Raw genomic sequence first — 124,251 nt, forward strand, 5'->3', positions numbered from 1 at the left:
ATTTCGGTGCATCTAGTTACAAGAGGTAAGAAAATGCTATCGCAACATTAATTTAATGGCAATTATAACAGAAGTAGACAGTAGTGGTTTATCTAACATATCTAATATCTTTTACAACATGGGATTTGTGCCTCTACTGCTTCAAAAACTGTGATGAAACCAAAGTGTTTATGACAACCTCTCATCTAACAAAATACACAAAGGAAACACAACAAAGATACCTAATACAAAAGTACATTTTTCTTTGTAAATGACAAGCTGGCCATAGATATATTCACAGCATGTTTCAAACTACAGTATATCTCTTTCATGAAATTAAGTGCTACTGGGGAAGAGGTCATCACAGACTGATGTATTCTCGGCACTACACCACACCGATGTATCAGCACACAGTAACAGAGGTGGCTGAACGAGAACGAGAGGCTACATGCCGGGAAAAGAAGGAGAGCCATGGTGGTTTGTTGCCACCGGTCAATTACAGCTCGGCTATGGAGCCATCTGTTAATCTTTACTCCACTTCCTCTGTTTTTCTCTCCCTTTCTTTTCGTGCTAACAGCCTTCACACTGTCAAACCCTGAGCATATCTGAGAGATGGTAGAGAATGATAGCCGTCCGACACACGGCGCCTTTATCTTAAAGTAGTACAATAGGAGGGATCCAGAGTAGATAACAGACAACTAGTGATAATACGAGGAGACTTCATGGTCCGGTGGTGTGAGTTCAGGGAGCGGGTATTTTAAAGAGCAACAGTGCCACCCTGTGTTCATGAACGGTACTACTGATGGAAGTGAGCAAGGTATGCACTCCTAAAGGTAAATGTTTCCCCTAAAATTAATTAGAAAACATAAAACTCACACAATTGTTTACATACAGTAAGAATACAGCATTGTGAGATTAATATGGATAGTAGCCTATAAACTTGGATCTTGGAAAAATTTGGTAAAAAATATTATGTTAATTACTGGATTTTTTTTCTGGAGTGAAATCTTAAAAGCATAAGTTCTGATGCTTAAGTGTGTAATTAATCACCAATGGCAATAAAACAAACCTTTTAAAATAGGCTTTAAAGACAATACCTAATCTGCCTGTTATATTTATATGACTTTGCAAGAGTAAGGATTTGAGCAAGTTTAACAAGGGCCAAACTGTGATGGCTAGACTTGGTCAGAGAATCTCCAAAACCGCAGCTATTGTGGGGTGCTCCTGGTCTGCAGTAGTCAGTAACTAGCAAAAGTGGTCCAAGGAAGGAACGGTGGTAAACCAGCGAACAGGGTCATGGGCGACCAAGTCTCATTGATGCACGTGGGAAGCGAATGCTGGCGCGTATGGTCTGTTTAAACAGACTAGTAGCTCAAATGAGTTATAATGTTATGCCTGATCTATGTGTGCCATACACTCACCTAAGGATTATAGGAACACCAGTTTAATACTGTGTTTGACCCCCTTTCTCCTTCAGAGCTGCCTTAATTCTATGTGGCATTGATTCAACAAGGTGCTGAAAGCATTCTTTAGAAATGTTGGCCCATATTGATAGGATAGCATCTTGCAGTTGATGGAGATTTGTGGGATGCACATCCAGGGCACGAAGCTCCCGTTCCACCACATCCCAAAGATGCTCTATTGGGTTGAAATCCGGTGACTGTGGGGGTCATTTTAGTGCAGTGAACTCATTGTCATGTTCAAGAAACCAATTTGAAATGATTTGAGCTTTGTGACATGGTGCATTATCCTGCTGGAAGCAGCCATCAGAGGATGGGAACATGGTGGTCATAAAGGGATGGACATGGTCAGAAACAATGCTCAGGTAGGCCGTGGCATTTAAAAGACGCCCAGTATGTTGTGTTGTGGCTTCACAAATGCTTTGCTTCATAGCTCGGTTGTAACGAGTGGTTATTTCAGTCAAAGTTGCTCTTCTATCAGCTTGAATCAGTCGGCCCATTCTCGTCTGATCTCTATCATCAACGAGGCATTTTTGCCCACAGGACTGCCGCATACTGGATGTTTTTTCCCTTTTCACACGATTCTTTGTAACCTCTACACTGTCAGAAAAAGGGTACATTGCTGTCACTGGGGTGGTACCCAAAGGTACAAAACTGAAAAGGTACTATATGTAGCTTTAAGGTACTGCTATGTACCTTTAAGGTACTAATATGCACTCTTAAGCCTAGTTCAGACTGCATGATTTTCAAACTCGTCGGGTCACTGCTCTATTCACACTGCATGACTCTCTGGGGTATCATTCAGTCACTGCTGTGTTCACACTGCACGATGGTTTGACGACAGAGGAGTTCACACTGCATGACTGAACAAGAGGAAGAATCGTCGACAACTCCCTCTCTCTCCCGTGCACAAACTACGTTTCCCAAACACACGTGCGATGTGACAAGTAAACAACGCGAGATCACACGTGCATCAGACCGGAGTTCTCGTGCGTGACTTGGAATTGTTATTAAAAATGATAAACTGCACAAAGTTTGCTTCAAATTGTATGTGCGCTGATTTGTGGAGAAAAAGAAACAAGATTATGGCGGAAGAAATTGTTGGAGAGACGGAGGGAGCTAGGATTTTGTTCTGCAAAAACAGTTTGAGGTAAATAAATAATTTTGTAATGTGCTGCTGCTGTGGCTGGATGAGCAAATGTTTGCCCTTTGTTTCTGTTTGATAGAATTGTAAATGTATCTATTAAAATACTGAAATTATGCTCTATAACTCCTCCCTGAACCTCCTGCTGCCCTGTATCTCACTCTCTCATTGGCTGTCGATCATCGCCGATGTAATTTTCAGTCAGAACATAGTTCACACAGCAGGAGTTTGAATCGCCGACAGGTCCAGATATTTAGCATGCCAAATATCTCACCGGCGTCGGCGACTCGTCGGCGATTCTCTCTGATCGCGTCTTTGATTATTCACACTGCGTGATTGTCACTCGCCTGCACGAGCACCGATTTGCCTGTGATCTCGGGCATTTGTCGGCGATTTCACAAAACCTGTCGGCGACTCAAAATCGGGGCAAAAATCGGGCGGTGTGAACTAGGCTTTAAAGTACTGATATGTACCTTTTAAGGTACTAATATGTACCATTTAGGGGTGAGTAAGGTACAAAGATATACCTTTTCACTTTTGTACCTTCGGGTACCGCCCCAGTGACAGCAGTGTACCTTTTTTTCTGAGAGTGTAGAAATGGTTGTGTGTGAAAATCCCAGTAACTGAGCAGATTGTGAAATACTCAGACTGGCCTGTCTGATATCAACAGCCTCAAAATTGCTTAAATCACTTTTCTTTCCCATTCTGACATTCAGTTTGGAGTTCAGGAGATTGTCTTGACCAGGACCACACCCCTTAATGCATTAAAGCAACTGCCATGTGATTGGTTGATTAGATAATTGCATTAATGAGAAATTGAACAGGTGTTCCTAATAATCCTTTAGGTGAGTGTAACTTTGAGGTCTTATTTATTGTACTATTTTTACTATAGACAGTAACAGGATAAACACAACCACATGCTCTGCATACACTTCTCATATTTTAGGATTCATCATCCTCGAAACAGGTGAACATGTAAAGAAAACATGCACATGATGTATCCGACAGCTGTCTTGAAGAGGTTTGTACGGACTCCTGATCTAATTTCTGTTTTGCACCCAAGCAATCGTGACTTCCAGCTGTGCGTTCCCATCTCAATAAATCAGCACTGACAGGTTGCTAAAGCAACACCCAAGGCCCACTGCAGCCTACAGTGTATAACGTACACTTCGGTGAATTCCAACAAAATGTGTGTGTGGCACAGCCTCTATATGTGTGTGTGGTCCTGAGAGGTAGAAATCAGAGCGCCAACCTTTTCAGAGCCGCTTCAGCGCCTCGTAAGTGAGACCGATTATGAGTGTTTAACACAGCCTATTACATCTCAGACAAAAATGACGATAGCACAAATTCAACATGCAATCACACAGAGAGAGAGAGAGAGAGAGAGAGAGAGAGAGAGAGAGAGAGAGAGAGAGAGAGAGAGAGAGAGAGACTGGCTGCTTGTGGTACCCATGGGACTCGATGTAAATTAATATAAGCGAAAAATAAAAGACAGGGTGTCACAGTTATAATGAGACAGGTGGTTTCAGCAGCTGGAGAGAAAGAAGAAAGGATGATTGAAAGAAAGGTGCAGAGAGAGAGAGAGAGAGAGAGAGAGAGAGAGAGAGAGAGAGAGAGAGAGAGAGAGAGAGAGAGAGAGAGAGAGAGAGAGAGAGAGAGAGAGAGAGAAGAAACTAAGAAACTGTAAATTAGCAGAGGCCAGAAATACACTGAGAAACTATGGAGCAGACATTTGCAAAACATGCATTCATACTGTCGCATTAAACTCAAGCTCAATGCAAGACAACAGAATGCAGAGAAAGGAAATAATACAGTCGATGGAGTCAGGGTTATTATTGCTCACTGAAATAGTTGTGACTGACATGTAAATGCAATAATCAGACAACTAAAACTAAACTAAATTTGATGTATGTGCTGAAAACCCAAACAACGATGTATGTAAAATAAAAAAGTATGTTAAAAAAGGAATGCACAAAGTCAGAAATTGAATTGATGGATGGGGGGGGGGGGTCCAAAACAATTACAATTTCATTTCATTGAGAAGATATAAGCGTTCTCACTTCTGACAATATGGATCAATGATTCTGATGACATCACTCTGCACTTCAGCTCTCATCAGATTTTCTATCCAATCAAATGCTCTCTAAAATCTGAAGCATTCCATCCCCTACATGATAAAGAGATGTTAAAGCTGTGGCTGAAAGCAGTTAAGAAATTGGAAATCAGCATTTGTTCACACATTTACCATTTTCTACATGGTGAATGGAACATAGGGCCCTATAGGCTATATGAGATAGGAATTCAGATTCAGATTCAAAGAAAATATGCTTTCAGTTGAGGCGAATGAAGTCCACAGAGGGCACAGAGCGGATCATATGCACGAGCCATGTCCCTTTATATAAAGCCTTTGGTGCGAGTCAGCGCAGTCCACAAAAAGGATCGGACCCATTTGAATTCTGCACAGAATGCTGTATTTCAAAGCGATATGGAGGAGATTATGATGGGGAACGGTTAGAGATTTGGAGGAAACTGCAGCTTTACTGATCCAAAGGATCTAGTTAAGCTGTGATATTATTGAAACTTTACTGGCTGTTTTTAAAGGTGCCCTAGAATGAGTTGAAACAATATGTTAAATTGTTCTCTGATATCTACATAGAGGGTATGTGACTTATTTAAGGGCAAAAATTGTCCAGATACAGTTTTACAGGTCCATTTACAACCCTATAAATTGTCCCTATGCTGTAATGCTCTGTTTTTGCCTTATTTGAAAGAGTCATGAATATTAATGTTGAGCTCTGCTCTGATTGGCTTATTTCAGCAGCTCACAGCAGTTCAGTGAAGCGGCTCGTGAGTCCTGACCGTCCTGACAGAACACAGACTGACTGAATGACACTTTAAGCAGAACATCTCAAATGGAGATTGATAAAATGCAGCTTACTTGTTTATTTGGTGTTTTCAGATCATCCACACGCGAGAGAGCGTATATATGGTTGCCACTTTTCCCGATTGTACATGTTTAGGTAAAACACCAGATAGTATATGTGTTCTTTTCACAAAAAAACTCTGATTGAGGGATTTAAATGACTGAAATCTGGCAACCACAAGCACGAACGCACTTCTTTCCCTCTGACGAAACCAAAACCAGTGTTTTTTTATTTTTAAACTACATTTTAGACTCGTCTTTTTTCGTCAACGATATTGGATGTTTATGTTTACAGCTCAGAAGGGTATTGAGAGTTGCTAGACGACCCTCGAGGCAGATTAGATTTGCTGCCGCTAGGGTGTGTCTAGATTTCTAGGCTAAATGAACGCTACATTTTTATTTATTTTTATGACCACTTAGCATGCTCAAATCATGACCCCAATTTTTGTGTGTTTAGATCCCTAATGCAAGTAAAGTCACCAAGTTTCATATCATTCCGATGAAGCTGTGATTTTTAAAATTTCAAAACATTTTCCAGTCAGGAATGACTGAAGAGCATCGGAGGATTAAAAAGTAACAGGATTGAATATAGTTTAATTTGACATTGCAAACCCATTAATCTAAAGGGTGTTTTTAGAAAGAGAAAAAAGGGTTATATTGCTGATATTTCTACAAATATCCCCTTCTCAGTGATCAGTTGTTTATAAATGGTGACACGGTTGCCTGTTTAACATCATCCTCTGACAAAATATTAGATAAGGCCGGAGAGGTCTGTTGATTGCTTTAGATTTAATCTGAACCCAAAGGACAAGAACCCAGAGGTCACTGCTACACACACACACACACACACACACACACACACACACACACACACACACACACACACACACACACACACACACACACACACACACACACACACACACACAGACACACTCACACACAGTCATTATAGATGAGGTCTGGTTTTGTAGCTCAAGCTTATATTTATGAATGCTCTGTGTTCAGTTCATTTGTATTGATTATCTAAAGACCAAACAGTACAGATCACCACCAGTCAGGTGAACGCAAAGGGCACAAGGGAGTGTTTGGCGTGAGACACCAGAAGCTGTGACCTTCTGAAGGACAGAGATGATAAAGCATACAGGCTCAGTGACAGGAGTGCCGCACACCCAGGGGACTGGATGGCCCACTTGTCAGGTATGGCTTGAGACGCACACATACACACAAATATATGCCCACTAGGACAGACACACACTCTCTGCAGGTGTTAAGGTAATGATGGGTGATAAAGACAGCCAAGAGGAGGAGACGAGATGGAGTTAGAGCTCATAACTTTTTGCACGCTTCTTCAGCTGATACATCAAGCTCTGCACACGCAGACAGTAATGAGCCGTACCTGTGAAAGAATGAGTTAGGGTGTTCAAATACACACCACACACACACACACACACACACACACACACACACACACACACACATACCAGTCATAGGAAAAAAAGTGGAGCCCTCAAATAAAAAAAAAAACTGGAGTGGCAAACAGGCAGGAGCTGAAACTAAAGCACACTATACAAACCAACACTGAGACCAAGTGATGCAGCAAAACTAGACCACTCACAATCAGCAAACTCACCTACTTACCTACTATTTTTGTACGAAAGTGTGTATTATGTATACTGTAAACAGTATGTTTGTACCTGTGCAAAATGTCAGCACTACACAGAGAGTGATTCGTTCATTTTATGCTGACCGCGCATGCGCAACATCCCGGTTGTGTACAGGAAACACAAATGATTCACCTCCTGGGTCTTCGGGTCTCAGTCATTCATTCTTTGTCACGTGACAACCATACTGGATAGAGAAGTAAAAAATTGTCTACCTTCTTTACAAACAAGTGTTTTTACTCTTACAGTTACATGATGTGTTTCTGGTCTCAAATTCCATGATTGGATGCGACAGGGATGGTGCAGCACACTTATGTCAGTAAAACATGTTTTTTTATATGAAGTAGTATTGCATTGTTACAGATTGCATTGATTATGTGTACGTGACGTGTCTAACAGAGCATACCAGCATGCTGTCACAGGCTGGAGAATCCCTTATTTGTTGGTTCATTGTGATTCGGGTTCAGACTCCCAGGGCTTGCAAAGCCCAACGTCCCGGGGCTATGTGTTTTCCAGACGGACTACCAAAACATAAGCCCGTCGGCAGGCCGGTGAATCTTAACCTCCGTTGTGTTTGAAGAGCGCGCGTGCATACGTTAGTGTGTGTGTGTGTGTGTGTGTGGTTCGGGCCACACGTGTTTATGTTTGGCTTATGTTTTGGTAGTCCATCTGGAAAATACACAGCAGAATCTCATCAACTGATCAGGCGCTGGGCCAAGACATAAAAAAATATATCAATCACGGGTGGATGAGAGATAAATCATTGTTTGTTCGATAAATATGTTTTGAGTCTGAGCCATGTCAGAGAATTATTCTGGCCGCTTTGAAAACCATCCCTCCCTCACATAAAGTGATGGGAGCAGAAGCTCATTAAATATGCAAATCTTATCCAATCCTAGCCATGGGCGTTTACTTCCAAGTCTCCAAAGCGGCACGCCCATCAAAACCCAGCGTTTAGGAGAGAGCCTCAAAACCAGTGGAGAAAATGACCAACCAGTGGAGTTGCTGAATTTCCTGGCTGCTCGGAACAGGCCAGGCCAAAAGACAGACCAAAAAGTCTTTATTCACTGATGTTCTTTACTGCAGTAGCTTTCAAATCTTTCTCAATTTATTGTGAAATAAAAATTATTCACAATTATGGCATGTCAAGGTAAATTATAGAACTGAGGACAGAATTATTATTTATTTTGTTATTTCCCAAAACTTCTGGATTTCTCTCGCAAAAGTGTGTTCCACTGAAAAACTTTGTGTTTACTCTAGACATGTCCCGATTTTAGATACGATAATGAATATGCACGATATTGTTATCGTGGGCACTTTAAAATATCGTAAATAATAATTTATTAACAACTAAAGCCTTTTTTTTTATAATGCACTCAAGAATACTTTGCCCATCAACCGTATAAATGCTCAACACCGCTGTATTCTGCGTCAAAGGGACGCGCTCGTGCGTTTGCACATGACTGAATGGGTGAAGGAGACGCGCTGCTGAGTGAAGTGCCGCTACAACACTACTACAACATGCCCTAATAATTAGAACTGTTCTAATTATTTGTTATTGTTTAGTAAAACTTTGAGACATATACCATTTCAACTGACAATGAAAAATACTTAATTAAGTAGAAGAATTAATTATTCTAAGCAATGTTAATTTCTTAGTTACTGTTTAATGACATTAAAGGTGCACTATGCAGCTTTCCGTCCACTGGAGGGGCGCCTATTTCAAAACAAATCGTAGTTTGATGACGCAAAGTGTGAGCGCAGCATCTTGGGAGATGTGGTCTTCTCATCACAGCCGGTGGAAAATAGGACTCGGGCAGAAATCAAGTTCATGCATGCGGTTATTAACGTTACTGTAGTCTAAAGCAGAGCAGACCGAGTGTTATGACCTGAGCACAGCTGCTGGAGCGATTGTTAAACAAATACCCGCCCAGCGAATACCGGGACTTTTATTATGACGGACGGGACACATTCGCCGGGCGCCTGCACAGATCCGCTCTTCCGGTTATGATTTTGAGGTAATGTAGCTCTGTTTATCATATTAGATACATTTAAGTGTGTTCAAAACGATGTTATGACTTTACTCCGTGCGTTCACTTGTTCACACTGCTAAGAGTAAAGCGCTCCTGTCAAATAAAAGCCGAAACCGAGGGTAACGCAGATATGACGCAATTGACAGGCGACTCCCTCAAATGCAATGTTGAAACGTCCCTGTCCTTAGTTAAAATAGCAATTTTCTCACAATTTACAAATAGTTGGAATACTCAACTGAACAAAATATATAACACCGGCCTAGTGGTTTTTGGATATTTTACTGCAAAAATACTACATAGTTCACCTTTAAAATCAAAATAACATTTTAATGGACCTAAGATAAAACTAACAATGATCAGTATTTCTTAACTAACATTACCAAAAACATTATACTTTCTGTATCAAATGTAGCTGTTAAATGTAGCTGTTTTAGCTGAAAAAAATCGAGAGACCACTTAACATTGATTTCTCTTAATTTTTTTCCAGAGCTGTATATATTTTTGGTGCATTATTGTATTTAAACATTCAGTTATACTAAAATAGTTCTTAAAGCTGTTATGCTATTATGCTATGCAACTTATTTCAATATCGTGATAATATCGTATATCGTGATAAACGTCAGCAATTAATCGCAACATGAAAAAGTGATATCGGCACATGCCTAGTTCATAACAATAGAGTTTTTGCTCCCCCTTTTTCCATCACCAGTTGGACTCGGAACACAAATGTTTTGCAATCAAACGCAAAATTTCATGGGGAACGCAAAAGTTTTTCTACCATCTCCTTTTATACCCATCACCAAGTCTCTATAGACTCCAAAGAGAATTGAAATTTTTGGACGAGCTATTCCTGTAAAGATGCAGATCATGTGACTAAATGAACAAATGTAGTAAATGGCAACATTTTTAAATGTTTATAGTAGTGTACTACATTCTTTTTCATATAGTATTTGTAAACAATAGTGGATACAACAGTACATACTCTGCCATATGCTATAAGCATACACTGCTATTCCATTCCGAGCAGAGCCTACGAACTTCAGAGCAGAAGAGGCTCTTAAAAACTCAAAGTCTGAGACAGATGTTATGTTAATGGGTCCTTTCTCTCTTGACACAATAGGTTGAGCAGAAATGCCACAAGGCTAAATAAATGCATCACTTCACATAAAAGCAAACAGGAACCCAACAAGAAAGGCCTCAGGCATCCTTTACTGAAGTACCCAAACCAAAGTTACGAGATCCTTTCGTTGTTGATGTTCTGCAAAGGATTGTCCGCTCATATGGGACATTTAGGTTAAGGTACCGTGGCTCAAGGCCTCATCTTGCACATTTTATACAAAAATCCTTCAATCAAACAGTGCTTCTCATGACTTTGCTCTAAGAGGGTGCATGCACACACCCAGTTAATCATCCTTCTGGTGCAACAGGAGAGGAGGAGAAAGAAGCTAGGTCATTAGGGGAGGTTGGAGAGATGCAGGATGCATCTTAACGTGACACTCATACTGCTTGGTATGCCGGCCACATGAAGGACAGTGTTTTTTATTTAACACAAGCACACACTCTCTCTCTCTCTCTCTCTCTTTCTCTCTCTCTCTCTCTCTCTCTCTCTCTCTCTCTCTCTCTCTCTCAGTGAGGGTCCACGGTAATTTGATCAAAAGCGACCTTCAACAGGCGATCCCAAAAGGTTAGGCCTCACACCAAATAAAGTCATATGAATAATCACGCTCGCTGTATCTGTGTAAATCAAGCTCGGTTAATCTTCTGTGAAGCCATTTTTCAAAGACCATAAAATGAAGGCATAATTTCCTGGCGTGTTATATACTTAAAAGAGAGATACGAGTTTTAAAGAGACGAGGAAGAGAAAAAAATGAGACAAGGAAGATGCTGAATGAGAAGATGCAGAGAATGTGGGGATTTTATGACACTATGAAAGGAAGATCAGAAGAGACAAGACAAAGAAAAGAAGAGTTTAGGAAGAGCAATGGCAAATTGAGAGGAGGACGTGAAGAAAAGAAAGACTGAAAGAAACTAGACAAAATGAGACAAAGGGATGGAACAAGACACAAATGAAGAGATGCAGAGAAACTAAACGAATAGATGACAAGAAGGAAAGAAAGGAAAGGGGAAATTATGTGAAAGGATGAGACGGGATGAGAAGATGCAGAGGAAGACATGATGGAAGGAATTCATTCGAAAGGAGGCATGAATCATGTAGACAAAACAAGATAAAGAACGGAAAGGTCAAGATAAAAGAAGGGAAGGGAAAAGACTGGACAAATCAAGATGAGAAGACAGAAGAAGAGATGAAGAGAAGAAACGAGAAGAGATGAGATGAGGAAGGGAAATTGTTGAAGAGAAGGGATGCCAAGAGATGAAGAGGAGAAAGGAAGAGAGGAGACAAAAGGATGAGACAAGATGGGAAGATGCAGTATGAGAAAACAAAGAAGGAAGATCAGAAGAGATGAAACAAGAAAAATAAGAGATGGGGAAGAAAGAACACATATGACATGAGGAAGAGGAAGGCTTGAAATAAACAAGACAAAGGGATGGTACAAGGCCAGAAGACTTATAAATTACTATATTCATCCTGAGTTATAAAAGCTTGACCAAACAAAAGTTTAAACTTTTAGACTTTATGTCTTACTTTTCTAGGCATTTGATTCATGCTGTCCTTCTGGGAAAAGAGGATGAATCATCTCTTAACTGAACCAGAAGAGGGGAAGAAATCTTTGAAAGCATTTGCTAGAGAAAAGAAGAAAAGAAAGGCACGACCTTGAATAGGTTAGTCTATTTCTTAGTCTAAGACATACGTTGACCTTGTTTTGACAGGAGTCGCTGCGTTTTAATTTCAGGGTTTTAGAAGTATGGATTTTGTTTTATGCCTTTTTAATAGAAGCCTCTCCTTCTATTTTAGACCCGGTCCCGTTGACCTTTCTTCCTCCTTCGCTCTCTTCTTCCGTGATCTTCCTCTGTCACCCCCTCCCCTTTCCCTGCTCTGTAATTTCAGAAGGAGTTTGTGGAGGCAATAAATGTAATTAGTATCGTATTTCAGATGGACTAGACACAGCGCGGGAGGGAGAGAACTCTTTGCCTCTTGCTTGTTCTGAGCGCACTCAGTCTCTTTCTCTCTCTCTCTCTCCATTGTTGTGCCAGTGTCCTCTCTGTCCTGTCCTCTTAGCGGTGTCAGTGTGCTGGCTTGACTCCGTCTCTCTCCATTTATCCGCTCTGTTCTCCTTGCTCCACACTGGATGGACTCAGAAAGGTCATGCAGACGATAGTTGCTTATATACCAGAGAGAGCCAGTCACTCCCTGGACTGCGGTAGAGGAGAGTAGACACGTCGGAGCAGATGAGAAATGTGTCGTACATGAGACCCATTCAGATGCTGTAATCGGAATGCATTCAGACCACATATATGAGATATGAGATACAACAAAAAGTTCCATACACACACACAATTCATGCACTGCAGTTCTAACATTAATGGACAGCCCTGAGAGGATGGTATCTGTGACCTATAAACAACCTTACACATAATGTTAAAGATGGAGAGTACAGTCTTACTCTATCCATGTCTGTCAAGAGAAGAGAAGAGAAGAGAAGAGAAGAGAAGAGAAGAGAAGAGAAGAGAAGAGAAGAGAAGAGAAGAGAAGAGAAGAGAAGAGAAGAGAAGAGAAGAGATTTTTATTTAAAGAACAACCCAAATAAATGTAAAAAACAAAAATAAGTTAACAAGCCACAACAAAACAAGCCACAACACCACGAAAACAAGCCACAACACAATGGAAACAAGCCACAACACAACGAAAACAAGCCACAAAACAACAAAAACAAGCCACAAAACAACGAAAACAAGCCACAACACAATGGAAACAAGCCACAAAACAATGGAAACAAGCCACAACACAACGAAAACAAGCCACAACACAATGGAAACAAGCCACAAAACAACGAAAACAAGCCACAAAACAAAGGAAACAAGCCACAACACAATGGAAACAAGCCACAACACAACGAAAACAAGCCACAACACAATGGAAACAAGCCACAAAACGAAAACAAGCCACAAAACAATGGAAACAAGCCTCAACACAACAAAAACAAGCCACAAAACAATGGAAACAAGCCACAAAACAATGGAAACAAGCCACAAAACAATGGAAACAAGCCACAACACAATGGAAACAAGCCACAAAACAATGGAAACAATCCACAACACAACGAAAACAAGCCACAAAACAATGGAAACAAGCCACAAAACAATGGAAACAATCCACAACACAACGAAAACAAGCCACAACACAACGAAAACAAGCCACAAAACAATGGAAACAAGCCTCAACACAACGAAAACAAGCCACAAAACAATGGAAACAAGCCTCAACACAACAAAAACAAGCCACAAAACAATGGAAACAAGCCACAAAACAATGGAAACAAGCCACAAAACAATGGAAACAAGCCACAACACAATGGAAACAAGCCACAAAACAATGGAAACAAGCCACAAAACAACGGAAACAAGCCACAACACAACGAAAACAAGGCACAACACAACGAAAACAAGCCACAAAACAACGGAAACAAGCCTCAACACAACGAAAACAAGCCACAAAACAACGGAAACAAGCCACAAAACAACGAAAACAAGCCACAAAACAACGAAAACAAGCCACAAAACAACGAAAACAAGCCACAAAACAACGAAAACAAGCCACAAAACAACGAAAACAAGCCACAAAACAACGAAAACAAGCCACAACACAACGAAAACAAGCCACAAAACAACGAAAACAAGCCACAAAACAACGGAAACAAGCCTCAACACAACGAAAACAAGCCACAACACAACGAAAACAAGCCACAAAACAACGAAAACAAGCCACAAAACAACGAAAACAAGCCACAACACAATGGAAACAAGCCACAACACAACGAAAACAAGCCACAAAACAACGAAAACAAGCCACAAAACAATGGAAACAAGCCTCAACACAACGAAAACAAGCCACAACACAATGGAAACAAGCCACAAAACAACGAAAACAAGCCACAAAACAATGGAAACAAGCCACAAAACAATGGAAACAAGCCACAACACAATGGAAACAAGCCACAACACAATGGAAACAAGCCACAACACAATGGAAACAAGCCACAAAACAACGAAAAGAAGCCACAAAACAATGGAAACAAGCCAGAACACAACGAAAACAAGCCACAAAACAATGGAAACAAGCCACAACACAACGAAAACAAGCCACAAAACAATGGAAACAAGCCACAAAACAATGGAAACAAGCCACAAAACAATGGAAACAAGCCACAACACAACGAAAACAAGCCACAACACAACGAAAACAAGCCACAAAACAATGCAAACAAGCCCCAAAACAATGGAAACAAGCCACAAAACAACGAAAAGAAGCCACAACACAACGAAAACAAGCCACAATACAACGAAAAGAAGCCACAAAACAACGAAAAGAAGCCACAAAACAATGAAAAGAAGCCACAGCACAACGAAAAGAAGCCACAACACAACGGAAACAAGCCACAAAACAACGAAAAGAAGCCACAACACAACGAAAAGAAGCCACAACACAACGAAAACAAGCCACAACACAACGAAAACAAGCCACAACACAACGAAAACAAGCCACAAAACAACGAAAACAAGCCACAAAACAATGGAAACAAGCCACAACACAACGAAAACAAGCCACAAAACAACGAAAACAAGCCACAACACAACGAAAACAAGCCACAACACAATGGAAACAAGCCTCAACACAACGAAAACAAGCCACAACACAACGAAAACAAGCCACAACACAACGAAAACAAGCCACAACACAATGAAAACAAGCCACAAAACAATGGAAACAAGCCACAACACAACGAAAACAAGCCACAAAACAATGGAAACAAGCCACAAAACAACGAAAACAAGCCACAAAACAATGGAAACAAGCCACAACACAACGAAAACAAGCCACAACACAACGAAAACAAGCCACAACACAACGAAAACAAGCCACAACACAACGAAAACAAGCCACAAAACAATGCAAACAAGCCCCAAAACAATGGAAACAAGCCACAAAACAACGAAAAGAAGCCACAACACAACGAAAACAAGCCACAATACAACGAAAAGAAGCCACAAAACAACGAAAAGAAGCCACAAAACAATGAAAAGAAGCCACAGCACAACGAAAACAAGCCACAACACAACGAAAACAAGCCACAAAACAACGAAAACAAGCCACAACACAACGAAAACAAGCCACAACACAACGAAAACAAGCCACAACACAACGAAAACAAGCCACAACACAACGAAAACAAGCCACAAAACAACGAAAACAAGCCACAAAACAATGGAAACAAGCCACAACACAACGAAAACAAGCCACAAAACAACGAAAACAAGCCACAACACAACGAAAACAAGCCACAACACAATGGAAACAAGCCTCAACACAACGAAAACAAGCCACAACACAACGAAAACAAGCCACAACACAACGAAAACAAGCCACAACACAATGAAAACAAGCCACAAAACAATGGAAACAAGCCACAACACAACGAAAACAAGCCACAAAACAATGGAAACAAGCCACAAAACAACGAAAACAAGCCACAAAACAATGGAAACAAGCCACAACACAACGAAAACAAGCCACAACACAACGAAAACAAGCCACAACACAACGAAAACAAGCCACAAAACAATGGAAACAAGCCACAACACAATGAAAACAAGCCACAAAACAAAGGAAACAAGCCACAACACAATGAAAACAAGCCACAACACAATGAAAACAAGCCACAACACAATGAAAACAAGCCACAACACAATGAAAACAAGCCACAACACAACGAAAACAAGCCACAACACAACGAAAACAAGCCACAACACAACGAAAACAAGCCACAAAACAACGAAAACAAGCCACAACACAATGAAAACAAGCCACAAAACAACGAAAACAAGCCACAACACAATGAAAACAAGCCACAACACAACGAAAACAAGTAGGCCTGCACAATATATTGCAGTGTAGGACGGCTCTGTGATCAGTAGTAAATGTTTGTGTAGTATAAAAAAGGTTTGAGTTGCTTATAACATGCATTTGAAAAAGCAACACGCGTCAAACATGGTTCCAAACATGAGAAGCAGTCATGTTTAATCAAAGTGCTTTAACATGTTTATTCAGCTCGCCGATAGTATGATGTTCATTGCTATAGCGAATTCCATGAATGACGTTAGCTATTATTCTTCTGCGGGATATACTCGGAGTTCCCTGTGCGAGAACGCCCTCTGGCTTGCGGAGCAGCGTTTACTACTGATCACACGCTGCTCTGAGAAGCTGTGCATGCAATTATCGCAGCCTCTGCTAAATCGCGTGCGATTTTATTGCGATTTATTGTGCAGCCCTGAAAAAAAGCAACAACATAACAGAACTGCTCCCGACCACTAGGAGGATCGAACCACTTTAAAGTTCGATATTCACCAGACAAGACATTCATGTTCCCTTGCCACTATTCTATAGAGTCAGCAGACTTACAAAAATATTAATACCACAATTAGTTTTACCAGTATTAAACCATTGTAAAATCGACATTTGACATAAATATTAATTAAAAATCACCTACTTGCTATATGTTTGCTTTTTAAATTTAGTTTTGTTGTGGCTTAATTTTGTTGTATTGTAGCTCTTTTTAATTGTGTTGTGAACTTATGTTTGCTTTGTAAATTGTGTTGTGTTTTGCACTATTGGGCAATACGTGAAGTTTACGTGGAAACCTTTTTTCCATCATTTTAATTTGAAGGGAAGCACCTCCTCCCACCATCAGAAGCATCTCTTTAAAAGGTTCACAAACAATTCTAGTATTCCATATTCAATGAAGAAAAATGGTTTGGGTTGCTCTCTTAATTTTGAGTTATTTTTTTCCCAAAACAAGACAATTACTTTTGCTTTTCAAGTAAATACTTCTTGTTTAGAAGAAGTATTTACATATTTAGATGTTTGGACTAAAAACAAGACAAAAATGCTAAGTAAGAAAAGCATTTTTTGCAGTGTAGAGCAAATTATTGTTGATGAATCCTTGATGAACCATTCACAATAAAACCAGACGTGTATTTAGAAAGTAAATAGTGGCCATTTTGAACAAATCAATTATGTCTTTCATTGTATTTCAACAGGATAATTGAGTTTAAACTCCATACTGTTTAAGTCACTCTCCATTCATGCTGTTTACTCTTTCTGCTCTATCTCTGTTATCATCAGTCTCCCAAGGGCCCTGTTTACACCTGCGTTTTGGTGGATCGGATCAGAACTATGCTAGGTGTAAAAGAAGTCTAAAAATGTTTGATCTTGTTCACTTTTGACCACTTCCAGAGTTAAGCGGAAACAAACTCGACCGGTTTGCTTTCGTAGTGTAGTCGCCCATGTGGTCGAATGTGTTGAACAGCCACAAAAGACCGCCTACACTTAATGTGTAAACATTATGGGAAGAACACACCCACCGCGTTCGTCTGGTCTTGCGGCTAACAATAAAACGAAAGCTGCAATGCAAGCTGCAATATGTAAATTGTGTGATCGTATTTTGTCCATTAGATCGAAAGATCTGAAAAAGCCCATACATCTAGACCCTCCCTTCAAAGAAATCAGGACAGAAGTGACTGAAAGTGGACAAAAGACTTAAGGATAAAAACACCAGGTGTAAAGGGGAATGTGTCTCCCTCGTCTACTTGCGTTCCGATCGACCAAAATGCATCTTAATACCAGGTGTAAACAGGGCCAGAAAGAAAGATCTTAAAATGACGTGCCATCTGCCATCTCAATATGCTTTTAAATCAAACAACTTTCCACTAGGTATATTTCTGGATATTTATAGGCAAGTTTTATAATGCTATTTAGGAATAAATTTAACTCCTGTGACGCCACAGCGATAAAAGACCTCTTGTTTGGGAATCTGTGACAGGAAAAGAGTACAAATGAATTTCCTGCCTGTTATTACATTGCAGGGTGGTATTAGTAACTGTACCCCAGAGGTGGGCTGCTAATTAACTCCTGCCAAGTGACACTTCCTACAAGTCTCCCCTGGATTACAGAGTCAACCTTTGATCCACATTTTAATTTCCCAAGGAAGGAGAGGCTAACAAAAAAAGACATAATAGAAGGGGGAAAACATCATGTCTATTTTGAATAAATGAGAAAATGACTTGGACACTGTGGGAATTGGCTATTTAGTGAGATGCAAACAAACATCAGAGTGGCTAGTGAAAATATGTGATAAAATAAAAGCAAGTACCTTGTCATTACTGTGACTTCACAATAAGAGAGCGTGTTATCAGAGACACAGCCCGCTTTCATTAGGTGATGTAAAGTTGATACAAATTGCTCTCGCCCCTTACAAAAATATACAACGTATCCATAGTTGACAAATCTTGATTTTGCGACATTTGATTTTGAATAAAAAATGTTACTCATAATGATCTTTTAGTGGAAACAATATTTACATGTTTTGTAAGGGACAGCTGCATGTGATTCACAGTTCAACCAAGTCCTTCCTATTTCTCCCACCATTTCCATTCTCTGATCAAATAAGATGACTCCAAATACACTCATCTGTTAGCGTGAGCGTACCAGACTGTATTCCTTTTTTTTCTTTTGTCTGTCCTTTCACCACTGCACAGATCTGAAATGACAGAGTGGACCAGAGCAATGAAGCAGACAGGCTCTCTTTAGCCCGGTGCGGTGAGGTGTTTTCACCTGAGGTCCAATCCTGAGGGAGCCAAGCAAACTGCCATTCAGACAGGCTACGTTGCCACCTGCTGGAGAGTTGAATTTTTAATAAATAAATAAAAATGTATTAGGAGTGTGTGTGTGTGTGTGTGGGGGGGGGGGGGGGGGGGGGGCTCTATAATAATGTTCCGCAAACAAGTGCTTCTTAGAAAGAGAAATAAATATTGTTTACATATGTACTTTATTGATTATATTAAATATTATTTTATTTAAAAAAAAGCAATTATCAATTGCTTACTATAATGGGATACATAGGGATGGAAAAATACCAAAAACAAATAATAATAATAATAAAACATCCTCAAAAAATAAAACAAAATAAATAAATAATGGTTGCTGGAGTTTTGTTGATGCATTAAATGGTGTCATGAACTGAAGTATTGTATTATAATGTTTCCTGGGGTGCACTTATAATGTTTTACACACACACACACAAATCATTTAGAAATAAAGGGCATTTTTCCTACCATGATTTTAGCCCTCTGATTTAAAGGGTTAGTTCAGCCAAAGATGACAATGATGTCATTAATTACTCACACTCATGTTGTTTGACACCCGTAAGACCTCCATTCATCTTCGGAACACAAATTAAGATATTTTTGTTAAAGGGTTAGTTCACCCAAAAATGAAATTGATGTCATTAATGACTCACTCTAATGTCGTTCCACACCCATAAGACCTCTGTTCATCTACGGAACACAGTTTAAGATATTTTATATTTTAGTCTCAGAGCATATGCAGTCAATGCCCACTTTACTGTCCATGTCCAGAAAGGGAATAAAAACATCATCACAGTAGTCCATATGTGACATCAGTTGGTTGATTAGAATCTCTTGAAGCATCGAAAATACATTTTGGTCCAAAAATATCAGAAACTATTTTATTCAGCATTGTCTTCTCTTCCGTGTTCCTCCAAAAAGATTTAAACGTTGTGAATCGATCAATGATTCGGGTTGGCAATGTCACATGATTTCAGCAGTTCGTATCGCGTCAAACCACCAAACTGCTGAAATCACGTGACATTGGCGACCCGAATCATTGATCGATTCACTGATTCATTAACCATTTAAATCTTTTTGGAGATTCCACCTGCTCACAGTGCCAAAACCACTGGTCAATGGTTTACTGACCATGGTATTACTGTGCTCAATTGGCCAGCCAACTCTCCTGACCTGAACCCCATAGAGAATCTGTGGGATATTGTGAAGAGAAAGTTGAGAGACCCAAGACCCAACACTCTGGATGAGCTTAAGGCCGCTATCGAAGCATCCTGGGCCTCCATAACACCTCAGCAGTGCCACAGGCTGATCGCCTCCATGCCACGCCGCATTGAAGCAGTCATTTCTGCAAAAGGATTCCCGACCAAGTATTGACTGCATAACTGAACATAATTATTTGAAGGTTGACTTTTGTTGTATTAAAAACACCTTTCTTTTATTGGTCGGATGAAATATGCTCATTTTTTGAGATAGGAATTTGGGGTTTTCATGAGCTGTATGCCAAAATCATCAGTATTAAAACAATAAAAGACCTGCAATATTTCAGTTGGTGTGCAATGAATCTAAAATATATGAAAGTTTAATTTTTATCATTACATTATGGAAAATAATGAACTTTAATCACAGTTAATGTAACTGTAATAATAATAATAATATCATTTCATCCTTCTAAGTGACAAAATGTAAAGTTGATGGTTTAGTCACTGGTTTGATTTACTGACACAGTCAAAGAACATCTGATTGAAAATGGACAGAATCACTGGTCACAGACCAGGCATTAGAATAAACACTGTTACTTACATGTTGTCACATTAGTGTCGAGTCTATAGCGTAAAAGTCTATTTGCAAAGCCTGCGCCGAAATTGCGACTGTTTAATGTGCCGAATACAAGTAAATAATGCTTAACTGAGACAACATATTGTCGAAAATAAATAACCACATTCCTAGCATTAGGATCCTTTGGAAGGTAATGTTATTTGTAGTGCATCCTGTATCCCTCTTCTCTCCTTATCATCTTTGTAACACGCCAGTGGGCTGGGCCACGGTTGCAATGATGAAGTAGGCATTGATTTTCTTCTGCAGAGGCGGTCTTTCCACAATGAGTCATTATCTGGTGCTGGTTGCTTTTGAACTAACAAGAAAGTTTTCAGTTCTGAATATTATGATGGCCTATACTATAATAATTAAAGGTGAACTATGTATTTTTGCGTTAAAATATCCAAAAAGCCCTAGGCTAGTGTTATATATTTTGTTCAGTTGGGGGGGGGGGGGGGGGGGGGCATTGACGTCGATAGAGCGGAAGGTCCTTATAATAGGCCGTACGGGCTCTTCTCCCGGTCTAGAGCGAGAGAGCAAATGCACCCCCATAAACACTCTCTCAGCTGCAGATCCAGTCGTCCGTGAACACTTATGTCATTATAGTCCGCGCCACTCTCCACTTTATTCCTATGGGTGACATCAAGCGACTTCCGACTTCAGCGCTTCAGCACAGCATTCCGGGAAGGCAGCGCTGCATTTGAACCGATTTGAACGCAGAAATGACGGGAAGCTTCACAACATCGTGGATCTCCGGATCTCCACGGTCACTGCTGTCACAGGACTTCACCAAATCATACCAAAGAAATGTGTTTTTGACGGAGCGGTCCCAGCGATAAAGGTTCACGGTCGTGCTTTGGAAGCAGCCGGTGAGTAAAACTGCTTCAAATGTCTGTGCTGTTGGCTATCGTCGCGTGAGTAAACATCAGTAAACGACACGATCGTGTATAGTTAATTTATCAATGGAGCATGCGATCTATGGTGTGTGTTTAAATACATTTGTTTAGCTGACCATTAACATTATAGGTGTCAGTAAAATCACCCAAACATAAACCTAGCGTTCTCACAAAGCGTGCTTCTTCATTCAAATGCGCCAACGGTTACTCCATTGTTGTTCTATGTATAACGTTACACTAGTCTGACGTGCAAAACTGTTTTGCTTGCTACTGCTAAGGTTTAGTCGCATACAATAGTCCATAAACCGAATCATGTGCGAGTAAACACACACAAATGTTAACAGGACACTAAATACAGTACATACCACAGAGACGGACGTCCTGCTGTTGTTGCTTCTCCTTTTCAATTTATTTCAGCCTCCAGATCTGATTCTGGATCATATATGTATTAGTTGAATCTGATCGATAGCCATTTATTAGCGTAACGTTTTCATCTCCACGCTTGAGGATGTCAGCCTTTAGAAGCTCTCGTGCAGTAGCTGCGTGCTCGTCATTCTTTAGCTCCGCCCACACGAGACGCCTCCAGCCGCTCGGTTTCTTCCGGAAAGACTTGGTACAGCCTATATTTCTTTTATAAATATAATAAAACTAAAGACTTTTCGGAGATATGAAGGATGCAATACTACTCTGTAGGTACTCAAGATTGACTGAAACTGAGTGTTTCACCCCCCCCCCTCCTTAAGTACTTACAATATCCCCAATGTTCCAACTATTTGTAAATTGTGAGAAAATTGCTATTTTAACCAAGTCTGAGAATAGCGTCTGATGGAGTCGCCTTTCAATTGCATCATATCTGCGTTACCCTCAGTTTCCGTTTCATTTAGCAGAAACGCTTTACTCTTAGCAGTGTGAACAAGTGTCACAGCAGCCGCTGAGCGAACGCACAGAGTAACGTCATTACATCATTTTCAACACACACAAATGTATCAACAGAGCTGCGTTACCTCATACTCATGACCGGAAAAACGGAAATAGCGCCAGCGACCAGTGGCTGTGTCAAGAATCTGCGCTCAAACTACGCCTTTGTTTTGAATAGGAGATGGAATATCTAGCAGATGGAAAAGTTGCATAGTGCACCTTTAATGTAACAATGTAACTTTTATTTATTTCAGTGCATATGTCATTCATGTATTGGTGAACAGAAGTTATGTCTGTTTGTGCAGGTGTTTAGAATTGTAGGGTAGTTAACACACTGGGGCAGAGGTGGAGGGGGTAATATTCACAGCTGGATATGAGGATCAGCCACACATTCAGACAGCATCTGTGAAGAGTTAGCAGGAATGAGATGACAGCTCTGGATATAAAGACAAACATACTGCATGCACATACAGGTAAACACAGCATATGTTCAGAAAGCTTACTGCAGTACAACCAGTGTTGTATAAAGTATCCAATCATTGTAAAGAAAATTATAAAAATACTTAAGTAATAAGTGGTCGTGGCATGAGAAATCAAATTTGCTTTCATTTTGACTTTTAAGAGGTCTTTGTACCATTAAAACACCCTGCCAGTAAAATGCAAAAAGCACCCATTAGAATCAATGACGCGGTCTACATGTGTGAAGTAAACAGATGCATGTTCCCTTTCTAACGTTCTCAATGCACTTGAGTCTGTTGACAAAAGGACAAATGAAAGAGTGAAAGAATGTTCGCCGTGATATGTCTAGTTTAAACAGCTCATTTGTTTGTTTTTGTTTTCTGAAGAGCCTTCAGAAGGATACCAGTGTCAGGAACACGTGGATGATTATATGTTTGTTCGGCGAATATGACTGCAAATTGTTTTGTGAACGAGGCACAATGTAATAGAGAGTTCACAAAGAAACTTTTGTTGACAGATGAAGCATCTAACTGTTCTTGATATGATAGTGCTGCATCACAAACTGTAAGCAAACAACTTCATAATGATTTGTCTGTAAATTAATGTTTTATAACATTTTAGTAAGTGGGCTGTTTCCTGTGCAATGACCTGCTAGCTAATTATAACAGCAGCGGTTTACTGACAAGCCTTTAACAAGACGCCCTTTAAAAAAGATTATGTCACAGTGGGGGTTGAAAATAATAATTTTTCCACTTAAGCATACATATATGCTTAAGTGGAAAAAAATATATATATATATATATATATTATATTTGTACCCAACTTGCTTCCTGACCCGCATTTTTTTTAAAGTAGTAAATGCTCATCGTAGCATAATTGGGCCATAGACACTTTATACTCATAATGTGTGTCTGTTAAAGGCTTGTCAGTAAACAGCTGATGTTATGATTGGCTATGTATCTTGATGCAAAACCACTTTGACATTATAAGTATACTATTGACATTATAAGTGGACCTCAAGGAGCATATTAAAATAATAAAAATAAAAATAAAAATCTATGGCATGATCCCTTTAAATCTACTTAAAAGAATAATTCACCCAAAAATGAAAATGAACCCATGATTTACCTACCCTATTAAAGCCCTATTAAAAAATATAATTTATCTTCCCAGCTTTTTAATTAATGGCAGTCCTGCTTTATAAAAGTAATCCATTCAACGCCAGGGGGTTAATAAATGCCTTCTGAGGCAAAGTGATGTTTTTGTAAGAAAAATATACATATTTAAACCTTTATAAACTAAAATAACTAGCTTCCAACATACGGCCTACGCAAGTCAATTTACACCAAAAGAGTAACCCCTTTAGTAACCCCCCGGAGCCATGTGGAGTATTTTATGATGGATGGATCAGGACCCCCATTCGCTGCCATCATAAAGCTATAAGAGCCAGGACATTTTTTAATATAACTCCACTTATATTTTTCTGAAAGAAGGGACAATGCATTGCGGCACATAATATTCTATGTAGTGTGAACTGCATACTGCACATATGAAGTAGGTCTAAGGGGATCTATAATATATCTGGAGAGAGCTATAGCATTTATCTTGGTGACAGTTGTACCTCTGCTGGCGAAAACTATGCAGTTGTTCTTGAGCTGTAAATATCATGTGATCAGGGTTGCTTTTGCGTAGCCATCATCAACGGATAAACTTTCTACTGACAGCAGTGGACTGGTAACTGGACCGTGCTCCCCAGCCAGACCTTGAATTCCTATGTCATGAGTAAGTCATCTCGATATTCCATGCATAAAAAAAATGACATAGGCCTACTTGTGCATAATGAAGGTACTTTAGCCAATTACTCACGCTTAAGTTGTTCCAAACCTGCAAGAATGTATTTCTTCTGTAGAACACAAAAGAAGATAATTTGAAGAATGGGTAACCAGCCAGTTGATGGATCCCATTGATTTCCATAATATTTTACTTTCAATACTATGGAAGTCAATAGGGCCCATTAATTGTTTGCTTACACATATTATTCAATATATCTTCTTTTGTGTTCAACAGAAGAAATAAATGCATGTTTGGAACAACTCAAGGGTGAGTAATTGACAGAAATTTAATTTTTGTGTGAACTATTCCTTGGGGGGGGGGGGGGTGAAACACTCCAGTTTCAGTCAATCTCATGTCAGTCTTGAGTCTCTATAGAGTAGTATTGCATTCTTCATATCTTCGAAAAGTCTTTAGTTTTATTATATTTATAAAAGATAGGCTGTACCGAGTCTTTCCGGGAAAAAAAACGAGCGGATGGAGGCGTAACGTGTGGGCGGAGCTAAAGAATCACGAGCGCGCACCTATTGCATTGAGAGCGTCTGAAAGCTGTGACATCCTCAACAAGCGTGGAAAAGAAAACGTTACCCTAATAAACCATGACTATCAATCAAATTCAACTATACATAGATATATGATCCAGAATCAGATCCGGAGGCTGAAATTGAACAGGAGCAGCAGCAACAGCAGGACGTCTCTATGAGGAATTGTTACTGTATTTAGCGGCTTGTCAACATTTCTGTGTTTACTCGTGGTTTATGAGGACATGATTTGGTTTATGGATTACTGCATGCGACTAAACTGTAGCAGTAGCAAGCAAATCTGTTTTGCACATCAGACTAGTGCGTACATAGAAAAACAATGGAATAGTAGCGCGTTTAAATGAAGAAGTGTGCTGTGTGCAAACGGCCCCTAATGTTTGGGGTGGTTCTTATCCAACTTAGTTTTGGAAACTTTGTCCATGTTTAGGACGGGAATCCAAATCTTTACCAGTGTAAAAAGCTTAGTATGCATGAAACAGAACACCCCCCTCCCCCCCTCCCTCCCTAAGTAGTATGCTACACTGTTATTTCTAAATAAATAAAAAACAATAAAATGTGTCATACTTTTTTTTCTAAAAGAGTAGAGGTTCAACAAACTGTGTGTATGTGTGTGAATCTATTACCTTAGCGTCATTTTCAATTATCTGTCAGCACCGTCACAGGGAAATTAAACTCCTCTCTCTTCGCTTGTCTGATGCCCACACATCCAGAGAGCAGTAATGTGATGTTGTAGACTTCTGTTCTTATTACATGAAGGAATCTTTTTGCAAGTATGAGCCAAGACCAAAGGAAGTGGTACTATCTGAGGTTCCTGCTTTCTGAAGCCTATGAGACAAGTTAATTTTATTAATGGCTGCACATTACTAGTTTACAGACACTGTTATTACAAGAATTCTCTGGTAGTGGCGTGACTCTACTGTGAAATCTTCAGTAGAAATGGCATGGTTTTGCAATCGTATACAGTTAAGAGTGTTTTTTGGGGGGGATGCAGGGTGAGTTGGCTGCTGTCTGTATTCGTTTTATCATATTTGGAGAGATGCTAACCGGCTCTGACAGGGCCACATACAAGGGGTCGGTAAGGTCACATATTTGGAAAAGCACTATGGAAAAATTATTCACCATCATTTTGACTATTCTCTGTCAGAATCAACTGTGACAGCACATTGTTTGCTTGTACTTCTTTTGCTTTATTTCCATTATTATTTCTTGCCTCCGGTCATAAAAAACATCTCAGGAAAAACACTAGAAAAGCCAGAATACAAGATTATGTCCCATTTTTATTAGTGCCATATGAATGTTCTCCTTTAGCCCCCCTGGTACTTTCATTTGATGTAACTTTCTAATTTATCCCTGAGTAAATAGCAATCGTAATGTGAATGGAATGAAGAGCAGGCATGAGGCGTGTGCCAATGAGAGGAAAGCGGCCCTCCATGCAGCAAATTATCTTCCCAGCACGGAAGCATCTGTGCTCAGCCGAGACGAGAGAAAAACAAGGCTTACCTCTGCTCTCCTGCTCCCTAAAAAAAAAGCCTAGCAATCAATAGAAAGTTCATTTCAGGAAGGCAGTCTGGTAATCTGTTTGGCTGCACGCGCACCTGTCCCTAATGATCTTTCCAGCTCAACAGGATGACCTAATCTTCATTCAAATGAATCGCTGCACAACACGGACAATACTTTATCACTCTCTTGCGCTCCAATACAATCACAGTGATGGAGGTGTGTGAGAACCAGAGGAAAGCTGATCAGAGTGAGTTAGAAGCAGTTTAAGTAAGCATTTAAAAAAACACACACAAAGCCATTGCTGTTTATAAGTGCAGGGGTTAAGGTGCGTTCATACAATGTCATTAAAGCGACAAATTGAGTATATCAAACTTGTTTGATAGCTCATCTCACAGATGCTCGACTGGATTGAGATCTGGGGGATTTGGAAGCCAAGTCAACACCGCAAACTTGTTGTGCTCTTCAAACCATTTCTGAACCATTTTTGCTTTGTGGCAGGGCGTGTTATCCTGCTGAAAGAGCCACAGCCACCAGTGTATACCGTTTCCATGAACATGAAAGAGTGCACATGGTCAATGCTTAGGTTTGTGGTACGTGTCAAAATAACAACATGGGTGGCAGGACCCAAGGTTTCCCAGCAGAACATTGCTCAAAGCATCAAACTGCCTTGCCTTAGTGCATCCTGGTGCCATGTGTTCCCCAGGTAAGCGACATACACCTGGCCAGGAACGTGATGTAAAAGAACGCGATTCATCAGACCAGACAACCTTCCTCCATTATTCTGTGGTCCAGTTCTTATGGTCACTAAATTAAAACAAATTAATGACGTTTAATTAGGCTATTATACAATTTGTAAAAATAAAATAAACCCACATAAATTTGGAGTAGCCTATTAAACTAGTTAAACAATTCTTAGTGAAAATATCTTGAAAACAAAGCAACACATACAGCTACTTCAAAAAGTGAGCAATGTAATGAACTTTTTTTAAGGGGGGGGGGGTGAAACACTCAGTTAATCTCATGTCAATCTTGAGTACCTATAGAGTAGTATTGCATCCTTCATATCTCCGAAAAGTCTTTAGTTTTATTATATTTATAAAAGAATTATGGTAAAAATAATATATTTTTAAAAGAAGTCTTTCCGGAAAAAAACCGAGCACCAGGAGGGCTATCGTGTGGGCGGAACTAAAGAATGACGAGCGCAAAGCGGTGACGTCCTCAAGCGTGGAGAAGCCCATGGCTATCTATCTCAGCTAATAGATATATGATCCAGAATCATTCGGAGGCTGAAATAAATTGAACAGGAGAAACAGCAACACCAGGATGTCCGTCTCTGTGGTATGTAACGTTACTGTATTTAGTGGCCTGTCAACATTTGTGTCTCTCGCAGTTTATGAGGACATGATTCGGTTTATGGACTATTGTATGCAACTAAACCTTAGCAGTAGCAAGCAAAACGGTTTTGCACGTCAGACTAGTGTAACGTTATACATAGAACAACAATGGAGTAACCGTTAGCGCATTTGAATGACGAGGCACGCGATCGTGTGGTTTACTGATGTTTACTCACGCCACGATAGCCGACAGCAGACATTTGAAGCAGTTTTACTCATCGGCTGATTCCAAAGCAGGACCGAACCTTTATCGCTGGGACCGCTCCGTCAAAAACACACTTCTTTGGTATGATTTGGTGAAGTCCTGTGACAGCATGTGACTGTAGAGATCCACTTTCTTTGCGACGCGACTGAAGCGATGTTGTGAAGCTTCCCGTCATTTTTGCGTTCAAATCGGTTCAAATGCAGCGCTGCCTTCCCGGAATGTTGTGCTGAAGCGTTGAAGTCGCTTGACGTCACCCATAGGAATAAAGTGGAGCGGCACGGAGTGTTTATGCGCATGCATATGCTCTTTAGCTCTAGTCACACACGCACCCTTCCAGGAGAAGTGCCCGTATGGCCCATACAAGGAACTTCTGCTCTATTAAAATCAAGCCGCGTCATACTCGAAAAAAACTCTCCGAAACTTGTGAGAAACCGGAAGGAGTTTTTTTGACACCGAAATACTCCATCAAACGTCCAACATTAGTTTTTGAAACTTTGTCTATGTTTAGGATGGGAATCCAAGTCTTTAACAGTGTAAAAAGCTCAGTATGCATGAAACAGCATTTCTCTGATCAAGGTTTATGTGAATAAAAGCCTAAATTCAATATTCGTCATATTAAGCTATCGTCTCTCTTCAGAAAATTGACTAACCCACTTGATATGGACTGGTTTTATGATCTCTTTTTGAAACATCAATTCTCCAATGGAGCAGCAAATAACAAAATGAGTGAACTACATTTTTAACTTTTTTCCATCTCTTTAATTAACTAGTTCCCTCTAAACAGCAAAATAAAATAAAGTTTTTATTATTGATATTTTAAGATTTATAGTATATGAGATTCATTTGAAACAAGCTGTTAATGAGGAATAAGGCTGGTTCGCAAAATGACAAAATCCGAGAAGTCCACACTTCCTTTCAGCACCACTGGATGGCGTCAAAGTCCATGTGACAAACTGCACTGTAAATATCAAACAAACATTGAGCACAAAAGCAAGTAGTTTGTCTACAAGCTTTATTGGTACTTTATTGGTTTATTTTTCACAATGCATTCCACAGACAGTCTTCAGCATATTTTCATCAAAACTGAATTATCTTTTACAAATGACCTGCATGAAGAAACAGTGCTTGATGTTTGCAAGTTACGAGCGTGTGCCGTTTCAGGTATTCGATCCACGATGGAGACGGCGAAGTCTGCAAACATGTTAATTTTTGACATGACGGGAAGGTGATCAGATGACAGCATACGTTCTATTTCACTTTTTTTAAATTAGTTTTTCACTTAACGGCTAAAAACAATGAATACTTGGGTGCAACATGCCGTGACAGATCCCTTTGAAGACGTGTGAAATAAAACTGCTCTTAAACTGCTACAGAAGACTAAGCCTCTTCACCTCTAACACGATTTAATTGCATCAACTTCAACACAGTTACACCACAACACCGCTGTGTTCTATCACGCCAAGTACAAACGAGAGAGAGAGAGAAAAAAAAGCTAAAATCAAAACTTTTGAAGGAACTTAACCAAAACAATTCATACTGTAATGAATCAAAATGGCCTTCAAACAAGGTTGAACGCAGCGCTGACCGAATGGTAAACAAAAAAAAACAAAATCTCAGATTCCTGCCTTCGCTGACATTTCATGAGTTCCTCAGACTACATTCTGTAATGGTGTTACGTAGCTGCGTTTAAACATGGACAACTAAATCTACTCTGAAAGACAGTGACGACTGCTTGTGAGAGAAACTCATAGGTTTAAAAAGTTTTCATTCTCAGTTACGCTAACATTTCAAACACTGGGGGAGGGGGGAATAAAGTTTACATTGCATCGTCTAAGGCCTTTTTCCAAACCAAACACGATTCTGTCCGTCTTCTCTTGTTCCACAATCAGTTCTCGTGCACAGAATTAACACACAATCTAACTTTCTTCACTCCGTCTTTGGCTTCGCTCCGGGAATCTTGGCCTGGATCCTGTTGAAGATATGACAACAGCTCATAAGGAACATGAAGACACCACATTTATACAAAATAAAACAAGTCATAGAAAGTAGGGCTGTAACGATACACCAAACCCACGATTCGGTTCATATCACGATTTTTGACCCACGGTACGATACAAACCTCGATATGGGGGGGACGAAACAGTTTTATTCTGTACAGTATTCTGTAGCCTATTTTGCCGTCAATACCAGATATCTGTATGGTCAATAGGCTACTGCCGACGTTTTCTTTGCGGTACCAATAGGCAATATATATTTAACATGAAGTATAGGGCCTCCTGTACATCAATACCAACAGAAGCGCCGCGTCAGACACGCTTCTGGTGTGCAAAGAAAGAGAAAACGCCACGCAGCCGCCCCGCGGATGACACGCAACAGAAACACCACGCTCACACCACGTTGCCAGCCGGTTGGGGAAGCTTCTTGAAACACTTATGGCAAATTGTGTGGGTCTTGTCAACTACACGATTGCCATCCCTGTTCTCCACCGGGTAGCTGAAATGTTGCCATACTGCTGACTTAAAAGTTGGACCTGGACAGGAAGGATAATTCTGGGAGTTGGAAGGGGTGTGTCGCGATTCTGCCTTCTCACATCGCGATAAAGGTTCGTGGACCTGCGTATTGCGATTTCGATTTCATATCGCATATCGTTACAGCCCTAATAGAAAGTCACACAAAAAACGCTATATATAAATAATTTTATATATATATATATATATATATATATAGATATATATATATATATATATATATATATATATATATATATATATATATATATAGATATAGATATATATATATATATAGATATATATATATATATATATAGATAGATATATATAGATAGAAGTGAATAAAACACTAATAAAATAAAAACACCTAATAAAAAAAACTAGATACTACAATAACACTGCGTTTAGTCTACAATTGGATTCGTCAAAACAAAATTATCCTAAAAATCTATTTTGACTACCGTATTTTCGGCACTATAAGGCGCACCTTCAATGAATGGCCTATTTTAAAACTGTTTTCATATATAGGGCGCACCGGATTATAAGGCGCATAGAATAGCCTAGAAACTACTGCAGTCAAACGTTGGACTGGGTTTGCGTTACGCATCCACTAGATGGAGCTGTGCTAAAGGGAATGCCAACAAAACAGTCAGACAAACTGACTATTCACACGGGACTCGTATTATCTGGGACCTCTGGTGATTTGTAATAATTGCAGAGAATGTCTGTGATCTTAATTCCGTGCGAATCGGCCATGTCTGCAACTTGTAAAGTAAAAATTCCCCCGCAAATTACCTACCATATTTCGCCGAACACTGAGTCCTGTGAAAATATTAGTCCCGTGCGAATTGGCATCTCTGTGATTTGGCCAGGATTGGGCGGATCGTATATCATTTTTGCAAGGTTTTTTTTCCTGTGCGCATTTCTATCAATTATCTTTCACGAAGAATGGAGGCTGCATTCATTATGCGCACCGTTATGAATTCACGCACGGATTATACTTTCACTTTTGAATGAGTACCAATTTGGGAGCAAATTGCTTGAATGGTGTGTTTAATATTAACATCAATACTAATCTTAATGAAAAACATGACAGAACATTACAATGACAAGCTCTCTTAAATGGGCGCTTTTACATTTAGCTTTGAAACTCAATCTTCCGCCGTATATGAATGAAATCTGACTCCTGCCGCTGGTCTGTGCTCAGTTCAGTTTTTAATTGTAGCGTGTTCTCTAACTGAACGAAATAATTTGTATTACTATAAAACTATCAAAACGATATCGATACGACTGTTTATGATTTCATACAGCTATAACGAAAAAACATTTACAAGTCCTGACATCATATCCGGGAGAAGTCAGTAAAATCGAGTAAAATTACAGGGTTTGCTTATCACGTGCGACTGTGCCACTGCCACGCAAAACTCAGATGTGGGGGAGAAATTTCTAAAATCACAGAAATCCCAGATACTAATCCCATGCGAATATTGCTTAAGTCAAACTTTATTAAGCGTTCTGACAACTCCATTCACTCCCATGATAACGTTGTTCAAACGTATATTAACAATATCTCCCAGCCTTGGTAATCTTTTGGCAGTTGCTGCGAGACGGTAGTACGTTTGCGTATGGAGAGATTACGTCTTTTCATAAAACGAAAGCACCAAGAAGGACCGCCTCGAAATTCATTGATGTTCATGCTAGGGGTGGGCGATATCTCGATATTTAAAATATATCGAGATATTTTTTCAGCTCGATATGGATTTGGACATATTGTATATATCGATATATTGTTTATATTTAATTCTGATTCCGCCACTTCCACTTTGCTTGTTTGCCTTCTCTGTGTTGTGCTCGCGGAGCCTCGCGCGCCTCCCGCCTCTTGCTTTGTTCCCCCTCCCCTCGCGTGTTGTCTCATTGAACACGGCTGCTTCCACAACCAGGTGAGGATTAGTTATCATGTTGACAAGCGCGCACGTTGTTCAGGACTCAGTTTAGGAGACCATGTTTTTCTTCTAACACAACTGCTTGCTAAAATTCATAAAGAAATATTAATGTTCATCATAGTTCAAATCGCACGTTTCACCCACAGTCAGGTGATTGACACTACTGGTGCGAGACGCGGTCGCAATCATGCCAGTTTATGATCTGTGTCTAACTGATCGCATAGTTTTCGGTTAAAATGTCAAAATGATCGCATATCATTTGAAAACATTTAAAAAGTATTGCAATATGATTACTATTATTATTTTGTCAGCTTTATCACGGGATTATGATGAATAGGTCTATTCACGTTTTAACCAAGAGGGAAAAACACGACATCCCGTGTGTCCTGAGACACGCGGTGCTCTTCTGTCAGTTGTACTGTATCATATCATTTAGCCTACCTTCTGACATTCATATTTCGTTCTGTAACTGGAAAAGAAGTGAAACTCAGCTCATGTGTAGCCTACATGATCTGCATGATGAGTTTGAATTTTGTCAAACTCATGACAAACATCACTGTTTGAATTTTGATACAAATTTAACAGGAAATGGGGTTATGACAAAATCAGTTTATTTATATCTCAGTCATCCCCCCATCTTTCTGCAAAATGCTTACTGTTTACTTTAACTGTAAAAAAGGGAGTCTTTGATTCATCTTTTGAAAGCATGAAATAAATGAGAAGGCAATATTATTTATTTTCTTTTACAGTTAAATTATTATTTATGTAATCAGGGAGTTTTTTTTTTTTTTAATGTCGCAAAAGCACTTGACTACCTCTTTGCACTTCAATTTAAAAAAAAGTTTTTTGTGGTATTTGGCATATTTGTTTTTGCTGTAGTTTTTAGGGGGTTATTATTCCTGTAAAGATAGAGATATATATCGTATATCGAGATATAGCAAAATATATTGAGATATATTTTTTGCTCCATATCGCCCAGCCCTAGTTCATGCCCCGTAGTAGTGCTGTTGCCTTCATTCAAATAGTTACTGTAGAGACGCGGACGCACATTTTTATTGGGTTTTTTTCATACTGAAACATTTTGACTGAGCGCCTTGATCCATATATAAGGCGCTCTGGATTATAAGGCGCACTGTCGCTTTTTGAGAAAATTAAAGGCTTTTAAGTGCGCCTTATAGTGCGGAAAATACGGTAGTTCGTTGAGGAAAAATGTGAAAAAACATCACATATTTCACCCTGTAAACAGACTTACTTTCCAACAACATCTTTGACTTGCTTGTTCACCAATCCATAGTAATGGTCAATTTGTGCCTGTATCCGGAATAAAGAATAATAATTACAACATTCAGGTATACATTATAGATTAATTATGGTGTTTATTGACACAGAAGAATCCAATTAACACTTGAAAGCTGCTTCAGCTGGACGTTATCATTTCATACACATGACAAAAAGACGTACCTGATGCTTTTCATAGATCACTGGCCAACTGAAAGCCCCTATGAGACCTAAAGAAAGAGCACATTTTGAACATCATGCCATAAAGTGACAACTGCAAAAAATTACTATGTAAATATAGAACCACATTCCAAAAATAGACATACCCAAAATAAGAAGGGTGAGACCATTGAACAAGGCACCAACATAGGTCATGATCCACATGAGAACTGCAAACTGAGAAGAGAAGAGAAGAGTAAACCACATGTCAACATACAACCAGAGTACAACAGGCCAGAGGAAACACTTTAGTCACAGTCTTACGTGCATTTTTGTTTTTATGCAGTGTCTATTTACACCAAGTGATTATTTGAGTTAATAAACAGTTATACTACTGAACACACACGTTATTAAACAGACACATTCAGTTTTTAATTGTAGTGTCTGTTCTCTAACTGAACTGATTTTATAAAAATGAACGCGGTGCAATTGATCCAGTAGCGGTGGCTTTGGAAGTGGCCTCGTAGGGCAGCGAAGCAAGTGCATTCTGGGAGTTTTTGTCTTTCATCCCCATGAGAAATACATTTTCTGTGTTTTCTCAGTCTAGAAGGCACCAAATTCAAAAATAATTTCACATTTCTACTACATTGATGACCCAGTTTAAATACAAAGCTTAATGCTAAATCACTGAAGTAACCCTTTAAGCGGCGTTAAGTTGCGTTAAGTGGCGTGAGTTAAGTGCAAGGCTAGGTTGACACGATTGACCCGGGCTCAAATCCACCTTTTTCCGAGCTCACTCTTCTCCATTTTCCCATCACATCATAAAGGCATTTGGTTTCAATAAAAATGAAAATGTTCTAAAAATGTAAATAAAGCACCTAACGAAATGTTTAGTAATAATAATATAAGCATTTATTGGTAGGGTTAGGGGTATGTATAGGGAGGGTTTTTATTGTCCCATTAATGTGGCATCCATTGATAAATATAATCATTTACACTCCATGTTATTATTGCGTCCTGTTAATGTACAACAATACTGAAGTACAAATAGTATGCATCTGTGATTTTCAGCATCTACCGGTAATTAAAATTTAAACATTGCAAATAACTTCTAATTTTACAAGGTGTAAATAGAGTACATCATTTTCACTTTGTGCAAATAGCTGTAGGTTCTATTTACTGTGTAAATATCATCTATCATATAAGAACAGGTTATTTTCACAGTATAAATATAATCTAGCATCGATCACCAAGTACAAATAGCCGCTGCCTTTTTAAACGAGTTATATTCTCAGATGGGAAAAAGCTTTCTTCATCTTTTGAAATATGAGTTTAATGCACTTTGCAGACAAAGTTTAACAACTCAAACCTCTTCCTGAGCCAAAAATATAAAAAAGTAACAGAATGACATTACTTTTCACATGTGAAGACAGCACTTACGTAAGACTATTACTAAAGTTTCAAATAAGCAAGATTTTTTGGTGAAAGAAAATTAGGGCTGCAGCTATCGATTCTTTGTGTAATCAATTAATCGGGCAATAATTACTTTTTTTTTTAGCGATACTAAATATATGAGAGAATAAAACATCTAAAATTAAGTTGTATTGCTGAAATTGCATACATTAATAACAGTGAAACAAAATTGTAATGCATACAATTGCCATATATGATATTAAAATCTATTTAAAATTACTTAAAAAGGTAAACCTCGTTAAATCTAAAACTAAACCAATAAAACAATAATAGTAATATAAAAAAACAATGCCTAAAGATATGTTGCGCAACTTAACTTCACGCTTCAACTCAGGCAAGATAAGCCTTTTACTGTCATTATATGTTATATATATATATGTTATAAAGGCTTTGTGGCTTTTAAGCAAAAATTGGACAGGGTAACTAAGAACAAGAGATGCACGGATCAGCTCTAACTTCACTGAATCCGCTGTTAAAAACAAACCATCCACCCGCACCTGATCGTCATTTCAAATCCTCCGTGTTAAGCTCGATGTTATCGTCACATTATCTAGACTGAAGTAGGTTGCTTAAATAAAAAATAAATTAAAAAAAATAACCTTTAGGCAAAATTACATTTCTTAATCTAAATCAGGGTCGACAACCTATACATCACACAGAGGAGTAAACATTGGCGCGCGAGCAAACTCGAGAGATGCGTTTGTATTCAATTCAGATAAAGTTCACACATACCACATTGAGCGAATCATTCATCATTGTAAAACAGTTAGTTTTATTAAGTTAGTAGCTATAAATATGATCAAAGTGTGATATTTAAATTACACAAATCAATGAAAGCACGAGTGCTGCTCATCACAAACACACGGTACAGCTTGTTCTGATGTTTGTTGCACCTAGGGATGGCTCGATACCACAATTTTGGCTTCGGTATGGTACCACAATCTTATACCGAAGTACCGATATTAAATCGATACCACAAGGTCTGATATTAGCGTGGGTATATTGCACACGAATGAGAACAATTATGCAAGTTTTGAGTTTATACACACACACACACACACACACACGCCTGTCACTTAGTCACGCTCGCACATTACACATTAAGTTTCCCTAAACAGTCAAATACACAGAATTATGTACAAATGTCCGTCTTTAGTGAGTATTCACATAAACACAGTCGGGTGTGTCTAACGTGAATGTAAATAGTGCAATAGTACGCGTGCAAATATAATGAGATCTAAATGTCATTGGTTGAAACGAATGCTGGAGATTGTGATATTCGATCTTGTGTTAGGCTGTGTGTGTGCGTCGATCAGTGTAAAAAGAAAATAAATGTCTAAATGAGATGGTTTGAATGATTCACTGACCTGTCGATCTCTTCAGAAGTCTTAAAGTCAGGATAGTGACAGATGCTTCTTGGCTAGGTTTGATGGTTCTTCATCAGTTTTATAAGCAAAGTCATTACAAATGTCACTTCTACTCCTCTCTTTATTAATTCGTTTTGGGCATCTTGAGTGAGATTCGACTGCTTTATCCATTTTGTTCGTCTATGTTGTTGTCACATTTGCCGGTTGTTTCGGGTCAGTTTGGGCGGCGTGCTGCCATCTAGCGGTGAACTTCGGAAAAGCAGCATATACCGAAAGGTGCCAAATCATGATATCGTACCGTTTTAAATAAAATATATACCGGTATTTTTCCAGTACCGGTATACCGCGCATCCCTAGTTGCACCTAGCGTTGAGAACATTTTAATAGTGTATTTCGAAGATACTATCATTAAAGTCACATTAAAGATTTCACACACGTCACAGATGGTGATCCATGTGCAAAGCTGCAAACTCCATTGCGTTCATGTGTTTGGAGTTGCTCGTATCTCCTCAGCTGATGTGCAAACTCTCGTTCAACATCGCATCCTGAAGCTCAACACACAGTTGTCTTCATTTATAAATAGCGAGACTAAATGACATTACCAGTGCTGATGCCGCTCTCTCGCATTGGGGTCTTTGATCTCGACATGAGCTGAAAACGAAAGTTAAAGAACGACACGCATTCATTGCATTTTACCGTGAAATGAGAGTTCTGTTTCTATTAAAATCAGCACATTAATGATTTCTCTCATCCACCCACAATGTTTGGGATGTTTACACACCTGAACCGCAGATATAACCGCAATACACTCATACTCCGGTTCCTAACACAAAAAATGTATTTCTGCAACATCCATGTGTAGTTAAATAGACTAAACTAAACGTCATGGCAGATGATTTTGCCTCGAGGACTTTTTTAATCCGATAAACTCAAGTTACTCGATTAATCGTTTAAACCGTATTCAAAATGGATCAATTGATCAAGTGTCAGAAGAGCCTTTCCAGTTGTTATAAAATTGATAACAAAAAGAAAAAGAAACTGCTCGTTGATACTTTCTATCCAAAGACGACAAAAAGGCATTGTTTCCACACACACAAAAAAAACTTGATGTTTATTAAGCAGCATCGTTAGAATGTTTGCTAAATGATCATGTGACATTGAATGCTGGAGTAATGATGCTGAAAATTCAGCTCTGCCACCACAGAAATTTAATTTTAAAATATCAAAATACAAAACGGCTATTTTAAACTGTAATATTTCACAATATTACTGTTTTTGCTGTATTTTTAGATCACAAACACATCCTTGGTGAGCAGACAACAAATCTTACGTTTGGGTGAACAACTTTAACTATAATGCTGCATTCACAACAACCGCAAAGAGCGTCAAAATCACGTCTAGTTGGATGTTTGAACAGTCTGAAACCATCTACGCGAATAAATTGAGCGTCTGAAGCTAAATAAGACACGCGTTCAAGGCGCCCCAGGAGCTGCGTCTGGATGACAGCTCGCTCACACCTGTATGTATATTTCAGTTTACAGTAAAATTAATGTCGTCAAAACACCACTGCCTCTTTTCGTTTGAATTTAAAAACAAATATTAAACATTAATATGTGGTTCAGACCGTAAGTGTGCATATTTAGAAATTTCAAGTTTAAGTTAAAATATAAAGTTATGAAACGTTGTGAATTGACGCCAAAGTTCATTTTTTAAAACTCGGGCGTCAGACGGGAATTCGCTTTAAACGTGCAAAGCCAGAGAAAACACCACTTGCAGCGATTTCCACGTCCGCGTCACATTGTTTAAATACCAAATACACCCGCCCATCTGTTCGCCCATGGGCGTGCTGGTCTGAAAACAAGGCGTGTTCAGGTGCATTGTTGGCCCATTGCCATTTTTGATCCACTGAAAACGACTACACCATTGACCAACAAAAACATGGTCTAAGGTTTTGGCGGTAAGCTCTACAAGTAAAAACTATAAACATTGGTCTCACGTTTATATACTAACCGTCACACCCCTACTAATAACTGAACATTTTGACATCTTAAATGTGTTTAACTTGAACTTAAAGTAAAATGAGCATGCTGACCCTTTTTTGCAAGCTGACCCAACAAATGGCCGCACTGGTTCAAAACCCACCAGCACATAAACTGTTGCTCGTAACTGGACACGTCACTCAATATAGCCGTCTGACCACAGAGAGACTAAATGCTGGGATGGAATCTATCCGCCCAGCCGTAGAAGACCTCCAGAGCTCCGAAAGGGCAGTGGGGTCTGGCTGTAACTCTATCCATAGCCCATAACCACCACCCCCTTCACAGGGCAGTAAATCTCCTTACACGGATGCTTCCATCCACTGGGCTCTCTTGTGCTTCAGACGTGGGCCAATGCGGAGCCAAGAAAAGCCATGAGGTGCTGATTTAACATTAACGTTAATGGTGCTTTTCCATTACGCCACAAACTTTGCTTGGAACAGGGCGACTCCTTAATGTCAGATATTTTGACGCAAGATTAAGAAGCGCTTATCCCAAGATTCAGTATACCAAGTTGTGCTCTTATGACCTTTGTTCTGCTGTTACACCATTTATAGTTTATAGGCACAAACAGAATATTCAGAAGTAATATTTATATTTTAAATGTTTATTTATTATAACAATACATGGAAATGGGCTGCTGTAAATTTCTGTTCAAAACAGTCATTTTCAGGCAAACTTTTGCAACAAAATGGTTTTGAAGGGCTGAAATCATTGACTGAGATGATGTGGAAACACTTGAAATCAACCCAAACAAACACCCCCCTTCATTGCTCTGCCCCAAAAACGTACAAACACACAATGCAAGAGTGGATGTCTCTCTCCATCATCTCTCTCAATCAGTTTCAAACACAGAAAGAGGTCAATAAACAGCTAGAATAAGTTAGAATAAGTCAGTTAGAATAAATCTGTCTTAAATTACTAAGCCATTATTTAAATATTTATAGTTCACCAAAATTGGAGTATAAATTCTTAGTAGTAATATTAAAGAAAGCTTTTACAAATATTTGTACATTTTTGTTTTATTTGAGTCTTAATTATCAAGTAAACTTTACTTCCATTTTCCAAAAACTATAATTGAATTGTTAAAAAATTCATAAAAGGTAATTCAGTTGAATAAATAAACAATTAAAAATAATAATAATAATAATAATAATAATAATAATAATAATAAGTAGTAATTTTTGGCTTTCTGAATTCTTGGCATCCTGAATTTTTGGTTTCGGACAAGATTTTCAAATTATTTGAATTTATAAAATTCTCCACCTTTTTTATTCATAAATTCTCTTTATTTTTTATTATATGACAATTTAGTTACTTCCACTGGTAAAAATGATGTGTTGGGTTTACTTAAAATATATATGCACCATTTTTGCATCATACTTTTTAAGTAAACCCAACTTGGAATAATTTTATTTAAAATTAACAAAAACTTGTTTATATGTACTTAAATATTTGAGTTCACTCAACATTCTTTACTTAAAAATATATGTAACATGATAGAATCTACTAAGAAATGTTAAGTTAACACAACTTGCACATTACATATATTTTTAAGTAAAGAATGTTGAGTGAAATCAAAAATTTAAATACATATAAAAAAAGTTTTTGTTAATTTTAAATAAAATTATTCCAAGATGGATTTACTTAAAAAGTATGATGCAAAAATGGTGCATATATATTTTCAGTAAATCCAACACATTTTTACCAGTGTATGCGGCAATTGCTGAACTAAATACACAAAATGCATTTGCAGCGCATGTCATTCTTTTTGAATGGCCCACTCATCAGAACTAGAATGCCCTCAGCATGGCAATGCGGGCATTGGAGCAACAATGCGTAGGGAGCTGAAAAGTGTAGTCCAGCTATTCATTCAAGATCATTCAGCCCCGCAGCTAACCTTGTCACGTGACAGCCGTGTAAAACAGAGCGTCACATGACTAAAGACTGGCATTCCTCAATGCTACATAACAGCTGATACTTTAACCCCCACCCCTAATATAAAGAGTTGCTGGCTGTGACGGAGAGACAGGTTGGTCTCTTTGGCACCATGTCTATCCCATCAGAGCTCAGTCCAAATCCCCTCAGCCTGATCAACAAAGGCTGCTCTGTGGAGCGGTTCACGACCTGCTCCTTTAAAACATGACCAAACACCCCAGACCTGACCACAAACACTCTTCCAAAAACAGTAGAGGCCATGTCTCATATTCAAAATATAAGGGGGAAATCAGTATGCAGAATGGAAGAAGATAGTTAATATATATGTATAGTTAATATTAAGAGGATAGTTAATAGCACACTATTCAAATTTCAAATGCTTTTGTATGTGTGTGTGTGTGTGTGTGCACATGTGTGTGTGTATTAAAATATCGGTTTTCTTTTTGTATACATTTCATTAATTTCTGTGATGGTAAAGCTGTATTTTCAGCATCATTCCTCCAGTCTTCTCATGAAACGTATATAATGTTGAAAACTGTTGCTGCTTAATGTTTGTGGAAATATTTTTTAGCAGATTTTTTTGATAAATAGAAACTTACAAAGATTTCTATTTCTAATAAATGTTCTTTTGACATTTCTTTATGTTCACTTGTATCCTTGCAGAATAGATGTATGAATTTTGATCCTCAAAATAAAACCCTACTGACCCTTGATTTGAACGGAAGTGCACATACTATTAGCTTAATTATATTTGAAACTATTTATATATAATACATTTAAGGATTAGATTAACAGCTACACAAGGAGAGCTTTTTTACATTTTTGTTTGACACTAACAGCCAATTCTTTAGGGGGGAAACCAAATCAAGGAAACTGTCCAGTTTACAATGGCATTATTGTTCACCAACCTCATGATAAACATCAAGACAACAAGATTTATTTTCCAATGTTCAAACCTGAGAGCAGTTGTGGAGCATCAAATTAAATAAAGGAGCCTAAGCTGAGAGAGAACGATCAAGATTTAATTTCCTCCAGTCGTCTAGAACAACAAACCTTGAGCGAGTCCACCAGATCCTCCACCAGGAAGAGTCGTCGCAGCTCTTTGATGACAGTGTTGATGTACACCAGCGCTGTGTCACTGTACTTATGAACCATATCCGAAGGGATCACGATATCCTTATCCAGATACATCCTGTGCAGAGACAGAAGGTTTACTGTGAGACTAAAGCTCCATTCCACGCTAGCATGAGACTGAAATTTCATGATATAGCACAAATTATGACACTTATGATTTTTAGTTAGATTTTTATTTAACTAGTTCACTTTTTTTTTTACAACCTTCCTTGTCTTATAGGTAGAGCCGCACGATTAATTGTTAAAAGATTGCAATCTTGACTCAAACACCCATGCAATATTCGAAATCCTAAATTTCAACGATTCAGCCAAGTCTATTAAACCTTTGAAAAGTACGATCACAGAGGAACATTCAAATCTGCTGCTGACCCAGAGAGAGCAGTTGTCATGCATAGGTATAAAACAATCACACATTATTATTTATCAAAATATTGCAACCATAGCATGATTTTGATGTCATGGCAACTTTAGCTTAATGTAGAAAACCATAGGTTAAATTTGTTTCCATGAATCAATCAGGTGTGAATCAAATAACTAAATGTACAATTTAAAACATTCAAAAATAAATTGCTGTAAAACGACTATTATGTGACATTTCTGCAATGAATGTGAGAATTATAAATAATTATTTATCATTCATAGAAAAGATGTGGAAAATATGAATTACTTCTAATTAGATTTACAATGTTTTATAAATGTTACCACTTAGACATGAAATCATTACATAAATGCCTTCTGGGTTTAAGTGGCATACTTAAAATCAATGGATTATAACTTTACTAAAATAAAAATAATAATACATTTTTAAAAAGATAAAGACAAGTGCAATGTCTCATTTGATAGAAAACCTTTTAAAATGTGAGAAAAGAAAAAAATGATGTTACATCTTATGTTGCACATAGAAGCCCTCAGTGGGTTTATGCAATTTATTGATTTATTTTGTTATTATTGATGATTGAAATGACTTTTTTTTTTTTTAAGTATACATGGAAGCTCATTGCACAAGTCCAAACTTGATACTCTGTCATGTCAACTGCATCTGAGCCAAATTTTGTGTGGATATCTCAAAGCAATCAAAAGTTATGACATTTGGAACCAAGGTAGCTTTTTTATCAAGTCCACAAACCCTTTCCAAACAAGTGATCTGAGCGTTTTACTGAACATAAGAACTACTTGCATGTGTAAATGCCACAAAGCATGAAATATTTATAAACGCATAGAGTAAGTAACAAGTAATAAGATCCTGGTCGATGAGTGATGATTTTTCAGCGGTTACTCTCCTATTCTGTGGCGCACTGAAAATCCAGATCAGTCAATCAAGGGCGATCAGCCCAATCTAAGCGCACTCCAGCTGTAAGTGCCCAAATGCTCTCTACACATTGTCCCAACCTTTACCCAATCACCCCACATCAGAGATCCAGTTTCCATTGGTTGAACTTTCAAATGACACCGCTTCACGATCATGAAGCATGTCGTCTTTAATAACTAGTCTCCAATAGATCTACATGTCATATGTTGTTGTTTGGGCTCATTTGAATCGGGACATCCTCTAAATAAAGATATGCGACTTGCTATGGTTTACTGATGTTTCATGAAGCTTTATTACAAAACATAACACAAAATAGCCTCATCTGTGTACTGTTATGTGCATTAGCAGTGATCCTTTTTAATACAAAAATAATACTTGGTATAGTTTAGTCTCAAATTGAAACAAATGCTTTTTGTATTTGCTAGTTTAGACCTTTTCAATGATATAGAACAAAAAGACATGGCCTGTAAAAAGCTTTTACAGACCACATTTGAAGTAAAGTCATTTTTCACACTATAAAAATGGTGCTGAGGTGAAGTGATGACAAAAACTGGGGGAGGTTGCCGCTTGGGTTAAACATGTATCAAGAAACCAAGTCAATCCACCTGTGCGCTTTGCTTAAAAAGCACTATTTGGTGACCTGGGACCACAAAACCAGTCATAAGGGTACATTGTCTGTTAGGATAGGACCATTTTTGGCCAAGATACAACCATTTCAAAAACTGAGGGTGCAAAAAAAGAATATTTTTATAATGAGCATATTTAAAAAAAAAAAAATAATTACAAAAATGTACAAAGTATCTCCATGGAACATGATCACTTAACATCCTAATGATTTTTGGCATAAAATGAATGGATAATGACCAATACATCATCTTGTTGGCTACTGCCACAAATATACCCCTGCACCTTATGACTTTTTAAATGTGACCCTGGAATACAAAACCATACAGTTATATCCCAATATATAATTTCAAATCTACCATTTAGGAGTTTCCATTTTAATTATAATGTTGCCTTTGATTAGGGCTGGGTGATAAAACGATAACTATAATTATCACTATATAATTTTTTCTCAATAAAATCAATACCAACAGTTCGATAAATTCTCGATGTAACGCTGCGCATGCTTTTTGCAGAACGGGCTTCTGGATGCTGCACGCGGTGTTGTTTACAGTCAGTGGCTGACAGGCTTGGAGGATCAGAGTGAAGTGGAGCGGGAAAAATTTGCAATAGTGAAGAAAATTCAGTGCTCACGACCAGCTCAGAGGACACAGATATCGTTGACAAGTTAGTTCGCTCAACTTCAGTGGTTTGGATATATTTTGGCTATCCCATCCGACATAAAACAGAGCAACGTGCGTGGACTGCTTATCATAGGTTACCTACACGGAATTTAATTATTAAATTATCATGCTGCTTTGAAGTTCCTCCATATAACATTGAGCCCAACACAGCGGTAAATCTACATAAACTACATTTACGCACAGGCTTATCACCTTGTTAGTTGTAGTGATGACTTACAAGCTAATGTTACCAAACTATAATAATTAAAACATCGGACTTGTGCATCGCTATCATAGTTGTTTGACCTTTGGTGATGTATAAATGACTCGGCATCGCCTGTAACAAAAAAATATTTTCATCTGTTTAAAATGAATAAAATAGACAGCCCTTACTGGAGTTCTACAACTACTGAACTTTGCTCACTCCCTCCTCTCCCGACCAGCCCACTGTCGGCGAGATGCGAGTGCGTGCGAGATGCACGGTGGGCCAATCCACTGTGAGGCAAGAGAGGGGGGACTATTTCTTAACTTAAAATGCTTTTTTTTTGCCCGTTTTTGTTTTTAGTAGGGCTGTGTATTGCCAAGAATCTGGCGAAACAATACGCATCACGATACAGAGAGTTACGATACGATATATTGTAATATATTGCGATATTGTAAGAGAGGCAATATATTGTGATATTTCTTTTTTGTGAGTCTAAAAGAATACAGAATACAAAACCATATGCCTAAAACTGCAAAGCTGGTGCATCCATATCCACATCGCTATGATCTTTCATTCTGCTGCCACCATTGTCAGCTTTGGTGTGTGTTTATTTTGTTACTGAGAGGAAAACTTGCTGTACATTCTATCGAAACGCTTCTCAGCAGAGCGGGTGACGTCAGGATGTTAAGCGAGCTCTCAGCTTCAATTTGTTTCCCCGGGTATTAGAATTTAACTTGGCCTATTTTGCAAACAAAATGATTATTTTCGATTTCCTTAGTGGCTTCTTTGTAGCTGAAGCCAAATTGAGTCCACACTTCAGCTCTGTATACTGCAGGAGCGAAATAATGCTATCGCCCTGAGAGCTGGGTTTGCTAATGCAAACACTAGCGATGCACACTTTCACCTTGTGCTTCTCCGGCTCCGCGTCAGTTATACGTTCTGAGATAACACTGCCATCTAGCAGTTGGGTGTTGTACAGTCTGTGGTTTAAACTGAACAAAGCCACTAGGGCTGTCCCTTTTTATTCGATATTCGAATATGCATTCAAACATGACGTGAAATATCCGTAATCGAACTATAAATAAACTATCCGGTTTTTAAAGTGCGATGTAGCGCAATTTTTTACCGTCGGTGCGTTTACATGGAGCGCTGCAATCTGAATGAAAATGCTCCATATAAACACCTCAATCGTAATCAAAATGCCTAAACTGAATGAAATTGTAATCGTTTTGAGATGGGTGGGATAAACCTTTTCATGAATCAAACGAAACATTTCACCATGTAAACGACCTGACCGGATCACTCTTGAGTGTGCGTCCTTATATGACGTACACAGCACACTATCACCACTGAAGAGCATGCGCTGCGCTCACATGCACCAAGCATGTCGACAAGAGAGGAAAGTACATTTTTCTGAGGGATAACTTATTTAGTAAGAATTTATGAAGATAATTTTGGCATAATGACACTGTCCCTAAACCTAGCAAACAATCAACTACTTAAACTGCACCTGACATTAGAATTAATTTTTTTCTGAGATGATTAATACGGTTTACAACAAATAAATAGCTTTTATAAAACCGTATAAGTCCTGGTGGCCGTTGAGAATTGCTATGGCATCCGTAAACAGCTGCTGGAGAGGACAGCGTCAACATCTGATGCCGTAGACAAACTGAAAGCTGTGATAGCATATAGAGCCACTTCATATCTTAATTTACACTTAAGTTGATAACCTGCTGTTTCAAACATTAAGTTAACAATTTATTTCTCCATACAGGCTGTGGCCTGAGTCCTGCTTATGACTGTCAGACTGATCATGCGTTTGTGATTAAATCTCCGTTACGGCGGTGTCTTTTTTTTTATGGGGTCGTAGATATTCGAATACATGTTTATATATTAAATAAATTCGATTTTTTTTTTTAAATGACAGCCCTAAAAGCCATGAATCTTGGATGCAAATAATTAAATATATAAAGATCGATAAAGTGTTTGAGAATCAATATTTTCTTACACCCCTAGTTTTTAGTGTTTTACTACTTACACAATTAAAGGCCCACTGAAGTGCTTTGAAACGTGCCGCATTATTCAATGTGTTGACGTAATTTCCCCTGAAACGGCTTCAGCTGTTAGCAGCTCCTCCCCTTTTTTGAAACAGTCAATAGAGTTTCTTTAATATACAGTTTGACTAGAGCGCAAGAGCGGACCCTTCTCTGTTTGGTAAAGCCAGTTTCCTCGAACACTGTTTACCATCATAATCTCCTCCATATCGCTTTGAAATGCAGCATTCTGTGCAGAATTCAAATGGGTCGATATGTTTGTTGTCTGCGCAGACTCGCGCATATGATCCGCGCTGCGCTCTCGTGTCTGTAGTCTAAATTTAGACCTGAGCCGTTGGGGTGTGTGTGCGCGGCTGCGGTGCGTGAAACTAATGTGAAAACAGACTTAATTCGCCTCAAATTAAAGCATATTTACACGGAATCATTTCCTATCACATATATAGTGTGCTGTGCCTTTCACCATGTAGAAATTAGTAAGTGTGTTAACAACTGACCGATTTCAGCCGCAGCTTCAGTGTAAGGGGGCGGGCTTTAGATTCTAGAGAGCATTTTGATTGGACAGAAGATTTGACGAGAAAGTGAAGTCTGCGATGATGTCACCAAAATCTGAGATTCGTTTTAACGGAAGTGGGAGACTGTACATTTTTAATGCTCATATCTCCTAAATGCAAATGTTGTCATAGTTTTGGAACATACCAGCTTATTCATAACTTTAAGGCTAACACAGTCATACTAAAAGCTAAACAACTTATTTTCATTTCAGTGGACCTTTAGGTATATGTAATGGTATTATTGATATATAGTGTAGAGTAAAAAATTGCTAACCACAGTTAAGATTTTAATAAATAAATCTACCTCAGTTTTAATAAGAATAATAATAATGTTACATTTATATAGCGCTTTTCTAGACACTCAAAGTGCTTTACATATGGAAGGGGGAAATAATTTTAATACATTTAAAATTATAATACATTTTTTTACCTGTTTTGGAAGGGTTTGTCATGTTTTGACAATAAAGGATAGTTTAAAACCACAGTTAACTGTTTGTTTTCTACATCTTTCACTCAGGAGCAAAAATATCATTATGCCTTTAAACTTTGAAGAAATAAAGATTTTGCATTTAAAAATGATATTTATCAATATCGACTGATATGGAAAATTATATTGTGATTTTTTTTTTGGGCCATATCGCCCAGCCCTACCTTCGATTTTCATCTCCTTAAACTGCTAGGCTCTGTTCCAAAGCCTAGCAAGCTGCTTTACTGCTTGTTTACTGAATAATCAGCAACTGTCAAACAAGCTTTCTGAGAGATACACAGATATCGCAACCACTTCAATTCCAAAACACAAACTTCAAGAATCTTTGAGTGCTCTGATTCGTGTCGTTTCACTTCTATTTCACAGATGAGGGCTTAAGAAATTGTCAAAACCAACGGCGTAACACCTCCTGTAAGCTCAGAAGCTAAGCTCCACAGATCTACCTCCTTACATGAACTGGAACACAAACTGATCAAAGCAGGATTATCCTAAACGTTTTACACTCAGGCCAAGCAAAGTGAACAAAACATGGTGTGGAAACATGTGAGCCTGACGCCGTCACAATACGCATGCAACATGTGTGCGTCCTCACTTGAAGGGGTGCCCATCTTCGGACTTCTGAACAGCCTGTAAAATGCCTTTGTATATCCTGAAGGAGATGGTGACAGACAGCAGGGCAAGGGCCACGTATGAGAGCACGCTGATAATACTGCACACGCTGAGGGACAGCAGCAGGAACAGACTGGCTCCAAACACCACCCCCGTCCTCTGCAGATCTCGCCAATACAGCAGGTCCACCACTGCAGACAGAAAGGAAGAGTTACGTCAACCCTCAACAGATGATGCAACTTTCTGCTTTAATACAAAATACAATTAACACCATTACAAGCGCACCCTCATAAACATGTTAGAAATATTGTGAAAGCATGTGAATTAAGGAGTTAGACTACTAATTAGAACAAAACATTAAATAATGTTGAGACATTATAACATTTACTAACCTTTAATTTCGGTAAATAAAAATAGTTAATGCACTGACGTAAGTTGTAATGTTAACAGACACAACTTTTGAGTATGTATTAGTAAATGTTTAAAACATTAAGATTAATAAATGCTGTAGAAGTATCGTTCATTCATACTTAGTCCATGTTAATGAAACACTAAACTTTTGATTTAAAAAAATAAAAGGGTAAGTGTTCAAATTAAAGAATTAAGAAAAGATTAGAAGTATCAACTAATGTGAACAAACAGTACATTTTTGTAATCATTACCAACAAATTGAATAAGGAAGGATTATTATAATATAAAAGTTTACAATTTAATAATAACAATATACAAAACTGCTGAATTTAAATACTTCAAAATAAAAGACTATTTTTTTTAGAAGTGGTTAAGCCAGTATCAGACATTTAGTCAACAACGTTAACAGCTAAATTGTGAAACATTAACTCAATTAACATACCAAAAATAAAACTCCCTCAATAACAAATTGTTTCTTTTACAGTTTATTTGGAATATGTTGACTGCAAGGTCAATCTAATAAAGGTTGAGCATAATGCGCGTTTTGTGTATTTTATATATTTATATTTTAAATGGAGGATTAACCAGAATAAAAATCATAATCAGAAAATGTACATGTAAACAGCCAGTGTTTAAGTTGAATTAATTGAATGGGAACCTGCTGTGGGTTGTGTTAGTGGCTTTGCAGATGAGCACGTGTAATAGATCATTTTAATATACAAATGACTTGTGACCACATTGAACATCAAAACAATTAAAAAAAATAAATAAGGCACACACACAAGGACGCCATGGCCGGTTTCATGGTGTGATCATGTTCAATTCTGGAGGATAAAAATAGGACAGAACCCTCACAGTCAGTCAAGGACCCTTCAATAATTAAACCTAATCTACAATATGTGCCAACATATCTGATCAGAGTTCATGACAACCAGCATGCACGCGCCATCTTCTCTCGCTGCTTTACTAAAGACAAACATCATCCACCCAAAAAGCCCATTTAATTAATCAATAACTCAGAAACACTTGGGTTCGTTCAGCAGAATATGCTGCCCTTCCTCTTGTACTCTTGCCAACAGACCGTTGCATAAGCTTATCGAAACTGAGCAGTCCACAAAGTATTAAAGTGCAGTATTTTCGAAGCTCAACACAATGCATGCATATCTGCTCATAAATATTAATAACATTGATGTGAAAGATTATAATGCATACGTGAATACACGGTTAGTCGTGCGGCCTTATCAAGATCCCCCCTAATAAAACCTGCATTTTATCATTATAAATTTCATCCAAAATATCGACAGTGCTTCCAAACACACTTTGCACTATAAATGCACAGAAATCAACAGTGACAGGTGGAGGAGGGACGCAATTACAGCGCGTTTAGCGGTCTAACTCACTAACTAACCTTGTTTGGAATCCATCTCGCTCATCTGCGATCAGACAGCCAGGGCCAAGAACACACGAGAAGCACGCAACTCCAATGACAAATGGTGGTTCCGGTCGAATGGGATATGATTTCAAAACAAAAGTCCCTCGGTAATCCAGTAAATAAAAGTCCACCAAATCGAGTCATCCTCAGCGTTGGCTCTATTAAATTATATTTTATTATATTATATTATATTATATTATATTATATTATATTATATTATATTATATTATATTATATTATATTATATTATATTATATTATATTATATTTAAAATGTGAATTTATTATATACAAAATGTGAATTTATCAGGAAACCTGAAACAAATGTTTGACAAAGTTGACCTCAAAAACGTATTCAAATAAAAACCATTATTCTTATAAGTATTATATATTAAGATACTTTTTATAAATATATATTTGTTTTATGTTGGCTACCTTAACCTGTGTTAAAAACATTAACTTTTAAACATTACTCCAATTTTAAATAGCTATTTGAATTTTGTTATGCAATTAATTCCTGTAAATCAAAGCTGTTTTTTCACCATCATCACTCCAGTCTTTGGTGTCAACTCATTCTAATATGTCGATTTGCTGTTCAAGAAAAATGTATCATTATCGTTCTTGAAAACAGTTAAATAATTATGTATGTCTTTACTTTCACTTTTGATCAATTTAATGTGTTCTAGCTGACCCGAACCTTTGGACCATAGTGTATATTACATGTTTATCGTTAAATGTCAGTTTAGCAGAAATATCTAGAGACAAAACGGTTATAACCAGTTATTTGTTTTCCATTGTCACTCAAAATTCACAAAAAAAAAAAAAAAAAAAAAAGGGTTTTGAAACAAAATGTAAAATAAAACTGACGGTGGAATGGCGACTTTGGATTCAAAAGGGCCAAATTTTATCCTGTCAGCATATTTCACAGGTCCTGAATCCAGACAATGTATCTATCCAGGAAACCCGTCGGTAAGCCAACATTTACGAAGGTTCACAAAAGTTTATCAGATGTCAGTCTTCATTACATGTTCCCAGCTTGATTTCATCATCACAATCAGTTCCAACTCGCATAAACAATTTAAATAGCACTGCAGGCCCTCCTGAACATCTGAGAACAGCTAGAACGCAGTGACAAATGATGCCAACGCAAATTATAAATACAGCTAATTTATTGTTGCTCAAAGCAGCAGCGACAGTCTCCTCATGTTGTGGGAAATGGCTTAGTTATTACATTTTTAGGTAAAGTCAGATCTTCCTCGGAAATGCACTGAATTCAGATTATGCGGCCAGTACAACATTTTGTGCAGCAAACAGGCAGTTTGCCAACAGCATTCTCTGGCAGGGGGATAAATGCTTGCTGTTGCAATATGCTTTGTAATCAAGACATCCCAGACCATTTACTCAGTGCAACTAGAACATTCTCTCCCACAAGCACCTTTGCCAGCAAGACCACAAAACCAAGCAAAACTTACTCAAGCTTTACCATTTAAGGTCTATGGACAGGGCAAGCATATAAAATTCTCTCTTAAATCCATTTTCAGGCAGATTAGAGCAAAACAAGCATATACCCTGTTCTTTCCAGTGTTTTATCTCCATCCCTGTGGTTGTCACAGAAGTCGTGTTATCTGAATTGGCGTGCATCACTCATATATTCCAGTCAAGGGTCTGCAGAAGAGGTGGCCGGGGGAGAGAAAGGAGGTTCGAGTCTCTGGCTGGGGTAGGACAGGACTGAAGGGTAGAGAGAGACGCTACGGCTCTCCTAGCAGATCACGTTCTGCAAAGGCCAGCACTGCTGAGGTCAGCTGACCACATTCAAAGGTGTTGAACGCACTGTACTAGTAATATGAGGTTTTAGCACACCAGCAGCTGGATCCTACAAAATGGGCGTCATTTGGGTTTGCGTATGTGCATCACAAATTTAATTCAATATAGATTCTTCCAAAGTGGCCTGTCCCCAGTACCTCTTTATACAAGCAATTGATTTCTGATGAAATCAGAGTTTTTTTAGTATAATTTTTTTAGATATAGGAGACTATTTTTGGAGACTAAGAAGTTAAAATAGCACCAAAATATGATTTGTATAAAAAGTTTAAATTGCACATATTAAAAGGTAGTGATTATAAATTATATACATTATACATATTATCAATAATTACATATAATATTTATTAAATGTTTCTATTACACTTTTTTTAAGTCATAATTAAAATGTGTCAAACAAAGGAATTTTTTTTTTAAGTATTAAATATGGAAGAACAGGTTAAGTAAAAAAAAAAAGAACATTTAATACAGCGCATAGCTTGATGGTTAGCTAGAGGTATACAGAGGAGCATTTTGCTAAATATAGGCTATGGAAATAATTATAATCTAAAAATAATAATCCTAATGTTAAAGATGACAAAGGCACATAAAACTACTAAAATTAAACTAAATATTAAAAAATAAATATTCAAAATAATTACAAAACTATAGTTTCATGACCTGGAAAACCTCATTTGTCTCAACATTTAAAAATATGAGAAGGCACAAAGCTATTTTGAACAACAATTATCTGATTAAATATTACAAACTTAAATTAAAAGCAAAAACTTATAAAACTGAAAGGCATCTTTCCATAATGACTACATGTAATAACATGAAGCTTAGTGCGTGGGCCCAAATTAAATTCAAGAGTCTAGGTTTATGACATTAATGTGTAGTAAAAGTGCCACACTTTCTACTTTGGGTAACAGACTGCTATTCGGACACAAACTGCCCTTTAGACTGTAATGTTTAGTACAGGCTTTCATTGAACCATCAATAATGGATGATGTATAAAGGCCATTTTGCGACCATGGGTCATTGCGTTTTCCCTCAATGTCAGTGACTTGTGCTCAGACAGTCTGTTGTTTACAATATGTAGGTGAATATTAAATATGTGATCCTCAAAACATCATATTTTGTTAAAATAGACCTTATAGAATAATATAAATTCATTTTAACACATTTATTTGAATATCTGGACAGACACGAAATCGCGCCATTTCGTTTACACAAATGTTCCACAAGATGGCAGTAAAGGGATTCAATCAAGATGACAAACATTTGAACATTTCTGAATGATCATCGCATCATGATGTACATACAGGCAGTAACGTAGGACAAAACATTTTGAATAATAAAATTACATTAGATAAATCAGTATTCTATGGTAACAGATTGTCACCAGTTCACAATTCCATTTGGATATATAATCAGTTCAAAAACACAAGCAAATGGAGATCGACATTTTATCAAAACCCTCAAACTGTGCATGTGCAATAAACTAACTAGGTAAAAAGTAATTCGATCTTCATTAATATGCAACATAAATTATTTAAACGGATCTGACGTCACGTGTTCCTGGTGTAACATGTTGGGTGGATAACTTGGCTTAAAAGTTGGTAACATGTTTTGGTGGTGATAACATTTAGACCCCTGATTGAAAATCCGAATGATATGTTTCAAATGAATAACGTACTTACATGAACACGAAGATTTAGATGGTATGACTGTGGGTTTCTCTTCTTTTTCTTCGGATTTTGTCGGTTTTGTTGTTGCATCTCCAAAAGCACCGATCAGTGCTGGCTTGAAAGCTTCTGGCTCTGGTTTAACGGTGGATGATGGTTCTGCTTCTGCTTCTGCAAAGTCCAGAAGTGGCTCTTCGGTACGTGGCAGTGTGGACTTGTGCCTCTCGAGCGCATCTTTCGCTCCTCCGGCCAGATCTAAAATATCATCCTCCTCTGGAACATCCGCCACTGCCTCTCTAAGTGAGAAATCATTCGCTTCATCCAGCAGAGAGTTCACGCGTTTGTCTACTCGGTGTTCTTCATCATCATCATGCCGCAAGCCATATGAAGGTGTCGTGGAGCTTATTTGATCATCCATTGTTAACAATAAATTCACACCGATATAAAAGTAACTTATTCAAAAGGAGTCCTCGCGCAAGTTCTTTTGATGAAAGAAAATGTCTTTTCAAAACTTCCTCAGCACACCAGCGAGAGTGCGTCAGGTTCAACAAGGGCCTAAAAACGCAGAAACGGCGCAACTGTTCGACTCACTAGACGCTTAGTTAGGGGAAGTGTATGTAAATTTGACTAACTCCTTTTATTGGCTGCACAGTCAAAAGGGGCGGTCCGGTAACGCCCAAACTCCTCCTTACGTGTCATTCTAGGCTCTTAATTAGGGGCGATATATGCAGGCTTTCTGCTATTTTATTGGGTGCGCGGTGAAAGTGGGCGGGATTACCTACCGCGCCTATGCTTTCTCTTCCTGAACAGAAAAGTATGTGTAAAATGGCCGAGTTATGCGTTATAAACAGCTTTGCAGTGCTTTGAAAATGCACTGGTTCTATTTTTTCGTTATGTTAATGATAGGTAGATATGTTCTCAATACTTGTACGATGTAGCAATTGTTTAATAAAATCAGTGATACATTTAAAGCCATGCTTAAACAACAATCTGTATCCTTGATGATATTCACAATATAACATTGCATCTCTTAACTTATCTCTTACTTTTTTCTTTAGTATAATTATGAAAATGTACACCTTCAGGTTGTTGTTTTGCAGTGAAATCTGTAATGAAGTAAACAAAATATATTTGCACATCTTTTAATTAGCTTATCATTGTAGCCTATTCCGTTAGGCTACATAAAACGAGCTTTGATAATAAAACTACAAATTGAAATATAGGCCTAATCTTAGATGGGGAATTGGCTATAGAGTGAGACCTGCATATTTATTTGTATTTTATAACCTAACTGTTAAATAAAGATCACATAAAGATTAGATTTACATTAGCTACTAGCAATAACAAATAAATCTTACTGTTTGGCCATAATATCAGCAACTGCACCAAATTGCATAGTTTTGCTCAAAATTAGATATGTTCCATTTCAAACATATGACATTTCTGATTATTGTTTTTTATGGTTAAGTGTTCTACAATGCTCAGAGAAGTCTGAAAAAAAACGTGTAGGTTACTGGTTACACGGCTTATGGAATGTAAATGTTATCTTTGCCACTGTCAAATGATCGATCAACAAAGGAATCCAGGTGGATCCAGATACTGTGACCTGAGACAGCTAGTAAAATTACAAGAATTATCATATGATATTCCGATCCCATATAAGTCTCAGGTCCCTCCTTTAGTAAAAAATGTATGATTAAAATTTAGTGCACTTAAAACCAAAAACCCTAATCAAAATCAACATGAATAGTGATGTAAGCCTTAGCAACCACTATCATAAAGCCCAAAACATGTGCACTTTATGAGCTATAAATTGATCATCAGCTGTTTGAGCACGATGAGTTGATCTTTTAAGTCTTGCAGCAGATTCTGGTGAGTCAGTGTATGTCTGATAGATGTCATTGTCTGTCCTCTGTGTGAAAAAGGAGACAAAGGCAGATTTGAGGGATAGTTTGTACTCTCCAGATACTGCAGTCTCCATTGTCCTCCTGAGGCCAGTGGGGAAGCAAAGTACCAAACCGGTTCTGTGGGGTCTTTGTGCTGCACTGGAGTCATGCCAGGCTGACTGCACTGTCAAAAAAAAAAAACCATGAGTACAAATTTGTACCTTTAAGGTACAAGTGGCTGTCACTGGGGTGGTACCCTTAGGGTACATTTTTGTACCTCGTCAGGCGTAGGCAAGTTCAGACCTATAGAGTCGATGTCCTCCAGAGTTTAGCTCAAAACCCTTCTAATCCACCACAGTAAAAAACTTCCCAGCATGTATTGGAGCATTAAGTATGTCACCATTGTTGAGATTGCTGATTTTTAATACCTGTGTGAATCTAATTTTTTTCCCCCTTTGAATGTTTTTAAAAATCTAAATTTAGAATGTCTGAAGTGTGGCAGACAGTATTTTTGGTGAATATTATGTATTATTTTCATTCAGTGATTTGTTTAGTTAAACATTATTTTTCATGATACATTTTGTTTATGGCTTCTTTTGTTTTGAAAAATTGTGTGTTTTGTTTACACTGTAACAAAAACCACAAACTCACACACTATTCCAAGTCAAACTGCCCACCTAAAGGGAACACTAATCTCCACAATGGTGATCAAACATTTTCAATAAAACATCACAATCTGTTAATTCTTATTAAGAGCTTCTATAGATGTCTTGGTTGGAACCAAACTCTGCAGTACAGCAGTTCACTAGGACTGAACTGAGGAAAACAATGGTATAATTGCACCCTAAGGACCAATTGTGTAAATTTAAAGGTACAGTTATACGTTTTGTTCCCCAAGAAACAAAATAGTACCTCCACTGTACCTTTTATTCTGAGAGTGGGCCGGCCCTTTGCCTCTATTGATCGGTGTATCGTAGGATGTTTGATGTACATCTTCTAATCTGGGTGAGATCTTTGGTTTGTGCCAAAAGACAAGCCATAATCCATAACTTCTGTAAAAGAAAGAACGCAGGAATAGATTTTAGATTAAAAACTTTTTACAGTTAAAATATTTATTTCACTTATGTTGCTGATTCATATAACAGTTATCTTGAAATCCATTATAACGATGAGTCAGTAGGTCAGTAGTAACGTTTTCCAGAACACAGAGCTTTATCATCTTAGTCATACTCATATGGGGGAAAAGGGAGTCTCTCAGACCATCCTTTCTTAAACATTCAAAAACTTTTAAAACATTTTATTATGCAAACCTGTTAAATGCCATGTTAACTGAAATGTAATTTACGTCACAGATACTATAGGGAGGAGGAGACATCTCGCTCATAGAAATCCGATCAGGTCAATAGTTAGTACACCCTCTCTCAGTCAAGACATTTTAGGTTTCTTAGGGAGTAAATTTAGTCTTCTTCTCTTCAGGGTCCTTTGTGGGGTTGGCATTCCAAATTTGGAAGAAAAATCTATCTGGATGGTAGTTAATAGTGAGGTTTGCAGGTCAATGAACTGTGACCTACAAAGCATTAAACTATCAGTCACTCATTTGCAGCAGGGGTGTGGCTTTACTTGGTGATGAAAACATTCTGTTATCTTGCACTGTACAAACTGATCTGATAAACTTCAACTATGTCAACCTAATTAAGAGTACAAACAACCCAATCATAACATTTGTAACAGCTTTGGGGATTTTTTCCAGTGACTTCAGAAATCAGATTCATTATAATTGCTGAGATGTTACCGCAGAAAGCATTAAATGTTCATGCAAATCATAAAAATAAAGAGAATAAAATTTTGCAGAGCTGATAACGGTATCGGTTTTTTTAAAAACACGCTTTTTTTTCAAGAATTAGCATATTCAGGCCCACAAACCATCAATGTATGTTAATGAACAGCCAAAACACAGTGTTCTATTTTTTGTTGAAAAAGGTGTCGTGTAAACAACCCTGAAGATGTTTTTTAAAATTATGTCTGTAAAAAATGACAGCACATGGGTTTGGAAACAACATGAGGTTGAATAAATAATAGCAGCATTTTCGTTTTTCCTTTGGCAAACTATTTCTTTAAAGTGGTTAAATATCTTTCCCAAAGTTATTTTTTCACCCCATAAGCATGCATCTAGTTATCAGTTTCAATGCCATTTGAGTTCACTGTGTAAATTTTATCTACACTGAAACTATTCAATGCATCCCATCTAGCTCTTGCGTTATGCTTTGACTAGTGTTCACACAGATACCTGATCTCATGGAGGCTGACATAGTGCATGCCCTCTGCTCTATTATGTCAAATCTACATTGCTGTTAAGATCTGGCTCTGCATTCTCTATCTACTTGCTCCCTCCCCTGAGCATTTATCACAGGCGGAGACAATCCTGTTTTTGGAACATTACGTGTCAAGAAACATGTGGTTTACAGGCTGCTTTCTTCATGGTGCATTTCTATAACCTCATGGAGCATCTATGGGTGTCAACAGTCATCACTCACGCCTGCTGGGTCAGTTGTCTCGTGTCTAAGAGCCATTGCATGATTGTGTGGAAAAAGATGTGTTAATGTGGTACATTCTTCTAAATGGTGCCCTGGCCTGTTCAGAAAAAACACCACTCATTCATATCTGAATACACAAATACAAAGAGCTCCATTTCCTCATTCTATTTCTGCAAAGAAAAATATTAGATTGTCAGCAATGTGAGATGAAGCAACAGCCGTGTTATGCACAGGCTGTTGCCTGTGGTTACAAAACCAAGATAACACAATATTCACATAAGAACTGACAGCATTGAGCATGTTAAATGGGTAAATTGGCCATTGAACATGTTAAATGGGTAAATTGGCCAATGACCATTTGTTCGAACAAGGACTGGAAAGGATGTATTATGTAATACAACAAAGAGGTAGAAAAATTGGCATGCTTGTCAGACCTGACATAAGGAGGACTTTTTTTTGACACTGCATGCATGTAAAAGTCATTTGAGTCCACCGAATGCCTCAAATAACCAAACTGACTAAACTAAATCCCTTTTCATTTAACAACTCTCAAATCCTCTTCTTTCAAAACACGCTGTGCTATCACGTGTTGTTATGGCGCCCCTGGTGGTGTATGCATTTCTCCCACATACACTCACATAATGACACTTGACCAAATATATACTTTTTTATTAATCTATGAGAGAAACAGCCTTGACTAAACAAACTTCTTATAATGTGGTGTTTTAGCCAGCAAAATTATAATTTTATCGATCGATGATAATGTTTGTATCTGCACTGCAAAATCTATTTGAACAGCTCGATAAAATGAAAGCTCAAAATGTTATTATAGCTCACAATTAAACCTAAATAGATAAATCAACGGTGTATATATACAACATAAAATGTAACCGTCAGAAGTGTTTTGTGGACCTTTTTTATTTACCTTCAGGCAGTTCGTCGGGCAGCCTTACAGCGCTGAAGAGCACGTTGCACCGTTTGAAGGACCCTTTTCGATTTCCGCCATCTCAGAGCTGGTGGTGAGTTACTGTTACGAACGAATAATAACGAAATAAATGTGATTTTAGTTCATATACGTGATTTAAATTGATCCAGAAACATTTATATGTTTTATACGCAGGTGGATTGGACATCAAGATGCAGATTTTCGTGAAAACCCTAACGGGGAAAACCATCACCCTTGAGGTGAGGCGCAGATGAGCCGCACGGGACGGTTCGACACACATTATTTGATTTTATTGCAGCGTTTGAATAAGTGCGGCCAATTATCTTGCATTATAGAAATCTTAAAGCAATAGAATTGAATTAGAAATGTAATAAATTAAGCAGATGCAAGTTTTTATTGTTATACGGAAGCCTTAAATAATGCTAATGCTATGTCATGTGGCTCAGCTGCTTAAGTACATAAGATACTGAAGAAATGTAAAATGCATCTTCAATTGGACGTTTAAAGGAAATCATAATATTAGTAATATTTAAATTATGCAGTGTTTACATTTTCTATAATTAACCCATAACCACAATATTAATGTATGACTAACGTTACCACTTAATAGGATGTGTAACACTTTTTTTTATTATACTTAACTTCATTCATTTATTAATATTAGTTAACGATGAACAATATTTCTCCAATTTTATTAATCTTGGTTAATGTGAATCTGAACATTTACTAATACATTTTAAGGTTAAAGGTTATATCTGTTAGCGTTAATGCACCATTAAATCGTTTATCTAACATTAAAAAATGCTGTAACAATATATTGTTAATGTTTGTTAGTGAATTCATATTAACAAATGAGACCATGTTGTAATTGTTACTAATTACAGGCAAAATGGGTATTAGCTTAAATTCAAAGACATCAAAAACTTCAAACAAATGTCAGAGAATTGAATGGCTGTTGCCCTCTTTAACATTTTAATTGAATAGCTATTGTTTAAATGCCTGGTACACATTATATGATTTTGGGCTGTCCTAGATGAAATAACCGATCGTGGTGGTTTCTGTGGTTATGACTCCTAATCGTTGGTCCTATGTCATACAGTGAGAGACAGCCATTGTCACAGATAGCCTGTGATAATTTTCTGACATTTTATGATCATCTCACAGCGTTTTTAGCTGCTACCGCCTAAGTCTATTGACCAGCCAATAAAAACGCAACATGAAATGGTGTATTGCTCAACATATTGCTTAAACCTAAAACTGCATGCCTTAAGCTCCATTAGCAAAATTGGCATGCTGAGTTGGCCACTATTTTCCTAGCCATGATCTTCTCTTTCTTGTAAATGATCAGTATTCTCTTGTAACACTAACTGCACATAACCACAATTGCCAAAATTTGATTCAGCTCGCTCTATTTCTTTACCACTAGTGTATGGTGGTTATGATTCTTCTATTCTAACTTGTCATAGCCTACTATTCAGTAGATGTCGTAATCATGTAGTGTACATAAATGTATCCAAGTTTATTAGATCCCGTACAGTGAGATTTATAATGATCTTTTAGGATTGCTGAAATTGCAGTCTGTTACAGGCATTAGTGCAGTTTACTGTAAAGTAATTTCTATTGGCCTCAATGTTTTATAGGTTGAGCCCTCTGATACTATTGAAAATGTCAAGGCAAAGATTCAAGACAAGGAAGGTAAGTGGTGTGTGCGACACTGTGAACTACAAACAAAGTTAAGACAAAAGACTGACCGCTCAATGTCCTGAATGCAGGAATCCCCCCTGATCAGCAGAGGTTGATCTTTGCTGGTAAACAGCTGGAGGATGGACGCACCCTGTCTGACTACAACATTCAGAAGGTCAGTGAATAAAAGATTCAAGCTGAACAATCACAGATTTGGAGGTCATGTGCTTAATCTCTTTCATATCACACCACTTAGGTTTTCCAGTAATGTAATAGACTCTAAATCATTTAAATTAACATTGCACTTGTTCATCCAGGAGTCCACACTGCATCTCGTGTTGAGACTGCGTGGTGGCGCTAAGAAGAGGAAGAAGAAGTCCTACACCACCCCCAAGAAGAACAAGCACAAGAGAAAGAAGGTCAAGCTCGCTGTGCTTAAATATTACAAGGTAGGTTACCTGTCAGACATGTTCTGTGTTCATCTTCAGGAGTTGTCAGTATGAACTTTAAGTTTTCTCTCTTAATTCTCAGGTTGACGAGAACGGCAAGATCCACCGTCTGCGCCGCGAGTGTCCCGCAGATGAGTGTGGAGCCGGGGTGTTCATGGCCAGCCACTTTGACCGCCATTACTGCGGGAAGTGCTGCCTGACTTACTGCTTCAACAAACCAGAGGACAAGTAAAGTACAGTCCTGACATCCCAACATGTTTGGAGTTTGTACTTTGTAAATAAAATTGTGGCCTGCCACATTTAAAAATGAATCTCTCGTCTCCTGATTTAATTACTACTTTCCTTGACCTATTAAATATAAAATCAGTATTGGTAAATGATCACAAAAATAAAAATGTAAGGTTCTTGGTAAAGAGCCATAGGTACTTGCATTTAGTAACACAGCATTTAGTAACAAAGTGTATTTTAGAGGGATTATCTTTTTGCATTATAATATTCAACCCCACTTTATTAGGTACCTTTACTTTGTACTAAAATTAATTGATATGATACACTTGTGTACATGTTTTTAGATAGTACTTCCATTTAAAAAAATTAAATAAGCTGCATATAATTACATCTATAAATACTTAATTACACTGTTGACCCTTCCCTTACACAGTGACCTTAATGGATGCAAGTACATGGTTAAAGACACCTAATATAAAGTGACCTAATATTCATCCGTACACATTATGACTTGTCTTGTGTACAGCCCTATTGGTCAAAAGTATTTAACAAGAATTGTTTTTGTGCTCAAAGCTGAATTTATTGGAATGATTTCTGAAGGATCATGTGACACTGAAGACTGGAGTAATGATGCTGAAAATTCTGCTGGCCATAAAAATTAATACTTGAAAATCTACTTAGTTATTTTAAATTAATATTTCACAATATTACCGTTTTCTTTCAAATAAATACAGTATTTGTGCACAAGACTTCTTTATGCAACTTATAAAGAAATTGTAATTCATTAGTTTTGACCAGTATTGTGCATATATCTTATTTCCATCTTGATTTGAACCTTTTTAAGAATATTTTTAATAGGTCATGGTACTGTTATGAAAGATCTGTTATGGGATAAAGGTTGTAAGAAAAAAAAGGCACCATTAAATTCATGATACCTATCAGAATTTTTTTTTTTAAATTATGACTTCATTTTTATTTGCATTATAAAATACATTATGTACACTTCGTTCAGTTCTGATATGAAAAAGTCAAAATGAAAACAATTAAATTGTACTGTTTTTTTATTATCTGTTGATGATGGTGTAGGATTGCTATAGCAAATTCTATTACAGCTCTGTATGCGTACCGGTATTTATACTACATAGCATAGTATACTGATGCACCAATTTCAGTCCCTTAAAATCCTGGATCCCAAGATATTTTCTGTTTCAACTCAGATTCGCTATAACAAACAATTTCATCCCCTGGTTTGTATTGTAATTCCTCATTATCTAAAGAAAGGCCACATTCCATGCCTGTCTTCACTGTCTGAACATCATCCTTCAGATGTTTCAGTGCCGTCACAGATCCTGAATGAAGAAACAAATGCATAAAAAGATTAATTCATACAGCATGCATTTAACATGTCAAACACCCATGCTTCATAATCATGGCATTTATCAGTACTGATGCATTGGTTTACCTTCCCAGAGAATGTCTCTCCCTCGAATAAGTCTAAATTTCATCTTTTTGTCCAGTAGGCCCTTCTGAACTCTACAGCCAGCCACTGGGATCTTCTTTTTCCCAACCGTGACATCAAATGTGGCCAGAACTGAGGCCTCACCTGTAGCGTCAGGGGGAAAAGAAACATTCAAAGGCAAGAAAGACAAATAACTTGCATTAATTTCACAAAGCACTAGTTTGTTTTAGCAAGAAAAAAATGGATTATATCTGAGTTTGGGCATCAGGGAATCACTGTGTTCCAGTCATTTTGACCCAGAGTGGATATTATTTTTCCTAAAAATGTTCTCATTGGACTAAAATTTACTGACTTGATTGTTTCAACACTCTTATACCCTATGTCAGTAACTCAATCTGAATATAGCGCTATACTGTAATGGTGACCTGACTAAGAGTGCAACAGTTGGGTTACGCAAAATCATTTTTTCCATAGGCAAACCAATTTGTTGTCATAAATCTTTTAAGACAACCCTACTGTGACCTACGAGGTTGTTACTTATTTTTAAAATGGTTTAACAGTAGAATTTGTGGTGAAAAACTACATTACCCATGATGCTTTACAGAAATGTCCACCAATCAGAGGTAAAATGAGCAGAACAAGCCAAAAAGAGTCCTTTAGCTCCCGGCTCCCATTAAGCACTGCACATGTAAGCACTGCAATGCAAATTCTTAAATTTCTCCATTGTTTTTAATCCGATTATGCTGTTCGAAATGCTTCATGGGATTGTAGTTATTTCCCTCACTACAGCCATTCAGTACACAGAACTTAGTATTTTTGTCCAATTTTCATATACTTTTTTGCTTCAAATCAAAGTTTGATAGTTTTAAGGATTCACCTCGTAGCTGATTGGCTTAGTTCAACAGTTTAACAAAGACATGTTTTGTATTTCTTTTTGGAACTGATAGATCGTAGGCCTCATTGATCTGAGATTATGCACCTTTTGTATTTCCTTTTACTTAAATTAGCCCCTTTTCCCCTCAAACACTGAGGTGCATAAGCAGATAAATGAGGCATGTGTTTACTCAGTTCCAAAAGGAAATACAAAACATGTCTCAATTGAAAGAAACAAATTGACAAAAATATTATATCCAGTATTTGGTGATGATAATATCATAATGAGAGAATTATAAGCATTTTTAAAAGCCAGTCATTTTAGACCCGGTACATCAAATTATGTAAAGGATTTTCAGGACATGTTAACAGAACAGAGTTTAAAATCAACATGTGTGATATTAAAGGTAAACTCACCAATTATATTTTCTTCTGTAATTGGGGAAAGTTTGCTGCTCAAGTCCTCTTTGAGTTCGTCTATGAGTTTGTAAATGACTTTGTGTAATCTTAAGGGAATGTCCTTCTTAGCAGCCATCTGCTGAATCGATTTATTTGCATCAACATTGAATCCATATATGATGCCTGACCAATGATGGAGATAAAGAGAGAATGCAAGAAAATGACCAAGTCTGACACAAGGCAAACAAGTAATGACAAAAGTATTAGTCAATTCAAGCCTCTAAATTAGTGGCTCTCAACCTTTAAGACTTTTGGCCCACCAGTGCAAAAGGCAATATTTAAAAGTCCTACAAGATTTCTGGTAAAAGCTTATTTTTATATTTACATAGATTTCCAGTGACAATCCATAAAAAATAGTGCTGTAAAATTGATTAATCGCATCCAAAATATCCAAAAATTGCATCCAAAGATGTTTACATAATACATATACGTGTGTGTACTCTGTATAATTATTATATTGAAGGGTGCAGAATCAGAGATAGAAAATGGATTTGTCTTTCACTTTTATTATATTTCATTTTCTATTATTTCCTATTACTGAAACACTAAAGAATGATGGTGAAAACGGTCTACTGAGAGAAAGCATGTTATCAGTATGTTTCTCAGCTAACTCCATGTTGTCTCTGATGTTGAATGAGTAAATAACCATATAAAGTTCATATACTACACAGATGAACAAATGGTGCATAAGTGAATAGTGTGTCATTTGGGACACTACTTTTCTAAAGGGAAGACATTTAGCTGCTTTTTTATTATTATTTTCCAATGGCTGTTGTGGATTCCTACCTGAGAATGTCTCTGCCAATGTAATGTCTTTTTCTGAGATGTCACCTACACCGAAATGTACCACATCCAACTGACACTGGTCATCAGCATCGTAACTTTCCAGGATGTTCAAAATAGCCTCCACTGAGCCGTCAACATCGCCTAAATAATCAGATAAGTGCAGCCGGTCACAATATGTTCGTAGCATTCTGAATAAAATAATACAGGAAGGAACTTAATTTTGTCCATCACGTTATAATATGACTGGTAAAGTTACAGTGAAATAGAAATTTGCAATACAGTGGGAATGGAAAGTATTCAAAACCCCCTTAAATATTTCACTTTGTTATATTGCAGCCATTTGCTAAAATCATTGCAGTTCATTTTTTTTCTCATTAATGTACACACAGCTGCCCATATTGACAGAAAAAACAGAATTGTTGACATTTTTGCAGATTTATTAAAAAAGAAAAACTGAAATATCACATGGTCCTAGGAATTCAGACCCTTCGCTCAGTATTTAATAGAAGCACCCTTTTGATCTAATACAGCCATTAGTCTTTTTGGTAAAGATTTCACAACTGGATTTGGGGATCCCCTGCCATTCCTTCTTGCAGATCCTTTCCAGTTCTGTCAGGTTGAATGGTAAATGTTGGTGGACAGACATTTTCAGGTCTCTCCAGAGATGCTCAGTTGGGTTTAAGTCAGGGCTCTGGCTGGGCCATTCAAGAACAGTAACTGAGTTGTTGTAAAGCCACTCGATTATTTTAGCTGTGTGCTTAGGGTCATTGCCTTGTTGGAAGGTGAACCTTCAGCCCATTCTGAGGTCTTGAGCACTCTGGAGAAGGTTTTCATCCAGGATATCCCTGTACTTGGCCAGATTCATCTTTCCCTCGATTGCAACCAGTCGTCCTGTCCCTGCAGCTGAAAAACACCCCCACAGCATGATGCTGCCACCACCATGCTTTACTGTTGGGACTGTATTGAACAAGTGATATTTTTCTCCACACATACCCCTTATAAGGCCAAAAAGTTATATCTTGGTCTCATTAGACCAGATAATCTTATTTCTCACCATCTTGGGAGTCCTTCGGGTGTTTTTGTCTTAGCAAACTTTCATGCGTCTTGCACTGGGGAGAGGCTTCCATTGGGCCACTCTGCCATAAATACTTTGTTCTGAATAGTCTGAATACTTTCCGTACCCACTGTATATATTTTCTAAATGTATGTTATTGATCTTATTAAAAACAGAAAGCAGATTTTGCTGCTTAAAATTTGTGTAAGAACTGATATATTACTGTTTAAAAGTTTAGGGTAGTAAGATTGTATTTTTAGAAAAAGTATTTTTGAGCTACGTTTATTAGTTTATTTACTAATAAACTTTACTAATAAAATAAAGTTCTGTAACTTTATTTTATTACAGAATAAAGTTTAATTTTGGTTACACTTTATTCTGATAGTCAACTTTAGACATTCTACTTACTATAAGTAACTTTGCCACTACATGCCAACTAACTCTCATTAGAGTGACTTAGGTTAGGGTTAGTAGAACACGTTGGCATGCAGTTGTATATAGTAAGTAGAATGTCTAATCGAAATGGTGTTACCATCATTTATAATATATCAAAATATTATTCAATCATTTAATCCGCTTAAACCCTGCTACTTTCTTGCAATCATCCTCAAGGTTGCATCAAAACAATGGATTAAATCTTGTCCACCATTTTTTATTTTTCAATAATTAGTTTGACTAGGATGTATGTAAAAATAGATTTGTCGCTGCTTTAATTACATAGTGACTGTCTATCCCCTATTTAACTTTCAAAAACTGAGTAATTGATTACATTATTTTAGGAAAATAGTTTAGCAATATATGAATTGAGTACATTCTACACAATAAAGGTAATTTAGAATTAATAAACATATATATCTTTTTCACATGAATTTACACGAGACATAAAATGACAAGTTAAAATGTTCCAACTCTTCTTGTCACCAGCTCTAGGAGGCATCATCTCACCTTTGATTATCACGGGCAGCATAAGTTCCTCCATCTCAGTTTTCTCACTGGTCCGGTGGACGAGTTTGTGTTTGTTGGCCCGGTACATTGCCGCCCTCCTCTGTCTCCAGGAGAGATGGGCCATGCTCTCCCGCTCTTTCTTGTAGCTGTCCTGATGCTGCTTCTGCTTGGCTTCGATGGCCTGCTGGTCTTCTTTCAGCTTTTCCTGCTCTTCCATGTAGCTGCGCCACTCCACCACCTCGCGGGCCCTTTGCTAAGAGAAAAAAAAAAAACTAGGTGAACTAAGCCAGCATGGAGGTTATCCAGTCATAACATACAGTGCCTTGCGAAAGTATTTGGCCCCCTTGAACTTTGCGACCTTTTGCCACATTTCAGGCTTCAAACATAATGATATGAAATTGTTTTTGTAACTGTTTTTGTGAAGAATCAACAACAAGTGGGACACAATCATGAAGTAAAACAAAATGTATTGGATATTTCAAACTTTTTTAACAAATCAAAAACTGAAAAATTGGGCGTGCAAAATTATTCGGCCCCTTTACTTTCAGTGCAGCAAACTCTCTCCAGAAGTTCAGCGAGGATCTCTGAATGATCCAATGTTGACCTAAATGACTAATGATGATAAATAGAATCCACCTGTGTGTAATCAAGTCTCTGTATAAATGCACCTGCACTGTGATAGTCTCAGAGGTCCGTTTAAAGCGCAGAGAGCATCATGAAGAAAAAGGAACACGCCAGGCAGGTCCGAGATACTGTTGTGGAGAAGTTTAAAGCCGGATTTGGATACAAAAAGATTTTTTGATGTTTCTTTAAACATCACAAGGAGCACTTTGCAAGCGATAATATTGAAATGGAAGGAGTATTAGACCACTGCAAATCTACCAAGACCTGGCCGTCCCTGTAAACTTTCAGCTCATACAAGGAGAAGACTGATCAGAGATGCAGCCAACAGGCCCATGATCACTCTGGATGAATTGCAGAGATCTACAGCTGAGGTGGGAGACTCTGTCCATAGGACAACAATCAGTCGTATACTGCACAAATCTATGGGAGGCCGTTTCAGCATAAAAACGTTCCAGCGTTACTCGTCGTAATTATATTTTTACTAGTAACAATTCAATTAAAGAGCTCTATAATTTAATTTGTACTAGTAACAATTACAATTATAGAGCTCTATAATTCAATTTTTACTAGTAACAATTACAATTACAGAGCTCTCTAATTGTATTATTACTAGTAACAATTCCAATTAGAGAGCTCTGCAATTCATTTATTACTAGTCATATGTCTCCATTGACTTCCATTCATTTTTAATTATAGAGCTCTGTAATTCAATTGTTACTAGTAACAATTACAATTGTAGAGCTCTCTAATTGAATTCTTACTAGTAACAATTACGATTGTAGAGCTCTGTAATTCAATTGTTACTAGTAACAATTGAATTACAGAGCTCTTCAAATGATTTATTACTAGTAAAAATACACATTAAGGATATGTGTAATTGCAGAGCTCTATAATTGAATTACAGAGCTCTATAATTGTAATTGTTACTAGTAAGAATTCAATTAGAGAGCTCTATAATCATAATTGTTACTAGTAATAATACAATTAGAGAGCTCTACAATCATAATTGTTACTAGTAAAAATTGAATTATAGAGCTCTATAATTGTAATTGTTACTAGTACAAATTAAATTATAGAGCTCTTTAATTGAATTGTTACTAGTAAAAATATAATTACGACGAGTAACGCTGGAACGTTTTTATGCTGAAACGGCCTCCCATACAAATCTGGCCTATATGGAAGAGTGGCAAGAAGAAAAAAAGTGTTGTTTAAAGTTTGCCACAAGCCCCCTGGGAGACACCAAACATGTGGAAGAAGGTGCTCTGGTCAGATGAAACCAAAATTGAACTTTTTGACAACAATGCAAAACGTTATGTTTGGCGTAAAAGCAACACAGCTCATCACCCTGAACACACCATCCCCACTGTCAAACATGGTGGTGGCAGCATCATGGTTTGGGCCTGCTTTTCTTTTCTTCAGCAGGGACATGGAAGATGGTTAAAATTGATGGGAAGATGGATGGAGCCAAATAATTGCAGGACCATTCTGGAAGAAAACCTGATGGAGTGTGCAAAAGACCTGAGACTGGGACAGAGATTCGTCTTCCAACAAGACAATGATCCAAAACATTGTAGCAAAATCTACCATGGAATGGTTAAAAAAATAAACATATCCAGGTGTTAGAATGGCCAAGTCAAAGTCCAGACCTGAATCCAATCGAGAATCTGTGGAAAGAACTGAAAACTGCTGTTCACAAACCCTAACCCTAACCCATCCAACCTCACTGAGCTCGAGCTGTTCTTCAAGGAGGAATGGGCAAAAATTTCAGTCTCTCGATTTGCAAAACTGATAGAGACATACCCCAAGCGACTTACAGCTGTAATCGCAGCAAAAGGTGGCAAAAGGTTATTATATATATATAATAAAAAAAAGAATAAAATGCATTTATTCAGCAATAATGCGTTAAAATGATCAAAATAGTAATGCATTTATAATGATAAAAAAGATTTCTATTTCAAATAAATGGGAATTTTTTTCTTGAGCAGCAAATCAGCAGATTAGAATGATTTCTGAAGGATCATGTGACACTGAAGACTGGAGTAATGATGCTGAAAAATCAGCTTTACCATCACAGCAATAAATAAAAATGTAAAATATATTCAAATAGAAAACAGTTCATTTAAATTGTAATAATATTTTACTATATTGCTAGCCTGACAAGCCAGACCCACATCAAGATGTTTGGTCTGGAAAGTCACCATAGACAGGGCTCAATCCGAGGGGCGGGATAAACGGCTGTCTTTCAAACGCTCTCTGCACGCGATAGGATAGCGCTACAACCAACCAGAGCAACAAAGCAGAGCTTGTTGAAAGATTAAAAATTCACCGTATCCAGTTGGCTAAACTCCGAACACATCTTCCCTTTTTAAGAATGACTTCTGTGCCGTTCTTTGTTCTTTTCTCAGAGAAAAGCTTAACTCCAAATCTTCCAGAGTCGCGGCCAAAGCCGATTCGAAAGACCGCCGTTCGCCAGTTTCTGTGTTGACAAGTAGCACGCAAGCGCAATTCGGCCGTCATTATGTTTAGCCCCGCCCACCGACTCTATACATGATGTGACTGGCCTGACCAGAGTTTGGCGTTTACAGCTCAGAAGGGTATTGAGAGTTGCTAGACGACACTCGCGGCAGATTAGATTTGCTGCCGCTAGGGTGCGTCTAGATTTCTAGGCTACTATATTGCTGTTTTTACTGTATTTTTGATCAAACAAATGCTGCCTTGGTGAACATAAGAGACATTTTTCTGATACATGATTAAAAAATCTTAACGATTCTAAACGTTTGTGTATAACATATGATAAAAAAATACTGCAAAAGTGTAGAATATGGCTCTTTAAAAACAGAAGCTTAAGGATACCTCTGATTCCACCTCCAGGATCTCCTCACCAGCAGAGGGAAGATCTTTCCAACCCACGATCTCCACAGCGATGCTGGGCCCAGCCTCACTCATAGTCTGATCGTGCTCATCAAACATGAAGCGCACTTTAGCCCAGCATTTTCCTGCCACCAATGTACAGCCCTTCCTCAGAGTGCCACGCTGGATGATGGCTGTGGTAACAGGCCTGTGAAACACAACAGGTGATGTGATTGATGCCATGAGGGCAGTAATATAATATAAAATGTAGTTATATTATAAATCTCTGACACCCTAAGGACGTGTCCTGTTTACACTCACCCTTTGCCTTTGTCCGTGCGGCTCTCAATGACTGTCCCTTCTACCAGGCCTGTGGGGTCACCCTTCAGCTCCAGGACCTCTGCTAGTGCCACCGTGGCTTCGGCCAGCTCTAATAAATTGTCCCCCTGCAGAGAAATTACACTCTTATATTCACATATACTAATTATAAGATCATGCGATGAGGTGCTACTGCCACAAAAACTACATACGGACCGGATAATGAGCAAATATAAACTCTGACAAATCCCCAGACACCCCAAATAGATTTGGACACCAAAACAGCATGAATGTTATTGCATTAGATTCTAAAACGCATCAAAAGTGGCATTTATTAAAAAAAATAAAATAAAGCACAATAAAAATGTTCATGCAAGATGTTTCACAAAAAGTAGTTTCTTGGGTTTTATATGAAAAAAAATGTATAATGTTCAAAATGAAGACACTTTCTGGCTGTCACATTATAAGCACAAGTCCATAATTAATTATTAACGATAATGACATGTGGGTACTCTGCTAGAACTTACTTCATAAGTTTACTAATAATCACATTGACAGCTGGTTAACTGTCATGGCACAAAAAAAAAGCCTGCATTGAAAGCTCAATTCCTTTGGAGTTAGTAAGAACATCCTTACTATGTTCTACTACTCCTACATTGAAAGTGTCATAACATTTTCTATTGTCTGCTGGTTCCACTCCATCAGCCTTCAAAACAGAAATCGTTTAGAGCGCTTGGTTTAAGTCTGTTCTAAAATTATTGGACTTCCTATGAGGACTCTTTCCATCATAAGTGATCGGCAAAAAAGATCGCCCTTTTTTCTGTCTTTAAGTGGCTCCCCTCAGGGTGACGTCTTCGTTGTCCGGGCTGTAGGACACAAAGGAGGTGGGTAACCTCTGTTCCAAAATCGGTGCTGCTTTTAAATTCACAGCCATCTCCGAGTACTATCAATTTCACCATGCAGTGATTTTTAATTGCATTTACAGGTCCTTCTCAAAAAATTAGCATATGTGATAAAAGTTAATTATTTTCCATAATGTAATGATACAAATTTAACTTTCACATATTTTAGATTCATTGCACACAAACTGAAATATTTCAGGTCTTTTATTGTTTTAATACTGATGATTTTGGCATACAGCTCATGAAAAATTAGCATATCATGAAAAGGTTCTCTAAACGAGCTATTAACCTAATCAGAAAAAAACAATTTCTGAACGAATAGGCTGTTCCCAGAGTGCTGTATCAAGGCACTTCAGTGGGAAGTCTGTGGGAAGGAAAAAGTGTGGCAAAAAACGCTGCACAACGAGAAGAGGTGACCGGACCCTGAGGAAGATTGTGGAGAAGGACCGATTCCAGACCTTGGGGGACCTGCGGAAGCAGTGGACTGAGTCTGGGGTAGAAACATCCAGAGCCACCGTGCACAAGCATGTGCAGGAAATGGGCTACAGGTGCTGCATTCCCCAGGTCAAGACACTTTTGAGCTACAGAGAAGCAGCACTGGACTGTTGCTCAGTGGTCCAAAGTACTTTTTTCGGATGAAAGCAAATTTTGCATGTCATTCGGAAATCAAGGTGCCAGAGTCTGGAGGAAGACTGGGGAGAAGGAAATGCCAAAATGCCTGAAGTCCAGTGTCAAGTACCCACAGTACTTGGTCTGGGGTGCAATGTCAGCTGGTGGTGTTGGTCTTATCAAGGGCAGGGTCAATGCAGCTAGCTGTCAGGAGATTTTGGAGCACTTCATGCTTCCATCTGCTGAAAAGCTTTATGGAAATGATTTCGTTTTTCAGCACGGCCTGGCACCTACTCACAGTGCCAAAACCACTGGTAAATGGTTTACTGACCATGGTATTACTGTGCTCAATTGGTCTGCCAACTCTCCTGACCTGAAGCCCATAGAGAATCTGTGGGATATTGTGAAGAGAAAGTTGAGAGACGCAAGACCCAACACTCTGGATGAGCTTAAGGCCGCTATCGAAGCATCCTGGGCCTCCATAACCCCTTAGCAGTGCCACAGGCTGATCGCCTCCATGCCACGCCCCATTGAAGCAGTCATTTCTGCAAAAGGATTCCCGACCAAGTATTGAATGCATAACTGAACATAATTATTTGAAGGTTGACTTTTTTTTTGTATTAAAAACACTTTTCTTTTATTGGTCGGATGAAATATGCAATTTTTTTGAGATAGGAATTTTGGGTTTTCATGCACTTTATGCCAAAATCATCAGTATTAAAACAATAAAAGACCTGAAATATTTCAGTTGGTGTGCAGTGAATCTAAAATATATGAAAGATATATTTGTATCATTACATTATGGAAAATAATGAACTTTTATCACATACGCAAATTTTTTGAGAAGGACCTGTATGTATATCTATATGTATATACATTAGCGTATTTATTTATTTTTATATATGATTGAACTTGTTTTAATATATTTGGATTTGTGCACATTGTGTTATTTGTTTATTGTATGATTTTATTTATGCTTAGTAATTCTGTGTTACTCTACAAGACTTTGTTAATTGCCTCTTGGGGATAAATAAAGTTGTTGAATTGAAAAAAAAGGCTCAAAAAAGGTGCAATTAGTTCTTAGAAAAGCTTATACAGCATTTGCTTAAGATGCTGCTAGGTTTGATATTTTGTTATGTGAATTTTTTTATCTAAAACATTCAATATTTTTAAAGGCTCTTGAAACCCGCAGCATCGTCCAATGTTTTGGAGTAATTTCCACTGAAATTCCACTGAAGACAGGGCGGGACATATCGAACTGCCCTTTTGTAAAATAGTCAATAGAGTTTATTTTATATCACAGCTCTTCACACTAATGTGAAACCAGACTTCATTCACCTCAATGGAAACCATATTTACACTGACTGAATCGTTCCCTATCCCCTACATAGTGTGCTATGAGCCATTCACCATGTAGAAAATAGCAAATGTGTGAACAAGTGACCGATTTTAGCATCCATTTATAATATCAGGGGTGGGATGCTTCAGACTAGAGAGCATTTGATTGGACAGAAAAGCTGATGAGAAGTTAAAGTGCAGAGTGATGTCATCAAAATCTTTTAAATGTAAATTTTGTAATTTTTTTGGTGGACACTAGCTTATAGATAACAGTAAGCCTAGCATATTCATGTTAAAAGCCAAAAGAACTTTAATTTTGATTTTATGGGGACTTTAAGGGTGGCATAAGAGTTCAAATATTCGGCAGGGCCACTGTACCTTTAACGCAGATACATGGATGGCCTGTATTTCCCCTCCGAACTCCTCACAGACGACATCATGGCCTACAAGCTCCTCTTTCACACGGTGGGGGTCAGCTTGAGGTTTATCACATTTATTCACAGCGACAACAATTGGCACTGCAGATAAAAACACAGGGAATCTTTATGACACAACTCTAGCTGGATCTCACAATTATAACATAAACTAACAAATTATATATATATATATTACACAATTCAGATGCAAAAACCTCTAAGTCCGTCTGAAAATTTGATTTAAAATAAGCATTTTCCTCAGGCTTCTATGTATAGGTTTCTACCTTAATACTTCTGAATGGGCTGAGGCTGGGATTAAGTAGGTATGAAGTAAAAGTATTTTATGAACTCATACTATATGCAGAGAGCATTCACTCAGTACCGTTATCTCATTTTTTGATGAAGTGGCTTTTAGAGGCTTTGAATCTGAACTCTTCATATATATATATATATATATATATATATATATATATATATATATATATATATATATATATAATGATCATTTTTAAATAGCCGACTACCTTTGGCCTTTTTGGCATGCTGTATGGACTCAATTGTCTGTTTCATCACACCATCATCAGCTGCCACCACCAGGATGACTATATCAGTGACCATGGCTCCACGAGCCCGCATGGCAGAAAACGCTGCATGGCCAGGTGTGTCCAGAAAAGTGATCTTCTCACCTGAGGGCAGCTGAACTGAATAGGAGACAGACTTATTTGATCGTAAGTCCTTTACTTAGTACAGAAGATGCCAGATATGTATATATTATTGGGAAATCATTTCTTGTTTTCTAAGGAAATCTGCATTTTGTCTGCAAGTTTAAGAGACCCAAGCATTAATACTCATTATATTGTTTTTTACATCCTTAAAGTCACCATCAAAATTGACCACTCATTTACATTTTAGTCTTATAAATTATTTAGCCTTGCGTGTGTTTTTTATTTTATTTTATTCATGCGCCCTAATAATCTTCAATTAAAACAACGTCCCCTCCCTCTTGCAGCAACATCTCTTCTCTGGTGATGTGTTTACTGGCATGAAGGCGGGGCAAACTGTCACTCACATGAGATTGACCAACAGCAAACCACAACCATCCAATCAAATCCTCATGGACAAAATCAAGCCCCACCCTATATTTGTCTTGTTCAAGAAACCGTTTCACTCTGATATACGTCACATTAGGGAAGAAAAGTCTATAACAAATTCCATTTCCATTTCAAATTTACATTGGTTTTATTTGGAAAAATATTTGCAACACTGGGCACTTAGGTCTGATTTGTGTGTGGGTAAAAGTGTTTAATCCACAACATAATTCGACTAAAAATGCATTTGAAAAAAAAATTGCATGTAGAAATACAGTCAAGAAATTTAATCTGAATATTTTTTTAATAAATATTCACATCAAAGTATTCAATGTAGTAATTTTAATACCACTTAATTGTTATATTGTTACCGTATATCAATAAGAAAATAATGATGAAACAGCTCAGAAAACAGCTTAAAAATAAGTAAATATTTTTGTACCATTACCAAAAAGTTCGTTATAAACTATTTTTGTACCATTACACAGAAAACCAGTCTAAAATGTATGTACAAATTTCAGCACTAAATAATTAGTCACCTACAGTACATTGTTAATAGCTAATTCGTTTTCATGACTTTAGTTAGCTGTGGCAGTTAATGTTTAGCTCTTTCCACACCAAAACTCTTGCGATAAAATTCAGTGTCATGTACTGTCAGTGTTGGGGAAAGTTACTTTTAAAAGTAATGTGAATTGTGTTGCAATATTGCGTTACTCTATAAAAATGAACTAATTGTCTTAACAATTAACTTTTGTGTCTCTTTTTTATCTGGGCTAGGCTTGCTTGTTGTGTTTTTTAATAACAATTTTTTAAAAATATTTTTGGCAAATATAAAAGCCCTGTCATTTTAAAATGTGAGATTAAATACAAAAAGTATATTTATATTAAACACATTTAATTACTGCATGAGTAATATTCTGAGTTTGCATTTTACTATTTTATTCATTCTGAGGGATACTGAATCTGTTTTTGAGATTAGTCATGTTTACACACAACGCCTCGGCACTTACTACAGATATCTCAACACGGGTTTCTATCAACAGTCAGTAAATGTACTTATTTGAAAAAGTAACTCGTATTTTGTTGTAAATTTAAAAGTAATGTGCTACTTGTTACATCAAAAAAGTAATCTGATTACATAAATCACATTACTAATGTGATGCGTTCCCCCGAACGCTGTCTAATGTTATGTGTAGTTTTACCAATAATATAGCAAACATTACAATTGTGAAACGCTTGGGTCTCTGAGGATAATCAATATGAGTAGTTCAATACCCCGAAACGCTCCGATGTGTTGCGTGATTCCCCCCGCCTCCTGAGCAGCGATCTGACTCTTCCTCAGGCTGTCCAGCAGGGTCGTCTTTCCATGGTCTACATGACCCATGATGGTCACCACTGGAGCTCGAGGGACTAACTGAGCGGGATCTGGAGGAGGTCTGACAATTCAAACGGGTTTTATGAATTACAGAACTGGACAAAATTATACCTGTAGAAAATTAGAAAAAGGTCAGCTGTACTATTACAATCATCCTCACTGTCTCTGGATATCTTTGTTTTCTCTGACTTTGGTTTCCACCAGTTTGGCCCATTTGTGTTTCATTCCCGATCTCTTTACAGCCTCTTTTATCCATTTCTCCTCAAGCACTGTGTCGGGCTCCAACTCATCCAGATCCACATCTGTGTTGAGCAGGGCCTCATAGACATGATCTAAAGAGGGGGAACAATACAGACATACACTTGTGCTGTCAAACGATTAACCACGATTGACACGAGGTGCACTATGTAGTATTTTTGCAGTAAAATATGCAAAAACCACTAGGCCGGTGTTATATATTTTGTTCAGTTGAGTACTTACAATATCCCAGAAGTTTCCAACTATTTGTAAATTGTGAGAAAATTGCTATTTTAACTAAGGACCGGGACGTTTCAGCATTGCATTTGAGGGAGTCGCCTGTCAATTGCGTCATATCTGCGTTACCCTCGGTTTCGGCTTTTATTTGGCAGGAGCGCTTTACTCTTAGCAGTGTGAACAAGTGAACGCACGGAGTAAAGTCATAACATCATTTTGAACACACTTAAATGTATCTAATATGATAAACAGAGCTACATTACCTCAAAATCATAACCGGAAGAGCGGATCTGTGCAGGCGCCTGGCGAATGTGTCCTGTCCCGTCATAATAAAAGTCCCGGTATTTGCGAGGCGGGTATTTGTTTAACAATCGCTCCAGCAGCTGTGCTCAGGTCCATAACACTCGGTCCTGCTCTGCTTTAGACTACAGTAAGGTTAATAACCGCATGCATGAACATGATTTCTGCCCGAGTCCTATTTTCCACCGGCTGTGATGAGAAGACCACATCTCCCAAGATGCTGCGCTCACACTTTGCGTCATCAAACTACGATTTGTTTTGAATAGGCGCCCTCCAGTGGACGGAAAGCTCCATAGTGCACCTTTAATCATATCGAAAATAAAAGTTTGTGTTCACATAGTATGTGTATGTGTATAATTATTATGTATATATAAATACACACACACACACACACGAATGTCATTTGTTATATTTATATATAATATAAATTATATACATACAGTATATACATGCAAATGTTTCTTAAATAAATAAGTGTTTGTGTGTGTGTGTGTATTCAAATATAATAATAATTATACACATACAAACAAATAATATGTAAACACAACGCTTTATTTTGAATGTACACTACTACGGTGATCACCATTTGGGGACTTTTTTTTTAAGAAGATGACAATGAAATCAAAATTGACCTTTTTATGGAATATTGCATTGTTTAGTATAAATGATTGTCTCTGCACATCATTTTTATTGAATTCATGTGCCCTTACAATCTTTAATCTCATTTAGATCAAAACTCACCAATGTCTTTATTCATGGCGTTGGCGAGTTCAGACACAGTCATCCTCTGCTTGATCTCCACCTCCTGCTTCTGTTGTTTTTCTAGCTTCACTGGTTTCGATTTGAACTTCTCACCTTTGAAATTGCCCTTATTCTACAGAAGAACAAACACAACACGTTCTGCTCGCCACATGCACACGAGGCATTGACACACTCTAGTTTGTACTGAAATCTGGAATCTTGAATTAATCTTGTGATCTGCATGGAACTGTTGTGACCCTTCTGATAAGCATTAGTAAAGGGTTCAACATTTAGAGACCGACCTGTTTTGCAGCCAGGTGTCGGACTTGAAGACAGGTGGATGGAGGTCCAAGGGCCCAGGCAGGACGCGGGCTCCCATGATGCCAGCAGGACAACGCAGACCTGCCAATCAAGGCTGCTATCCGCTTCATTGCAGATTTTCTAATAAAATAAAAAAAAAAGCTTAACAGTTAATATATGGACAATAAATATGAAAATAGAGCATTGAGCCAGAATAAGGTCAGTACAACTACTGAAATGATACTATTGCACTAAGAAGACAAAACACTTTTAAAATTATTAAAAAGCGTTATCAAAATTATAACTTGTTTTATGCACGTTACAATAACAAACACACATTAATCTAGAACTAAAGCTGATTACTCCCTTTATACTTTGATACCATGGTAGTTTAATAAACGCAATGGTACTGAATGATTACTATATTTATTTGTCTTTGTGTTTGCATGGTACTCGAGACAATTCAAAGAACACCATGGTATTACCCTGGTACATGGCAAGAGACATACCACAGTATATGTTCAAAACGGTATGGTAAAATGGTATTACCATGAAAAATGTCATATAGTCATAAAAATGCCAGGGCACTTTTTGTATAAAGCTGACATCATATTACAGTAGCTCAAGTCAGATTAGCATGGTTATTTTCCTGTATGTTAAAAACTGACAAAATAAGAGAAAATACACTCACCGCTGAATTCATTCAGTATACAGACTTCAAAGCAGAGGAGTGAAGAAAAAATCAGCTTAAGCAGATAACCATAACTGAAGTCAGATGTCATTTCTGCTGTATGGGCGCCGCCATGACAGTGTATCCCACAATGTATTGCGCAGACTGCAGTTTAAACACACAAACACGTGGTGGCGACAAAACTCCAAAACATGCATATTATGCTCAGAAACCTTTGTAATAAAACATGTTTAATACAAAACAAAGTATTTATACTCTTATTTCTAAAAAAAAAAAAAGAAGAAGAAGTATTTTTTACATAAATACTTGCCGCAACCAGCTTTTTGATGTGTGTGTGTGTGTGTGTGTGTGTGTGTGTGTGTGTGTGTGTGTGTGTGTGTGTGTGTGTGTGTGTGTGTGTGTGTAAGCAGTGAAAACAAACTCAATTTAGTACTGAGAGGCGGCTTTATGTGGCACGCTACTTACATCACACGCTATTTACATAGTTGTATTTATATGTATGTTTTGTTTTTATTTAATTTTTTCTCTTTTTGTGTACTGGATGCTTCACCAATTGTCTTGTCTGTTATGGCTATCAGCCTCAGTCAGATTCGAAAACCATTGTATACTCTTTTTTCTTTTTACCTTTTCAGTCTTATTTTATTATTTTTTTAATCATTATTATTTGAAGATGTATGTAAATATGTGTTTCTCCAATGCTTTGTCGACAATGCCTTTAATCATGCCAAAAATGCTACTTGAATCTCAAATCTTTTCTCAATATTTTTTTATTTATTGCAGAGATAGATTTCTGTTTGTACTTCATATAGCCCACAATCATATGTGTGTAGTATGACGTACTGAAATTTAATGCACATTTTGTCTCATAGTAAAGTTATTTTTATTATGTCATCAAAAATTATACAGTCTTTTTATTATTTATGTTTCAAACCACTTCTGCTAACAAATGTAGGAAACATGAGCACAAAGTACCACAATATGAGAAAACAAGGTTTTCTTAAGTTAGAGGGAAACATGATAAACATCTGAGATATTTACTGGTTTTAAATACAAGGTGAATTTCAGCTAAAAAACAACAACAACAACAACACTCTGCTCTATAATTCTGGGGGAAACAGAAGACAAATGACTGTCATATACCATCGTCAGAACAAATGAACCACAGCAGTTTTGATGTTACATGCCCCGAGATACTTTTTTTTGTTTTTACTTTCATGCACCTAATTTGAAGAGGGAAAAAATGAACATAGGCTCATTTAACACATGAAATACAAGCAATACAAAATACGTTAAAAAAAGAGAGACAAATTAAAGAGCAATAAGGGAAAAAAAAAGTGTCTTAACCAAAACAAGACAAGGATAAAAGGGCTGTAGTTAAGGACTGTATAATCATAATCATGTTGCATAAATGGCTTTTACATGGTCAGAATAAGATGTTCATGTTTATGGGATTCTGGTATGAATAATTAACAACCGATTTCATCAGTAATGTTTGCATACAGTAGAACATTTTCAAACTTCCAGCTAAAGGGCACAGTCTCAGAACTTTGGCATTCTGGCAAGGTTCTCTCAAAGTCACTAGCAAATGTTCTTCCAGCAATGTTTATAGAATGTTCATTCAACGTTACCTGGTCACAAAAACATTATTTACTGATCTTATGCACCAGAGAAACAAGCGTACGACCATCATAAGAATTTTGTGTTTGAACTGCTGTTTTTGCAAAAGCTGGTGAAGTGGATTTACTAATGTAGAGTAAACGGAAGTTATCATGAGCATTGCCATGTTTGAAGCAGATGTCATTACAAATGTCAGTAAACCGTGAAGATTTTAAAATTGGGGGTAAAAAAATCTGTAAGATCTTGCCTTCATACTGTGGAAATATAAATCGTAACGAGTGCAATGCTGAAAAGGGGCGTGGCTTCATAAGCTCTATACATTGTTCACAGAATGTTTTTTTCCGGAAACATTTTAGTTCAAAAATTCTAATATTTGTTTAAATGTTACTACTCATTTGAAAGATCATTCAAAAGTATCCTAAATCCCATAATGTTTGCAAAATAATAAAATGTTCACATAACCGAGAAAACATTTTGAACATTCAGAAATAACGTTTTCATAACTTAATATTTAAACATTAGCAGAACGTTTTTAGAACATGTTTTTGTTAGCCGGGCTGGTACTTGACTCACTGAAAATTGTGTTTGTAAAGACTGAATCTATAGTGAACTCTGAATCAAAAAGGAGTTCCGGTTTGTGGTCGTCCTCTTTCAAGACAGGGCTTCCTTTTAAAACCTTGTCACTGTGGTCAGGTTGAGTCATTTGAGGATCAGCACCGTTCTTACTTGACGCCGATCCCACTGACACAGTGCTATGAACGCTAGCACGGCGACTGTTGCCCTCTGACGTGGAGATGACACAGCTGGCGCGGGGTAAAGCGGACAGAGCCTGGCCTGATTTGGGGCTTCGCATCGGAGTGGCAAAGCAGTTCAAACACCCTGAGACGGAGGAGGACTTCCCATGCGTCTCGAGAACAGCTTTAGGATCAGACTCTGTACTTTGCACGCTCTGAGTTTTATACAGTCCAATGGTTGCTTTGTCCATCTTGTGCGCTGAACGGTCTCCGGCGGATCTCCCACTGCTGGACCTCCGCACCACACTCCCTGAGGAGCAGTAGCCCTGCCCGAGCTCCTCGTGGTTGGGCCGGGCTGGTGAAGGGGAATCAGTGAATCGTTGCCGGTTGGATGGGAATGGATCTGGAAGGGGGCTGCCATCACTGGACCAGGCCTCGTTCTCCAGACTCACGCTAAACTCACCACTGCTCGCACTGGGGGCACGACTCGATTTGCCATTCGGGCCTGCTGAACATGTCAATTAGAGGAAGTTAGAGCCCAACAGGATCATAAAACTCTTTAGAAAGTTGCTCATGGTCAACCAATACATTCTTACCAATGTCTTGCAGGCCTTCTGTGCCATTTTGGAGAACTGGTGGAATTGTGTCTCCTTGAAAATCTTTACCTGAATGAAAAAATGTGTAAACAGAGTTAGATACTCTAGAATCATGCACTGCATTCTACACTGTAAAAAAAATAAAAATTGTTTTACCTGGTTGAATTAAATTTTTGAGTTAATTGAAATTAAAAATTTGAGTTAATACAATTAACATTTTTGAGAATCGACAACCTTTATTCAAATATTATTAAAAGATTTTGTAAGCATATTAGGTCATGTGTGTTTTTCTTTTTTTTGATGATGATGATGCAGAGAAACATGCCAAACGGTGCTATTTTTACGATTGATCTATTTTTTTGTGGTTCAGATACAATAATATTTTGAGTTTATATTTATTAAACCAATTTCCTTTATTGTATCAACTCAAATTTAAAATTTCGATAAACTCAAAATTTTAAGGCAACCAGGTTACTTACTTTTTTAAATTAAACAAACAATATATTTTTTTTACAGTGTAGGCTTTGTTTAAATCTGGAATTAAGATGCATTTTAGTCGATTGGATCACAAGTAGACGATGGAGAAACATTTCTGTTTACACCTGGTGTTTTAATCTCTTTTGTCCACTTTCTCTTTTGTCCACTTTCAACCACTTTTGTCCTGATTTCTTCAAGGGGAGGGTCGATGGGGGAGTAAATGTATGGGATTTTTCAGATCTTTTGATCTAATGGCCAAAATAAGCATGTGCAATGTACATATGAATGCGCAGAGATGACCGAAAAACATATGGAGAGCAGCAGCTTTCGTTTCCGCTCCCATAGCCACAAGACCATGACAAACACTGTGTGTTAGAAATCAGGAATGGTGAGCATTGTGCTTAGTATGTTGTTCACCTTGATTCAAACTTGGGTCTTCAGCCGACAAAGCTTAAATCCTGTCTGGCTAGCGCATTAGGTCAGTAGGTGGAGAGAAGGTGGTCTTTTGTAGCTGTTTGAATTCGATGAGCGCTTACACTACGAAAGCAGTCCGGTTGAATGTGTTTTCGACTACCTGTGGTCGAAAGTGGACAAGCTCAAATTGTTTTAGGCCCCGTTTACACATGTGTTTAGCATCGTCCACGTGTGATCTGATCAACCAAAACGCATCTTAATACCAAGGTGTAAACAGGGTAAACAGTAGTTACTCTTTAAGACACATTTACTCATTTTATCTAGGCTAAATAATGACTTTTAAGGCTTTTATTTTGCAAAGCAGTGCAGCACCAAAGCAATGAAAGGTGCTAAGGTGTTATTGGTCGCCAACATATGGTGGCTAATGTGACTGTTTTTTTGTTTTGTTTTTTGTTTTAAGGTCATTGGTTGTTTTAGTGATTGCCAGTGGTTTTTATCATGTTGCTATGTGGTTGCTACGGTTTTCTGGACTGCCAAGGTGTTTCTATGCAGTTAAGATGTTTTAAGTAGTTTTAGCATGTTGCTATGTTGTACTGGGTGTTTTGGGTGGTTGCTAGAGCATTGCTATGCAGTTTCTATAACATAAAGTGTTTTTAGCATGTTGCATGTGGTTCCTATGGTGATTTAGGTGGTTTTTAGTTCTTTCCTATGGATTTGCTAAGGTGCATTGTTTTACAATGTTGCTAGAATGTTTTGGTGGTGACAGGAGTTGCTAAGGTGTTCTGAAAGTGTTTTACATGTTGTTCTGGGTTGCCAGGGTTTTGTTGCACAGTTGGCAAATTGTTTAAAGTTGATGTTAGCATGTTACTTTGAGGTTGCTATGGTTTTCTGGGTTGCCAAGGTGTTGCTATGCAGTTGCTAAGGTGTTCTGATTGGTTTTTAGCATGTTTTGTCTGGGTTGCTAGGGTGTTGTGCAGTTGCTAAAGTGTTCTGACTGGTTTTTAACATTGTTGCTATATTTCTGGCTTGCCAAGATTGTGCCATGCACCAATACAATAACAATTTTTCAATGCATTTAACATGGATATAGATTTTGGAGGTGCCAGATCCAGAAGAGCAGCTTCATGTCTATCCTTGTAACTAAGGTTGATATGGGATTTAGAAAGTAAAAAGTAATTAGAAAAAAATTAGTAATTAGTTGAAGATGTAATTAGTAGCTAGTTATTAAATACTTTTTAGAGTAACTTACCCAACACTGTGGTTACTTAATGGCTAAATTATATTCGTCCCTAGGCTCTCATAGGCAAATCTGATCACTTGTGGGATTAGTTATGCTTCAAAAAATGTATCACTAATAAGTACGAGTAATAGTAATAGTGATGCTTGTCACAAAAACTATCAATGCCAGATGAACTGCAAATATCTATGTGATATGGACAGTTTTGACTTACTACCTTGACTACAGATTTTTGTATGATTGTCTATGGAAGAGTAGGGCTGAAATGATGATGATGATGATAATGTGGAGGGTTTTTTTGTAATGGCAATGGTGCGTTGCATTATTTGCTCTTCTAGCAGATCTTCCTGCTGCCCGGAGTCCCCATCCAAACATCCCTCCGATTGCAGCAGATCATTCAGTGCTGAGATGAAACATGAGAAGAGAGGAAGATGACATGAAATTATGTTTATGGGGTGCATTTGACTTAAGGAAGTTGATGCATTTATCGTGCATTATCCTTTTCTCATTCTCTGAAGTATAAAAGGCCTTGATTTACTTTAAAAAGACTTTGCTCATAGATAAGGTATTATGCATTCATGTATAAAAATAAAAAGCAATGACAGAGAAGGCACAGACATTACAGGAAAGACAGGATGTGAGGTCTTACACAGAGCTCGGCGGAAGAGAGACTTGACTTTTTCTTTATCCTTTGGTTTGTTACGTTTAACATGAAACATTTTCAGGGCGCAGACTTGATCACCACAATGGAAAACATGAAGACAGAAAATGAGGGAGGAAAAACATGACAATACAAATGTTTGTGAATGTTTTCATAGGAAAGAAGAACAATTATTTTGTAGGAAAGAACATGAAAAATCACACAGCAAATGCAGCATATGCAGCAAATGCAGTCACATACATTTTCTTCTATCTAAAGACATTTTGTTAAATCTCAAATCTGTGATTTTTGGTATGTTTTTCTAGGCCTGTAATATCGATTAATTACATAAAACATAAAAGTTTGTGTTTATATAATGTATCAATATGGGCCAACATTTCTAAAGAATGCTTTCAGCACCTTGTTGAATCAATGCCACGTAGAATTAAGGCAGTTCTGAGGCAAAGGGTTGCTCTCGGGAGCTCAGTGAATTCAAGCATGGTACCGTGATAGGTTGCCACCTGTGCAAGTCCATTTGTGAAATGTCATCACTATTAAATATTCTACGCTCAACTGTTAGTGGTATTATTACAAAGTGGAAGCAATTGGGAACAATAGCAACTTCAGATTAACTCAAGTACAGTGCGTAGAGAGCTTCATACATAGGGTTTTTATGGCCGAGCAGCAGCATCCAAGTCTTACATCACCAAGTGCAATGCAAAGCTTCAGATGCAGTGGTGTAAAGCATGCCAGCACTGAACTCTAGAGCAGTGGAGACGTGTTCTCTGGAGTAATGAATCACGCTTCTCTGTCTGGCAATCCGATGGACAAGTCTGGGTTTGGCAGTTGCCAGGAGAACGGTACTTGCCTGACTGCATTGTGCCAAGCGTAAAGTTTGGTGGAGGGGGATTATGGTGTGGGGTCGGATTTCAGGGGTTGGGCTTGGCCCCTTAGTTCCAGTGAAAGGAACACTTAAAACATCAGCATACCAAGACATTTGGGACAATTTCATGTTCCCAACTTTGTGCTAACATGACTGTGCACCAGTTAACAAAACAAGGTGCATAAAGATATAGATGAGCAAGTTTGGTATGGAGGAACTTGACTGGCCTGCACAGAGTCCTGACCTCAACCTAATAGAAAACCTTTGGGGTGAATTAGAGCAGAGACTGTGAGCCAGGCCTTCTTGTCCAACATCAGTGCCTGACCTCACAAATGCGCAAAAAAAAATCCCATGAACACACACATTGTAACCATATTAAACCCTACTGATTTAAGAATTGGATGTCATTAGGGAGTCCCAAAAAAGTTGGCAATATAGTGTGTGTATATAATACGGTATGATAAGTATCAGTAAAACTTTAATTTATTAACAGTAGTTAACTACATTAAAATATCAAAAATGGTATAAACAGCAGTTAGTGCACTGTGAACTAACATTGACAATTTTATCAACTAATAAGGTTAATTAATACTAATTAACTAATTAGACCTTATTGTAAAGTGTTACCAAAATATTTGTGTTGAACAGTGTGGAAAAGAATAGAGGACCAAAGACTTGAAATTAATAGACTTGAAATGAATCAGGAAACATACATCAAATAACTGCATAAATGTTTAATTAGAGTAGCTCAGCTCCTCTTGAAGTGTGCTGTGGCGCTGAGGGTTTGGGGAGCAGAAGTTGAGCAGTTTTGTAATCAGCGGATGTGATTTGTGGGGTGAGTTACTACCCTTTGCTTGGCTGCTCCATGCTATTCTGTTTTCACTCTCCTGACCTTGGGATGTTGGGACAAAAGGCTTGTTGATTAAATGGCTTGTTTCTAGATGTTCCTGGCTGGAATGATTGGACAGTTTCATGTAACTGAGGTTATACTCACTGCTGCTCTTCTTGGGGGACAGGGTGTCAACATTAAGGGAGTTGGGAACAGATTCCTCCGAGCCCAGAGAACCCACGAAGGAGCCGTTGTCATGGCAGCGCAGGTCATCCAGACCCTCGCATGACTCGGAGCGGAGCTGGGGAGTTGGAGAACAAACGTGCTCCTGATCACGAGCCTTTGTCTTCATCAACTTCCTCATCTTCAGTGTTATCCAGTTGCCCCGTCTTCATTGAGTAACCGTTTGAGGAAAGACAGAAAACATGATAAATCAAAACATAATCTTGATATATACACACACACACACACACACACGCACGCACGCACGCACGCACGCACGCACGCACGCACGCACGCACGCACGCACGCACGCACGCACGCACGCACGCACACACACACACACACACACACACACACACACACACACACACACTGTTGCTGTGTCTGTTTCACTATCTTTGTGGGGACTCTCCTTAGACGTAATGGTTTTTATACCATACAAACTGTACATTCTATCCCCCTTACACTGCCCCTGCCCATCACAGGAAACATTCTGCATTTTTACATTTTCAAAAAACCTCATCCTTTATGATTTATAAGCCTTTTGAAAAGTGCACAATGTAGGTGATCTCAGGTTTTACTATCCTTACGGGGACCCTTATGTGGTCCCCACAATGTAATATAAACAAGGGCACACACACACAGAGAAGAAGCGTCCATTAACATCACATAATGAGACAGTACCTGCGTGGAGGCGATGGGTCATAGAACTTGTACTGATCCATGATTTTCTCTTCCAGTTTCTCCTTCTGCCTTCTAAGTTCATTCAGTTTGTCTCTGGGAAAATAACATGCCATAAACATCTATACTGTGTTCTAAAGCTGAGCTTTTGACACAAATTGTACACATTCACAACAATATTTAATGGCCCTGTGAATTTCCAAGTTGTTTGTGATTTAATAGATTTTTTTTTATTCTACCCAATAAAATCTAATATTAATTTAGTCTACCCAACAAAATGATTCAGGAGTTTGACATAACTAGAAAAAAACTTCCCAAGATATTTTAAGATTTTATTAATTTACATATATAGCCAAGGTCTAGAAAATTACACTTTTAAAATTGGACTCTCCTATATCCATGTTGCCCAAGAATGTGAATCTTATTTTTAATATCACTATAATAGTTTTATAGATACTATTGTAGTTTTTATTTATATTTTGTATTAGTTTTTAGTCATTTTTATTATTTTTGTTTATAAAGAATATGTCTATGCAGTTTCCATTAATTCTTTATTTCAGTTTTAGTACATCAACTCAATGAAAAGGAGAAATGTTGCCTTGGCAACTATCTGAAAAAAAAATTAGCTTTATTTCAGTTAAATTTAAAGGTGCCCGAGAATGAAAAATTGAATTAATCTTGCCATGGCGAAATAATAAGAGTTCAGTACATGGACATCACGTACTTTGAGTCTCAAAAATCATTGCCTCCTACTTTTTATGTAAATCTCGTGAATCCATAACGCAACGGAAAAAAAAGTGCTTCTCAACATAAACCCAACAGTGACGTAAGCGTTGGGGATCATTTATATGCAAACCTCCAACATTTGCATCTGTCCAAACATGTGCATTGTCAGGCGGAAATGGAGCGAATCATCAAAACAAGCTGCTTACATGGACACACTTCATGTTCCAGGCTTTTCAGGAAACTTTTCTATCCTTCCCACAGATAAAAAATGTCAACGGTCATGGTTGATGTTTATAATCCGATACCACAACAATTTAATTCAAGATCGTTCGTTTGTTCGGCCCATTTCAAGCAAGCTTTGCTAAGTGTCTTAAACTGAAGAAAGTGGCAACTATATTCCTGCAAGCAGTAAGTAGCGATTTATCCACTTATTGACTGTTTAAACAATTTCTGATTCAATTGAAAGTTTCTTAGAGAGACAGCATTGTCTAGATGACACAAGATGCTAGTACAGTTAACACCAAGTACCATACAAAACTAAATAGTATGTCTAATGACAAAGGGTAATATTATTTTGTATTACAAACTACAACCGTAGATACTTTGCTTAGATCGTTCACTCGATCCTTCTAGCAAACGTCACCTTTTCCACCATATAAGTTAAAACGATAATCATTTGACAAGGCTATTCATTTTGCAAAAATATAAGTTATATATTTATATTTTTTGAGAACTGAAGTATGGTGTTTCCTATGATGTTTTTGCCTATTTGTATTTCAGATTAGGCTACATCACAGTCACTGCGTAACATTAGCCTTCATTAACGTTATATAAACATGCAATATCGTTGACGAAAAAAGACAAGTCTAAAATGTAGGCTGAACGACACACTTTAAGCAGAACATCTCAAATGGAGATTGATAAAATGCAGCTTGTTGTTTATTGGTGTTTTCGGATCATCCACGCGCGAGAGAGAGAGCTCGCGTGCATATGGTTGCCAGATTGGAAATGTTTAGATAAAAAGTAAACAAAAGAAAGTAAACGGAGTGTATACAGGTTTCTTTTCACAGAAAAGCTTGTCAGGGGGATTTAATTACTGAAATCTGGCAACCGCACAAACGCAAGCTCTTTCTTGCGCGCAAATAATCTGAAAACACCAAATAAACAAGTAAGCTGCATTTTATCAATCTCCATTTGAGATGTTTTGCCTAAAGTGTCATTCAGTCAGTCTGTGTTCTGTCAAGACGGTCAGGACTCACAAGCCGCTTTACTGAACTGCTGTGAGCTGCTGAAATAAGCCAATCAGAGCAGAGCTCAACATTAATATTCATGACCCTTCCACATAAGGCAAAAACAGAGCATTACAGCATAGGGACAATTTATGGGGTTGTAAATGGACCTGTAAAACTGTATCTGGACATTTTTTTCCTTTAAATAAGCCTCATACCCTCTATGAAGATATCAGAGAACAATTTAATTATATTAATATTGTTTCAAATCATTCTAGGGCACCTTTAAGTTTATTTTAAGTAATTAAATGTATTTCATTACTCTAGATTTATACAGATTTATTCTTGTTCTTCAAATACAAAAAACAGCTAAATTAATGTAAATTAAAATAAGATTTAATTTAATATAAATTTAATTTAATAACAATTTTTTTGTTGTTTTAGCTTACTTTAATGCTTGTTTTTATTATTTTAAGTCGTATTGTCCCCTGGTTGAGAGACACTTCTTTAAAATGAAGGTTCCCAATGGGTTTTTCTCAGATTTTACTTTTAAATATGTTTATTGTAGAAGAATAATTAAAAAAATGTCCTTAAAACACTGGAATGTATCAATATCAGAGCATGAATATTTACAATACTGGTTGCTAAATGTCTCTTGAATTTCAATGGGTTCATGCTCTTATTCATTCACTGCACAAAACATATAGTGGTCATATAGCACAAACTATGTTTATCTGCAAGTCAACCCATATTTATTGTCATCTAGGTTGTATTTTTTGGCCTTGCATAGTTTTGTTCATGAGGGAATGAACAACCTCATCAGCATTTGCATAATTTGATTGGCTTCAACCAAGCGACAGATGAATTTGTGCGAAAATGCCATAGACCTTCCGCACAGACTTGTCAGCACAGATCTCAATAAAAGATTTGGAATTGGAAAAGGAATTGTTTTTTCTTCCCATTAAAAAGTTATTTATTGGGTTATCCTAAGTTTGAATAACTCTGGTCATTTGAGAATTACTGCTTTGCAGATTTCATGATTTCTGTGTTGCATACATAAACACTTCTACCAAATAAATTGTTCTCACATATATTGTCTCTGTTCCACATGGAACAGGTCCTTGCTCTCCATAGTCTGATCTAGCAGGGTCCGGTTCTGCAGCATCAGGCTCTGGATCTGATCCAGCAAGTGGCGGTTCTCTTCCTCCAAATTAACCTTCAGCTGGGTCAGCAACTGAAAAGATGCACAAAAGGAGGTGATTCATCAAGGACTTAAATTGTTTAATCTGTAGCTTTGTTTAAGCATCAAAGTTAAATAAAAGTTGCTACCAGCATAAACCAGCCTGGGTGATTATATGTTCTGCAGGTATGTAAAAGATGGAAGTAAAATCTTCTAAAAACATTCTTCTCTGTTTAAATGGCCATGCCCAGGGCTGGACTGGTAATCTGGCATACTGAGCATTTTCCCGGTGGGCCGACGCACTTTAGGGCCGATAGGTTATTGATTTAATTTATGTATTTGCCAATGACTGGCCCATCATGCAGCGACAGCGGCCGATTGGTTTGTCTTCCGAAATGACAGGCCAAAGCGAGAGAGACATCCCCTCCATATTAGGCGCTTTTTCCAAATTATAATTTTTTTATTTTGAGCGCATGAAACTGATAAATGCGATTATCCGCACAGCGCAGCCGCTGTCGAACGTAATCTGCGTTTAAATGCTGCTCTATAAACGGCACTTTGACTCCAAATTTAGTTTTATACAATCGTGTGATATAGGAACATTACAGGTTCTGTGGTGAATCAGCTGAAAACAGCCGCGAGCATGTATTCATGACGAGATAGAGTGGAAAACGGCAATACACACAACTACAAACGTTTCACTTTAGCACAACCACAATTTACCTTGCAGCTACCAACAGCAAATCAATATGGTGTTTTGGAAGAAACGTATTTATTTAAAAAGTTGCTATTATTAGCCTACTTAAATTAATATTGCGGAATATAAATCACTTTTATAGAGGCGATTTTCATATTTTCTTCAGGTGTTTGCATTTTTTTAAATTACAAAAATAATAGTTTATTATGTTTTATATATTTTAGAAACCATATAGCCACGGTAATGAGGAGCATTGTTCTACCTCATGAAAGATATATCATTGGCTTACATAAATTAGGTGTTAATTCTTGAAAAATATGATTGTTTTTAGAGGGGTAGCTCAACTCAAAAATGTGACCATTTACTCACCCTAATGTCATTCCCAACCTAATGAATTTATTTCTGTGTAACATAAAATAAAATAATTTGAGTGTTTTTTTGTTCATACAATATTCAAATGGTAGCCTAATCAAAATGGCTTTGTTGCTAACAGTCTTCAAAATATCTTCTTTTGTGTTTCACGGAAGTCATAAAGTTTTGGAAGGACACAAGAGTGAGTGAATGATGACAGCATTTAAAAGAAGTAAATTTACTTTACTCCATCCTAGCTCAAAATCATCAGTGCTTTACTGTCAAGTGCATTTCTGTATGACAACGTGCAATATTAAGTTTGTGCGTTTGCAGTAAATTTGATCATATCTATCATTATTTGTCCCTGTTCTAGTTTTATTTATTTACTCAAATTTAAGGCCGTAACCCCAGCAAAAACATGAATGGGGAACTCATGGGCCAGATGGGCTGGGTTTGCCAGGGCCGAATTTTAGCCCCAGTCCAGCCCTGGCCATGCCTAATGGGTGTTATATACCTCACACTGGTTGGTCAGTTTGATAGTGGTTATCTCCAGATGCTGGTACTGCTCTTTGAATCTAGACAGCTCTGACTCCAGCTGTGTCTGCTCTAGTTTGCTGGAGTTCAACTGGCTCTTCATGCTCTTGTACTCGACCTGAAGTCCCTCGTTCTCTGCCAACAGCTTCTGGTAGGTCTGATTTAACCTGTGTAGAGGGCAAATCATGATATTTGGTGCAAATAATAAAAGAAGACATCTTTATTTTTAACTACACAACCAAGGCTAGAGGACTTTTCTAAAACTCCCTACGCATACATTAATTTGGGCACTGATAAGGACATTTGGGACAATAATGGCTCTATTTCCGGTGACATGGCAACATCCTCGATGTACAACATCACTACTGGTATTTATGAACAACCGCAGAACCGATTTCTTTCTGACATTTATTGTTAATGTTACTTAAAAGTACATTATGATCAGTACTTTGATTGCTACACATGCTTGCAACAGTTTAACCATAACTTTATTATAAATGTTAGCTAAATTATGCTGTCTAATGATATATGTTTATCCTAAAATATTATTAAATAATGGTTTGTTTTTATCGCATGTCATTATGCATGTCATTTTGTGTCGTGGGTCGGCTTGCATGCTTTGTTCCTGGTTACAGATTACATTCACCTGTTTAGTTTCTCGTTATGTCTGTGTATATACTGACTTTCCTCAGTTCTTTTCACAGTATTGTCTTTGTGTTTATTAGTAAAAAGAAATTGAGTAAAACCATGTTCGCCTTCTACAGTTGACTCGTTTTTGTGTACACCTATATTTATCTTTCTTACTTTTAATGAATAAAAGAAAAAATCTGCATCTAGATCCTCATTTGCTCTCCTTGCCTTACCCCACAGAGACAAGCACATATTTATATTTAATATATCTGGAATACTGGATTCTGGTTGGTAAACTGCATTATGCTGCACTATTTTTTATTCATATATTTATATATTTTATATACATGATTACATTTAAGATCATTTTATTATTGTAGATTAACACTAGCTCTAAAATATAATGTTTGCCATTTTTAAGACACAAGTGAGCCCCTCAGACAGCTGTTTTCTGAACTTGGTGTACACCAAGGAAACAAACAATACACTACTGACCAGTCTTTTTCATCTCTCAGTCTTTGGCACTCTGCTGATGTGTTCCTGTTCGTGTATATTTCATTCTGCATCTTTTGCTGTTCTTCTCTGAGAGCTCTCTCTAACCCCTCCAGCTGAGCGCGCTGCTGAAGTAGTGTGTTATACCTGTAGATGTAAGCATGTCAAATACTGGCACTTGCTTATCTAAAGCAGCATATATATATATATATATATATATATATATATATATATACACACACACACCATAAAAAGGGTTTGTCATGCACACAATTTCAATGTGGCAATAACACATTTATTTAATGTATTTATGTGTCATTACCCACCTTATTTTGCAAGAAAATAAGAAGTAGTCTTATGTGATCATTTTGCAATTTTCCGGTTCATTAGCAGCTATAGTTGCCCAGTTTTAAAAAAAATGTTCAAAGAATGTTTTGCTAAAGTTTCCATTAAAGGAAGTGTATGTAAGTTTGTGGCCAAAACTGGTACTGCAATCACTTTTAAATGACTGTAGAGCGGTGTATCCCTCTCCCCCTCCCCCTGACTCGAGGTTGCCAGATAGGCTGCAGGATCCAGCAGGAACGTTTGTAACTGCAGCTGTGGTAACTAGAGCAGATCTGGCAACCCGGATGCCCAAATAGTACTGACTTCGTGATTGGTAGATAGGTGGAGGGTGGAGCTTCAGGCCAAAACACAACATGTCAACATCAACATCAGTCGAGGGCTGCAACAACAACTTTTAAATGACAATATCCTGGCCGGACTACTGCTGTCAGTGATATAAGTATTTGAAATTAACATGATGTCTTAATGTCTATAGTGACATATCAGGGCCATTTTAAGATTCATTGAAATGCATTTCTTACATACATTTCCTTTAAGTTCTGAAAACGTTATTCCTGAATTGTCATTAAAAGATCAAACTGGTGGGTTTTTAAACGGCTTTAAAAACAATTTTTATTGCGAACGTTTAGGTAACATTCCATTTTATCATTTTACAAACATTATGGAAACGTCACTTTTACATGTTATTTAAACATTTTTGAACACGCGGTATTTAAAAAAAATCATGAATAGTTTAGTTTAGTATAGAGTTTTAAACAGTAATCATAATAATAATTAACCAAATGTGTCACATAACAAAGTGCCTCAGGCACAAAAGTACATTTATATAGATTTGTGGAACATCTTATCTTCCTTAAATGCTGCCCTAGGGGCAGCTACTCAAAGTCCAAATGCAACAGGTGTGTGCTGTCTCCTATTATTTTGTGCGCCATTCTTAGCACTTGCTGTTTATAATACAATGTAAGGCTTCGTAACTGTACTTCCACTATTTTTGAACACACAAAACGATTTCTGTTCTTTGTATATAAAAACCAGCAAATAAACGAAAAGGACAAAATACTTTTAAAGAATGAATTGAAGAATGACATGAGGATTCCTCTCAATCAATTAAAAGAGTTAAGATTTTGTTGTGCAAACAGTTTTTGATGTGACTTTCCAATAATTGCATCAGAATTTTGATCAAACTTCAACTTAGCAAAAATCATTTCTAGGTACTTATATTCCTAACTTTTTGAGACAAGACCAGATAAATTTAAACATTCTATTAACATTACTGGAAGAATGTTTGTCTTGCCAGAACACAAGCCAAAGCTCTGAGAACATTTGGTGTTAGCTGGGTAAATAACTAGAAAAATATTAAAAAAAAGGTAAAACTATTTGTGCTACAAACCAGTGTGTTTGATTACAATAATACATTAAAATAGTATTACAACAAATACAAACAGTTTGATGAATTCATTAATTAATTAATAAATTAAGCAATTATATATAGCACTTTTCTTATGAACTACTGAACACATTTAAAGTGGTTTACAATCATATCAGGGGTCTCTTTTCACCCACCACCAGTGTCCACCTGTATTATGCAATGGCAGCCACAGTGCAGCGGTGCCAGTGCGCTCACCACATTATTGATAAGGGCCACTTGAGGGAATTTAGCCAGGACACCGGGGTTACACCCCTACTCTTTTTACGAGAAGAAGGATGGTGCCTATTTACAGTATAGTGTCCCCATCACTATACTGGGGCATTAGGACCCAAACAAACCACAGGGCGAGCATCATGTGCTGGCCTTACTAACACCTCTTCCAACTGCAACCTAGTTTTTCCCAGGTATACTCCCAGGTACTGACTCAACCTGCCTAGCTTCAGTAGGGAACCAGTCTTGGACTACAGGGTGACATGTCTGCAATAATGTCAAGCAGCATAATGGACTGATTTTTTATGTCTAAAATACCTGGAAGCAGTTGACACTGGAAGCCTTGCCCAGTTATACTTTTACAGAATTTGAATCAGTATCACAACATGGCACTCTAAAGACATCCTATGGTATGTGTACTAACCTGTCCTCGAGTGATCTGTGCTCTATTTCCAGGCTTCGATGACTGCTCTCCATTGTTGAGTACCTGTGGGAGAGCACCTCCATCTCTGCTGACTGTCTCTCGTGCAGGACGCTCAATCTCTCGTGATCCCGGAGAAGAAGTTCATTCACAGTGCGCAGATCTTCTCTCTCCCGCACCGCACCCTCCCTCTCAGCCTCAGAACTTTGCCGTTCCCGCTGTAACCGTTCATTATGAGCCGTCAGAGAGGAATTCTGGGAAGATAAAGTGGACTTCTCCACCTAGGAGAGATCGAGAAGATCAAAGATCTGAGGCCAATGACTGATTAGATCTCAAATGGTTTCCACTTAAACCTTTAATTTTTAATTTTAGCATATATACACTACTTTTAAAAAGTTTGGGTTCGGTAAGATTTTTAAATGCTCACATATGCTACATTTATTTGAACAAAAAAACAATAAAGAGAGTAATATTTTGACCTAAAATAACTTTTTCTATTTTAATATATTTTAAAATGTATTCCTGTAATTTTTATCAGCCATTACTCCATTACTTATTTATTTCTTCAGTGTCACATTCTGATGCGCTGATTTGGTGCTAAAGAAACTTTTCTCATCATTATTCTTATTTGTGCTTAAATCAATTGTGCTGCTTAATATTCTTGATACATTTTTCAGCTTTCTTTGATGAATAGATAGTTTTATAATACCTATATTGCATATATGGCAGCATTTCTAATGTAATGTGACTTACCTGCATTTGTGCATTGTGGGTCTGCAGTGCTGTGTTGTTCTCCTGCAAGGAAGCCGTTTGCTGTTGCAACGCAATTATTTGCGCCTGCAATCCATCTGACTGCGCCTGCAAGGTCAGCAGTTGTGTTTGCAATGCCTGTTTCTCAGCCTGTAATGTCGCATTCTATACAAGACAAACCAAGGGAAGATACGGTCAGATCATGTAGTTCACCCAGTATAGCTTGATGTTTACAACAATTTTTTGTGTTTCCAAAGAACACATGTACTGAAAAAATAAATGCATATCTTTAATGCACTTTAAAGTTTTTAAAGATGCCTATCAGGCATTAAACATCATTTCATTCCAAACTCCCCCTCAAGTATTTAAACAGGTTGATTATGGGTCTAAGTTGGTTAGGTGGACACTGCCTCCGTCATTAAACTCACATTTCTCTCCACCTCAATGAGTCGATCTTTGACCTTGAGCAATGCCCATGTGGCCTCCTGACTTTCTCTGTGCCATGCCCTCTCTGGTGGAGAGAGTCCTGCCTTTTCCTCCTCCTCCCTCTGAAGCAATGCCTCATAGTTATGTTTGACCTGCAACAGTTTATCAATCTTAAATCATACTGTTCTTATTCTAAGGAGAAAGAATGGCTTGTTACGGTGCAGTCGCATTAGTGAAATTGGCAAACTTTCGAGAGCAAAGCACACAATGAGGTCCCTTCCAAACCAAATAGCTTTCTGTTGGTCAGCGCAGCCAACTTAAAGGGTTAGTTCACCCAAAAATGAAAAATCCATCATTAATTACTTACCCTAATGTCGTTCGACACCCGCAAGACCTCTGTTCATCTTCAAAACACAAATAAAGATATTTTTGTTGAAATCTGATGGCTCAGACAGGCCTTTCCTCACAAAAAGTATTCTCGTCGCTTCATAAAATTATTGTAGAGCCACTGTAGTGAGATGGGCTTTGTAACAACGTCTATAGTGCCTTTATGGGTCTTGAGAGAGGAAATGACATTGGTGTCAATGAAAGCCTTTCTGAGCCAACGGATTTCATCAAAAATATCTTCATTTGTATTCCGTAGATCTTACGGGTGTCGAACGACATTAGGGCAAGTAATTAATGAATTTCATTTTTGGATGAACTAACCCTTTTAAAATAGTTGTGAAATATGCATCTGGAAATCTTTCGACTTGACATGGAGTTACTGATCGCATGGATTCCTAATGAAATTTGGATATACATTACTGTATACTAGAACGTTGTCTATTAGCTTGGTTCCCCATTCAAGCATGTTAGTAAAATGGCTACCAAGTAAACTTTGGACTTGGCTTTGTCTTACAGTTTTGAGATCCTGTCGTAGTTGCTGGTTTATCTTGGCCGATTCCTGCAGACGGGCCTCCAGGGCAGACATTCTATCTTTTTTAATCTTCAGGGATTTCATTAGAGAAGACTCCAGCTCTGACTGTTTACAGTGACTGGAGTGGAAGAGAGAGTGAGGAAGACGAAGACAGAGTTGGCCATTAGACATGTCCAAAAGGAATCTGACATTTAAATGTAATACCTTGGGCTTGACTGAATATATAAGTGAATGTCAGGATACCTCTGGTCTAGAGCCTCGTGATCTCCCTTTTGTGTCTCCTGGTTTAACTTCACCCTCTCCAGCTCATAAGTCAATTTCTCAAGATCAGATTCTTTCTGTTGCAATTTCAGCCTCTGGTCCAGCAGCTCCTAGAGCAGAAAATAGTCAAATTAAGAAAGATAAGAAAACATTGAGAAAGCATAATATATCTACAAAGCATTCATTGGAGTGGTAACCTCTCTTAATGTCATCAGCATCTTCTTGTCCACTCCAGCCTGCTGAACCAGCTCCTGGTTTTCCCTCTCCAGTTCTTTGCTCTTAGCACTGGCCTCACTAAGATAGGAAGACTTTTTAACCAGGGTACGGTTCTCTTTCTCTAGAACCACCAACTTCAAACTGCTACTATCCAACGAGGCCTCCTGGATCTTCACTTGCTGCAGCAATCTCCGAATCTCCTTCTCCAGACAATTCTTATCTTGCTCCAGATGTCCGTTCTCATGCACTAGACCTTTGTTTTCTACTACTTGACCTTGGTTTTGGTTTAAATTGACTTGAAGAGTCTGGTTCTTCATCTCTAATTCATGGAGCTCTACTTCAAGACAATGAAGATTGCCGTTAGAATTTTTCATGGATGCATGTAGATTTTCTGTGTCAAGGGACTGATTGCTGGTCCTCCAATTTTCTTCAATATGTTTAGATTTAGAAATAAACTCATCCAATGGGTGACTGGTTCCTTGAAGTTCTTGCAGGGACTTCAACAACCTCTGGTTCTCTTTCTCCAGTTTTAGTAATCTGCTACATGTATTTTCAGTTACCTCCTGGCCCAAAGACTTCAGCTCTAAAACCATAGAGACATTTAAGGTTTATTAAAGTTTAAGTTTATTTATGACTTGTCAAATGATCAATGAGATGGTAGTGAGATCCCTTTTTTGCAATCTACTATAAGTTTTTTTAAGATGTCAGTTTGAAAGAAAAGCTTGGTGTAACCTTATGGCACAATGGCCCACAAGTATCACATTTTAAACATGCATTGTCATGTAAAATTGCAGTGTTATTATATATATATATATATATATATATATATATACATACATACCTGTTCCTGAATTCTGTTGAGGATTCTTGGCGAGTTCTAGCTCCCAGCCCAAGCGCTGTGATTCCTCCATACTCCTTTTCTGAGAGAGCTCCAATAGGATATTCCTTTCCAGCAGCTCCTCTACTTGTCTCCTGTCCACAGTTCTTTCCTTAAACATATAAGACAGCTAAGTCAAGAAGATAAGAAAACTTGTAGCGGAAAAAAGAAAAAATGGTACATGGTAATATTGTAGCAGATTCTTCTAATTGGTATAATTTCCTTTTCCTCACTTCTTCCATGTTATTAAGTTTTGCCTCTAGTAGGAGGTTGTGTTTCTCCAGATGGTTCAGCTTGTCAGATCGTGCTTTGATACTCTGTATCTGTTCCTCCAGCATGGCCTTACTTTCCATCAACACCTGATTATCCTCCTTTAGCTCCTGTCAATGTCAAAAGAAAGTTGCAGTGAGATTCTCATTTGTGTGTAACATTACTGTTCAAAAATTTGGGGTCAGGTTTTTTCAGTACGATTTAAAAATAAAAATGCTGTTCTTTTGAACTTAACATTCATCAAAATCTTTCATAATAATTTATGTTTTGAACATCAAATCGGCACGTTAGAATGATTTCTGAATCACTGACACTGAAGAAGACTAGAAGACACTATTATGATCAAATAAATGCAGCCTTGGTGAGCATAAGAGACTTCTTTCAAAAACATTAACACATCTTACCAACCCCAAACATCTGACTGGTAGTGTACACAGCACATAAGCATTCTTCTATACGTACCTCCAGTTTGGTTTTGTAAAAGTTCATGTTGTGAAGTTTATCTCTGTAGCGAGCCACTTCACTTTCCAGTTTGTCTGCTCTGATGGCTCTCTCCTTCATCGCATCCAACTCATCACGGTACATCCTGGCTGCTCGTGCATCTGTTAACAGCTGCATGTTCTGCCAAGGACCCCCAAAAGTAGACAGGATAAAGGTAAAAAAGAAGAAAAAACAACCATTAAAATAACGACCATGGTAATATACATACAAATATAGCACAACTAAATTTGATATTTCTTTATTTTTTTGAAATACAAGAGTTTGGTGTACTACAGCGAGTAGTTGAGTCTGCCCAGACATTTATCAATTATAGTTTGCCAACTGAAAGTGACATTTACATAGAACATCTGTATTATGAGGAATTTGTCCACCCAGTAAACCATTAGGACCAGAACCAAATAGTGAAAATAGTGAGACTGATGAACTGTACAATGCTTCATTTTAAATATTTGTATTCCATTGTGTGATGATGGTATTAATGATTCATGTTATTTATTATTAAAGGGTTAGTTCACCCAAATCCAAACCTGTAAGACCTTCGTTCATCTTTGGAAGATGAAGCCACAACTACTACTACTACTACTACTATTAGGAATATATGGTGTTATTCAGAAGTAATGATGATTAATAAATATGTAGCAAATTATAAATTGCTATGAAAATTCTTAATAGCAGCCTGAGATCATTTTATTTTCAGTACCTCCTGCTGGAGTCTTTTAAGCTCCGCCTCCACACTGTCCAGGTCCTGCCTACAGTCTAAGAGCTGTTCACTTTTCTCCTCTCTGTTGGGACACAGGAATAAGATGTTTGAGAGATTTAAAAAAATCAACACTCATGGGTTCAGAAGAGTGATTAACATGCAATTATTTAATCAGAGAAGAACAAGGATATGTGAACGCACCTAAATGTGTGAACATGAGTACTCTTGCAAATGTAACTGCATGTGTGTACACAATTGTGCACATCTACTACAGGTGCACACCAGCCAACAAAAAGGCACAGTCATCCTATGCTTGACTTCACACTAAACATTTAGTATAATTACCTTAAATGATTATATAGGCTAATTAACAAAATTAATCATTATTCCATAGCCCGGTTTGTCCAAAATTAAAATTTTAGTGCATCACTACAAAAGATGTTGCATTAACACATGAAATTGGTTATTTTTGATCAAATTTATTTATAAACTTAATTTATAATAAAACATCACATATTCACTTTAAAGCTTTCACTGAGAAAGCTGTGCTGTTTTTTTTTAGAAATTAACACTCAAGTGTTGCTCCAGGATATGCTCCAAAATAGAAGCTTAAGAATGCAGCAGTATGAGCAGTATTGTACAGTGGGATTGTGGATGGATGGAAAAAAATTGACGGATAGAAGGATGGATGGGTGGAAACGAGGGGGGTTGACTGTCTGTAGCATTACACTAAGAGGATCAAAGTGGGTCAGCAGAATAAGGACGGACCATGCACTGTGCCAGGATATTTTTAATCTGAGGCAAGCTTCCTACAAACATCTTACCATAACCACAGAACCAGTTACTGAAGATTAATCAGCGGACCTTTACTATCACATCATCAGTTATATTGTTGTGGACAGCGAAAAGTAATATTTTAGGCTTTCAATATTAATTGCAATTGTTAAAATATTTTTTTAAATGAAATAAAATACAAAAGTAAAAATGCACAATAAAATTATAAAATAAAAATTAAAAATTAAATAAAAAATTGTCTATCACTAAGACTCCAGCAAATGGCTTGATAAGCGCAATTGCTCTGATAACAGGAAGTCACAGCCATAAACCATGATTATCTACTTGCTAAAATGATTACAATCACATACCCCCATAAACATACAAGCCACCCTGGGTTTGTTTGATCATTCATCATGTCTGTGTGTGTGTAGGTCAGTTTTGTGTGTGTGTGCACAGCTCACAGCTCCTGTCTGAGGCGTTTGATCTTGGCTTTAGCGTCCGTCAGCTCTAGGGCCAGATGCTGCTGGGATAAAGGGAGCTGGCTGCTGGCGGACTCTGTGAGGGAGGCGTCATCACCAAATACTACAGAGTTCATCGTCTCTTTCCCCTGCATCAGCTCCACGATGACCTACCAGCAGACACAGAAAGAATGAAAGGGGTCAGATGAGAATGAGAATGAACTTTTTTACCAACTAAACTGCTCTGGCTTCACCCATTTGACATTTAAAGTCACATGCATTAGCTGGTTATAAATAGTTTTAAGCAACCAAATAATTACCAAATAATTACCAAATAATTAAATAGTTTTAAGCAACCAACTACAAGTTATTTTCCTCTGCACTGCAGCCAAGCACAAAAAAAGGGGTCATGAATCGAAAAAAAAAAAACAAATTCCCTTAAGCTTCTGATATATAAAAGGTCATGGTAATATGAGAATATCCTGTAAGTTGCAGAGCTGAAAACGTCCTTGTTAGTCAAATAAAAGCTTTTATTGACAGCTGGCTCAGCAAACGATCGATCTGTGAATGTGCGACCCTGTGATGCCAGAGTGCCGTGAAACACCGCCTTAACTGGAGAAGACAAACGCCTAATTCTGTAGCCCCGCCCACCGATTCATTCTTAACAAGTTAGATAAATAATAGGCCTACATTAACCGGAACTAAACCAGATCAAACTTCCAAGCAATAAAGCTTCAAACATGCCATAAGCTTCCTTCGGATTCCTAAATGAATGGTTGAACTTTATTTTTTTTGAGGATCCAGCTCACGTGGGAAAGACATTGCATTTGTTTACATCATTTCACCAGTTTAGTTTATAAACAAAAAAAACTGGATTTGCAGACAGGATGAGTCATTAAAAAAACAATGCCATGGCTTCTGGATCTGATAAGAATGATACAACAATTATGTGAGTAAAAATGTTTTTTATATGTGATAGTGTCGCATTATGTTTGATATCTACTGATTTTTTAGTGTCTACAACTAACTAACTAAACATAACTTCCATGCTGTCATATGCGCATGCGCGTGTTTGTGTATTATGCACACTTTGCGGTTATATCCACTGAACAGGCCAGCCAAGTAATAAAAAATCACATTCTAATTAACGGTGGTGGATGAGAGATAAATCATTGTGTTTGTTTGATAAAGACATTTTGTGAGCCCTGTGGGCGAATCATTCTGATTGCCATTTCTCTACATTGGAAGTTTTCAAAACAATTCCTCACATGTCATGCGAAGCTCATTATAATATGCAAAACTGCTATCCAAAAATAGCAGAGGTTGTTACTTCTTAGTCTTCAATGACAAGCCCATAAAAAAGAGCATTTCAAGAGCTAGGCTCAAAACCAGGGTAGAAATATCCTATTACTTATTCATTATGATGTTTTTGAATGTAAAACATCATTACGCGAACATCATACATTGACCTTTTAAAATTAAAAATTAAAAATAAAAGCTAGTTCATGACCCCTTTAAATTTAATGATTATCTCTCAGAAAGATGGGGAGGGGAATTAATTTGATAATTTTTAAATGACTTTTGAAGATACCTCAAATTGCCGGTCTCGCTGGTCCACTAACAATTTGAGATTAACGTTCATACTTCTGCAGAGATTTTCCCATTCCTCCGGACACACATCCTCCATCTCCAACCAATGCATATCAAACACATTCTCCTGACAATGAGTCACCTGGAGCGCAAAAAAGATGGCTCAATCATTTTGTAGAGTCTCATAACATTATAACATGTTGTAGCATTTACTTAATAAATTCAAAATATCTCTTGGCAAAAAGGTAAATAATAGATCATATAAATTGCATGTTATTCACAATATATAAACAAAAGGGGTTCTGATGTATTATCTTATTAAGATATTAAGACACACATTGTGCCTGTAGGTGGCTTCTTTCAGGCAGATATTATTTAAATAAGTTAGCCCTGAGAAGTCCAATCGAATAATTCCTACATGATTATACAGATAATCAACCATATGTGCCATATTTGCCAAGAAATATTGTCTCTAGTAGTATTTTTCAGTACCTCTTGGATATGAGCGGCGATTGCTGCTTTTGTGTCAAAATCAAGACATTGTATCTTCTCGATATACTCCTCTTTTCTCTCACACTGTAAAACAGCAACGTTTTAGGTCTGCACTGCGTAACTGCTTTATATAGATTCAAATGAAAGTTAATTTGATAGCTAGTTTGTGCAATGAAACGTTAACTGAATAGTGTTTGGTTTAATCTAAAAGTGCACACAGCTACATATTACCTGCACAGCACAGCCAAGCAACAGCAGCAGCAACTTCCTGGTCTCTTCTAGACCTTCCTCTATATATAAAAAAGATTTCATTCAAAACAATTTAGTGCTTTAAAATAGAATGCAAATGAACCTGAATCTTGCACACTCCGAAATGTACACTGCCATTCACAATTCCCTTATAATCATCAAGGCTTGATTCATAAGATCAAAATGCAGTAATAACAGATAATAAATGCAAATAACGTTCTTTTTATTTTAAGGTGTAATTTATTTATGTGATGGCTAAGCTGAAATTTCAGCACAGGATCATTACACCAGAATTCAGTGATCTTTCATTACTCCAATCTTCATGATCTTTCAGAAATCATTCTATTATGCTAATTTGCTGCTCAATATATATATATATATATTTCATATATATATATATGTGTATATATATGTGTGTATATATGTGTATATATATTCATATATATAATATCAATATATTATATATATATATATATATTTGCAGTCTTCTTTGATGAATAGAAAGTTTAAAAAAACAGCATTTATTTGAAATAGACATTTTTTGTAGCATTATAAATATTTTACTGTCACTTTTGATCAGTTTAATGGCACCTTACTAAATAAAACTAACAAAATGTATTTTTGGATAAAGACAACAAAAAAAAAAAATCCTACTGACCCCACAACTTTTGAATTTTAGTCAAAACGAATGCCTCCCGCTACCTATTATGCAAATTTTTTTCTGAACAAAGATATCATGGATCAAGATATTACATTATATTAACTTCTAAAACTTTACGTGTGGACAGGGAGAAATGAAGGCAGTGCTAGGAGGGGAAAGTAAAGTTAAAAATACACACAGTAGCATTATGATTTCTGCAAGAATTTCTGATGTATTGTTTGTGTGTGCGTCATTAGATTTGAGCCTCTGGAGGTATTCAGCACTTTCTCAGAATCTGTTGTTCAACAGCTGACGTACCACACAGCGGGTTCCTGCCCAGCAGCAGCACATTGGGAGGAGACATCATAATCAGCTGATGCAGGGTCTCCTACAGTAAATAGGATGCAAAATCAGAAACAGGACATGGGAGAGATGAGATGCAGCGAATCTTGTTCAAAAATCAGCAGCTTTTAGTTTTATTAAAGAGCAAAAACAGACCCAGCTGCTATCAGTTTCACTGCATTGAACCGTTTTAAGCTGTAAATTACAGGCAGGACTGGGGTAATTGTTCAGAGACGTCTCAAAGAGTTCAGGAAACTTGTGTGCAAGGCCTGCAGGCCCATGGGGGATGGTTTAAATCAAGACAATTATTAAACTTTGATGTGGTGCTCCAGATGAACTTGAATGTTGTGGTCACCCTTCTCTGCAATCTTATTCATGTCTAAAGAACACATTAGAGGACCAATGCAGAGGTAATTCAAGAAGTTAGATTATATAGTACTCACTGAAAGACTTATTAGACCTTCGTAAAAAGCCACATAACTGGAGGGACCATTCATTACATAGCATTTCGGCTTAAATCAGCATGACAATGTGATTATTACTAATTATTAAAAAGGATTTATTTAATAATGTCTCCTTGTGGCTGGCAGATCCCCCAGGACGTCCAGGGCTTTTTCAATGTGAAGTTAAATCGACAACACAAATCATCAAAGGTATGGGTGGGCTTATTTAGCTTGTCACTTTTCCATATGCAGAATTCATTAATGCAGATTATTCTTGGGCAAGATTGTTTTAAGTTTCGCTGAATAAGCAAGATCAATGATTAAACGCTCTGAATTTCCTCAGGCTAACACAACTCAAAGAAAGTCAATGAAGTCAATCCCAATGATTCCAGAGAGCTTTTTATGAATGCTGCCGAGTATGAACAGCTCTGTTCCATGTCACACTATTTGATATGCACAATGGGCATTTATTTTCTCAGCTTTGCTTTGCATTTAGATTTGCTTTTCTTGAGCACTGAAAATGTGACAACTTAAAGGGGGGGTGAAACACTCAGTTTCAGTCAATCTCATGTCAGTCTAGAGTACCTATAGAGTACCTATTATTATATTTATAAAAGAAAGATAGGCTGTACCGAGTCTTTCTGAAAAAAACGAGCGGCTGGAGGTGTATCTTGTGGGCGGAGCGAAAGAATCACGAGCGCGCGGCGCTATTGCATTGAGAGCGTCTGAAAGCTGTGACATCCTCAAGCGTGGAAAAGAAAACGTTACCCTAATAAACCATGACTATCAATCAAATTCAACTATACATATATATGATCCACAATCTGATCCGGAGGCTGAAATTGAACAGGCGCAGCAGCAACAGCAGGACGTCTCTATGAGGAATTGTTACTGTATTTAGCGGCTTGTCAACATTTCTGTGTGTTTACTCGTGGTTTATGAGGACATGATTTGGTTTATGGACTATTGTATGCGACTAAACGGTAGCAGTAGCAAGCGAACCAGTTTTGTACGTCAAACTAGTGCGTACATAGAAAAACAATGGAATAGTAGCGCGTTTGAATGAAGAAGTGTGCTGTGTGTAAACGGCCCCTAATGTTTGGGGTGGTTTTTACAATAAACAAACAGACACCTATAGTGATCAAATCTATTTAAACACACACCATACATCGCATCCTCCATTGATAAATTTAAGTTTACTTGCGCAGCGATATCCAACTACACAGACATTTGAAGCAGTTTTACTCACCGCCTGCTTCCAAAGCACGACCGGGAACTTTTATCGCTGGAACCGCTCCATCAAAAACACACTTAGGAGACATTGATGATTTCGTCCTGTGACTGAAGTGAGTGCAGTGTTTATGGGCGTGCATTTGCTCTCTCGCTCTGGTCACGCGCGCACCCTTCCAGGAGAAGAGCCCGTAGGGGCTGTACAAGGAAATTCCGTTCTGTTGACGTCAAGTGGACCCATACTCGAAAAAAACTTTCGGAAACTTGTGAGAAACCAGAAGGAGTATTTTTGACACAGAAATACTCAATCAAACATCCAACTTAGTTTTTAAAACTTTGTCCATGTTTAGGATGGGAATCCAAGTCTTAAACAGTGTAAAAAGCTCAGTATGAAACAGCATTTCACTCCCCCTTTAAAGGGTTAGTTCACAAAAAAATGAAAATTGTCATAAATTCCTCACAACTCATGTCGTTCCAAACCCATAAGACCTTCGTTCATCTTTGGAACACAAATGAAGATATTTCTGATGAAACAGGGTGTGTGCAGGAGTCCTGAAGTTAATTTCAATACCTTTTTAAGACTTTTTCAAGACCTTTTCAAAATATTTTAAAACCTCATTGCAGTTCAAATTCTAATCAGCAACAAACCTTTAACTTAATAAACAGTTGTAGTAGAATGTAGAATAAAAATCTCTATGGTAGGCCAATTTTGTATCGTTTATATTGCATATCCGTTTTGCGACATATGGAGGGCGACACATCACCTAACCGCGCATTTTGCAAAATACCTGACATCACCCGTAGATGGCACGCGTGACCCGAGCCGATCTCAGATTGAGCAAATCCCAAAATAGATTTATCAACTTTTAATACTTTTTAATGCCCCGCAGACACCCTGTGAAATGCTCTCTGATCCCTCCATAGACAGCAATGTGATTGACACGTTCAAGGTCCAGAAAGGTAGGGAAGACATCATTAAAATCGTCCACGTGACTTCAGTGATTCAACCTTAATTTTATAAAGCGACAAGAATAATTTCAGTGTTTCCTAGTTCTACAGCAGAACGACTGGCGCACATGGATCGTGGTGCTCACGTGAACAACGTTGGCCAATGGCAAGCCGCCATTCTGGAAGCGCAGCACTGTTTACACTACGTCAACAGTGTAAGAGTCTGACACAGGCTAGAAGAAATTGTTGAATAAAGTCGTTATTTTTGTTTGTTTTTTTGCAAACAAAATATAAATTTGAACCACTGGAGTCACATAGACGATTTTAACAATGTCTTTACTACCTTTCTGTGCCTTGAAAGTGTTAAATACGTTGCAATCTATGAAGGTAGTTTGGAACGACATGAGGGTGAGTAATTAATGACATAATTTTCATTTTTGGGTGAACTAACCCTTTAAGACAACAAAGCCATATTTGCACCGACCAACTGAAAACCAGTGACAATTAAGCAACAGGAAATAATTCTGTTTTTGGCTCGTCTGTATTTAAGGGTACTTTCATTACTTTGACCGCTTTAGCTGGCACCATGAGAGACAGGTCTCATGGGATGTAAAATGGGTCATTTTCCAGCTTTGCTCCAGGCCATTGCTGTTTCCTAGCTACTGATTACACAGATGTTGGCTTGGCATGCTGATATCTAGGCCAGCCTCTTTGAGAGGAGCTTGTGGGTCTGGTGGCGAGACTATTTCCACACGGACAGATGTGCAGGATGCAGGGTGGGCTCTCTGCGAGGGGAAGGGGTTAGCAGGAACTTTAGGGTATCACTTCAAATCATGCCCTTCCACCCAAAGGGCCTCCTTTTGGGAATATGCAGGATCCAGTATAGTAAAGAGGAACTTGGCAATGAACTTATACAGCATAAATATGCATGTGAAATAATGATCTAGGTTATATATTAACCCTTTTTTCAGCTTCACAAAAGACAGGGAAGAAATTGGGCATAGAGAGCAACTGCACTGCCCACTTTTTATTGCTCCTGGTTTTGGTAGTGTTTATCTCATTCATTTTCTCTAAAGGAATACGATAATTCTTCAATATAGCCTTGAACCAATCCAACAAGCTCCGACATTAATCACAATATTACAACATTTGGTTCAAAGCAAATAAAAGCATCTTAAAAACCAGGGGACAAGGTACATGACCATGGGTTAACTGTGCATCTATCTCTTTTATTGGCTGTAAGTCTTTGATTGTAAGTATACTTGTACAATGTTTGATGTTTATTGCTAAATATTCATAACATTACCGTTTTTTATTATAATGGAAACTTACTATCTTCAGGGATTTTGGGTAGTGTGGTTCTCCACTAGAAATTCAGCACTACATTCGAGAGCTCTCTGACTCCTCCTGAGACAGCATTGTTATTAACACTTTCAAGGTCCAGAAAGGCAGATTTTTTTTTTTTTAAATCGTCCATGTGACATCAGTAGTTCAACTTTAATTTAATGATGTGATTATAATATTCTTGTGTGCAAAAAACAAACAAAATAACGACAAAAAGTAATCTCGTCGCTTTATAAAATTTAGTTTGAATCACTGAAGTCACATTTTTATAATTTCGTTTTTACTACCTTTCTGGACCTTGAAAGTGTTAATTAGATTGCTGTCTATGGAGGGGTCAGAGAGCTCTCGGATTTCATCAAAAAATATCTTAATTTGTGTTCCAAAGATGAACAAAGGTCTTACAGGTTGGGAACGACTTAAGTGTAAGTAATTAATGAGAGTTTTTATTTTGGGGTGAACTAACCCTTTATTGCATTATTAAAATTAATGTGTTTTTACTTCTGAAGGTACCTGCATTTTTCTCTGTGCCTTACCTGATAGTATGATTTGATGTGGTAAATGAGAACAGACAGGTTTTGAGCTCTCTGGCCGACATCATTGTACACTTTGTTTAAAACTTGAACAGTCCCTTTGGGATTTCTGTGGGGGGAAAAAGACAAACTAATTCCTGTAATATAAAATCAACACAAGCAAGAAGCATGCGAAACATCTCGTTTCTGAAGACCTGGGGCTAGTTGCATAAACTTAGCCACTATGTTAAGATGATGTCTTAAGCACTAATTTGTCCAACTAACTAGTCTTACTTTTCTAATTCAAATTGAACCAATCTACCATTTTATGTAACTAATTTTAAAAAGTTAGGACCGGTCTTAAAGAAAAAAATTAGATGACTTACTTTTAAGACTAGTCTAAGTGTTTTATGCAACCGGCCCCTGCTTAGAATATTAACCTGGACTAAGGGTACGAGTAATAATAGCAACGACACACAATCTGTTCATTCATTCTGTATTTTTTTCCCACATGCCTTCATTCCTCATCTAGCCAGACACAGACAGAGCCAAAGAGCAGCAGAATTCAGTTCAGGTCAAGTCTTGACTGAGACTTTAACTCATAGTTCAGAGGCTCAAGGTTTGAGTACTGACACAGTGACCTGAAACACTGCAGTCCCATGATGCACTTCTGTTTGGGATGTGGTCCATGCCATCATATAAAAAAAAAGAAGTCTACAATCAAGCCCTAATCCTCCCTGAATCCATGGGATTACTGTTTTCAGCTTCATACTGTACTGTTTACTACCTCAGCATCTTTACAGATTATTTTGCATTTGAGAATACAAGGTCTTAGCATTGAATGTTTTTAAATGGCAATGAAATACACACACGTTACCATGCAATGGCACGGATAGGTTTTAAATATTTAAAACCAGCTATGGATTTTTGTCTGAGAGATGAAAATAGAATTTGGGGCAAAAACAACTCGCCCATATGCACCCATCCAAATTCTGTCCAGCTGAACAGCCTGAACGACTGACTACAAAGTGTTCCTTCATTGCCATGACAAAGCATACAGTGTTTTAGGTCTCCTGCATGGAATGAGTCATTTAAAAGCTAAAACACATGCCGTCTGCAATAAATGCCTTATATTAGATGCAAACAACACCAAAGGCCGGTGGTAACTTTGCGTCTGGAATGGGAGCAAGAATTTGATCACATGTATAGACAACCTGAGAATGGACAAATCACAGATAGAACCCTTTCAACAATATGCCCTTAAGGCAGCAAAGCACTTAACTCAGTGTTTAATTGCTTTGGATGAAAAATTTAGACTCGATAGCTGATTGAATGTGTTCCAAAAGTTTACTTTTATGTACATATGTTTCTGAAAGAAATCTCTTATGCTCACCAAGGCTCCTTTTATTTGATAAAAAAACAGTAAAAACAGTAAAATGGTCAAATCTTATTAACATTTAAATAATGTTTTCTATTTGAACCTTTTCATCATGCGCTTTATTTCTGTGATTAAAGCTGAATTTTTAGCATCATTACTCCAGTCTTCAGTCACATAATCCTTCAGAAATCATTCTGATTTGTTGCAAAAGAAACATTTAATATTATTAGGGGCCAAGCACCGAAGGTGTGTAGGCACCTATTGAAACCGTTGGCGTTCCTATTATTATTATTATTCAGTTTCTTCCGCTCACAAGTCTATGGCAGCCCATAGAACCGCTTGCGGGAAGATTTTAAAATTTGGCACACAGATAGAGGATAGTCACAACTGTCAATATAGCAAATTTTGAGTCTCTATCTCAATCCCTCTAGCGCCACCAACTGTCCAAAGTTGCACACATGTTTATGCTAATAACTCTTGAACTAAAAGGGCTAGACACTTAATTCAAATTTCCTCTGACTCCTTGGCTCAAGCTGATTCGATGCACCATATGATGTCGTTGTGCGTCATGAAAATTTTCCCGCCATTTTTAATTTTCCAAAAAAACTACTTTTGCGAACTCGTCCTAGACGGTTCGTCTGATTTGCACGAAAATTAAACCAGATCATCTATAGACCATGTTGACAAAAAGTTATGGAATTCAAATTGATTCTTCAAATCGTTTTTGATAAACTTGTGAACAAATTTTACGTAGCGGTTGCAAAAACACACTAAAGGCTATATCTTCGAAACGCTTTATTGTATTCAAACCAAACTTAGTACATGTCATAACAAGCATGACCTGAGGCAACATGCAGTGTTTCGGCGCAGTGCACCCTACTGGTCCGGAGATACAAAAAAAAAAACGATTAACCGTTGTGTGTTTTTTGCGTAACCGAGTGAAACATTTTGCTCGGTTAAGTGGCGTCAATGGTGTGCTTTGAATTTAGTTGTAATATATTTTTGCACCACTAGAGACCGCCAGAGCGCTCCCAGACATCTGTAATATCCACAAGTCATTACCAGTTTTCTAACACAAAGCGGGCAAAGAAAACTACAGCGTAGGAGCACTTTAAAATTGAGAGTGACTGGCCAAAATGCAAGTATCGCAATGCAGTGCTTACCGTATTTTTCAGGCTATAAATCGCTCCGGAGTATAATTCGCATCAGTCAAAAAATGCATCATGAAGAGGACAATAACATATATAAGTAGCACTGGACTATAAGTCTCATTAGGGCAGAAGCAGAGCGGGAGCCACGTGCGCTGTGCATAACGGAGCAGAAGAAAGAAAGTTTACTTTCGAAAAGCAGAGGTTACTTTAAAGCTACACTGTGTAACTTTTTTAGTTTATTCTTAGCTAAAATCACTTAGTTCTTTCAAAAATATATGTGCTCATTAATGTATATTTACTTCTTTCAAGTAATAATGCATTCTCGTAATTTTATAATATACCATTGAAAATACATAAGTGTTGAGGGTTCGGATGGCGGTCGCCATGTTGCTCCTCCATCTTGAAAGTACATTTGCCAAAGAGGGACATACCCGTAAATTCAAGCTTCGCTTTTCGCGTTTTTACACTCGATGGCACTGTGTCGAATGTGAAGAGGAGGATTGCTTGAGGCTGCTATATGATGATGGAGGATCACTCTTAAGCCCCTTTCACACTGCACGTCGGACCCGCAATATTCCCGGAACATTGCCGGGTCGCCTTCTGTGTGAAAGCAACCACGTCCCGGAATTGATTACCGAATTCGACCCGGGTCGGGGACCAAGTAACATTGCGGGATATGTATCAGAGTCGCCAGGAAAGCGGAAAAGAGAATTGAGACGGCAACGCAACAGGCAAATCAACAACACAAAAGTAAATACTGGAGTGGCCTTTCCAAGATGGAAAGAGCTCATGAGGAGGAACGATTTTAAAAAGAACGCTGACGTTGCCTGCTTTCTTTTCGACAGGTAATATTAATTCAGCCTATTTGTGTATATTGGAAGTTTTATTGTTGCTTGGCTAATTGTATCATGGTGTGCTGTGCATAACACTAGAACGATGTCTAGGATAGTTTTCCTCGCGTCAATGATGAAAAAGTATTGTTTACCTTATAACATAAATCCGTGTTCTATGACGGATAACATGAGATTAATATTTTAATTGCATTATAATTTGTTTGCCTTATGCTAGTGATGTCGTACAATATACACAATAACGATAGCACTGATAAAATAACCTGATAGCTGATGTTAGCAATGGACTGGTTAAAAATAACGAAAACGTAAAACTATTATTCATTTTACATAGATTAATTTGATCATAGATCATTTGGTAAATTAAATAACTGCAAATTATAATCGTTTTCAAAAGTTACCTCATCACATCAAGCAACACTCACCGAAGAGGTCGAACTGGAAGCCATGACTAAATCGGCCACCGTAGGAGTTGAAACTAAATCGAAATTGAGAGGAGCAGAAACTATTATTCACTGGATGTCATATACCTTTACACCACTAGATGGGGGAAAATATCACACAGTGTAGCTTTAACTGTAATGAAGAAAAAAAAAAAAAAGCTAATCGCGGACTGAAAGCAAGATGGCCAGAGCTGAAGGAACGAGTCCACAGATGCTTGAACTCTCTGCCGGGAGAGGCTCAGCCGCGTGAGTCAAGCGCTGTGTGAATCGTTCTCGGCTGCATATTTTACATGCAGTTTGTAATTTGCAGAATAGGATTTTCTTTATTGGGGCATTTTGTTTGTGTTCAGTCTTTCTAAGTTGTTGTCTTTAAGTTAATATTTCAGTTAAGAGTGTAACAGACTTTATTTGATCTCGCTTAATGTATTCATTTGGTACGCACTGGCACTCGTTATGTATATGTGTGTACAATGTGTTTTTCCCCTCGGGGCTTGCCGTAGATAGGATGGAGCATGCGCACTTGTTTGGTACTGGAGTGTCGCGGGTTTTGGGACTGTTCAGGTTGGTGATTTACATGTGTGACGGAGAATAAAGGAGGGAATGTTCAGACAGCTGTCGATTATTGTTTTTCTTATGACAAAGTATTTTAGGCGAACCCTGCACGAACGCTGGGTCACAAGAGCTTTTTTTTCTGTTTTCAGTTATTTTCTTTTTCAAGGGTAGGCTACAGGAGCAGCATAAATCCCACTCTCGTGAAAAATTTTAAAAAAGTGCGACTTATAGTCCCATCTCAACAGCCAACACCCGGGCATCATTAGAGAGGCGGCCGTGGGGCCTAATCATGCAGGCGCCCTCGCGGCCACTTGCATTGCTCGTGAACTGGAGTGCATCTCATCCTTATTAATTTAACGAAACTCAGCGTAGGCCTCACATACATGAAATATATCTTAAGAAAGCTTGAAATGTCTTTTAACAATTTTAAACGAAAAGAAATAGGCTACTCTCTGATTATGTAATCCATAATGTGCATTTCTCTCTATAGGCGCGTTCACTACAGAGATGGCGGTCGTCAACTTAAACTAAAAATAATAAACCTGACGCACCCTATGGTTAACCGAGTACTATTAACCGATAAGGGCCTCGGTTAGCGGTTAATGAAAAACTTGAAAACGTGCAGCCCTATTCTGAACCATTTGTCCAAAAATCATAAAATTCTTGTTAGATAGGGGGCGTCATGTCAAGTCGTCTGATATCCAATTTTACTAGATCCACCTTTTTGGCTGTCGGCCATTTTTAATGATGTGCTAAAATGCTGTATTGTAATGAACGTATGAATGGATTATTACGAAACTTGGTATGGGTCATCACCACAATGCCCTGAAGTAACCTGAAGCAGCTGTCAGAAACAGCGATACCAATTTTGTCCATATTTGGCAAACCTCTCTGCCCTCTATCTTGTTATTGGTTAAAAACCTACTTTTTCAAACTCGTCCTAGACCGTTTGTCTAATTTTCACCAAAATTGAATCGTATCATCTTCAGACCAATGTGAACAAATAATAAGGGATTTCGTGTTGATAGACAAAACAGTTGTCCTATACCACAGCAACGCAGTTGAGCTATGATGTAAAAAAATACTCTCAAGGCTGTATCTCTGCAATGCTTTGACATATTGACACCAAACTTTGCATGTGTCATTGCCACCTCAGTCTGACTACACCACATCAGTTTCGTAACAGTGCCACCTATTGGTCGAAAATGATAAATGGACTGCAAAATGGTAAATGGACTGCATTTATATAGCGCTTCACATTTTTGCCTCACATTCACCCATTCATACACCGACGGCAATGTCAGCCATGTAAGGCGCCATCCAGCTCGTCGGGAGCAGCTGGGGTTAGGTGCCTTGCTCATGGACACTTCGTCAGGTGGAACCGGGGATTGAACCACCAACCTTCTGGTTTGTAGACAACCTACATGAACCACTGAGCCACTGCCGCCCCAATGCTAAATGATAAATGATAAACCATTAAATCATTATTATTGACTGTATTTCAAATTTTACTGCTTTTTTGCCTAAAATCAACTTAATAGGTCTTCAATGGCTCAATGTTGCAGTTGGTCTTATTATTATTATTAACAAACAGTTGAGCAACTATTTGTGTGGAAACATTTGTTGAAAAACAAAAGTTTTGTGGAAACTGAAACAGCATTTATTTGCAATAGAAATAGTCAGCGTAGACCCCAGAAGCACTGCACTGTGTTTACTACATGAACAGTGTAGAGACTGACATGGAAGAGAAGAAATTGTTGAAGAAAATGTTTGATTTTTGTTTGATTTTTTTGTTTGAATATTCTTGTCGCTTGTCATAAAATGTCACATGGAAAAAAGTCACATGGACTATTTTATCAATGTATTTACTACCTTTCTGGCAATGTTGCTTCTAATTTATTTTCTCACCAAGCAAAACTTTTCTTTTTTGGGGCGGACATTTTGGTCACCTGAACAAACACAAAACTCTTTGTTCCAGACTTGTACAGTATATGTAAATACACAAAAGGTGGTTTCATCATGCAGTTATAATTTTGAACTTTAATGTGTCATTTCTATTTTATTTTACCCTTGATGTAACTTAGTATATATATATATATATATATATATATATATATATATATATATATATATATTCTTTATTAGACTTACAATATAATAGAATTATATAATAACTATAAATTTACGTATTTAAACTGATATATTATATCATTTGGGGTAAACTAACCCTTTAAATGTCACCTTTGATCAATTAAAGTCATAAAAGTTTGATTTTATTTCAACAAAATAATGATCCCAACTTTTGAATGGTATGTCCCATTTCTTTAAAATAATCTTTTTTTATATATATACACTCTTTTTTATATATATACACACATACATACATATATGAAATTATATTTTATTTATATATATATATATATATATATATATATATATATATATATATATATATATATATATATATATATATATATATATATATGTATATTATATATGTATATATACACACACACACACACACACACACACACACACACACACACACACACACACACACACACACACATACATATATGAAATATATAGGCCTATATAAAATAAATTAATTAAGATCAGTAAAAGCCTCAACTACATTAAAATCAACGGAGTTAAGTGCTCGGATAATAACTGTGTGCAGATTTATGACATACATATACTTACATTTCATTCATGACCTCGTTCAAGAATATTCCGTCCACTAATTCAGTGTATTCAGAGAGCATGCTTCCCTCTTTGTCACCTAGTTGACCAAATGTTTTAACCTTTGAGACAGACATAAATGGGTAGTTAAAGTCACAGCAGTGTCCTGAACAGGTACATTCTCTAGAAATTACAATTATCTAATTATACATGCAGTTTTGTGGCATTTTGAAACCGCAAATTGAGAAAATGCATGGTTATTTTGTACTTCAAAACACACATTAGTCACACTTCAGGCCAGGGCAATTAAACCAAACTACAAAAATAAAATAATCAGTGAAAGCCAGGGCTCTTTGTTATACTTCACTCCAGCTAATATTTCTCAGAGCATGATTATGATTTCTAATGAAAAGTTCAGTGGCGCAGACAGACACAAACCTTAAAGTCTTGGCTACATAAAAATGCCCAACATTAGTAAGTTAGCTATTCACTTGTGTGACAACATGCCCCCATAGAGGAGGAAGTTACAGTAGGCTATGGGGTAAGCTGTCACAATGGAACCATCCATTACTATATTATACAGAACAAAACAAATGTAGAACAACATGTATATATTATAATATATAGGCACACAGAGTTTTTTGGTTAGACTACAGATGATCTGTACAGAGACAGTTATTACTCAGATAATCTGAAAATATGTTGTGCACGTAACAAACTGCAACTTACCCAAGTGACAAGAGGGCTAGTCATGAACTGCTCTAATATGTCTGGAATGTCACCCTCCATATTAATATTACACGATCAGAGAGATTTACAAGTTAAAACGCTTGGAAAAAAACACAAAGCCATATACATCCAGCGCTGATGGTTTAACCTCCATAGGGAGCTGAGCGGAGGAAATGTAGCTGCATCATTGAGCAGGAGGAAAAAAATCTGCAATTCACACCGCTGCGACGCACGACTGCATATTCGCGTAGCTCATTCCTCGTCAAAAAACTGGTATCTGTTATTAGATTGAAAATAAACGCAGAATGTTGATGTTCAAATGTTCCATCAGGACTGCAGCATCTTCCGAACCCACTCAGACATCACGCCGAAACTGCAGTGCGCGTGACTGCTGGAGGTCTATAGCACTCAAGTGCATGTGAAGTTAAGTTAAAGACCACCAGCAGCAAGTAGAATCCAAATAACATAGGATTTTAATTACTAAAATGACCTGTGAAACATTCAATGCGATTTCATGCTTCCTTGATCAAAGGAAACCTAAAACAAGGTTAGTGAACAAGTTTTACTGGGCGTTATGTTATTCTCCGTCACAGCAGCATCCATCTGATCTGGATAGCAATTCCATGGCAAAAGTGGTTTAGTACATCTCTGACCTTAATCTGTTACCATAACAACAGCCCCCCACCCCAATCACCAGTTAAAATATCATAGCAGGCTTATTGGGTGTAGCCTAATCTCTCTCTCTCGGTGGGCTTTAACTGGTCATTAGCCTATGAGGCTATAATGGCCATATCGAGTTCTGTTGAGGGATGGCGTCAATTAAACTGACTGTAATTGCAGAGCTATTTTAACTACATGGAAAGCAAAAAAAGTTCATTTATTTAGCCTATAGGGCTGTGAGTCAATAGCCTACCCCATAAAATAAATAGAAAAAAAAAAAAAAAAAAAACTGGCCAAGTTGCTTTTGCTTACTATGCTTTGAGATGTAAGGTTTTGGCGCCATCTTGCGGAAGAGTTAAAAAAATGAAATTTAGCCTGCCCTGCCCCTACAGATAGATATAGCCTATATCCAGCTGCAGCCCCGCAGTTTCAGAACCACAGCCACAGAACCGGAACTTAGGTGTGGGGCCCGCTTAAACATAGTTTTAAACATAGTCATAGTTGCGCTACCAATACGTGTGATTTTCTTTTGTTAAATAGAAGCTGTTTTCACATTAATTTTGTCATTTAATCATATCATATGCATATAATGATTAATGAAAGGCCTTGAAGAAATGAAACATGCTTTATTAGACAAATTTATACAATATTTCTATTAATAATAGGTTTAAAATGTATTTAAACTGCGTATTTAACATATTTAAGAAGTCTTTTCATCCCTGAAAACAAAATGAACACGTTATATTAATTAAGAATGATTAAATATCACGACAAATATTATATTTTGACAAATAAAAAAATAACATGTATGGGTAGCCCTTGCTGTGGTTCTGAAACTGGTGCTGCAGCTGGATATTGGACTAAAGAGGTGCTGTAAAGTAAGGGATGCTAAACCTTTCGGGAAAGTTAATTTTAAATGTAATGAATTACAATATTGCCTTACTCCCTAAAAAAGTAACTAATTTCATTCCTTAGTTAATTTTTTGGGTTAGTGTTAGGTAACACATTACTTTACTTTTGCGTTAATTTTTCCAAACAGGGCTTGCTTATTTGTTTTTAAATAACGACAAAACGTTTTATTTTTTGGCAAATGTAAAAGTCCTTTTACACCAAAAGTGATAAGCCTCAGGCAGGGTGAAAGAAATGCCTGCGCAGTAGAGGGTGCAGTTAAAAAACCTTCCAGTTGGTCTTTCAGCCTGAAGCTTATAACTCAGATTTTGGTAAATTTAAAAGTAATACGTTACTTTACTAGTTACTTAAAAAAAACAATGTTCCTTATAAGCCTAGTTTTTCTTTTGGTGGGACATATTGAGCAGGTTTAATATGGATTCGTATGGTTTTTTTTTTACTCTCATAGTGGCTCTCATATAAAACCCCCCTTTGACATGCATTATACGAGCAACAGTTGGAGTTAAAAATCTTAATTTGTGTTCTACTGAAGAAACAAACACACCTACATCTTAGGTGCCCTGGGGGTAAGCAGATAAACATCAAATTTTCCTTTTTAGGGGGAACTATTCCTTTAAAGCTACACTGTGTGATATTTCCCCCTATCTAGCGGTGAAAAGGTATATGACAATCCAGTGAATATTAGATTCTTTTTCTATCAATTCTGATTTTGTTTTTAACTCCTACGGTGGCCGATTTAGTCCAAGATTAACATGGCACTCCCCCTCTTCACATTCCACACGGCGCCATCGAGTGTTAAAACGCGAAAGGCAGAGCCTGAATTTACGGGTATGTCTCTCTTTGGCTAATGTACTTTCAAGATGGAGGGGCAACATGGCGACCGGCATTCGAACCCCTCACCGTATGTATTTTCAATGGCATATTATAAACTCACCAGAATCCTTTATTACTTGAAAGAAGTAAATATTAATGAGCACATATATTTTTGAAAGAACTGCGTGTTTTTAGCTAAGACTAAACAAAAAAAAGTTACACAGTGTAGCTTTAAAGCTGCAGTCTGTAGTTTTTCCTCTTTGTCGCCATCTCTGTTCGAAAACTGCAATTGCATTTATTTGCGGATTATTAACAGCCTCGGCACAGCACAGCGTGGAGGAATCCAATGTTTTAAGGAGAATGTGCAGCTGTCAGCCACTGAACTGGTGTTTATACGGTCATTTGAAATCACAGACTCTACTGTTTGAAAGTTTAACCGACATAAGAATGTAATCTGAACAAGTAGCTAACATCCACTTTTGTTCTAAACATGGAGAAACAAGCATTGAAAGATTAATCTAATGATCGTTCATCGTATCACGTCAAACTGGGCAAATTATATGTTAACATCAGCATTGCGTGACTACAAGTGTAATAGGGCCACCTATAGTTCAGTTTTCCATTTTTTCATATAGTAGGCTAAACAAATGAATGTGGAGTAGAGGTAGGCTAAATTGCTCCCTCTCGTAGCAAGCACAACATAATTGATGTTTACCATAATGCACAGGAAAACGAGAAAGACACAAAGAAAACTCTGTAACTGTATGAATTAAGTGAACAAGTGTGCTACTGTTACAAATAATTCAACCTGTCCAGCTGAAAAATCCTTTAAAACACGGAGCTCACACCACCTTTAAAAGCCATTTGTGTAAAAGAGTAGCCAACAGATGTGTAAAAAATATAGCAATAACTTAAAATCTAAGTTTAATGTGTAGGGATAATTAATTGAATCACTTAAAGTGAGCTCTATTTGGCTAAGAATAATGTTGTATATACTACTATTTGTGTTTCTGCAGTCTATATGCAAAAACAAATCTGCATACATACCCGAATGACCTCTTACAGTTTCCAAAATGTGTAGCATAGACAACACAGAATACAATTTCCCTTTCGTAAACTGTAAAACGTGGTTGTTTTTTTGTTTTGTTTTCCATTTGATTGTATTGCAAGAACAAGGTTAGGTAACCCTGTTTGATATGTTTAATAGTGCAATATCTACTGAATACAGTAGGCAGTATGCAGTGCAGTATTCAGCAGTTTGAGCATCCTGACTGCATGGCCTGGTGCTATGATGAGTGCAAATTTGTAAACGGGCCAAAACCTGATTCACTTTCTTTCTTTCTTTTTTTTCTTTCTATTTTTAATTTTTTTATTCTCTGGTCCGGTCTTTGCATATGGTAGCTCTTCTGGAGCATCTTCACCTGCTCATTCAAACAACCTTTTAGAACAAATCGTCTTTGAATTTCTAAGTTACAAAGGTGAAATTCACTTTCTCAACAATGTTTTGGTTATGCTTATAAGAATTATTTAACTTTGTTACTTTGTGTTTTTATTATTTTTATTATTATTAAAGGATGAGATGGACTGGTTTGCAGCCTTTCTCTTTTGATGCGCATGATGCTGCACGGAAAGTCGCGCGTGAGGAGAGACTACGCGAGCTGCGCCAGATGCAAGAACAACAATGGCTGAGTGCTGTCCTGAATAAGAAACCTGTTACTCTGGAGACCCCATAACTTGTCTGATCTGTGTAAAGCAATCAATTACTCTTTTCCAGAGTTCAACATTTAAAGCCCATCCAATAAGAAGATACAAACCTCTTATTCTGCACAATTGAACGAAACAAGACTTGTTCACAACAGATAACTTTTAACAGATACAAGTTTTGTCTTGTCATTTGTATATGTTTTAATGAAAATAAACCCTTTATCTCTACTGACAGATGATGTGCTTTTGAATTTGATTTTCTAATTCTTGGCAAATTTGTTGGAATTGGCCTTTAAATATTTTGGCATGTCCCACATATGGGCATCAGGAGGTCATTCCTACTATGCAGTGCTTCATGAGCTTAATACACTGCCTGACCCCCCCCCAAAAAGGCAAAATACTACTGGAAATGCTCTGCAGTTTAGCAAACACTTAAAGGAACACACTGATTTTTTGGGACTTGAACTTGTTAGATAAGTCAAGACAATTTTTTTTTTTTTAATCTCCATGCATCCCATAACTGACGCACCCACCGCTACCCTAGCTTAACACAAAGGCTGGAGGTAAATGGCTCCATCTAGCCTACTGCTCATACGTGACAAAATATCACCAATATTTTCCTATTTATGTTGTGACGTGTATAGTTACATCATGTACTAAGACTGACGGAAAATATGAGAACCCATGGTACGGCAGCACATTTCCTGGATCATTACACAGGAATGAAATAATAATTCCTAGCCATATCTGTCTAGAAAATCAAAACTTTTCATTTTCCATCGGTCTTGGTACATGATATAACTGGGAAAATGTTGGCATTATTTTGTCACTTGAACAGTAGGCTAGATGTAGCTGTCTACCTCCAGTCTTTGTGCTGAGCTAGCGGTGGGTGCTTCAGACAGAGTTATGGCATGCACAGAGATGAGTGGCATGTATGGACTTATCTAATGCTAGAGGATACGGTAAATAAGCTAAAGTCCCAAAGTTGGCGTGTTCCTTTTAAATCTTGATCAGAAGTTTTTCGGAGAAAAAAGACAGAGAACAGACAGAGAAACAACATGTTCCCCTCAGGGAATTGTGGGGTGTACAGGCAAGCATTACATAAGCTTACTTCATAAATTTATGTTGATTTCCTAAAATGTCTCACCATATGGAGATCAGTGTTCCCTTTGGTTGGGCACTTGGAACTTAATTGATATTACTGTAAATCTTTTCCTATTGATGCAGCAATGCAACATGAAATCACGTTTGTGTGAACAATTACTTTACAATACAATAACAAAGTGTGAACAATTTAAGGGGTTCTGAATACTTTCTGTACCCACTATATACACTCACCTAAAGGATTATTAGGAACATCTGTTTCATTTCTCATTAATGCAATCATCTAATCAACCAATCACATGGCAGTTGCTTCAATGCATTTAGGAATGTGGTCCTGGTCAAGACAATCTCCTGAACTCCAAACTGAATGTCAGAATGGGAAAGAAAGGTGATTTAAGCAATTTTGAGCGTGGCATGGTTGTTGGTGTCAGACGGGCCATTCTGAGTATTTTACAATCTGCTCAGTTACTGGGATTTTCACACACAACCAGTTCTAGGGTTACTATGAATGGTGTGAAAAGGGAAAAACATCCAGTATGCAGCAGTCCTGTGGGCGAAAATGCCTTGTTGATGCTAGAGGTCAGAGGAGAATTGGCCGACTGATTCAAGCGGATAGAAGAGCAACTTTGACTGAAATAACCACTCGTAACAACCGAGGTATGAAGCAAAGCATTTGTGAAGCCACAACACACACAACCTTGAGGCGGATGGGCTACAACAGCAGAAGACCCCACCGGGTACCTCTCATCTTTACTACAAATAGGAAAAAGAGGCTACAATTTGCACGAGCTCACCGAAATTTGACAGTTGAAGACTGGAAAAATGTTGCCTGGTCTGATGAGACTTGATTTCTGTTGAGACATTCAGTTGGTAGAGTCAGAATTTGGCGTAAACAGAATGAGAACATGGATCCATCATGCCTTGTTACCACTGTGCAGGCTGGTGGTGGTGGTGTAATGGTGTGGGGAATGTTTTCTTGGCACACTTTAGGCCCCTTAGTGCCAATTGGGCATCTTTTAAATAACACGGCCTACCTGAGCATTGTTTCAGACCATGTCCATCCCTTTATGACCACCATGTACCCATCCTCTGATCATGTCACAAAGCTTGAATCATTTCAAATGACAATGAGTTCACTGTGCTAAAATGTCCCTCAGTCACCAGATCTCAACCCTATA

The 124,251-nt window shown here is 37.6% G+C and overlaps 4 protein-coding genes across 11 annotated transcripts; 1 reads left to right on the forward strand and 3 right to left on the reverse strand.

Annotated features, from left to right (window-relative positions):
• Window positions 1-29,576: 29,576 nt before the first annotated feature.
• On the reverse strand, window positions 29,577-54,863 carry rtn4a (reticulon 4a). 3 transcript variants are annotated; one of them, XM_067458933.1, is made up of 7 exons: window positions 54,269-54,863; window positions 48,907-49,114; window positions 42,339-42,477; window positions 34,639-34,708; window positions 34,496-34,542; window positions 34,287-34,345; window positions 29,577-30,550 (listed from the first exon to the last, which is right to left on the reverse strand). In XM_067458933.1, the coding sequence occupies exons 1-7, from the start codon at window positions 54,669-54,671 to the stop codon at window positions 30,508-30,510; spliced, it is 969 nt and encodes a 322-aa protein (XP_067315034.1). In that variant the 5' UTR covers window positions 54,672-54,863; the 3' UTR covers window positions 29,577-30,507. The 3 variants fall into 3 exon arrangements, with proteins under 3 accessions (XP_067315034.1, XP_067315035.1, XP_067315036.1); XM_067458934.1 differs by lacking the exon at window positions 54,269-54,863 and adding an exon at window positions 52,334-52,491; XM_067458935.1 differs by lacking the exon at window positions 54,269-54,863 and adding an exon at window positions 50,743-50,840.
• A 4,788-nt stretch (window positions 54,864-59,651) lies between these two features.
• On the forward strand, window positions 59,652-62,062 carry rps27a (ribosomal protein S27a). The gene is made up of 6 exons (XM_067458261.1): window positions 59,652-59,692; window positions 59,794-59,858; window positions 61,260-61,314; window positions 61,392-61,477; window positions 61,620-61,751; window positions 61,834-62,062. Exons 2-6 carry the CDS (start codon window positions 59,811-59,813, stop codon window positions 61,981-61,983), a joined length of 471 nt encoding a protein of 156 aa, XP_067314362.1. The 5' UTR covers window positions 59,652-59,692; window positions 59,794-59,810; the 3' UTR covers window positions 61,984-62,062.
• A 960-nt stretch (window positions 62,063-63,022) lies between these two features.
• Window positions 63,023-79,725, reverse strand: mtif2 (mitochondrial translational initiation factor 2). The gene is made up of 14 exons (XM_067458262.1): window positions 79,582-79,725; window positions 78,893-79,031; window positions 78,591-78,723; window positions 77,236-77,407; window positions 76,976-77,136; window positions 75,137-75,313; window positions 74,575-74,714; window positions 71,351-71,475; window positions 71,033-71,237; window positions 67,556-67,808; window positions 65,557-65,697; window positions 64,729-64,893; window positions 63,442-63,582; window positions 63,023-63,328 (listed from the first exon to the last, which is right to left on the reverse strand). The coding sequence occupies exons 2-14, from the start codon at window positions 79,019-79,021 to the stop codon at window positions 63,156-63,158; spliced, it is 2,115 nt and encodes a 704-aa protein (XP_067314363.1). The 5' UTR covers window positions 79,022-79,031; window positions 79,582-79,725; the 3' UTR covers window positions 63,023-63,155.
• Window positions 79,726-80,423: 698 nt separating this feature from the next.
• ccdc88aa (coiled-coil domain containing 88Aa) lies at window positions 80,424-118,015 on the reverse strand. 6 transcript variants are annotated; one of them, XM_067458938.1, is made up of 27 exons: window positions 117,884-118,015; window positions 117,176-117,276; window positions 110,122-110,227; window positions 105,600-105,669; window positions 104,624-104,682; window positions 104,393-104,476; window positions 103,902-104,042; window positions 102,314-102,480; window positions 101,076-101,157; window positions 100,337-100,495; window positions 99,838-99,984; window positions 99,569-99,716; window positions 98,709-99,310; window positions 98,494-98,621; window positions 98,233-98,368; window positions 97,334-97,483; window positions 96,909-97,070; window positions 96,159-96,436; window positions 93,754-93,897; window positions 92,609-92,795; window positions 90,955-91,100; window positions 87,915-88,007; window positions 87,174-87,397; window positions 85,306-85,389; window positions 84,874-85,059; window positions 82,529-82,597; window positions 80,424-82,437 (listed from the first exon to the last, which is right to left on the reverse strand). In XM_067458938.1, the coding sequence occupies exons 1-27, from the start codon at window positions 117,941-117,943 to the stop codon at window positions 81,731-81,733; spliced, it is 4,620 nt and encodes a 1,539-aa protein (XP_067315039.1). In that variant the 5' UTR covers window positions 117,944-118,015; the 3' UTR covers window positions 80,424-81,730. The 6 variants fall into 6 exon arrangements, with proteins under 6 accessions (XP_067315039.1, XP_067315038.1, XP_067315041.1 ...); XM_067458937.1 differs by having other exon boundaries at window positions 80,424-82,440; XM_067458940.1 differs by lacking the exon at window positions 84,874-85,059 and having other exon boundaries at window positions 80,425-82,437.
• Window positions 118,016-124,251: the final 6,236 nt, after the last annotated feature.

The sequence above is a fragment of the Pseudorasbora parva genome, chromosome 12 (assembly GCF_024679245.1).
Source record: "Pseudorasbora parva isolate DD20220531a chromosome 12, ASM2467924v1, whole genome shotgun sequence".
Lineage (NCBI taxonomy): Eukaryota > Metazoa > Chordata > Actinopteri > Cypriniformes > Gobionidae > Pseudorasbora > Pseudorasbora parva.

Bases quoted from the DNA above. Each gene is read 5' to 3' on its own strand.
- rtn4a (XM_067458933.1), bottom strand. From the start codon at position 54,671: ATGGATGATCAAATAAGCTCCACGACACCTTCATATGGCTTGCGGCAT. The intron at 34,346-34,495 runs GTACGTCTTTTT...TTCCGGATACAG, and splicing joins TGATCTATGAAAAGCATCAG to GCACAAATTGACCATTACTA. The intron at 30,551-34,286 runs GTAAGTCTGTTT...TATCTTCAACAG, and splicing joins GTCAAAGATGTTGTTGGAAA to GATCCAGGCCAAGATTCCCG.
- rps27a (XM_067458261.1), top strand. From the start codon at position 59,811: ATGCAGATTTTCGTGAAAACCCTAACGGGGAAAACCATCACCCTTGAG. The intron at 59,859-61,259 runs GTGAGGCGCAGA...AATGTTTTATAG, and splicing joins GGAAAACCATCACCCTTGAG to GTTGAGCCCTCTGATACTAT. The intron at 61,315-61,391 runs GTAAGTGGTGTG...TCCTGAATGCAG, and splicing joins AAAGATTCAAGACAAGGAAG to GAATCCCCCCTGATCAGCAG.
- ccdc88aa (XM_067458937.1), bottom strand. From the start codon at position 117,943: ATGGAGGGTGACATTCCAGACATATTAGAGCAGTTCATGACTAGCCCT. The intron at 104,043-104,392 runs GTACTGAAAAAT...TTTGCGCTCCAG, and splicing joins TCGCCGCTCATATCCAAGAG to GTGACTCATTGTCAGGAGAA. The intron at 100,496-101,075 runs GTACTGAAAATA...GGTCCTTGGCAG, and splicing joins TTAAAAGACTCCAGCAGGAG to AACATGCAGCTGTTAACAGA.
- mtif2 (XM_067458262.1), bottom strand. From the start codon at position 79,021: ATGAAGCGGATAGCAGCCTTGATTGGCAGGTCTGCGTTGTCCTGCTGG. The intron at 77,137-77,235 runs GTGAGGATGATT...TTGAATTGTCAG, and splicing joins AACAAAGATATCCAGAGACA to ACCTCCTCCAGATCCCGCTC. The intron at 71,238-71,350 runs GTGAGTGTAAAC...TGTGTTTCACAG, and splicing joins CGCACGGACAAAGGCAAAGG to GCCTGTTACCACAGCCATCA.